Source organism: Bos indicus, chromosome 10 (assembly GCF_029378745.1).
Source record: "Bos indicus isolate NIAB-ARS_2022 breed Sahiwal x Tharparkar chromosome 10, NIAB-ARS_B.indTharparkar_mat_pri_1.0, whole genome shotgun sequence".
Taxonomy (NCBI): Eukaryota; Metazoa; Chordata; class Mammalia; order Artiodactyla; family Bovidae; genus Bos; species Bos indicus.
Genome location: NC_091769.1, coordinates 21200010 through 21338960, shown reverse-complemented (window position 1 = coordinate 21338960; position 138951 = coordinate 21200010). Strand labels below are relative to the sequence as shown.

Here is a 138951-nt window from a genome sequence, read left to right as displayed (position 1 = left end):
CCCTGCATCAGGAAAGATCCCCTGGAGGAGGAAATGGCAACCCACTTCAGTATCTTTGCCTGAGAAATCGGATGGACAGAGAAGCTTGGAGGGCCACAGTCCATGGGGTGGAAAAGAGTCTGTCACGACTGTGCACGCAGGCAATGTATCTTTTTGACCACCAGATGGCATTAGTGGTTCAGAAAACCTTTGGTTTTGACTGGAATCAAATACTATTCAATGGAACCTTTCCTCATTACCAAGTTACTCTTGTTTCCACTTCTCTGAATGTTTTTCTTTAAAACATCATGGAAACAGGGCAGTCTTTAGGTCAGTTATTGAGAGAGTGTATCTAGGGAAAATAGAGTGAATAAGAGGAGTGTAAGGAATCAGGCTAGTTTTATGGTTTTCTGACTTGCTGACGCTCCTTCAACAAAGGCTTCAGTTACCAGTTAGTAAAAGCCAGTCCTTTTACAAAGACCTTGTGAAATAATGCCAACAAGCAGGCAGGCAGAAAACTCCAACAGACCAAAGAATAAAAATCCCACAGTCATCAGCCCAAGTCAGGAGACTGGTAGAAGTTACATGTCTGCAATCTTATATTTGGTTCAAAGAATGACTTCTGTTAGTGAGAGATCCCTCTGGCCTTGGATAATACAGAAAATGAGGAATAGGAAGGGAGTTGAGTCTGTAGAAATAATTCCTTGGAATTAATGATGTGTCATGGAGAGGGATATAATTTGGATCACTATGTCACTAAAACCTTTTTGATTCTAAGTCCTGTGAATTTGGACTTACACTGGTCTGGGGCAGGGTCTGCTTTCAGTCAGCTATAGCTTGGTAGAAAGACAGTCTAGTACTGTCTTCTGTTAACTCTGTGATCTTCTGTAAATGTTTGACATCTCTGGCCTTTAGTTTTTCTCAGTTGAAAAATAAATGTATTAGACTGAATCTGAGATTTCCTGCAAACCAAGGAGCCTAGAGGAGTTTCTTATGGGTAATACCAAGATGCACTTACTGCTGGGGTCTCTGACTTAGTCCCTGGCAGGTCTGAGCAAGCCTGATGTACCCAGAGCCTGCCTTTTTCCTTTGCGGCTGAACTAACCAGACAAGAGGTTAGGACCACTACATTCTTTTTTAGGACTAGCTATGGCATTTGCTTCTAATTTGTTAAGGTTTTTGGATTGTGGGAACTACCAAGGGAAAGGAGGTGCTCTTTTTTTGTTTGTTTTTAAGGTCTTACTTTGTGTTATATACTGAACTAAGTGCTTTATACTTAATCCTTATAAAACATGTCGTCGTCATGAGACAACTGAGACACTGGGTTATTTGTCCAAGGTTATGTTGCTAATGAGCCAGTGCTTTGGTAAATAGAGGAGAAGGGTGGCCAAGTGTCCTGGGTTTATGAACGTCTTCAGGGTTTTGTTTTTCTTCTTTTTTCCTTAAAAAAAAGATGGTAGTTTATGACCTCTAGCTCTCTCCTCCTTACTATACCATTTCTATTCAAGACCTTGCCTTCAAAGAGATCACAAGTTCCAGACACTGTTCTGGCCTCTTTGTGTTATAAGAGTGAACTGAACAGACAGAAGCCCTGCCTTTGTGGATCTTATATGAATTCAATCCAGTCTTTAATCTCAGGAAATCTTGTTATCCCTGGCCTTCTAGATGACAGGTGCTATTTGAAAGAGGTTTCCAACCAAAAAGTGAGTAATTTCTGAGAATATTTTCACCAGAGTAATCAAATAATGTTTAAAGTACATTGTTGACAAAATTTTGCTTGGATTTTCACCCTGTAAAACAGACAAGTGAGGTTCCTTTGAAGTGGGACTGAGGGGTCCTAGAGCTTCGTGTTCTCATGGCCCACTTCTGTGATTTCTGAGGAGCTCCTAGGAAATGTTAGAACTCCATAGCATGTAGTTTCAAAATCACTTTCACAGTAGTATGGCAAGGAAGCTAAGATTTAAGATTTCAGGGTTTCTTTATGGCTGTCATTCGCTTTTATTCTTTCGCTTCTTCCTATTCAGATTTAGTTCTCTGGTCAGACCACATGAATGTCAGGTCTCATGAGTGCAAAGAATGCATCACTTCCTACATTCACTAAAAGGTATATCATTGGTGCACACGAGTACTTGCTCAGTTTTATCATGTGGTGTCTGTTAAAAATGTGAAGGATCCTTCCTCCCCAGAAGCACAGCAGATACCACTGATCACATCTCTCTCCCCTCCTTCTGCATGCCTTTTGCATTCTTTCTCATTCTCTCTACCCTATCTCCCACCCGACCTCCAGGGCTCTTTGGTGGGGGGACCCCTGGGGGTTGGAAATTTCAAGGCAGTGCTGGGTGGAAACAGCTGAGTGAGTTCATTGCCCCATGGAGGGAGCTGTACCCCAGCAATAGAGTACTTACTCTCTTGTATCAGTACTACTTATCCAGTACTGATAAGTACTTTAGCATCTCTGCCTTAGTATTGTCATCTGAGGGGGAGGGAAGAGGGTTTGATCAAGGCCTGTTTCTTGCCTCTAAAGCTTTTATGATTTTATGAGGGCTTGGGAAATGTCTTTCAGGAGTATGCAGCAGTCTTAACTTATTAGGAGAACATGTTTATGAGGACTCCATAACATCCTTTTTCAGCACCATGGAGAGCACAAGCCTTTCCTTGCCTTGGGTTGTTGGAAGGTACAGAGCTGAACCAATCCACTGAGCTGCTTGGTGTAGACCTGCCCTTTTGCATAGCCCAGTTTATCTGCTCAATCTCCAGTTCTGATTAGTATGGATTCAGTGAGAGGCAGCAGCATTCCTCAGTGTCCCCATACTCCCTGCAATCTATTAGGTGTGTAAACCTCAGATTCATGTTGAGACTTACCCAAGGATTTGTCCAGCTTGATGGTGGCATGTGAGTGAAATCCTGCCTTCTGCTCTATTGGTAACATAATTCATATTGTGATGCACGAGGTTTTTTAACAGCCCTTGAGAAAAACCCTCACCCCTACTTTTCTTTGCTTCCAGACCCTTGAGGAGACTTGAAGTTGCTTTTCATTCCTTGGGTTCAGGCTCTTTTTCTGCCTCTGCATGGAGAAAGGCATCATTGCTCTGGCTCTCTACCCAGTCTCGCTTTTGTATTTCTTTGATCTCATTGTTCAGAGGGTCTCAGAGAAGCCCCAAGAGCCATGCCTTTGCATGTTTAAGCTATTGATGCTTTTGAAATAACAGAGTGCCACTGTGTAAGAAGCGTATTAAAGGTCTATCTTGAACAAATTTGGGTCAATAGGTGGCAGTAGTCTACCTAGTCCCGAGGCCCTGACACCCCCTGAGCACATTTGATGGCCATTATATTTAAGGTTGTGAGAAAGGAGGTCACATTGAAATAAAAATGGGGAGAAAAGCAATCCCTTTTGGTGGGATCTGGGAAAGGCTGAAATGTACTGGCTTACTTCTGTGGGGTGTTGTGTATCAGCTGTGAAGGGCACTAGTAGGAAAGAGCGGGGCCTCAGATTAGGGGAGTGTGAGGTGGGTATTAGGGCGTCTCAGAGCTAGAGTGAGACCGTGTTCAATGAGGACGTGTGCTGAAAGGACTGAGTCTAGGGCTAGGGGAGTAGGGAGAGGTGGAGGAGGGAGGGGCTGAGCTGTGCGTAGGGACCACAGAAAGGGTGGGCTCTGATGGGAGGACTGCGGTTGGAGGGGGAGGGGGAGCTGCAATACTGAGCCTATGTAGTGGGGGAGGGGCAGGGAGATACTGGTCGGTGCTGCCGCTGCATTGGCTCCCCTCCCCCACACTTCCCGAGGAGCCAGAGCAATGCTGGCAAATCTGTCTTCATGTATTTATTATTATTAAAAATATGAAGGATTCTTCCTGAAAGCACAACAGACCACGTTTTCTCTCTCCCCTCCCTCTGCAGAGCTTTTGCATTCTCTCTCATTCTCTTCCACCCTTCCGCGGTCCCCCACCCCACCCAGGCCTGTTCGGTAGGGGGACCCTTCCCTTCCCTTCTCAGAGCTCAGTGCTCCCTGGGGGTTTCTAATGACGGTTGGGAGTTTCAGGGCAGTGCTGGGAGGAAGCAGCTGAGTGAGGGGCGGCCAGTGCCCCAGGGAGGGAGCTGCACTCCAGCCTCTAGTGGGGAAAGGAAATCACTTGGAAATAAAGAGAAAACCCTCTCTCCAGCTAATGAAGGGAGAAGCAGGTGCTCACGCTGCCTTCAGTACCTGGCTTTCCTCCTCTTCCTTACCCTTCTCTTGTCTACTGTTTGAGTTCTGAGAGGGAAACCTTGGAATGGAAAAAGCCAGGAGTTTTCTCTGTCTGTGCCCACCGCCCACCCGGCCCCCGCCTTGTTAAATCCCTGTCTTCCCAGAACCGCATAGAATGTATTCTTGTAGCCTGCGTGTTGTGTTACTGAGAGGCTTGAAGGACGGAAGCCTTGACTTCTCCCTCCCCACCTGCACCCCAGGCTTGCGTGTCCAGGCGGGGGCCTCTTTTGTTGCTGTCTGTAACCCTCCGCCATGCCCATAGGTGGTGCTGCTGTAGCTCTGCACGGAGGGTCCTCCCCACCCACGGCGCCCTCCCCCTTCCCCCAGCCCTCTACTGCCTGATTGTTATTCCACCAGCGTCTCCTCTACTGTTCCCTTCCTCAAATTAATTTTGTGGCGCTCTTTTTCCGCAGTGCCATCTTCTTCCCCTCCCCCCTGCTCCAACTCCCTTGCTTTCTCTGTCTCTATTTCTCTCTCTTTCTCTGTCTGCAGGATTTTCATCTCATTCCCCTATCTCAGACCACACACTTCCTTACTCCCTTTATTTTTCTTTATCTCTTCTGCCCTGGGCATCTTTCAGAGGACTCTCCTAATGAAAAGGGGCCATAGTGAGGCTGGGTTAGGAAAGGGCAGCATCAAGGAACTCATGGGTCAGTGTTGAGGGCGAGGTCAGGAGAGGGCCGAGACAGGAGAATGCATGGAAAAGGGAAAGTAAAGATACCCTGTGGGGGGGGGGGGGGGGGGAAAAAAAAAAAAAGGATACCCTGTGCTGTTCAGGTCTGTTCAGTGCCTGGATTTTAAATAGAGTTCACCTGACGAGGGACACTGTGTTACCTGAATCTATAAAATTTGGTTCCACGTGCTGGGAAAAGGAGATGGGGAGTCACACAAACTCAAATTATGAGGGCTTCATCCAAAAACTTTTGGTTTAGATGACTATGGATAGCTGTGTGTTTGTTATCCTGTATTTTATAGAATCTGGAGAAAGGCTACACCCTGAAACCTGTTCTGTGGTCCTTAGGAAATGTCCTGTTTTTGATCTTTTGAGTCCTGTCCTCACCAGGGCAGCTGTTGGGCCTACTTGATGGGCACCCTGGCTGTCTGGTCACTACCGAGCACAATTCTGACTGCAGGGTCTCATTTTCTGTCTTGCCACTACTTCCTCCTGTCATTCCATGTCTGTCCTTTATCTCAGCCAAGTTTATGGGGTTGCCCCACTCAGCCATAACCTTTCCAGAATATAATCCAGAGTCACCAGACAGTCCCCTCACTCTTGCACCACCTTGCTCCTCAGCTTTATCTGGAGACCACTCATTCAGTGTGTGACCAAAACAGTCCCTCAGCTAGCCAGTGCTGTTGTTGGTTGGAGGGTTACCCAATTTCTAGGATGGCTCATTTTCCACTTACTGAGTTATTTTGGTGGATTAAAAGCATCCTGGTAGCTCCCTGGAAAAATAGTATTGAGTCTTTGCCTTGTGTATGACCTAGGAATTGTCCACAAGATGGATGGTGTGGCTTCTTTCCTTCATTCCCGGGTGGGAAGAGACCTTTCTTAGCTTAAATGGGCACCCTCAGAATGACTGGTTTCTATTTCCCATGCTTGTGTGAGTCAAGACTGACTCCTGGACTGTGGAGACAGGCAGCGTTTGCCTGCAAGGTAGAGCCCTAGAAAGAGCCACAATTCAAAACTCCACATCCTTCACGTTATTGCCTGAGATTTGGAGGTACCTGTGGAAACCTCTGCCTGCCTCTCCCGCCTTCCTGAGGTGTGTATGTCGATCGAGGCAAATAGACCAGTGGTCTCTTTGTTTCCTCAGCTGATTTTCATGCTGTCCTTTTCAGAGACCTTCACCCTGTCTGAGGGACTCTAGTTAGGGTTGTGGACTCATGTAACTTAGACGATGAAAGATGAAACCCGTTAAGGTCCCTGTCTTTCTCTCTTTTTTTTTTCTGTCTGTGCTACATAGCTTGTGGAATCTTAGTTCCCTAATGAGGAATTGAACCTGGGCCCCCCAAAAGTGAAAGTGATGAGTCCTAATGACTGGACCACCAGGGAGTTCCCAAGTCCCTCTTTTAAAAGCAAGGCTCAGTAAATATTTGTTGCCTGAATGGTAGGGACTTTTCAGCTTTGGTACCTTCTCCAAGAGTTATAAATTTTTAACTATATCTTATCTAGGTGCTTATGGTTATTGCAGCTAAGATTTGTGTTGGTTAAAAGTTTTGTTTTCTTTCACTTAGGGAGAAGTGGTTTGTCCAAAACTGTAAAGTCATTAGCAGAGCTGGTGTTAGAACCCACATCCTTTTGGATATCTGGGTCTGACTTTTTGCTGACTGCCTCACAGAAACCAGTGTTCCCATTTCATTCCCAAATTCACTGACCGCTTTGGAGCCAGCCACACAAGTTTTGTAGTGAAGCCAGTTTTGGCCACTGCTGAGGGCAGGCGTGGCGTGGGGCAGAGCAGGTGCCTGGCTCCTGGGAAGGGCTGGGACTCCCTCAGGCATTGCACAGTGCAGCCTATTGGAGGGGCCTTGACATTCCCAAAGGCAGAAAATTTCTAAACTGCTGGTTTCTCTTTCCCATTCCAGATTTTAATTCGACTTTACTGCTAATATACTCCTTCCCCTAAGCCTTCTCCCCCTTATTATCTCAGGACTGGATAGCACACGGTGGTGGCCCGGGAGCTCTGACATCTCCGTTTTCGCCTTCCTGCTCCTTTTCAACTAACTCTTGGGTTTGGTATCAATAAAATAAAAGGCTCTGTGGCGCACCCTCTTCCTCCTGCTAGTGCTGATCATCTTCAACCTTAAAGAATTTTTCTACTGTAAAGCCATCACCGCTGCCTCTATTACATGTTCTTACAGTTTGTGTTGTTAATGAAAGCCTAGGCTAAAAAAATAAGCTCAGAAAGCATTCACATATTTCCACTTGGACTGAGCCTGTAGCAGCTTACTCTGAGAACTGGCTTTGTCTCATCTGCCAGCCTTGAGTTTAGCCCCACGGCTGAACTCTGGAGAATAAAAAGCCCTTGAATGTCTACTTCTTCTCTCCCAATTTCGATTCAGTCACTGCTAGCTCTTGCAGGAAGCCCTAGGTGGTAAAGAGATCAAATCAGAATTCCTAGCCAGGAAAACCCTGTCTCTTAGTTACAGTGACCCTTGTCTGGCATTGCATTCAGTTCTATGGCAGTTAACACCAGAGAAGCTTCGTCTGGCTTCACACCCTCCTTCTCAGTCTCTTTCAGTCAAGCCTTAAGTAATCTGTCACTGATGGCAGACTTCACTTGCCCTTTTATTCCCTCCCAAGGCTTTAAGTGCCAAAGCTTCCTAGATGCTTCCCACCAAATGGGTGCTTTCTGAAACCCAGCCTTCCCTCTCTCATCCCTCAGATCCTCAAATGGATCCTGTAAGAGCCAGTTGGGTGCTGCTAAAAATCCCATTCCTCACCCATCTCCCTGCTGGAGCTCCAGGAATCGGATTCTGCAGCCTCCTGTCATCCTAGCCTCCTTTTCTGTTCACTTGGAAGCTTTTCTCCATTGCTTTTGATGATGTCCTGGTTTGGCAGAAGTATCCAGAATTTAGGAAGATCTTTCGGGATTAGTCCCCCGTCTCCAGTGCCTTAGTTGACCCTCAGGAGGATCTGCTCCCACCCCTCCCTGCAGTGTCGCTGTCCCCCCTCTTGACCTAGGCTAAGCGAGATCAGGTGTGGAAGTCCTCCACACAGACACTCCAGCCCTCTTCATCCTTCTTGGCAAACAAAGCGTGGCTCTGCCCCTGACTTCCTCCTCTTTCTTTTCCATTATTTCTTCTCCTTCATCTAGTCCCATTTCTGCCTTCCCTTCACGAATACCCTTCATTCCTCTTCCTTTAAATCTCCTCGTCCACTTGCTCACCGTTGCCCATCTGTGCCCACTCCCTCCACACCCCCATCTTTCATTTTCATTAGCTATCTTCCTCATCACCTGCTCATACTGAAGAAGCAGCATGTGAGGGGCGGAATGGCTGCAGAGTGGGTCCCTGGTTGTCAGAATAGACGATCCCTTTTTCTCCAGAGGATGAGTGGCGGTCTTTTCCCATCTTGTCCTCAATGGTCTTCAGGAGCCAGGGAGCCCCAAGACGCTGCCTCTCTTGGGGATGAACAACCGCTCTGCTTCTCCCAGTCATTTGGCTCCGACACCCACTTCTTTTGCTCTTCCTGACTGTGGTTTGTCCTCGTTTCTCCCGCTCTTTCTCTCGCTTTCTCCCCCTTTCTATCTCTCCCCAGCACAAAGCGGCGGCAGGACTGAATGAGTCTGTCTAGAGGCTCTGCCAGGCTATGCCCCTCACTTTTGCCCCTCCCCCTCACTGTGCGTGCTGTTGGGGCGGGGGTTGGAGGGCGGTGGCATGGTGCCAACCAACCCAGAACCATCTGCAGTGCCTTCTGCACTGAGACGGGCTCTGCCTTTCCCGCCCGCCTCCTCACCCACTCTTTCTCTCCCATTTTTAATTAACTGCTGAATTAATTAAATCCCACATGCTAATTAACATTCCTACAGGGAAGAATGCTAGGTCAGAAAAGTAGGAGGTGATAAAGCAGGGCTTCTGTCCATTCAGGATGGGAATCTTAGGGATGGGCAGGTAGGGGGAAGGAGGCTGAAGGGTTGAAGAGGGAAGAACAGCCTAAGAGTGGAAAGAAATCTGAGGGAGCTGTGAAGAGACAGAGATGGGAAATCATGGAAAGCGGAAAGGTTAGAGGTAGAGCTGTGGGTTGCAAACATTAGCATGCTTGAATAGCCTAGGAAATAATGATACAGAGGATGCCGATTTGCTGCCCTGAATATCTTCTAAAGTAATAAATATCAATTTTAATGGGAGTACTTTAGGTTAGAAATGAAGGAAAACTTCCTCCTTGCAAGGCAGTGACATGCTCTAGTGAAAGAACTCTTTGGGAGATAGATGCGTATCTGTCTAGAGTGGTTAAAATTTGCCCCAAGCCAGATCTAGATAGACATAGTCATCCTTAAATATGTACTGTGTCCTGGAGAACCAAGAAAATCCAGGATAGGAGAATTCAGGGTGCATTCTCAGTTCCCTTTCCTCTTTGCATTCAGGGTGAACTTTGAGTTTGATCTTTGTGGTCTGTCAACATTTTAGGGATGGGACTTCTCTTCAAAGAAGATAATTGCTTCTCTGGAGGGTTTAGAGCACTGATTCCTGGCTAAGACTTCAAAGAGATGACTCTCTGATGACTAGCATGGCTTCTGTCCTTGACAGAGGGCTGGAGAGGAGAATAGGAGAACAACTGGAGATATATATGGAGCAGAAGAAGGGAGTTTGGGGTGTGGATCGACATGGGTGTGTTGTAGCTGGTGCCAAGGACTCTGTTAAGGTCACTACCATGGTCCAAGCTGGAAAAAAGAGGGACAACTTGCTTGTCATTGTTTTTCTCCTTTGAAGAGTGAAGGAAATTATATTCAGGGCAGATCTAGACTCCCCTTTCTAGCCCTTCACTAAAGAACTGAAGTCTGTGAGGGCTCCACTGGGTGAGCAGAGCCTCCTGACAGCAGCCACCCCAACATTTCCCAACCTTCTTCAGTCTGAAATATACCAGCAGCAAGTTCTATCTTATCTATTCTCCTAACCACTGTGCACTTAGATGGTATTTCCCATTGTTATTCATACTGCAGTAATTACTTTACTCAAAAATTTGCATATTCACTATACAGAGCATTGGAGAAGGCAATGGCACCCCACTCCAGTACTCTTGCCTGGAAAATCCCATGGTGGAGGAGCCTGGTAGGCTGCAGTCCACGGGGTCGCACAGAGTCGGACACGACTGAGCGACTTCACTTTCACTTTTCACTTTCATGCACTGGAGAAGGAAATGGCAACCAACTCCAGTGTTCTTGCCTGGAGAATCCCAGGGACGAGGGAGCCTGGTGGGCTGCTGTCTATGGGGTCGCACAGAGTCGGACATGACTGAAGCGACTTAACAGCAGCAGCATACAGAGCATAGAGTATCATAAACTTAAGAAACATTTATTAAGCACCTACTATCTGCCAGACACACAAGGCATTAGGTTTAGATGTGAAAACAAGGGATGAGATAGAATTGTTACATCAAAAGGGTTTAAATTTTGGTTCAGGGGAAAATAGAATATACAAGAATATCCGATAAAGGGTAGTAAACTATTCTGTGTCTCTGTGCAAACTCCTTGTAGCACCTATTCCCGTGCTGCTTTTGGGTCTTTTTGTACTGTTTGTTACTTGGGCTTCCCAGGTGGCTCAGTGGTGAAGAATCCTGCTTTTTAATGCAGGAGATGCAGGTTCAATCCCTGGGTCAGGAAGATCCCCTGGAGAAGGAAATGGCTGCCCACTCCAGTATTCTTGCCTGGAGAATTCCATGGACAGCGGAGCCTGGAGGGCTGTAATCCACTGGGTCGCAAAAGAGTTAGACGCAACTTAATGACTAAACAATAATAACAAGACTGTTACTTATTCTTTCTTGAGTATGTGTGTCTTAGCTGTCCACAGAGATGAGATGCTAGCTCCATGAGGGCAGGAATCCAGGTCTTAGAGCGAAGTACACATAGCGCTAGCCTAAAGCCTGACAATTCCCAGCTCTTCAGCAAGTGTATCGATTGGCATAGAGCCACGTATCAAGGTGTCAGAGTTGCTTTAGAGTCAGGGACATTCCCAGTTGCGGCGAGTATTTGTCCTCTGGATGGAGGACACAGAAAGTTACAAAAGTATGATGAGTAAGATAATTCTATGATGACTAAGGGAGGTCACTCCTCAGTATAATGTGGCTTCGGCTCCTCTGTAGGATTTGTTGTTTAATACATGTTTATTTATTTGGCTGTGCTGGGTCTCAGTGGCAGTGATCTTCATTGCAGCATGCAGGTTCTTCAGTTGCTGCACAGGAACTCTTAGCTGCAGCATGTGGGATCTAGTTTTTCTGACCAGGAGTCAAACCCAGGCCCCTTGAATTGGGAGCACGGAGTCTTAGCCACTGGACTACCAGGGAGTCCTTCCTCAACAGGATTTGAAGCCAGTTTCTGAAGAGGGGCAAGGGCTGAGGAGAGGTGGTGGAGTGAAGAGTAAAGGGCACAGGCTTGTTTTCATATATACTGTATTTCCTTTTATGTTTTTATAGCATTTCTCACTATCTTCCCACTCCCCTAGGCTACTTGTACACATTTGTATCCTGTTTTGTTCACTTCATATTGTATCGCATTTTCTTATGCAATTAAAAAATCAGATTAAAGTGCTTAATATGGAGAAGGAAATGGCATCCCATTCCAGTATTCTTGCCTGGAAAATTCCATGGACGGAAGAGCCTGGTGGATCACAGTCTAGGGGGTTACAAAAGAGTTGGACATGAGTTAGTGACTGAGCCCACACACACGCAGTGTATAATATATAATTTTTAATGTTGTGTAAAGCAAATAAAGATCTCTCTCAAAATAAAAAACGCTTAAATGAACATGTAATGTCTCATCATGGATATACTATAATTTATAAAGCCATTTCTTTTTGTTAGACATTTAGTATGTTTGCAGGTTTGTTGTATTTTCCTTCTATGATGGACACCCACGTCTTTATACAGAAATCTTTTGCAATTTTCTGAAATGAAATTTCAGGGGCAAAGAATAAAGAACACCATTCTGGTCTCTGGAGTAACTGCCCCTGGAGGAGCTTATTATTTATTTTTTCAAATAACTTATTTTTTGAGTAGGTAAATAAAGTAAACACTACAAAAGGGAGTAGGTACTACAGTGAAATTTCCTACCGCCTTCATCCCTCAGTTCCCCTCCCAGAGGTGTCCTCTGCATGTATAAGCACGTGTATGGATGAAAGTTTGTAAATACAGAGATCACAGTCCCACCTCCCAGAAATTCTAATGTGGTCTGAAGTGGGTCCTTGGAATGTCTGTTTTCCTCCCTAAAGCTTTCTCACTAATTCTCCTGTGTACCCAGATTTTTTGTTGTTAATGTTCAGTCGCCCAGTCGTGTCCGACTCTTTGCAACCCCATTGACTGCAGCACACCAGGCCTCCCTGTCCCTCACCATCTCCTGGACTGTGCCCAAGTTCATGTTCATTGCATCGGTGATGCTGTCCAGCCATCTCATCCTCTGATGCCCTCTTCTCCTTCTGCCTTCAGTCTTTCCCAGCATCAGGGACTTTTCCAGTGAGTCATCTATTTGTATCAGATGACCAAAATACTGGAGCTTCAGCATCAGTCCTGCCAGTGAATATTCAGAGTTGATCTCCTCTAAGATTGACTGGTTTGATCTCTTTGCTGTCCGAGGGACTTTCAGGAGTCTTCTGCAGCAACACAGATCAAAGGCATCGATTCTTTGGTGTTCTGCCTTCTTTACTGTCCAGCCCTCAGAATCGTATATGACCACTGGGAAGACCATAGCTTTGACTATATGGACCTTTGTTGGCAGCCAGATTTAGGAACCATCAAGTTAAATGAATTTCTGGGATTCTCTTCAGCTCTAAAATTTAATGACTAGAACTCACAGAATTAGTCATTTGAAAAATAATATTGATTAATGTTAAGACTCAATCATCATATATCATAAAGATTCTCTTGGAAATGCTCCCTGAGAACCAATTTTTGATACTAAATTTATTATTGTTAATACAAATAATTGCTACCATTTACTGAGTGCTTATGCCACGCCCTGTAAAAAGTACTTTTTATACATTTTCACTTAAACTTCATAAACTAGGTAATCCTTAAACCAAGGCTTTGGAAAAATTAAGCAGCTTACCCATGATCCAGGGACTGTTAAATGGCAGAGTGAAGATTTGAACTCAGGCCTCTCTTCTCCAAGCTGATGTTCATTCACTATCATTAAATTATACCATACCTGGTGTTTGGTAACTTGCTTTTTTCACTAAAAATGTGTCTAGAACATCTTTTGTTTCATACATAAAGGTGGCTTTTATTCTTTAGCTCATTTGTAGGTTTTTTTTTTAATCATTATTTACTACACAAAAATACATTTCTAAAACAAATTTCAAATAATACAGATAAGGGAAACCCCCTTTGATCCTCACTCCCCAGTTTTTATAACCACTATAATCGAAATCATGTATATCTTCTAGATTCTTGGTTTTGTGTGTATTTTTTTTTGACTGTACTGGGTCTTCATTGCTGTGCAGGCTTTTCTCTCCTTGTGCTGAGCAGGGGCTGTTCTCTAGTTGCAGTGTACAGACTTCTTCTTGTGGTAGCTTCTCTCATTGTGCAGCCCAAGCTCTAAGCATGCGGGCTTCAGTAGCTGCATCACATGAGCTCAGTGGTGAGGTGCCCCGGGGCTCTACAGCATGGGCTCTAAAGCACAGCCTCAGTTGCTGTGGCTTAGTTGCTCTGAGGCATGTGGGATCTTCCGGGACCAGGGATCAAACCTGTGTCTCCTGCATGAGCAGGCAAATTCTTCCCCATCGAACCACCATGAAAGCCCTTGTGAGGGTCTTATGGTTATTATTTTATTTTTACATGAATAAGAGCACACTCTACATAGGGTTTTATAACTTGCTTTTCTATCTTAATGATATATCTTGAAAAATCTTTCCATATCACCACCTAAAGATCTTTCTCAATTTTTTCGCTGCTCCGTAATGTCTATAGTTTATGTAACTGTTTCCCTAATGATGGGAGTCATTGGAAACACTGCTGTTGTAAAGAGTGTTGAGTTTTTCTCATAAATGCCTACAATTGCTGGATAGAAGTTTTAAATGTTAATGGAGACTGAAGTTGCTTTCCAAAAAGGATAGTGAGCCAGTTTATACTTCTACCAGCAGTCCTTGAGAGTGCCAGCTCCCTTGCCAGTACAGGACACACCACAGCTCTTCCCCTAAATTTGCTTTATGTTAATTGCTTCTCCTGGATGGTCTCTTGCAGAACAAGCCAAATATTGACAGATCTCTTTTGATTAAACTCTAGGGTAACTTTTCCCCGATTATTTTTGACCTCCGTCCTGTTCTCTGGGCCTGTTCTCTGAGATACAGACTTCTTTTTTTTTAAGAGTCTAATTGTCTAAATCGTGTATCTCTTCTGGAACATCCTCATTGCCTGTCTGCATCTCCCTCTCGCAGTCTAATACTATGCCTGGTTTAGGCATAAAGCTGTTTACAGCCAGAATAACTTCTCTCAACTACCTACTGGCACAGGGAGAAGAGAGTTGAAGAATTACATGACACTTGGTTTTAACACATGGCTTATTTTCTGCTTTACTATTTTGTTTGGTAGCTGCTGTTATTTGCTATTTGTGATCTGTTTAGAATGGCTGGGTCGGGCTACCTTGAGTGGAAGCCACCAAAGGGTAAGGTCATCACCAGCTCGTCTAAAGGCCTCCTGATTATATGATACCTTTGGCTGGCACCCAGACTCAAAGTGTGCCTGCCTGCCCTGCTGACTTTTGGATCATAAAGTAGGCATTAGTAGACAACAAAGAGAAACAAACCGTTCTAAAGGTAAATGAGGAGAAATAAACATTGTTGCTATGTTACACTGTTCCTTAGTAGTTGCCCTAAGTAGTTATTAGAGGAAAAAAGATAGGAGACAGGTGAGTTCAGGAAAGTTTCTGTTCCTTCTCAGATAGCTCAGCTGGTAAAGAATCCGCCTGCGATGCAGGAGACCTGGGTTCCATCCCTGGATTAGAAAGATGCCCTGGAGACGGGAAAGGCTACCCACTCCAGAATTCTGGCCTGGAGAATTCCATGGACTCACAAAGAGTCAGACATGACTGAGCGACTTTCACTTTCTGTTCCTTAAGGCCTTCCATGATTATTTTCCTTGTAAGTAATGGAAGGATAAGTATATGGAGGGGGTAGGCACTCGTGCAGCCCTGGGGATCTTACTGTGTGTGTGTGTGTGTGAGGGGGGGTGTCCTTGAATAATTTATTGTATTTGCCTTTAATGACCATACAGCAGTTAGATAATTTAGCTTTCAACTCTTGGTGCCATGAACTGATGAAGGAAAAAAAAGTGACAGGGAGGGGTCATTCAAGAAATTCCAGAGCATTAGAACTGAAAGGAAGTTTAGAGGTTGTTTAACAGTGGCGTGTGGCTTAATGGGTTTGGGGATCTGAAAAATCCTGACCTTGACATTCAACCACTCCCTCGCTGCATACTTTTGGCAAGTCGCTCTGAGCCTCAGTTGCTTCCTTTGCTTATTGAAGGTACTTTGAACATGTGGTTGTCACATGGACCAGCACCATCATTTGCATGCAGAGACTGGTTCAGGGAGTGATGTGGATGGCATGAGTTCATGAGCTTGTGAGTAGCAGAACTAGGCCCCAGATTTAGTTTTCTAGACTTTTAGCCCAGTTTCCTTTCTACCACCACACAATGTAGTCTTTTTTCATTCTTTTTTTAAAAATTAATTAATTAATTAATTTTTTGCTGTGCTGGGTCTTCATTGCTGCAAAGGCTTTTCTCTAGTTGTGGTGTGCAGGCTTCTCATTGCGGTACAGGCTCAGTAGTTCCCAGCCTCTAGAGCACAGGCTCAATAGTTGTGGCACACAGGCTTGGTTGTTCTAAGGCAAGTGGGATCTTCCCGGATCAGGGATTGAACCTATGTCTCCTGCATTGGCAGGCAGATTCTTTACCACTGAGCCACTGGGGAAAACCCATTCATTCTTTAAGTAGAAAAAGAAAAAAACATGCTACCAATACTCCTCTCGCCTCTCCCTCCATTACTTATTCTTTGCTCTTCTTTGGGTGTAGAGAGACAAACTGGGACAGAAACCCTCCAGAAGTACAGGACAGGAGGCGGTATTCAGTGGGAGGGGCTTCGTTGACTAGCTTAACAAAACTGGCAGCAAACTGGTGTTGCTGGGTCCAACTCCAGCTCTGAGGGTGAGGAATGCACTTTGAGCGCCTCCCTTCTTTCCTGTTACGCTCCCGCCAGCTGTGCTTGGCCGGGACCAAATGGATGAGGCTGATTGGAGCCAGCGTCCCATGGGCTACCTCTGTCGCCTGCTCACCAGGAGCTGCTGAGAGGAAAACGTGCGGTTGGACTCTGAGGTTTTTCTGCAATCTACAGAGGGAAAAAATGGTACAAGGGGGTGAAACTGGAACGTCCAAGGCTGAGGCTCTGGTCTCAGCAAGAAGATGCTAAGCCTGGGAATCTATGGCTCCCTTATGGCCAGATTCTGCACAGATCTTGCCCTGGATGAAGGGAGTCGGGAACGCTCACCCACTCTCCTTCTTGAGCTTGTGTCAGGGACTGTTGGATCCTGTGCTGATTAGCATGGCTGCCAGAACTCACGTCACTGGCACCCTCTGCTCTAGACCTTTACCTGCCTTTCTGGATCATATTTTATTTTTTCATACCCACCCCCCTTCTCAAAAAGCCTTATTTTTGTTAGGAGACAATGAAACAATGAAATCAGCTAGTCACTGCTAATGAGTTTGCTTTCTCATGGTATCCTTCCCAGGTCCCAAATGCCATGACCTAGCCTAGGTAAGAGAAGTGCATCTGCCTGCAGAAGGCCTGAGAGAACACTCCAGGCCTGGGCCACTGGGGCGTGTGGTGTCTGCTGCTGCTGCTAAGCCGCTTCAGTCGTGTCCGACTCTGTGCGACCCCGTAGACGGCAGCCCACCAGGCTCCCTCATCCCTGGGATTCTCCAGGCAAGAACACTGGAGTGGGTTGCCATTGCCTTCTCCAATGCATGAAAATGAAAAGTGAAAGTGAAGTCGCTCAGTCGTGTCCGACTCTTAGTGACCCCATGGACTGTGGCCCACCAGGCTCCTCCATCCATGGGATTTTCCAGGCAAGAGTACTGGAGTGGGTGCATTGCCTTCTCCGATGGTGTCTGCAGCAGGCGGCATTTGCTAGGCGTGCACCCAGTCTTTTCCATTCGGCATTGTCAGGTGCTGAGAGAAGACACCAGCCCTCATGGAGGAATTCACGTCTAGAAGGGAGTCAGGGGCTCTCCTGGTGGCTCAGTGGTAAAGAATCCTCCGGCCAGTGCAGGAGACACGGGTTCAATCCTTGATCCAGGAAGATCCCACATGCTGCAGAGCAACTAAGCCGGTGTGCCACAACTACTTAGCCTGTGCACCCTAGAGCCTGTGCTCTACAAGAGAAGCCGCTGCAGTAAGTCCGCAGACTGCAACTAGAAAATAGCCCTTGCTCGCTTCAGCTAGAGAAAAGCCCACACAGCAATGAAGACCCAGCACAGCCAAAAATAAATAAAGTTATTAAAGGAAAAAAAAGGAGGCAGGCATGCTAAAATGGTCACTGTGGTATAGAGTGTGTGCTGGAGCACACCATTTCTATGTGGCCCTATGTGAGATGAACTGAGCAGATCCATTAATCAGGGAGATCTCAGGGCCTCTGTCCTGGCCTGGGTGGTAGCCATGGAAAGGTTCATTTTAGCTGTCTGTGGACTCAAAATCTTACAAAGACCTGATACTGTGGTGGATGCAGAACTCTTGAGGGCAGTTTATGCTGGAACAAGCACAGCCTGGCATCTGAGAGGAATTTTCTTGGTGGAGCAGAAGCCTTAATAGCATTGTTCAGTCACACCCAGGGGTAGGGACAGTCTTCACATGCTCTCATCCAGGCCTCCTACCTAGTGGCAGTAGTGTAGTGTTAGTTGCTCAGTCGTGTCCAACTCTCTGCGACCCCATGATCTGTAGCCCTTCAGGCCCCTCTGTTCATGGGATTCTCCAGGCAAGAATACTGGAGTGGGTTGCCATGCCCTTTTCCAGGGGATCTTCTCCACCCAGGGGTCAAACCTAGGTCTCCTGCATTGCAGGTGGATTCTTTACTGTCTGAGCTCTTACCTAGAGAATAACTTTTAATGAGCCCCAGTCGTGTGCAGAGTGAATATGGGAATCAGACATACAGACTCCTTCCTTGACCCCAAAAGCCCATGGCCACAGTTCAGGGCAAAGCTTGTAGGACCTAAAAAGGAAGGGTGAATGTTTAGTAATTACTATTAAAACAACTTAATGGCAGGAATTGAGTTACAAATAATGATATCCTTTTTTTTTTTTCTTTTTTAATAAGTACTCTGTAACTCTTTACTTGGAGCAAGTGTTAGTCGCTCAGTCATGTAAACTCTTTTGCGACCCCATGGACTGTAGCCCGCCAGGCTCCTTCCTCTGCCCACGGGATTCTCCAGACAAGAATCCTGGAGTGGGTTATTATTTCCTTCTTCAGTGGATCTTCCCAACCCAGGGACTGAACCTGCATCTCCTGCATTGGCAGTCAGATTCTTCACCACTGAGCCACCAGGGAAGCTCTTAATAAATAGTTGTTTGAGTAAGATCAATGAAAGATAAGTTGTGTGTGTTTTTTTTAATACTTTTTTTTGGCTACATCGCATAGGATATGGGATCTTAGTTCCTGGACAAGGGATTGAACCCATACCCCTTGCACTGGAATCTTGGAGTCTTAACCACTGGACCACCAGGGAGGTGCCATAGGAAAGTCATTTCTGAGGACCTTGGTTAAGTGATTTGCATCCCTTGAAATTAAAGAAATCTCCCTCAACTTTAGGATCCTTGGGAGGAGATGGTGAACTAAAGGCAGAAGGCCATCATTAGTCTGGCCCGTGCTACTGAAAAAGGCTTCTCCTGTGATAGACAGACATAGATAGGTAGATAGATATTAGTCCTTCTTTATAGATGAGGCAACTGAAAAATGCGCTAAGTCCCCCAAATTCACCCAGCTGGTAAGTGGTGGAAGTGTGCATGGAACCCAGGTCTTGTCTGTCATTCATGATCCAAGGCACTTTTCTCTACCCCATGTGGCCTGAACTGAAAACATAGGCATCTCACATCTCATAACAGTACATGGTGAAGTAACTGAGGCCAAGAAAGGCTCTGTGACTTCCAGATTATGTTTTGAGTTGACCCTATCTTTATTTCTGAGAAAGATGTTTGGGCAAATGTTGTCTTCTCTGTGATCACTCCATTCAAAATTGCCCCTTGCCCTTCTCTCTATGTAGAGACCCCAACACCCCTTCTCTGCTTTATTTTTCTCTACAGCATTATCACTATCTAACATTTATATGGACGGGGGAGCCTGGTAAGCTACAGTCCATGGGGTCACTAAGAGTCGGGCATGACTGAGCGACTTCACTTTCACTTTTCACTTTCAGCATTGGAGAAGGAAATGGCAACCCACTCCAGTGTTCTTGCCTGGAGAATCCCAGGGACGGCGGAGCCTGCTGGACTGCCGTCTATGGGGTCTTACAGAGTCGGACACAACTGAAGGGACTTAGCAGCAGCAGCAGAGAGGGCTTGCCTACTGAACATTGCCTTATGGCACACTTTAGGCTGGCATTTCAGAAACCGAGGAAGGAATACAGTGATCAGAGTGAGCCAAGACATTGTCAGTCTTGGGCCTTGTCTTCTGTCTGAAAGGGGGTTCTGATGAGCAGAAGGGTCTTGGAAGTCTGCTTAGCTGAGCTCAGCTTCAGGTCATGGACAAAGCTAATAGTAGATAACATATGGAAAAAGTGATGTGGGTGGTAGGACTCTTGGGTTCCTTTTCTCCTGTGCTTGGTCCTGGGCTCCGCTGTGGTGGGGGGCGCCGGGAGGGCTCTGAGGGCTCAGATTCTCTAGAGTGAAGTCTACAGGTTTGTCCAGTTATGGATAAACTTCAGATCTACGTAAGATGTGATGGTTATTGAGTGAGGGATTACTCTTGAAAGGATTCTGGGCGTCTGTGTGCTGTGGATGCCAGAATCCTCGACTGAGACTTAGCAGCCCCAGGCTCTCATCTTGGCTCTGCAGCTCATCTTCTGGGTGGCTTTATGGAAGGCACGTCAGTTCTCTAAGGCTGGCTTTCCCTGTGTCTCTTTAGCTTGTAAGAATCATGACAGGTTTAAAGGTCTTTAAGGCCTTTGAAGGAAGGAGGACAAGGAATATTAATTAGCACTTATTTGGTGATTCCTAAAGTTGGCTTAAAGCTCAACATTCAGAAAACTAAGATCATGGCATCTGGTCCTTCATGGGAAATAGATGGGGAAACAGTGGAAACAGTGTCAGACTTTATTTTTCTGGGCTCCAAAATCACTACAGATAGTGACTGCAGCCATGAAATTAAAAGACGCTTACTCCTTGGAAGGAAAGTTATGACCAACCTAGACGCTTACTCCTTGGAAGGAAAGTTATGACCAACCTACATAGCATATTGAAAAGCAGAGACATTACTTTGCCAACAAAGGTTCGTCTAGTCAAGGCTATGGTTTTTCCTGTGGTCATGTATGGATGTGAGAGTTGGACTGTGAAGAAGGCTGAGCGCCGAAGAATTGATGCTTTTGAACTGTGGTGTTGGAGAAGACTCTTGAGAGTCCCTTGGACTGCAAGGAGATCCAACCAGTCCATTCTGAAGGAGATCAGCCCTGGGATTTCTTTGGAAGGAATGATGCTAAAGCTGAAACTCCAGTACTTTGGCCACCTCATGCGAGGAGTTGACTCATTGGAAAAGACTCTGATGCTGGGAGGGATTGAGGGCAGGAGGAAGGGGACGACAGAGGATGAGATAGCTGGATGGCATCACTGACTCGATGGACGTGAGTCTCAGTGAACTCTGGGAGTTAGTGATGGACAGGGAGGCCTGGCGTGCTGCGATTCATGGGGTCGCAAAGAGTTGGACACGACTGAGCGACTGATCTGATCTGATCTGAACTGTCAGCCATGGAAATCCCACGGACAGAGGAGCCTGGTGGCCTACAGTCCACGGGATTGCAAGACCAGTCGGACATGACTTAGCAACTAAACAAGTGTCAGCCACAGCATAAGATGTTTTCATTGGGAGAATTAGCTCAGATATTCTTCACAACCACTTTTCAGACAAGGGAACTGAGGCCCAGGGGTTTGTCCTCAGTCAGGAACCTTTTCAGGGTTCTGGGTCTGCTGCATGAGCTCCTTCCTCAGACATGGGCCTTGGCCTTCAGGAGACTTCCAGGTGACCCTGCCCTGGGTGTTCTTTGGGGCACAACTGCTTCTCTACTGAGCTTCAAGATGAATAAATAAATAGGTTTTGTTATTCAGTGGTATTAAAATGGAGATCATGAAACACAGCAGTCTTAAACAGTGTTCTTTGTCAACAGCTGGGGACTGGGGACGTGTATAGATTAAAGTGGTTAGAAGATCTTGGGCTTTGCCCGAACCCAGTTGACCCCAGCATTTGACCTGTTGATCGCTTCTCCTAGAAATGCTTCACCCTCGGCTTCTGTGACCCACACTCTCCCCTTAGTCTCTGTCCTTTTGTTCTTTCTTGGTCTCTTTTGGCTCAAGCAACTTCTCCCACCCTTTTATGTTAAGATATCTTAAAGAGTCTGTCCTCCTCTTCATTTCTTACTTTACATGTTCTTCCAGAGTGATATCATTCATTCCCAAGGTTCCAACTCCATGAATTTCCTAATAATTCCTAAATCTCTATCTTCAGTTCAGATGTCTTGTTGAGCTTCCAACCCCTATATTCATTCATCTGATTGTTGGGTATCTCTGTCTGGATGATCCAACAGACTTGACCATAACATTTCTAAAGCCAGCTTCGTCATGTTGCCATCTCATCTACTTCTTGTATTCACTTTCCCAGGAGATGGTTCCATTATCTTCTTGACCACTCAAGCTCAGGTCCTGATCACAGAACCTGAGCATCATCTGGATGTTTCTCTCCACTCTACCCTGTATGCCATCAGTTAAGGAAAGCCATAACTATTTCCCCTTCCTATTTCAGTTTCCACTCTTTCAGTTCCTAATCAGCTCTAACTTCTACCAGCCACAACCTCCAGTTACCCCTGCATCATTCAAATCTAGCCTCCAATTAAATACCAAAGTCATCTCTCTGAAGCACAAATCTTACCATTATCCCCCTGCTTAAACTCCTTCAGTTGCTCTTAATAGGCTGCAGAGTAACACTGATGTTTTTTAATGTGGTGTTCACAGGACACCTCTGGACCTTCTCCTGTGTGTCTGCGTCTTATACTTTATGCTGCTCAGCAACAATCTGCTCTTGGTCCCATGCGCTCACTGCTGCTTTTTTGCAGGTGTAGCCCAGTGCCTGGAGTAGAATAAGTGCTCATTAGTCAAATGATAGTGAATAGTATAAATATGGGACCCACTGAACCAGAAGTATCCCAGGGTTGGAGCTTCTAGAATAGGATACTAGTGAACCAACTTAGCCCGAAAGTTCCCCCAACTGAGAGGGTGTGTGGACTCTACTGACTAGAAAATCGTGCCACACAGCTTATGGGATCTTAGTTCCCCAACCAGGAATTGAACCCCAGCCCACAGCAGTGAAAGCACCAAGTCTTAATCACTGGGCTGCCAGGGAACTCCCTGTAAACTTCTTTTCTGCTTTTCGATTTTGTGGTCGGGACTTGAGTCTCAGCTCTTTTCTGGGATTCAGAACCCTTAGACCTAGTCTTAAATCTGTCACCTGGGGCAAATCCCATCCCATCCCCAAGCCCAGAAGCAGTGAGTGAGCAAAGGAGCTAAGAGAATGATTTCCAGAGTCCAAGCTGCCTGATTGGAGCTCCTCCCTATCATTAACCTCTTCTTTCCTCAGTTTCTCCATCTGTAAAATGCGTGTGATAATAGTCCCTATCTCACACAGCTGTTAAATTAAATGAGTTAATATAGTTCCTGATGTAGAGGGCGTGCCAAATAAATGTTGGTTGCTATGATTGTTGTCGTTATTGAAGGAAATATATTAATATTTGGCCTTAGGAGACCTCCAGATGACAGATAATTATGAGCTTAACTTAGCAGAGGTATAGAGGGAACTGAGGGCTCCTTTTCAGTCCCTAGTCCTGGGGTCTGACCTAACAGATCATGTCTGAGTGACTCAGTGGAATGGGCATGAGTAATGCTTGTCTCTAGTAAGTTCCTGAAGAGTAGAAGAAAGACAACAGGGGTTAAAGAAGCCCTTAGGGTGTCCCCTGTCTCTGTTTGCGTCTTCCTCTTAGATGCTGTACCGTGGGCTCCCAGAGCCCTCATGCTGCTCCTCGGACCCTGGGATGGCCATGATATCCCTTCTTGCTCCTGGCGTGTTTCTCTTCTCCCAGGCCTGTATCCTAGAGAATCCAGGAGTCTCTGTGCTGAGGTCTGATTGCTTGTGCTTAGCAGTTACCCTTCCTGGACAGTCATAGTTGCCCCAGGGAGCAGAGGCCTCAGTGTTTGGAATACTGAGTCCCTTTCAGCCCCGTCCATTAGAGCTTGTTGGGCAGGAGTGTATGTTGGACCCAGTAATTGGAGGCACTCCAGCTGAGCTCAGGCCCAGGCCACTGCCATGGTATATTTGCTGGATTTCTCCATATAAAATGGACAGAGGCAGATGATGACATCATTCTAGACATGCTCATATTTACCTGCTTACTTTCCAAGGTAAGATACTTAAACTTCGAACCTAACTGCTAAAGAAGCTGTGCAGGATGTGAGGTACAGGGTCAACACACTGGGATGTGGGCATGCTTTACCTTAGCTCTACACTCCACACTGCTCCTTCCTCCACTTCCTCCCTTCTTTCCATGTTTCTCCAACGTGCTAATTCTTTGTTTCTAGTAGAAAAGAAAATGGCAAGCAACCTCACAGGTCCATTTCTTCTGGTGCTAGAGCCACATCCTGGAGTTACGGAGATGCAGAGGAAACAGAAATACAGCTCACTTAATCTATTAATAGCGTAAGTCTGCACCAGAGTTCCTCAAGGTGTGGCCCAAACAATACCTGTTCTTGCCATCACCTTGGGGAGTGGAGAGTGTTGTTAATTATTTCTGGATCCTTCCCCTGTCTTATTGAATCAAGAGTCTCCAGGAAGGTGGCTTGGGAATAAGCACTGTAAACCAGCTTATCTGGTGGTTCCTGTGCTTACTCAAGCTGGAAAATCAGGGCTGTAGAGGTTGGTGTTTAGTCTGGGACAGCTTGAAGCAGGGGACTGAAGTCTTGGGAGGAAGGCTTAGCAACCTGACTGAGCACCAGATAGCAATGTGCTTGGGGTTTGGCAGAAAATATCCCACTTAAACATCCAGGTTTTCCTGAGTGGCATGTTCTAGAGGCTGTGATGGAGACAGGAGGATGTGGGGCATTCAGCAGCCATCTTGCCGGAAGGTAAGAGAGCACTGAAATGATGACCCATCTCTCCCTGTCCCCAACCCCAAGTGATGGAATTAGTCAGATGGGGCTGACCAAAACACGCACCCTTCTAACTTTAGCTTTATTCATTCAGCAAATCCTTTTGAGCTCCACCTATGTGTCAGGCACTGTTATTGGTGGGTTCACTCATGAACAAAGCCAAGATCCCTACCTTTGTGGAGTTTACCTGCTGGAGGTGAGAGTAGAAAATAAATAATAAGTCAGATAGAAGGTAACAAATGCAATGGATAAAGGGAAAAGTAGAGCAGGGTAAAGGGCTTGGGTGGGGTCAGGAGTCAGTATTGAATGGGAGACCTCCTGAGTAAAGGGCAGGAGGAGGTGGGCCGCTGGCTGTGCAGTTGTGTAAAGAAGTGCACAGGGCTTAGAGAACAGTCAGTGCCCAGGCCTGCAGTGGGGAGCAGATCGGGTGTGCCCTTCAGTCTGTGGCTCAAAGTCTTAAGCCCTTTTCCTAGGAAACTTACTACCGTGACCCTAATTCTTTTCATGCTTGGGACCAAAAAGGAAACCGACAGTAGCCTTAGTAAGCATGGGCTAAGCTGCAGAATTGGAGCTCAGTGCTGGAAGGAACCTCTGGCTCATTCCCTTCTTCTTACCAGAATACAGGACATCCAGGGCTGCGCTGAAGGAGTGGCAGAGGTGGGACCAGGCTGTGGGCCCTCCCTTCCTGTTCACTGTGTTAGATTCTTCTGGGGAGTTCTGTTTGGGATTAACCCTCACGTTCGGCTGTGGAAGTGGTGGATTCAGAGGACTTTTCATCTTTCCTGAGGGTCCTCCCCCCAACCGAGGCCATTGCTAACCAGTCTCTCTCCCTTCTTTGCTGCTAATGGTGGGAGCCCTAGAGAGTGGCTGTCAGGCAGAATAATGGTTCTAGAAGACAATATACGCTTTATCAATATTGAATTTTGTAGCTTGCCTCTGCTGCCACTGTAGGAGGGAGCCGGCCAGGCTTGGCAATGTTATTTGATAATAGAATAATCATCATTTATATTGCAGCTCGGAGTGCCTCTGCTACTGACAGCGACTCAGTGCCTGGGTGTTGGGGAGATAAAACAGACTAGAAGGGAGAGTGAACTGGCTTGGGATCCAAGACCCTGGAAGTTGGACTTTGGCCTCTCTCACTGATCTCTGAAAGGGGAGAATTTAGCAGAGATGTCCCCCAGGGATAAAAGCAGCCCTAAAATGCTTTTTATAAAACAATGTAAAAAAAAGGTGGGGGGTACCTGTGACCACACTAGGTCTTACCTCCTGCCCACAGGACCCGTGACCACATCTAGGTCTTACCTCCTGCCCACCCTAGTTGGATAGTTGACTCCACTTTGTACCCCCTTTATCACATCGTTCTTCCGCTGGGGGCGTAGCCAGCAGCTGGACAGCGAGGCACACTCTGAAGTGGCTCTGTGAGCCCAGGGGCGAAAGGCCGTCCTGTTGGGCACATGGCGGGGGAAGGAGGAGAAGAGTCAGCCCGTGCACTTACAGATTCTGAGATTAGAGCTCCGAGGGACCTTGTGATGTGCAAATTTGGATGTCGATCTCTTAAGCAAATCAAAATTATCAAAGCTATTCTGTCTTTAAATGGTGTGGTGAGTTATCTTGTGAAGAGGGCCATCATTCTTGTGCAGTTGTCGGGGAGTTTGGAAGGGTGGCTGTGAACTGGGCCAGACTCACACAATAGGACCCATGAAAGAAAGTAAAAGTCACTCAGTTGTGTCCAACTCTTTGCTCCCCACGGACTGTAACCCACCAGGCTCTTCTGTCCATGGAGTTCTCCAGGCAAGAATACTGGAGTGGGTTGCCATTTCCTTCTCCAAGGGATCTTCCCAACCCAGGGATTGAAGCTGAGTTTCCTGCATTGCAGGGGTTTCTTTACCTTCTGAGCCACGGGGGAAGCCCTTAATAGGATCCATATTCCCCTATATATTCTCACATAGTGAGACTCTCCTGGAGGCCCAGTGATTAGGACTCCATACTTTCACTGCCAAGGGCTCGGGTTTAATCTGTGGTCAGGGAACTAAGATCCCACAAGCCATGCAGGGTGGCCAAAAAAAACCCCACAGTTTAATACTGTTCTTCAGCATTTGAGATGTGCTTGACCCCATCAATCTCCATTGTCTGCCAGCTCCCCAAAGGTCTATGCTGGAAAAGATAGGCCCATGCTGTGGCAGAGGGATGGGTGTTCAGAAACTCGGGGGGCTGTGGGCCCTGGCACGTCTCCAAGGCTGGCTCTGGGGTCTCCTCACTCTCATGAGTCATGTGTCCCTGCAGGTTGAAGACAGCCCATCCTCCTAAGGACTGATGGCAAGGCCAAGCAACCCTGCGGACTGCAGGTGCTGAAGTGAGAAGGACAGGAAGAGGGAAAGTTGCTGGGAATATAGCAGGGGGTGTCCCAGAGACATCTGAGATTTCCTGACCAGGATAGGGTAGAATCTGTGATGGGAGTAGAAGCTTGGGGTCAATACCAGTGATGCGTAGTGGGGTTGGGGTGTCCTGGAAGGGAGGGCAGAGATGGCTCAGAGCTGATGTGAACCCAGGGTACCAGGAACACTTGGAGAGAGTCTGTAAAATGTGAACTTCCGCCACCCATCCACACCCCCAAGGGAGTTCACTCTCTGAAGGCGGTGGATGCTGTGGGTTCTGGCAAGCGGGCGGGGGCGGGGTTTAGAAGAGGGAGCCATGAGGGCCAGGGCAGGGTGGGAAAGACAGGCCCAGGCCTTAGTCACAGAGGAAGAAGCGGGTCTGGGTCAAACTTCTAGATAACATGTTTGTGATAAAACCTGTGCTGGCCTTGCCTGAAATTTTAACAGCAGAAAATAGAGGAGCAGAGCTAGAGGTCAGAAAATCCCAGTCCTAACATAAATGTTCAGTGACCTTGGACACGCTCTGTTACCTTGGACAAAGCACTTCACCTCTCTGAGTCTTGGTTCCTCTTACTCTAAAGTGAAAGGATTAGACTCAGTGGTTGCTGAGGTGTCTTTCCAGCTCTGAAGATACAGGTCTGTGACCCTAAGGGTGATATCATTTCTCCTCCGTGAGCTGGTTTGGTGCTTCGCTGCGCTGCACTTGGAAGACCGGAGCCTGGGCGCTGTGCTTTCTTTCTGGAATGCCACACCTAGGGCCAGCTTGTCCAGCTGCCGGCTTCCAGGCCAGGACCACCCCTGAGCACTTGATAGAGCTTTCCCCAAAGTGGGGCACTGCTTCTGTGGGAATAAGTACATTACATTAGGAAGATTTTAAATCAGAGTTCCAGGTCGGGGTTAAAAGCATTCAACACTTTTTTTTTTTAACAGAATTTCTCAGCGCCTTTAACACACCATTCTACATTTTGAATCTCTTAAGATGGAGAATATAGAGTATTTCCCAAATAATTTGATCATAAGATCCATTTTTCTGAGGCGCATCTCATCAGATTCTCATGTCATAGAGCACCCTCAGGAGTTTTGCTATACTGGCATCTCTTTTTCTTTAAAAACAACAACTCAAAATTATTCTTACTGTCTTTTCCCCAAATTCTTGGTCTTCAAGGTGGGTAGGAGTGTCCACTTTTCCTCCTCTGGAATCCTTGTCACAGTCTTCCTGCACGCAGTGTCATTTATCTTCAGCAAACTGCCATTGACTCCTGTGAAACTGACACCCCTCATGGGTCCCCATACACAGCTGCATGTCTCCCAGCAGCAGAGGCTCACAGGGTGCCCCCCACCTTGACAAGGGGTAGGGAAGGCCAAGTCAAGAGGGCTCCTGTGAGCCCAGAGTCTGGTCTTGGTGACCTAATCTGAGGGTCATTGTGGTTGGATGGACAGGTAGTAGCTGTTGACTGGTTTGGAGTTGGTTTTCTCTAAGAGACAGGAAAAAAGCAGCCAGAGTCTCCCACCCTAGGAATATATACTGATCCTTCTCCAGGCTGGATGGGGACGAGCAATAAGCTGTGTCTCATTCGGGCAGGAAAGCCTGGGTCACTCTCACTTGGACTCAGTTTTCCATGCCATTTTCCACGCCCCTGTCTCATCATTCTGTTCTCCTTCTCTTTCCTCTTCTTTTGGGTTCTCTCCATCTGCCCCCACGGTGCTCCTAAGCAGACAAGCTCTCTTTCCTCCTCCCCGATCCCAGTCTCTTCTTCACACCCCTTCTGTCCCCCCAGCCTGGCAGCCTGCCCTTTAGGAATGTTAATTAGCATTCATGGTTTAATTAATTCAGTAGCTAATTAATGATTGGGGGCTGGGAGTGGAGAGCTTGGGTGCAGGGGAGTTGGGGGCTGGAGGTGGCAGGGAGGAAAAGCGGAGGCTGCAGAAGGCATCGCAGATGGCTGTGCGGTGGCTGGCACGGTGCCCACCGCCATGGATGCAAACACTCACGCGCACGCACACGCACACACTCATACACAAAAAGGAAAGGGTGATCGAGGAATAAAATCAAAAGCAGGGAGAGAAGGGCACAGGGGCCCTGGGAACTGGTGGTGGGGAAGGCTCTAGATCTATTTGAATCTGCTCCGGAAGTGGAAAAGGAGGAAAAAAAAAGAAACCACCACAGGCGCAGAGAGAAGAGAGCTCTCCCGGTACCCCACCCCGCCCCCACCCCACCCCAGCCACCCCTCCTCCCTGGCATGGGATTCATGGGCACCAGCTGAGGACAGGGTGCCCTCCCTTTGCCTGCCATAAACATTGGCACTGAGGACCCAGACTCAGAAGGACACGACATTCCCAAAGAAAATAGTTTTCCTTTTAAGTTGCTTTGTAAAATATACATGTATCTGTTTTTTAAAAACATTGCACCCGTCTTGGTGTGAGGGCGAAAGCGAAGGAAAGAAGGTGACCGAGCCAGAAGGAGACAGCACAGATGGCTTGGTGGTGGTGTAGTGTGGTGAGTTGTGGGAGGATGAGAGGGGTCCGGCAGAGGTTGGGGGTGGGCGGAATGAGGACCCTGTTTTCCTCTCTTCGTTTTGCTGTGGATGAAGGAGAGAGAGAAAGAGAGAGAAAGGGGGTGGGGGGAGAAGCGAGACAGATGGCAGAGTGGAGAGGCAGCAGCCAGTGCCGGCACTGCCCAGCCTGGGCGGACCCAGCTCCCCCCTCTGCCAGCCTCCAAATGCCACCCTTCCCCCATCCTCCCTATCCCCATCCCCCCAGCTTGGCACTGATCTCGGAGAGAGAGGGAGGGAGGCTGGGCAAAGAGCATCTGTTCCCTCCATTCTCCCAGCTCCATCGGCTGCCAACCTAGGGCCATCGCCTGCCTCCATCACCCCTCCGCCCGCCCGCCTGCCTGCCTACCCACCCAATCCCAAATGGGTGCTGGATCAGGTGCCGAATCTGGCTGCCTCCTCGGGTATACCAGTCACTATGCATTGCTGTGTGTCTGCCACCGCTGCCTGGCACTCAAGGGGCCGTGTGTGTGTGTGTGTGTGCGCGCGCGCGTGCGTATGTGTACGCAGAAGTGAGTGTTATATGTGAGCCTCCTGGGCATGGGTGGGGGTTGGCACTGCGGTCGCCAGTCTAGTGTCCCACCCGAAGGACAGAGGGATGGGGTGGAAGGAGGGGAGAGGTTTGGGGCCTGGGCGAGCAGAAGCAGGTGCCTGAGTTGCTTCATGCTGCCTGCTTACAGGCATGGCCCTGCAGCTGCCACCCTTGTGCCTGTGGAGATGGAAGGAGGCAAATGGGGAGGGGGCAGTGCCGGGAGTCCTGGTGCTCTGGGAGGAAGGCTCGGTACCCAGGAGCCATTGGCATCACATCCGTCAGGCTGGCGCTCCAAGCGGGTGCCGCGGGAACGGGCCCCAAGAGGCAGAGAGGAGGGGCAGGGATGTTTCTGATGTCGCTGTCCATCTAGAGCTCAGCTCTGGGAACTGGTCGGACTGTGAGGTGGTTAGTTCTCTTCCAGCCTGGGAACGTGAAGTGGTGGAGGGAGAGGCCAGGCAAGTGCCCAGAGAGCTTCTAAGAGCCAAGAGGAGAGGTTGTGCCACTGCTCCCCAGGGAGACTCTTTGAGCTGGCAGGCCGGCCTTTGAGAGGCAAGGGGACCCAGCAGGAGGCGGGCAGGTGCTGGCAATGCCCAGGGAGCCTGGCACGGGCTCTGGTGTTGTGTGGAGCGGGGGAGGGTGGCAGTGCCTCTTGCCAATCTGGTTGAGAGGCTTGTTGTGCCAGGAGTGAGAAGGGAAGAGGCAAGATGTTGGGTGTAAGAGTGTGAGAGTGTGTGTGTGTGTGTGTGAGAGAGAGAGAGTTGTTTGGGAACACAGACTTTTTTCTGCCAGGACCTCCTTCCCGTTCCCTCTTAGGCATGGGGAGTAGAGCGACAGACGGAGAGAGGCTTGAGGACACAAAGGAGAAAGCACGCCATTGCCAAGACCCCAAGGAAGGAGGATGGAGAGGCTGGCAGTCCCGCCTGGCCCCCAGCCAGCTTCCTGCTAAAGATGGCCAGATCCTCTCGCCTGGTCTGTATATGTTACTCTGCGGGCGTGGCGGGGGAGGGAAGGGCTTGCTTGCTAGCCGGGGTCTGGAATGAGAAGGGCACCTTGCTGTGGATCCCATTTGGACGCTCCACTCTAACAAGTGAGATGTCTGGTCTTCTCCCTAGTGCCCTCCGCCCCTCCCCCCTCCTTCCACCCCAGCCCCGTTTCATCTCCATCACCACCTGGGTCCTACTGCTTGGCACCCAACCAACTAGATGCCGCCACGCTTGGCAGCGCTGCACTGGCACGTGAACGGCATCCCAGACCCTGGCACTGCAGCAAACCCAAGCCGCTGAACATGCTCACGACCGCCACTTGGCGGCAGGGAGAGGGGTGCACACGGGCGTGCCAGGTACTGGGTGGAGCCCTGCTGTGGGGCAGCACAAGGATGTTCTCCACAGCAGGGCTGAATCTGCGCCCTCTAGTCAGCTCCGACTCCGCCTTCCTCCCAGCCAGACCCCCCTGCCTTCTACCCCCACCACCTCCAAGAAAGGGGTTGAGATGGTGCCACTATCCATATCTGAGCAGAATTCCAAGGGAAGCTAGAGCATGGAGGGATCAGGGCATGTTCAAGAGTCACAGCCAAGGCGCCAGGCTGGTGGACTCCACTCCTGTCTGGGGAGCAAGGACAGAAGAAAAAAAATCCTAAGAGGGCAAAATGAGATCCTAGAGAGAGGTCAGCCAGCTCTGTTGTCACAAAGATGGTGCCAGAAGAGACTTGAAGGGAAAGACGAGAAAGAGGGAGGGGCCCTCAGGCCTTGCTGTTGGATCGTGGGGTGGCTGGTGCCTATGTGGATTTCGTTCTGCCCTCTGTGTGTGATTGGCTCATCTGTGGTTGAGTTGAACCGGTTCTTTTTCCCTTGCGATAAGGCCCATATTCAATAGCAGTCCTAGAAAGATGGAGAGGTGATCAAGGCCTAGAGTGGTGGAAAGGCGTAGGGAAGACAAAGGCACCTTGAACTTATCCTTCCAGAAAGACCACTCTGGGAGATTTTGTGTTTACAAATTTCTCCTTGGCTTCCCAGTTCAAGGTGGACAGATTTTTCTATTTTTGAAGTCCACTCTTGGAAGAGAGACAACAGATCAGCAGTGAGCCCTCCGGGGTAGAACAGAAGCTCTTAGGAGCAGAACCCAAGCATCTGTGGTAACAGAGTCTGTCCCTACACCTCCAGATGCAGTGCCATCAGCAGTCCTGCTAAATTGGACTATGGGCCTCCATGTAGCAGGTTGGGCTTTCCTTGCTTCCTGGGTAGTCAGTGACTAGGAAAGTCTTCAAGTAGAAGAACTGGCGGCTCTGAATGATGTCATGGGAGCTTGGGTGGCTCTGATGAGGGCAGGACCTGCCCAGAGGCCAGTAAAGCCATTGCCCGGGCTGGGGGTATTCTGATTTCAACACTTCTGGAAGTGGACGCAGCTCTAGAAGGTGGTTTCCACAGCAGAGGAGAAAACAGGGAGGACTCAGCCAAGGGGGTGAGTGGGTGATGCCTGTAACTTTTTTCCTGTTCAAGAACAGCCACCATGAGCAAAAGACACAGTCAGACTTCCGAATGTCAGAGTGATGAGGAAGACAGTCTGAGGTGATGCTAGACCCTGTGGCAGCCCTGGGTGTAGCAGGGTTGAGCCTTGGATGCTGGAAAGTGGTGACAGGTCACAGATGTCTGTGGGGCTGAGCAATACACATCCGTCATTCTCAGACTTCAGAAAGCACAGAGTCACTTCAAGCCTGCAGAGAGGTTATGCTGCAGGCTGATTTAGTTGGTCCGCAGTGTGGTCTAGAAATGTGCATTTAAGACAAGCTCTCAGGTGACTGTGATGCAGAGGGACAAAACTCGTGACAACACTGTCCTAAGAGATGGCAGTCGCCTTAGAGGACAGTTAATCAGGTCTGGATTTCCCATGTCTTTTGCATCTTCCTTCATCCTCCCCAACCGTATTTGTGGCCTTATGTGGTCATTGTGGTGGGATATACGTATTGTGGGTTGTGGGGAATGTGTGTTTTAGGTGTGGGCAGCAGGAGGAAAAGGAGAGATTATGAGGTCAAATCAGGTAGATTTAACTTGTGAGAACTAGGTTTCTCACTGACAGGCATTATTGCAGAAGAATCCCTCATGGGACGCTTTCAACCCCCAGGTTTGATGGTTGGCTGCCCTGTTTCTGAAACCTCACCACTGAGAACCCCTTAGGTTAGGAGTGTTGTCAGGAGATGGCTGTCTGCGGCACAGGCAGTTGGGTGTGGACCGTGCAGCTCAGTATGGGCTGGGTCCTAGTTACGCTTCTTTTTGGAAGCAGGTGAAGGTCCCTGGAAGTGGAAGCAGGGCTTGGCAGAGGCCAGTGCTCAGTGAGCTGCAGCCAGTGCTGCTGTTTGAGCACTTAGCGGCGCGGTCCTGGTTCGAGCACAGTGAGGCAAGCTGGCAGAGAGAATATGCTGCGGGCTGGGATATCAGGGAGGGCCTATAGATGTGGGCAGTGCTGAGCTCCTGCTGATGATTTGTTCCAGGCTTTTAGCCCACTGTCTGTGTAAGAGTCTGTGTATGGCCAGGGTGGGTATGAGTCAATGCTGGTCACCTTTCCCCGCCTCACTGTCTTTCTGGTCCACTGATAATTCACCTGCTTCCCTGCTAGCCTCTATCAGACACCTCTCCCAGGCTGGGAGCTGCAGGAAGCATGAGGCTCAGACTGCTGACAGGGAATAATGCCATTGACCCCTTGTCTCTCCTTTGTCTGAGGCTGTGGGGATTCTCTACACGAAGGAGAATGGTGGGGTGGGTCCTCACTCAATTTTATGTTCTTCTCAGAGTTTATGTCTTTCCCTGGGAGGCTTCCCCTGAGGATCACTTCCCATCTTGCTCTAAATTTAATGAGTGGTGGTCTAGGTCTTCTGCAGACATCCTCTCTGGGTTTTCTTTGATTTGATCTTTTCACAGTATAGCCACGCTATAATGCTGTAACCCCTTGAGGCGGGGCCACTAGACTTTCTTATCGGAGCCAGAGCTTCGTTAGAATCAGGGCATTTCTTCCTTACTCAATCCTCTAGGAATGACATCCTGAGGGCTTACAAGTTTCTTATTAGTTGCTCCCCAATACCTGGCCCTTCCTGTAACACAGGCTCCCAGCCTAGTTTATCCCTGTGTTTTCCCCGGAGTTTCTCTCTGGTTTCTCTTCTACCTCCCTCTTCCCAGCATCACACAGCAGAGGAGTTTAAGGTCCTCTCCATGGATTAGTGGTCAACATTTGGTCACTCCTCCTGATACTGGTTACATTTCTCTGTTTATAAGCTTTTCTGAGTTAGTGTTGTATGAAGAAAATGACTGTATTGGAGGGTGTTTCTACTCAACGGGAGGGCCGCTGGGGATTCATGGCCCTTGTGCCTGTAAGCCGTGCAGCCTCTCCTTGCTGGCATCCGTGTGTATCCATGCAGCTTTCTGCGTGGTTCTGGTGCTGTTTCTGAAGGTGTGCTTGCTTGTTCTGTTGGTGCAGTTGCATTTGCAGCGTGCTGTATTTCAGGTGTATGTATCTATACAGGGGTGAATGATTAGATGATCGAGTGATCAGAGTGGCCAAGATTTGGGGCTCAGTGATGTGGTCTAAAAGCCCTGAATATGGGGAAGGAACAATAGAAGGAATTAAACAGGTGGGTGCCACTGTGCCAGGAGTAACTGGCTTTCTTGGTTCTTGTGCATGCTTCTGTAAGTCTGTGCCAGGGGCCAGAGGGTCAGGGAAGAACAGCTCTCTTTCTGTGGTCCTCTGGCAGACTCTGACCCATTTGCCCAACAAGTCTTCATATTTTCTCATGTTCTTCTATAGATTTTGATTTTTGCTCCTAGTTGAGAATTGGGTACCTTAAGCTATCCGCACATAGGCTTTGGCTTAGAGCAAAGACAGCTAAGATCACAATAAGTAGGATGGACCAGAATTTGGGTGCTGTAGGATTTACGTATGTCAGAAACCCTAGGCCTTTGCCCCAAGCCGTGGAAGACCAATCTTGGGAGCCATGATTCAGGCTCACTTTAGAGCTGGGGGGAGGGGCGGGGGCGGGTCCTACAGGATGCGGTGGAGGTATTGTGTCCACCACAGGAGTGGAGGTACTGCACACGCAAGTTGGTTTACTGCTTCACAGAAGCTACACGTTTTAATCTGGGCAACTTGGCATTCACCTGTAGCATTCTTCACGGGGCCATGCCGACTCAGCCTCTCTCCACAGAACTACCCACCCATGTAATCTCCAGAGCATAAGTGGAGGACTTGTCTTGGGAAGGGGTTGGGGAGGAATGCTTCACGCCACTGGGAATGTGGAATGGCACCTTCCAGAAAGAAGCATGTTGACTGACTTTAGTCAGCAGTTGGCCAGACTCTTGTGTCCCCAGATTACAGGATTCCTGGTGAGGACAGCTCCGTAGTCAGCTTCAGTTCACAACTGTGAATGGACATGGTGTCCCGCACCAGGGAATCTGGGTGTAAGAGATTGTGTTGAAGAGCAAGAGGAGGATGAATCTGTGGCTATATTAACTCATGGAAAAATATTCATAGTTCAAACTAAAGCCAACCTACCCTGGCTGTAAATCCCTAAAACGCATGATACCACACCTCTAATCATGCCACACCAGCTGTTTGCCAGTGTGTTTTATAAAATATTTCCTCTTCTCCTCCTTTTTTTTCTTCTAATTTTTGTTTGTAACTTTTATACACAAATCACATTCCCAGAAAGCACAGAGTGAAAAAGCTTTTTTCCTCATATACATGCTGCTAAGAAAATAATTTTATACACAGAATTTCAACAGGAGAGAGCAAAGGATAGGCGGTGTGCATGAGAGATGCTGGGGTGGAGAAAGGTGGGGGCCACAAGAGCGAGCCCATGGTTGGGCAGTTTCATTCCTCTTGCCTGCATTTGTAACTGGCGTATTTAGCATCATCAGGATAACTAATCCACCCAACCCCTGATTTGCTAGAGTTGGAGCTTTTAATTTCAGAAATGAATGGGCCCGGAAGTGAGATTCACAGAACATATGGGGACTAGAGACCGAGCAGTTTTCCCTCCCCTCCTGTCTTTTCTGCACTGCTTCAGCATGAATATGTTCGAGGAGTGACCGACAGACCACAAAATCTCAGTCCCAGGGCTGGCTGGATGAGCGGTGTGTATGTATGAAATGGATAATGGTAGCAGAGCAGCCTGAAGGGAGCATGTAGAAGGAAACCACCTAGAAAGAGGAGGTCTTAGGGGCAAGGGTTGGAGGAGAAGCCATCAGGAGGACTGGAAAGTTTCTGCAGGCTTCTGCTAAATACCTGCTTCTCTACCCAGTGCCACTGCAGGTAGGCTTTGGGGTTGCCACAGTTACCACTTGATTCTTACAGAAAAACAAGGTTAAAGATGGTTAAAGGTTAAACCCTTCTTCTAGCTGATTCCTCATCTGTTGGTTCCCTGGGGGATCTCTCCCTATCAAAGATTGACCTTGGGCTTCAGTCATCTCCTTGCCCACCCAGCCCCTTGGATGTCATCGGCTCTATGCCCTATGAGCCTCATAGGGAGCACCTCCTTTGGGGAGGTACCTCCAGAAGCTTCTGGTTCCTGGAGGAGGTAGATGTGGCTGGAGGAAGCTGGAAGCCAGGGCAGAGGATAGGGTTGGGAGAGGGGGAAGAACACAGATGGGGAGGAAGGCTCCCCACAAACAAAAAAGTTCAAGAAGTGCCAGAAATGTGAAGGGGGCACCAGGAAGGGAACAGAAGAGTTTTGTGAAAGAAGTGAATGAGAGCAGATGGAGGCAATTACATGCCTAACTGCCCAGTCCAGTCCACCCTTTCCTCCTGAGATGGCCAAGCCACTTTCAGTGACACTGACTTTTCTAACCCACAGCTGAGAATGAGGGGATGTTACCTGTCCTGAGAAAACACTCAGTTCAGGGGGCAAAGATGGGGCCCTCCCAGCGTCCAGGTTAAAGGTGGTTAAAGGTTAAACCTTTAACCTTTTCCCCATTACCAGCTTGTGGCTGGGCACAGTATGGGACAGGGCTGTACTGCTGGCAGTCTCCAGGACCGCTGTACCCAAGCAAGGACTAAAGTCATTGATCTTCCAGAGACAAGGTGGTTCAAAGAAACCCTTAAAATGGAATGGGGTGGGGAGTGACACAAACAGGAAAAAAAAAAAACACTTGTTTGATGGGAGAGTTTTCAGGCTTTTTTTTTTTTTTTTTTTTTCTGTTTTCCAAGTTTGTCATTAGTTCATTCCTCTGGTCTGGTCTCTCCATCTCTCCCACACGAGAGTTCGTGCTCTCTCTTTTTTTTGGTTGTGTGTGTTTCAGTTTTTTTCAAAAGAACTTTGGATTTGCCGTTGGTGGGCAGTGCCGGTCCCGGAGGCTGGATCCCCATGTGGCAGGGCTGGGACAAGGGGCAGGCCCACGACTTCTGAGAGGATCTCTGTGTTTAAAGCCTTTGAGAATAAGTTAACTGCAGTTCCCAGGGTGCAGGGTGGGGGTTGGCAGAGGGGTTCCTGGTGCCGGCTTCTCTAGAGTCCAGGCCACAGGGGCTCCCCTGTCAGGTGAGGAGGAAGGGCTGTGAGGAGAGTAAGCCGGAGCACTTCCCCCTGCTCACCTCCAGTTTGGTTAGAGTTTCTTGGGCTCCCTGCCCATCTCAGGCTTCAGCCTTGGGAGCCAGCTGAGTATTTGGGAAGAGTTTGTGAGCCGTATGGTACTCTAGCCGAGGAGGGTAGGAAGAAGGGGAAGTGGCAAAGTTTATTTTCCTTTCCCCTTCTTCGTCTTGGGTTTTCTTGTTTTCCTTTCTTTTTTTTCTTTCTTTTGGTGTTTTCTCAGTCAGTGGAACAGCATGAGATAACATGTATTTGCATGGTTATAGGTGTTAAGGGGTGACTGGGAATTCAGTAGGAAAGAGGCTGTAGGAAGATGAAACCAAGGAGATTTTGTGCCTGGTGGGCAGGCAGACGTTAATGGATAATCAAGATGGGAAGATGGGTGTGTGCGCCCATGGAGACCAAGGGGCAAGAATTTGCGAAGGGTTGGCGTGTCAGTGGGGGTGGGGGAGGAGGCAGGATTCTGCTGGAGGTGAGGTGTGAAGCCCACTGGGGGTGGGAACGGAGATTCCCGTGAGGTGGGCGGGGCCGGGGGGGGTGAAGGATTTGCGCTCCCCACACACCCCTTGGAGGAAGAGGAGACCTAAGGCCTACCCTTCCCCCACATCTTGGTTTATCTGTTTATAAAGCTAGAAGTGTAGAGGTAGTAGTCGTTTTGGGGTTGGAGTCCGTGTGAGGTAATCTTGCTTCCTCTTTGGCAAAAGCCACCGCAGCCGTGGCGGCAGTGGCAGCGTTGGTGGCCGTGCCAGGTGGGCCCCCTGGGGGCGGGGCCGCCTTGCGCCTGTGGGCCGAGGAGCGCAGGTGCGAGGCTAGGGCCTCTCGCCCACTCAGCAGCACCTCACATGCCAGGCAGTGGTAGGTACAGACGGGCACCCGCAGCGGGGCAGGCACGGAGCCCCCAGAGCCCCGCCCAAAGAAGCAGAAGGATCTCTGGTGAGCAGTGGCCGGGGCCTCCCCGTCAAACGCCATCTTGCACTGGCGGCACAGGTAGCGGTGGGTCACATCCACGGTGGAGATGCCAGGGCTGCCCGTCAGCAGCTCATCGGCCTCCCCAGCCTCCCCCTCCCTGGGAGCAGGCAGTTCGGGTGGCTTCGGAGGCGCTGTGGCTGTGGGCTCAGGGGCCTGGGGCGGTGGCTGGAGGAGGGCGTTGGGGAGCAGTCCGATGAGGGTCTGAGGTATCACCGGGTTCATGGGGAACAGCCCCTTCTTCATGCCATAGAGCTGTTGGAAGTAGGCCCCCGGCAGCTGGGGGCCAAAGACCGCTGGCGGTGTGGCACCCCCTGCAGGAGGCAATGGGAAGGGCAGGAACTGGCCCCCCAACAGGGCTGGGACAGTAGCCTTCAATGCTTTGAGGTTCTTGAGGGCGTCAGCGGAGGAGTTGGTGGGGGCTGCGACTGGCTTTCGCTCACCAGAAACCTTGTCCCCAGAGGGTTCGGGGGGTGGGCCCGGGGCAGAGTCAGTGGTGCCTGCTGGAGAGGGCTTGGTTTGGTCAGGAACTGGTCTCTGAGGTAAAGGGCAGCCTGGGCCAGCAGTCTGGACCACTGTGGTAGCAGGTAGGACCGAAGTGGCAAGGCCAAGGAGGCCTGAGGAGGCTGCAGGGCCTAGGAAGATGAAGAGTGACGATCAGCCACCTCCCAGCACCACCATCCTGCCTGCTGGAGATGACCTCCTGCACACTCACGCCTTCCACCACCTAGCCTCCATGCTCCCTTCCCTCCCGCACCAGTAGGAAACACAGGGAGGCCCAGGAGGAGACTGGAGGCAGAAGAGTCAGGAAGGAAAAGGAAGGACACCCCATTAGAGGGAGATGCCCTCTGAAGCCCAGCTCCTCCCAAGCTCTCACTCACCTGAACTGAAAGGAGCTAGGCTGCCCAGTGGGGGCTGGGCCAGAGCTGGGCCAGACAAGAGGACGGGGGCCAGGCGAGGCAGGGCCGGGGCAGCCCCGAGGGGCACAGAGGCAGGTGCAGTGGCGGGCGGAGCCTTGGGAGCCGGGGCTGCCTCAGGTGCTGGTGCCAAGTCGTAACACTTGCTTTCACTCTTCAGCTGGGCTCGGACTGCCTCCTTAAGCTTGGCCAGGTGCTGGCGGGAAAAGAGATGGCCTCGGCAGGAGACATAGAAGTCATATTTGACGTCACAGTAGGGGCAGTCAGTGCGCTGGGCTGCCAAGGGGCTCTCACTGCTGCCCCCAGCCCCACCAACTGCTGCCCCTTGGAGCTTGGCCTTCTTCTCCTTGGCGCGAGCATTCTGGAACCAGACCTGGATGACTCTCTTGGGCAGCCCGATCTCCTCGCCCAGCACCTCGCACTCCTGCATGGTTGGGGTGCGGTAGGCTTCATAGCAGGCTTTCATGATCTTCAGCTGCAGGCTGCTCATCTGGGTCCTATAGCGCCGCTGCCCCATCCCATCTGGAACTCCACCTCCACCTCCTGGGCCCCCACTGGCCCCTCCAGCCCCAGGGGACTCTGGTTCGGCCAGACTGGAAGCTGACGAATCACTTAAATCCCCTGCTGATGGACTGCAGGCCTCACTCTCTGGAGAAGCTTTTGATGGCTCCTCTGGGCCCTCATCCTCACAGGGTGGAGGGGGAGCTGGGAGAGGTAGAAGTGGCTCTGGTGTCAGAGTGGGGGGCTCTTTCCCAGGTGGCAGGAAAGGCAGGGGCCCGGCAGCCGGGGTGACTGGGGGGTAGGGAAGAGCAGGTGCATCCCTCTTAGGGGCCTCCCTCCCAGCCCCATCATCTGCCTTGCCCAGCAAGAGGTTGAACTTGGGGAAGGGTGCAGGGCTGGGTGTAATGGGGGGCTTGACTGCTGGATTGGGCACTCCCCCAGGGGTGCTTCGAAACTGGCCCTTCCGCTCCCGGGCCCTGGTGTTCTGGAACCAGACCTGCACCACTCGCTTCTTGAGCCCCACCTCCTCGGAGATGCAGTCGAGCATCTTGCGTGTGGGATTGGAGTCCTGCATGTACCAGCGGTATAGGATCTCCAGCTGCTCGGGCAGGATGGTGGTACGCAGGCGCTTATCCCTGGGGGGCTCGCCCTCCCCACCCACCCCCACTTCACTGCCTGTTGGGGACAGGCTACCGTCCTCGTGCTTCCGTTTGAGGGGTGGCACTGGCGGAGTGCCTGCCACCAGGGGGTTTCGCTCCCCAAACACAAGCATGGGCAGGTCTAGGAGGTGGGGGGCAGCACTGGGCTGCACAGGTGGCAGGAAGTGGAGCCGGCGGTGGTTGGCCAGGAGGTCCTGGTTGGGGAAAGACAGGGCGCACTGGTCACAGGTATGGACTGGGGAAGGCGAGGGAGGGGCCCTGCCTTCGGGCTCTTTGCCCTCTGGCTTTGTGGCCTCCGCCTGGCCCAGGTCCTCCCTGTCTGGGGGTTCTGGTGGTGGGCCCTCAGGCCCTGCTGGGGGCTCCGGGCCCTGTTCCTCCTCTGCGTCATCCTCTGCCTCTTCCTCTTCTTCCCCTCTCTCTGCCTCTTCCTCCTCGTCGTCAGCAGGCTGGTCGTCATAGCATTTCTTGAGGTGCCGTACCAAGTCAAAAACACAGGAGAAGGTGGCATGGCAGCGCCTGCAGCCGGAGGCTCCCCCGGTACCTCCTCCACTGGGCGCAGGCCCACCATCGCTGGCATTTTTACGAGCTTTCTGGCGGGCGTTCTGGAACCATACCACCACCACGCGGCTAGCCAGGCCCAAGAGGCTTGCGAGCCGCTCCACCTCGCCGTCCTTGGGGTAGGCGCTGGTCTCAAAGAAAGACTGCAGGGCTTGGGTCTGAAACTCTGTGAACTTGGTTCTGGAGAAGCGGCGGCCTGCAGGAACCAGGGGAGGAAGATTCCCTCTGGCGCTTTCATCCTCCTCTGGGGGCCAGCGTCCTCCAGCCCGACCTCGCTCCTCAGGGGGACGGGCCCCCCCTACCTCAGGCTCTGGGACCAGGAAAGGTGGGCCCAGTTGGGGAGCAGGGGAATCCAGGGGCCCGTCGGGCGGTTTGGGGGATTCTGCAGGGGGCGGGTAGAGGCTATCATAGCTCTTTCGAAACTGAGCAGCATATCGGCTCAGGGCCTCGAAGGGCAGAAAGCGGCGGTGCACGTGCTCCTCATGTGTCTTGAGGATAAGCATATTGGAGAAGAGTTTCCCACAGGCCCTGCAGGCCAACTTGTCCCCGCCCCCCAGGGCCTCTGGGGGGGGCGGGGTCGGGGGTGGGGGCACAGTCTGCTTTCCTTCGTTGTACTGGATCACCAGCTCAAACCCGAAGTTTTCTAGAAGGGCTTTGGCTGCGGTGCGGGCTGCCTCATTGGGCGTTGGGTGCAGGGGTGAGGGGGGCCCTGCCTCAGCCCCCTCTTCTGTTGTAGGGGGCCGCTCCCACTCTTGCTCAGCCAGCTCAGCCTTCGGAGGCGGCGGTGGGGGAGGGGGGGCGGCCGCTGGCAGGGACAGCAGGGGTGCAGGCCCAGCCAGTGCTAGCTTGGGCCCTACCTTGAGGTCGTGGAGGTAGAAGGGCAGGAGCAGCTGCTGCTGCTGGAGCTTAAGCAGTGACTCAGGCATGAGAGGGAAAGGGGGCAGGACTGGGGGTGTGAAGAGCGGGGCTGGGAATCGGTGCAGGTCCAAGGGAGGTGGGGGAGGGGACAGGAAGGGCAGTCCAGATAGGAAGCCACCAGGCTCAGGGCCTTTCTTCTCAGGGCCTGCCTCCCCCTCAGTCTCGCCTTCCTTGGGCTCTTCTGGGCCTCGCTCTGGCCCCTCGGCCTTGGCGTCGGTCTTGGCTCCCCTGGAGCGAGTTTGGTGCAGGACGGAGCGCATGTGGATCTCCAGGGTGGAGCTCTGGTTGTAGGAGACCCGGCAGACCGTGCACTTGAAGGGCTTGTCTGTGGCGGCAGCAGTGGCAGGCGTGGTGCCAGCTTCTCGTGCTGGGCCAGAGGGGTCAATGGCGGCCTTCTTCATCTTGTGCAGGTGGGAGACCGAGTTATAATGGACCAGGAGAATGTTCTTCTGCGTAAAGGACTCCTTACACACAGTGCACTTGTAGGGCCGAGCAGGGTCGAGGAACTTGTCCAGGGCAAAGTTGGTGGTCTTCCGATAGGTCAGAGGATGCCGAGAGTCAGCCGGAGCGGGCTCTGCAGGGCGGGGCTCCCCACCAGCCCCCTCTTCCTCCTCAGCCATGGCGGGTGGAGGCGCTACTTCCTCAGCTTGGGCATCAGGACGAGGGGCTGGAGACTGGGCTGGAGATGGGGGCTGATCAGGGCTTCCCGTGGGCTTGTCTGGGGCCTCGACTGAGGGTGGGGGAGGCTCAGGAAGAGGATCGGGACTGGCTTCTGGGGTCAGGTGAGGGCCTTCTAGGGGAGAGAGAAGGGGGTGCAGTGAGAAGGGAACCATTTCTGAGTCAGACCCCACCCACTTAACATCTAGGGTAACTCCTCCTGGCTTCGGGCTTCCCAGGTGGCGCTAGTGGTAAAGAACCCACCTGCTGGTGCAGGAAACATAAGAGACGTGGGTTCAATCCCTGGGTTGGGAAGATCCTCTGGAGGAGGGCATGGCAACCCACTCCAGTAGTCTTGCCTGGGAATCCCCATGGACAGAGGAGCCCAGCGGGCTACAGTCCATGGGGTCACAGAGAGTTGGACACGACTGAAGGGGCTTAGCACACATGGTCCTTGCCTCGGCTGTCTTCAGATCTACTTTGTTCAAGGACCCCAGATCCCCTTTCCTGCCACCTTGGGAGGTCTGCCATCCAATCCTTACCTGCGGCTTGGGCTCTGCTGGGCACAGGCTCAGGTGCGGGAGAGGGGGGCTCTGGGCCATCCCCCAGAGGGCTTAGAGCAGGCCCGGGCAGCACTTTGGTCGTCAGGGTCATCTCTACAGTTGTGGCCTGAGATGGAAGACAGGTCAGTGACTTCCCCCTACTGGCCCTCTACTCCAGACCCCCCGGCTCCACACCTGGTCGTGCCCAGCCTAGCTCCAGGCTCCTCTAATTTCCCACCTAACCCCTGGCTGCGGCCTCTGCTGTCCTACAGCCTCAGCCGTGCCTGCAGTGGAAGCCAGCTCCTGGCACGCCTCAGTGGTGCTTCCTCACCAGCGAGCAGAGGCTGCTGGACAGGTTCAGCCCCCAGGTTGCCTCCAGCTCTCAACTCCTGTCAGATCCCCACAGAGCCACTTCCTTCAGCACACACTCCCAGCCACACAGCTGCTGGCCCCCGCCCCCCGGACTCACCACGAGCAGCAGCCTCTCCACACACTCGGGCACCACGTTGTGGAGGTGGCTGAGGTGGAAGTGCAGGGCAGGCCGGCCCACCAGCTGCTCCTGGCATAGCGGGCACCGGAATGTGGGCTGCACCGCGTGTTGGGAGAGCGCGTGAGCCCTCACCTGCTCGGACTCCGGGCTCAGGAAGCTGCAGAATGGGCAGCAGAATGCCTGGGGGCACACAGGCGGGGTGTCAGGGATGGGAGGGCCCCACCACCTCTGGGCCCTGGGGTTTGTGGACATGGCTGGGTCCCCCCACTCCTGATGGAGGAGGAGCCCCAGTCCTGAAAGCTGACTCCGCCCTCGCTTCTCTCCCACGGGACCAAAGGCCCAGGCTGAATTGCCCTAGCCTGCCTTCCTCAGCCTGCCCTCTGCTCCGGTCTCCTTCATCCCGGTTCCTCTTGCTCCGTCTCTGCTGCCTGCTCAGGTCTCCAGCCGACACAGGGCCCTGTCCCTACCCCTCTGGTTTAGTTTTCTTTTCTTACCTGCCCCTGCCCTGCCTGTATCTCCTCCGTGAAATGGCCCCCCTCCCCTGTGGCACTTCCTGGACCCCACAGGCTCCCTGCCCGCTCTGCCTCTCTGAGGAGCGGGCGCTCCCTACCTGTCTGCTCAGAAGCCGCCTCATTCTCCCTCAGAGACTCAGCAGCTCCCACATTCTCCGCCTGCCTTTTTCTCCCCTTTCCTTTTTAATGTAAACAAACACGACAGCTCCCCCAGTGGCCCAGGAGAATTCTGGCCTGGCTTGGCTGGCACATTCCTGCCCACACCTCCAGAGGGTGGGGCGGGGAGGCCCCTCTGCTTCCGCCTTCGTCACCTGACTGCCTGACCTCCAGCCTGCATTTCTGTCTTCCCGGCTCACTTCCTCCCGATGCCAGTGCCATTGGTCCAGGACTGCACATCAGGGAGGGAATGGCCAGAATGGAAGGGTATCCAGATGCTCAGCTTAATGCACTCAGGCCTGGGAGCGGACATCTTGAAGTCAGGATGCAAGGGAGCTGAGGACATATGCCGTTACTGCAGTGTCTGCAGTCGTAACACACACGGGGTGTGCGGTCCAGATTGGAGAGATGGGAGGCAGGGGTGGCACCTCAGGACCAGAGGCTGGGGATCCCCCCAGAGTCAACCTAAATTACCCTTGGGTCCTGCCTAGGTAGGCATCCAGACTGGCAGAGCTTGCTGTCTGATCACCTGGGTCAATGGGTTAGTTCCTCTGCCCAAGGAAGGAGGTGCCAGGGCAGCGCCACCCAGGGCTCTCAAGGAGGTGAACTTCATGTCTCATCTTTCTGCTCCCAACAGAAATAAAGAACTGGGCAGCAGCTAATGTTTTAGTTTTGCCTTTCTCTCTTCATTTCTTTCTTCCCTCCCTCCATCCACTTCCAGTCTTTCCTCCCCTCAGAACAGTTTCTTTCGTCACCTTTCCCTCGAATTCCCACCATCGCTTCCTGTTTGTTATCCCCCTTGTGCTCCACCCCTCAGGGTCCGCTGTGCTCACATCTGCAACCAGACCTAGGTGCAGAATTGTATTCAGAGTGACAGGAGTCACAGGCATGACAAAATTAAGTCTACCTTTGGTCTGAAATCCCTTGTCTGTAAAGATCTACAGTTGAGCCTTTAGAGTGTGAGCAGATCTCAGTAAAATCAGAGCCCCCCCAGCTCTTCCCCGTTACCCCAGTTCTGACCGTGGTCTGGTTGGCACTGTCTCCAAGAGGGCCAGTCTTGTTCTCTGCCTCTTCAGAAACTGAAGATGAAAAGAGAGATTCAGAGACTGTGACAGCCCTCCCTCTTCCTTTCACAGACCCCGGGCCCTTAAGATGGTCTGATTTGTAGTGCAGGGCTTGCAAGGTAGAGGGTGGGCCCTGGAGAAAGGGAGAAAGAGCAGAAAACTACAGAACTGCGCTCATGCAGGGAGCAGGGCTTGGCAGGGCTGACCCCAGGCTGGCGGGATGGCCAGAGGGCGGAAGCACCCAGCTCTCTGTGGCTCCACCTCCCTTCCCTCTGATGAGCCATTTCTTTTGATCATGGTAGCTCCTTCTAGACAGGAGGCCTTGCTGGGTGTCTGGATTACCAAGAGGTTCCATGAGCACCTCAGAATGTATGAGAATTGTGGGGCAGGTGTTGGGGAGTGGTGAGGAGGACAAGGGATGGAGGGAAAAATGGACCAGATGAGCAACTCACCCAACTGTTCTGTCTTACTCTGGGCATCTTTCTCAGGGGTGGGTGGCCCAGCTAAGAGGGTGACAGGAGTCTTCCCTGTGTAGGATGAAGGGAGAGTCAATTTAAAAGGATGAAGCACTACAGAAGGAAAGAAAAAGGGCAGAGGAAGCAGGACAAGCGGCCAGGCAATGAAGGAGAAAATGGGTAGATGAATCAGTAGGCAGGAGAAGACAAAAAGCTGCCGAAAAGAAATACAGAGAATGAGGGGCAAAATTACAGTGTTAGGACTGGTTACTGTTGTTTTAGTCGCTAAGTTGTAGCCTATTCTTTTGTGACCCCTTGAACTGTTGCTTGCCAGACTCCTGTCCATGGGATTTCCCCGGCAAGAATACTGGAGTGGATTGCCATTTCCTTCTGCAGGGCCCAAGAAATCTTTGTGAGTCTAGCCTGGAAACTTAAAGACGAGGGAACAAGCCCAGCAGTAGACAGGAACAAGAACAAACTCAGCTCCCTGTCTTGACTGATCCTGGAAGCAAGGGAGCCCAGAAATGTAGTGAGAAGCACCAAAGTGGGGAGGTGAGGTTGAAGGGAAGCAGCTGTGGTGAGTAGGAGGCGGCAGGTCTGGCTGGGAAAGGAGATTACCACTCAAGCAAGAATTGACAGATGTGTAGGAATTTATTTTCGGTGGCGGCCTAATTAAAGTGTTAAAGTTCCTTAACTCCATTCAGCCCTGCGCCAGAATCGTTAGCTATTGATCTGGGCCCCTCCGGCACTTAACTCCAGCCAGCGTATTGGCAATTCAATTAGCACCAGTCAATGCTGCCTGTTCCTGGTTCTTGCTGCCTGTGCCCTCACCCTCACCCACCACCGGCCCCTGCAAAGCCCAGACGCCTGTGCCCACGTCTCAGAGTCCCTTTCAGGCTCTTCTGCACTGCCTGGATCAGTGGTACCCGGCAGGCTATTCCCAGTCTCTCTAGTACAACCTCAGCTGCCTAAGGGGGACCCTTAAGCCCAGCCTTGGGGCTGAAGAGCTCCTCGGAGACAGGAAGAGGCTGGGGAGCTCATCAAGAGCATCCCATCCTGCTGCCTTTGGGCCATGCCCCTGGCTCCCACCTCCTTCAGACGAGTCCTGGCCCAGCCCAAAGCTGTCTATTGTTTTTCTGTTCTTCTCCTTCCTCCTTTCCAACCAGCTCCTGCCACCCCCCAACCCTCAACCCCGCCAGCACTGTAAGCACACAGGTCACTACTCAGAGTCACTGGGTGGTTCCTTCTCACCTCCCTCCCTGCTCTATTTCTCCACCCCGCAAAATCTCTGCTCTTCTCTTCTTTCTCCTCCAATAGCCTCTCTTCCCCACTCCCCCCGGCTGCCCCAGCGTTCCTGAAAGCCAGTTTTAGCACCCTTCACGGCACCTTTCCACTTGCTCTGGACTGCGCACAGACCCGTTTCTCATCCCTGTGCCACTCTCTCCTGGGCCCCCCACTCCCGCCCGGGCTGCCCTTCCCTTCCTCTCCTGTCCCCTCTTCCTCACCGCGAGGCCGGAGCTGCCCATGGCTGAAGCTCAGGATGCTCTGAAGAGCCGGGAGCCCCTCGTCAGTCGCGGGGCCGCTCTGTAGTAGCTGCAGGCGCCGCTGGGCCTGGGCGTCGCGGTGGGCAGGTGCCCGCAGGTGCTGCAGCACCGCGAGGCGGGAGGGCGTCTCCCAGGCACACAGCAGGCAGCGGAACAGCCCCAGTTCCGGCCCCGCGGTCGCGGTCCCCTCCATCTCCAGCAGAAACTGAAAGCACAGAAAGAGGCTGCTCAGGCCCAGAAGGACGGATGCCCCGGAGTCCAGGGGGCTCCTCTGCTTCCCCCAGGGGAGCCTGACCAGCGGCAGCACCCCCACGTCCCTTCCTCCCTTTTGAGCCCTTTTCTTTCCTTTGGCCACCTTAGTGTGACTGCTTTTGCTCCCTCGCCTCCCTTTCTTCCTCCCACCAATCCTGGATTTCCTCCTAGTTGTACAAATAGAATCGGTTCTGTCTTCTTGAACTTCTGGTGACGAGATGGACTGAGCAGACGTGAGAACCCTCCCCCCTAGTCCCAAACATCAGAAAAGCCGAATAAAGTACTGGAGTCACCTGGTCAGAATCCACCATCCTTGTTCTCTTTCTCCACATCTGACTCCAAATAGCTTTCACCCTGGTGCCCGGGCCTTCTGCAATTCCGCTCCCCTGGGTTTTTATCACTTTCTCACTCTGCATCTCCTCACTCCATCCCAGTCCCCTTTTCTTCCTCTCTCTCCCCCAGGCTCTGCGCAGTGTCCTTTGGATTCCAGACCTTCCTGCCCCACTCTCACCTTATAGATCTGGCTGTTCTCTTCGTGGGCTGCCCCCCGGGCATGCAGCTGCATCTTCTCCTTGCTGTTGGACTCAAAGTCACAGATGTTGCAGCGCAGGTGCAAGGTGGGGACAGAGCCATAAGGAGCCCCATCTCCCAGAGGCACTGGAGAGGGCGTGCCCATGGCCCCACCCCCCTCCCTCAGGTGGGCTGCCAGCTGGTACTTCTGAGCATGTTTGTCGGTCTTGAGGTGGAGTTGGAAGTTGGCCTTGAGCTGGGTGCCATAGCAGCAGAGCTTGCAGCGGTGGGTGTCACCGGCCACCTCCTTCCACTCGGCCTCCGGGAGGCTCCGGCCCATGCTGCAGTGGTAGAGCAGCAGCTCCAGGCTGTCTGTGCTGAAGGCCTGGCACACCAGGCAGCGGAACACCTTCAGGGACGGGCTGTCGTCTGGGGGCGGCGAGGTGGGCAGCCCGTCAGACAAGGCTCCCAGGAGCTGACTTTGAGGCAGGTGGGTGTCTGGGGAAGGGCTTCCAGGGGCTAGGGAACAGAGACAGGTTAGTGACCCTGGGAAGGAATGGGGCAGGATTAGCTTGCTGTGTGGCAATGGAGGGGTGGGTGCTGAGGGAGCTGGCATTAACTAAGGGTAGGGGTGCTGGCCCTCAGGAGAAAGCAGGGAACCAAGTTTGGCCCTGGGGAAGGGAAAAGAGGAGAGCACCCAGGGAGCTTACCAGGTGCAGGGAACTTGCGGGCAGGCGCTCCAAGGTGGTGGAAGCCATTGAGAAGCAGCTGGGCTTCCAGGGGCTTGTCTGGCCTCAGCCCGGGGCCAGGCAAGGGAGCCTGAGGCTGCCCTAGGGCCTGGGGTCCAAAGTACTGAAAGAGGTCAGGGGGGGTGGCAGGGGCAGCCCCCGCCTGGGGAGGGGGGCTGGGCCCCACCAGCCCAGGCGGCAGGCCCAGCGGCAGCCCCTGGTGGAGCATGAGGACGTTCTGCAGGTGCTTCTCAGAGGTCATGTGGATGCGCAGGTTGCGGGAGATGTTGGTCTCATAGCTGCACACCTTGCACTGCCACGATGACTTGGTCTTGGGCTCCTTGTCCCCTGCAGGGGGCGGGACCACGGCTTCCTGGGGGCTCCCCTGGCCCCCGGGCCCAGCCTGGAAGCCCTGCAGGTTGGCCAGGTGCTTGTCAGACTGCATGTGGATGCTGAGGTTGCCCTTGGTGGTGGTGGAGTAGTTGCAGACCTCGCAGCGGTAGGGCTTGTAGCCGCAGTTGTAGCTCTCTCCCCGGGCGAGGCGGGGGTGTGCGCCCCCTGCAGTACAGTAGCTGCAGTGGCTGTTGCTCTCAGGGTGCTTCTCCCGCATGTGCACGTCCAGGGTCTGCTGGTACTTGTAGTGCCAGTTGCACTTGGGACACTTGAGCGTCTTGCAAGAGTTGCGTGAGTGCAGCAGAGACATGTGGCTGGACAGGCTGAGGCCCTGGAAGGCTGACGGGGCCAGGCTGTAGTCATCGGCCAGGCGATAGGGCTGGGCCGGGTCGCCAGGGTCTTCAGGGGAGCCCCCCAGGGCAGGGAGAGTGCCCCCCTCCTTGGAGGCGGGTGAGCTTTGGTTGAGTGGGGGGCAGAGCCCGCCATCTTCCTCATGCCCCTCAGGGAACCAGTCTGGCCCCGCCTCGCCTGCCAGTGTTGGTGATTCTTTGGCTTGGGTTGGGCTGGGGTCCCAGGTGGCTGGAGTGGTCTCGGGAGAGGGTGGGCTAAGGGCCATGACTTCGTCCATGGGCGGGACAGGGGCCTGGGCTTCTGCCATAGGGGGCCCGTTCTTGGTCTGGGCTGCATTGGCTTCCGCGTTCACGGTGCTGCTGTTGTCAAGGGGTCTCTCTAAAGGGCGAGCAGGCAGATTTGGTTCCAGGAAGCTCAGCAGGGCCATGCAGGCCTCGTCCCCCTCCTGGAGCACGGCTGGGTTGCCCAGCAGGCCCTGGTGTTGAGCAGCGGTTAGCTTCACCCCGTGAGACCGTGTGTGACCCACAAAGGCCTGGTGCCTGCTGAACCCCAGGCGGCACAGGAGGCAGAGCCAGAAGAGTGCCCTGGGGTCTCCTCCCCTGCTCCCCGTGGGGCCATCTTTGGGATCTCCGGGTGGGTTTGGAGCCAGCTGGTAGCTCCAGAAGGCTCCGTCCCTTCCCTCACAGGTGGCCGGAGATGGCGCTGAGGTATCATGGGACAGAATTTGGTCAGAAGAGCTAAAGCCTTGGATTGGGTCAAAGCCATGTTGGACGTGAAGGGCAGTGAGGTGTACAGGGGGCAGGTGGGCAAGGAGGGGCAGGCTGGACTCTTGCTTGACGCCTGCCTCACCCCGGGGGAAGCCCTTTGGTAATGGGAGCTCACTGTCACCTGCCGGGAACAGCTTGGCCACTAGGCAGGCCTCACCTCCAGTTGTGAAGAATAAGTGGTCACTCAGATCCACAGGAGGGAGCTCTCCCTCCTCCTCCTCCTCCTGCTCCTTGTCCTCATCCACCCCCAGGTCCTTTGGTGGGAAGCCACCACAGCCAGGCTCCTCCTGGGGCTCCCCTATCTCCTTTGGTGGGACGAGGCCACAGCCTGACTCCAGGGGCTGCCCCCCTGCCTCCAAGGACCTCATGCTCTCAGAGGGGGAGGGGGCATCAGGGGGATCTTTGGTGACAGGATCAGAAGGGGTGCTGGGGGAGGAGGTGTCCAGAGGCAGGGACGGGGCATCATGTCCAGGGGAGGGGGTGGTGCCAGTGTCAGAGGACAGGTTAAGGGTGGCCATGGCAGACGGAGGAGAGCTGGGGGTTCATTTCAGCGTGACAGCCAGGACCCTGTTGGGGAGACATGGAGAGAGCGGAGCAGTGAGGTGGCAGGAGAGACACTCAGCCAGGCAGCTGATTCTCCCGATACTCCAGGCCCACCCTCTTCCCTCAGCACCATTCAAGTACCCATTTGCCAACCTGAAGCTTCATTAGTGTCTAACAGACTTCAGACTCAACATGTCCAAAGTCAGAACTCTACTTCTGCCCAGAACTTGTTCCTCTCCATCTCTCCTATCTCAAAAATTGGTAGCACATTTATCTGGTTGCTTATGCTAAAAACCCAAAGTTTCCTCTCACCCCTGCCCACAGGCAGGCCATTCGACAGTAACCTCTCAAGTGAGCTCAGTCCTCCATTCATCCTCCCCACGAGCACCACCTTGGCCAAAGCCACAGCTGTCTCTTTCCTAAACTAGTGCAAGAGACTCCACGTTGGCCTCCATTTCCACTACAGCCCCTCCTTCCACTCAGAATGACCCTTCATTTAATTCTTAATTATGACAAATGCCAAACATAAAGATAGACCAAATATAAGGAATCCCTTTGTTTTTACTGATCACCCAGCTTCAACAGTCTTCAAACTTGGGCCAATGTGGGTTTTTTAAAATTAATTAATTTATTTGGCTGCACCAGCTCTTAGCTGCTGCATGCAGGATCTAGTTCCCTGACCAGGGATTGAAGCTGGGCCCCCTGCATTGGGAGTGCACAATCTTAGCCACTGGACCCCCAGGGAAGTCCCTGTTTTGTTTTTGTTTTTTAACTGAAATATAATTGATTTATAATGTTGAGTCAATCTCTGATATACAGCAAAGTTACCCAGCTATATACATATATACATTCTTTTTTTATATTCTCTTCCTTTATGGATTATCACAGGATACTGAATATAGTTCCCTGTGCTGTATATTAGGAGCTTGTTAACTCGGGGCCAGTCTTGTTTCATCTGTATCATCAGGCACTTCCCCTTTCCCTGTATTGTTTCAAAGCAAAATTCAGACATTATAATCACCTTTCAAAATGTAAACCATACTATATTCTTACAACCCATCAGTGATTTCTCACTGCACTGTGAATAAAACCCAAACTCCACTCCCTGATCTACAAAAAGGCCTATTTGATCCGGCACCTGCCTACTTCCAGCATATCTTTAATACTCTCCACCCCACCTGGCTGGCCAGCGCCAGCCCACTGACGTTCTTCGTTCCTCAAACACAGCAAGTTCATCCCCACCTTAGCCGCTGGCCAGAGCTGTTGACTCTGCCTGCAGTGCTCTTCCCCCAGTCTCTGCCCAGCGGCTCCTTGTCCTGTCTGTTTAAACAGCACCTCTTCCAATAGGCCTCCCCTCTCTACAGAAGCTAACATAGCCTGGGGGGTCTGTTTTCTCCAGAGATCTATCACTACCTGATATTTCCTGGTTTCCTTATTTTTCCCTTCTAGAAACTAAATTCCATGAGAGCAGAAACTCTGGTTTATTGATTGTTCCATCATGGGTACCAAGAAAGATGCCTGCCACATATCCATACGTATCTGTTGAGTAGATGAACTTTGGAAAAGACCCTCAGATTTTCTACACCCTGAAGAGGTAATTTCCCTAAGTCAAGATCCTCTTGCCAGAGAGGCCACAGTGAATTTCCTCTGGCCCGCAGACCCCATGCTACTCTCAGATGCCTTCCAGATCCATCTCTGGTCACAGGTGGGAGCTTCTTGGCCAGTTGAAAGACAAACGCTTATATGAGATAATCCTCCTCCCCAGAGATTAAAACAAAAAAAGTAACAGTAATATTAAGCTGTCAAGGTACATATACTATGGTCCCCGCACTGCAACCTTATTTAATGGGTGACCAAGAAAGAGAGGCTGAATGAGCTGCTGACTGTCACGAAGTTCCAAAGTGAAACTAGAAAAGGACTGGTGGGGCGCAGAGCTAGACCCCAAAGCTGTGGCCTGGGCTCCGCCCTCTACTGGGACTGGCCCTCAGACAGAGTACGGGCAAAATGAGCCTCCAAGTCTAGAAACCAGGATTCCTGAGCTCCCTCCAGCTGATTAAAACTACCCAGCTCTGCATGCTGCTCCCAAACTTTTTAATCTTGGTTCCCCGCCTAACTCAGCAGTTTCCCACGCCTCACCTCCCCATACCTCTCAGTGTCCCACGTGTCCTAACTCCTCTTCAGTTTGTAGTATCAGCAGGTCCCTAATGATTAAACCTTTAGTGCTCAGGCCAGAGTGTTTCCAGAAAGTCGTGGGGCTGGTGGGGCTTCTCCCTGCTTGGACCACGTCTTACCCTCACCTTCAGATTCCTTGATTTGGAATGGGTCCTCCATCTGGCCCCAGTCAGCCTGGAAGCCTCCATTCCCACTTTCCTCCTCCTGGGGGACCAGCCAGGCGTGAAGTCAGAGTAGGAGCCATTAAGGAGCTCCGCATGGGGCTGGCTCCGCATGCTAATGAAAATTCAAATCAGCACCTGGGCCAAGGGTGGGGGGTTGGGGGGGCTGGAGAACTAACAGGGAAGTAAAGGAATTGGAAGGTGGTGGGGGGTGTTATCTTAGATAACTAGAAAGCAGAAGCCCTGAATTTGTGGGATACAGGCATTCCTCCTATGGAATCGTTGGGGAGCAGGGGGAAGTGGGGGATACATGTGCTGGACTGGAGGGCCTGATTTTCCACTGTCACCCCCATAATGGGGGCTCACCTGCTAGGAAGAGCTGAGGCTTGGCAAAAGACGCTGAGGGCTGAACATGGTGGGTGCTGTGTCCCTGCTGGCCCACCTCACGTCCATCAGCAAATTCTCCCTAGCCCCAGACTCACAACTCTATATCACACTGCAGAGGAGGGCTACGAGGGCCTAAGCCCCAAATCCTCTCTCCAAGCTTCTACTTCCCAGGACAGAAGGAAGACACAGCTCATTCCTAGCTAGAAACCAAAGGAGCTTAGCTTTGGGCTAGCTAGTGGGTGAGACCTGGATCAGTGCAGGGAGGGTAGGTCTGCAGCTGTTTAAAATTGCAAATCTCTTCCCCACCTCCCCCCTCCTCCTCAACAGGAAAGAATTTCAATTGCAAATTTATCTCTGCCTCAGTGCATCTCCGCCCCCCCACTCCCCTCTCCCCCTTTCTTCTCTGTGCTTCCCCCATCACCCACTATTTATTACAAACCTTTAACTGCAGCAATTATTTTTTTTTCACTTTTTCCCCTCCTTCCATTTTCCTCCGCCTCAATCCTTTCTTCTGCCCCGCTCTGTGACCCTTTCTTTGCCCTTCCTATCTTGACCTCAGTTTTCACCTCCTTCTGGAGATGTTCAGTCTCTAAGTCGTGTCCGACTCTTTGCGAGCCCATGGACCGTAGCATGGAACCAGATAACAGGTCCCCACTCACCACCCCCAGGACCAGAGTCCTGTTCTCCCCCAGACCACGGACATCCCTGCTGTGGTTCCAGGCTTTCCTTAAGGGCCTCTCCTCTCCCTCAGGGTACATCTTAGCTGTGGGGCTAGGGAGAAGGCAAGTCCTCAAAGGTCTTGGCATTCCTGTGTGTGGAGGACGGAAGGAGGAAGAGGGCAAATCAGGTGCAGGGTGTAAGTGGGGGCAGTCAAAAGGAAGGACCTGGGTAGAGGCGAGGGCCGGGGGCCCTAAGGAGAGGGGTTAGGGGAGACAGAGCAGGCGGTGGTGGCGGTGTGATTAGAGCAGAGATTGATGTGAAGGGGCGCCACAGACGGCAGAGAGAGTCAATAAAACGAGAGGATCACATTAGAGGCGACAGAGAGAGCTTTAAATTACAAGGCTGCTGCCACCGAGGGGGATGGGAGGAGGCAGGCCTGGAGCCAAGGGAGGGTGGAGAGTTCTGAGGGTGTAGTCATCCCCGGAGATGAATCTTCCAGCTCCAAAATGGCCCTCAGTCTCCAGAGCTCCCTCGGTGCCCCTCCATTCCATCTCCTTCCCTAACGCTTCCTTCCCTCACAGGGTGGGGAGAGAGGGGAAGATGGAGAGGAAGCTGTGGGAGACAAGAGATTGGTTTTGGTATTGCCTCTCTCTTCCTCGGTGCAGACCCCACTCCCTGGCTGTTCCTCAAGGTGAGCAGGAAAGGATGGAGTGCTGCTTTCAAATTTCGTGGCCAGGTCGGGGGATGGCGCTGCTAGCTGCCCCATCATGAGAGTCTCTGAACAGATATTCCTCAACGGGAGGAGGGCCGAGAAGCACCCTGTAAAGAGCTGGACAAGAATTCCTACTTCTTGATATGCCCTCACTGTTCAGGGGGGCAGATACACTGTACTTAGAACAGGAAGAAGCCAGGGAACTTCCAGGAACCTTCAGTACAGCCTGTAGGGCCTGAGAGCTACTGAAGATGTTACGAGAGTGACAGAAAGGCTTGGATGTGAAGCGGAAAACCGCAAAGGGGGGTCTCTGAGACCACACTTGGCAGAACAGACCTCAGAATCTTGAGAATTAAGGAGCCAAAGGGACAAGGGCAAAGGAAGGACCAAAGAAGTGAGGCCTGAGGAAGGAATGTGCCCCTCACCAAGGGGCCAGGCTGGCCAGGGGCGCTCGCTCTGGAGCTGGAGCCCCTCCCATCTCGGGCAGAGCTGGAGCGGGAAAGCGACAGGAATGCTCCCTAGTGGCTACAAAGGGAACATCACTGAGGAGGGGACAGGCCTGCCTGGTGAAACAGTGGCTTTCTCCTCCCAGCTCCCCTCCTTTTAAAAACAAAGCCTCTCCTCACTTTTCTTCAAACCCACTGGCAGGGCAAAGTCCTTCCCAGCAAAGTCAGCCAGAGGGCACCAGACATATTTGCTTACAATTTGCATACAGTGATTTCCAGTCAGAGCCCTCTAGACTTGTTTGCCAACTTTTCAATTGTTCCATCTATTCTCCTTCCTTAGAGCCCGTTTTGGGGAACTTTCCTTTCGTTCTCTGAAACCCCTGACTCCAAGCTGCCCCCTCCACATTCACTTTGTCCCGCCTTTCTCTCCTTTTGGTTTCAACCTGTTGCTTTCAAGAGGCAGCCACAGAGGGAAGGGGAAGATGGGAGTCTGTGAGCCCACATTAGGGGGATCAGTTGGTACCAACAGCAAATAAATTCTAACCAGATGAGATTTCTTTTCTAAGGCAGTGGAAGAACATGGGCTAAGGATTCATGCAGACCCAGGTTCAGTCCTGGCTGTCCCCACTCACCAGCCGTGCAACCTTGGTAAGTTACTTATCCAGTCTGTTTCCTCACCTGGAAACTCCCTGGCCCTCTAGAGTGCTCACACAGAAGGGTTCAGAGCTGGCTTCGTGTCCTTTGCTGAGCCTGGGTCTCTCCAGTGCATCTGCAGGATCACACAGCTGTGCTCACCCGGCTTTTGTGAAGACTAGTGCAGGTAACATGTGAAAAGTGCCCATACTGGTGTCCATCAGGTCAGTTCCTTTCCTTCTCTCTGGCTTTCCCTGCACTGCACCTCATCCCACCCCACCTCTCCCCGAAGAGCTGGGCAAGATGTGTACAGCTAGGCCAATGCTTTCTTTCGGTCTTGCCCCTTCTTGACCTGGCCTCTTCCTCTCATCTCTGCCCTTTAACTGAGGGCAATTCTTTGTTGAGTAGGATTTCAATCTAGTCTGCCCAGCAGCAGTGTTCATTTCTCATAGGCCCTCTTGATGGCTGGGTCTAGATACACCCCATTATCCCAAACCAGAGACTGGAAGCTCTGCCCAGGTTCACACTTGGATCAAAACTATTATGTCTTCTCCCTGCATTAAAATTATCACTGCCTCTGTCTCTAAAGCTCACCTTCTATATTTAAAAAGAAAACAACAAAAAAGGTATTCCTATTCCTCCATTTTAATTCTACCTATCTCTTTTAGATCTCTCCCCAGCACCCCAACATTTAGGGAGTGCGTACTTTGTGCAAGAGAAGTTTTGTCCAAAAGAGAGAAAATAAGAATGGCAGGGATTGAGGCAGGCAGGGAAAGGAGTATCAGAGAGAGTGAAGAAAGGGACAGCCAAGGCAGATAAGAGGAGGGAGGGAAAAGGGAGGGAGAGGTAGGGAAGGGGCAGGGAGTTGGGTCTTGATCTGCACAGGTAAATACTGCAATCAGAGTCTCCTCAAGACCTCCCAGCTTTGGCATCATATTGGGCAGGGGCCTGTCCCCACTGAGAAGGATGGAGCAAGGAGGTTATCTCTTACACTTTGCAAGATGCTGAAGGTAGGCAGAAGGGACATAGGTGGGGTGTGAGGAGAAAGGAGAGGCTGAGAAGAAGAAGATGGGGGAGGGAGGGAGGAGACGGGGCTAAAAGGGAAGCTACAGATTAAAACCACAAGCAGAGAGGGACATCCGTGCACACTTGCGTCACTTTGCTGAGATGTGCCGCAGCATGCCGGCTGCTGGAGTTGAGGATGTCCCAGAGAGAACAGGAGCCTCTTGCCAATGTGTCTCCCTCAATGATGCTGAAGTGTTAGGACAGCAGTGTGCGGAGCTGTGTGGTCTTCAGGCGCACTGGCGAGACCCAGGTTTAGATAACCGCACCAAGTCAGCGCCGAACTCTTCTTCTGTATCAGCACTCCACAGTGAGAACAGGGGGCTGCACCCTTGAATTCAGATTCCGGACCCTGTCTGATCCTGGCATGGGGTACCTCTGTGGAAGATCTTTGATCTCCCTGAGCTTGAAAACAATTACATGCAATTCTTCTAGAATTATTTGGAAGGGTACCATTGTAAATGGCTGTGTATATAAAATCCTTCTCGTTCTTTGATTCTCATGAACCCTCGTGATGGTAATGACTATTTAAATACTATTAAAACAACAACAACGACAAATAATATCTTTAAATGTTTATCATGTGTCAGGTACTGTGCTGAGCCCTCTGGAAGCATCACGTCACCTAATCTGCCACTACAATCTGATAAAATAGATACAGCTAGTCATTCCCATTTACAAACATGGCAGCAGACTTAGATGGGTTATGTAATTTTCAAGGTCTCTTACTTGGAAAATAGAGTTGAGATTGGCCTCAGGTAGCCTGACTCCAGCACTCTGCTCTCAAGTTAATTTGTAAGCCTTTAAGCTTGGGCTGGTAGGTATTTGAATGAGATCTTTGAGTCTGAGTGTGCTCCTCTGCCCTTGTGTGTGTTGCCTTGAGCGTACATGCTGTCGCGCTCTTTGAGCTTGTCAGGGCCTTCTCCCAGTTGTTACAGTAAGATGGGCCACTGCTGTCTGTGCAGGGGCCCTGGCCATTCTGGGTGCATGTCTGTGTCTGTCTGGCTACTGGAGGTGAAATGGAGATAGCTACCACAGATTTGTGATAAATTCTGAAAGTCTACACATGTGTATTCATAATATGAATATGAATATGAAAAGTGAAAGTGAAGTCACTCAGTCGTGTCCCACTCTTTGCAACCCCATGGATTGTAGCCTACCAGGCTTCTCCGTCCATGGGATTTTCCAGGCAAGAGTACTGGAGTGGGGTGCCATTTCCTTCTCCAGGGGATCTTCCTGAACCAGGGATCGAACCTGGGTCTCCCGCATTGTAGGCAGACGCTTTTACCTTCTGAGCCACCAGGGAAGTCTCAATAGTAATATGAACTTAAGAAAAAAAAAAACAAAAAACGGTATGGTATTGTCTGGAATCAAATTCTAGTTCTGTTCCCTATGATGTAAATGTCCTCAGGGTGGGTTGCTTAAAGCTTGTTTCTTCATAAATAGAATGGGGAATAGTTCCTTATAGAGTTGTGCCCACTGAGATGATCATTATTGAGACTGGCACTTTGTATGTGATCAATAAATGGGAACGATAATTGCTCATCCACCTACCTAACTCCCTGAGTTGGGGTGTGTGTGTGTTTACTGCTTTCTGCTCTTATGTGTGGCCGAGGGCCTGGCTATAGCCTTGTCCGGGCACCTCTTCGGGGTTAGCGAAGGGGCCCCCCAGGCTCTCGGTTACACCCCCTGGGGCCCTGGGTTTCCCGTTCAAAGGTAGGGGTGTCCTGTGCGGGTGTGCTGCCGCGTGCTTGTTTGTGCGCGGTGGCCCGGCTGGCGCGGGCGTGTTTGGGGTGGTGGTAATTACTGGGATGGCCCAGCCCTAATGAGTGTGATCTCGTTACACTCTCACCGCCTCTAATGGAGCTAACCTCATTTCACAGCCATTAGAGATGGAGATGAGGCCCCGCCCCCAGCCCCGCCAGCTGCAGCTCCCACAGCCCCGGCCACGTTCTTCCCCTCCGGCTCGCCATTTCCCCTTGCCACCGCTCCTCTCCCTCCCGGGCCTCTGCTCCTCCTTCCAGGCTTCCCTCTCCCCTTCCCCATTGTTCTTTCCCTTCCCATCTTTCCGCGCTTCCCTCCCCTGCCCTCCTCTCCTCCATTCCTGGCTTCCTTTACCCCTCCCTCTGCCTACCCCCGGTCTGTCTGTCCGCTGCGTCTCCATCCCCCCGTCCCCTTCTCCGCTCCCCTCCCCCGCCCTTCCCTGCTGCGGGCCCTCCCCTCCCCCACGGTGCCCCGTCTGGCCAAAGGACAAATCTCAAGGGGAAACCTGCAAAGACAAACAAGGAGCAGTGACTTCATTATCGTCGTTAATTTGCCACTTCAGTTCCTCCCACAAGGGTCAGAGCCGGCACGGCTTGAACTCAGGACTGAGGCGGAGGCCGAGCCGGCCGCCTGCCTTTTCCGCCTTAAGCCTCTCCCACAGCCACTCGGCCTCCCCTCCTCCTCCCGGCCTTCATTTCTCTGCAGGGGGTCAGGCTCCGGGTTTTTCTCTTCCGTTTCGCAGTCCTCGCAGCCTCAGCCTACCGCCCTCCTTTTTCATTTAAATTATTTGGCCTTCCCTCCGGCTCTCCTGGCTCCAAAGGTTTATACCTTTCTTGTTCTATTCTCCCGGTTTCCCCTTTTCCCACTCTTCCCTGCCCTGCCTCCCTGACTCCCTGTCTTGGCCTTCCTCAGTCTTCCCTTTTCCTAACCTCAAGCACACTCCTGTCCCTAAAGCACTAGGATTTATCTCTAGGTTTGAAGACCACATAGCCTGGTGACGCAGGGAATGGGAGGAAGGAGTCTGTGGTACAAGCAAGAAAAGTAATACAGAAGGTGGAAATGGCTGGATTGAAAGGAAGACAACTGTGATAAGGGATGACAGGCACCTGAGTCAAGGCAAGCAGCAGAATCCAGACTCAGAGACTCAAGACACACTGGGTTCCAGAGAAACCACCTTACCAAGACCAGAGAAAGATGGGCCAGAGGGCCTTGCGGTGGGGGGTGGGAGGGTGTTACCGACAAGACAGGGAATGAGAAATCTGAGGATGGAAATGGTGCTCACCCCATCAGTTCCCCAGGGAAACACAGACTAACACTCCCCTCCCACCCTCTGCCCTCCTCCACTGAGAAGCCAAATGACTGACAATTGACTCTTGACCTTTAGCCCAATCCCAGCCCCAAAGGGAGAAACTGAAGGTAGCTGGCTGTGACTGGAGGAGGCACCGCAGAAATGTCTACACAGGAAGTAAACATTTCTTTACCCACCCCTGCCCTTCCAACTGTGCACTTCCACACGCTACACAGGACCACATTGCATATGAATGCCCTCTTCTCTCCGCAGAAACCGAGCGCTACTTATGCCTTCTAATTGCTCAGGCCCCAGTGCCATCACAGTTCCAGTGGATGGCCCTGCTGTGATTCCCGTCCTGGAACCTTGTATTCCTGCCCCAGTGCAGAGGCAGCTCCTATTCTCTCATTTGACTTTGAAAGAGATATTTTGAGGGAGTGCCATGCTGTCTTGGGAGGGATTAGGAAAAGGTGTCTTTTTCCAAGTATGTACAGCTTGGTGACAGGAGAACAGGTGGATCTCGGCTCTGTCAGCCCCTTAGCTGGGTACCCTAGACAAGTGGACACAGAGGCCCTGGTCTGCACGTGTGCCTGTAAGAGGGGGGCAGTGAGAGCCAATGGGATTACCTCAGGGTGCTGAAAGGCACCTCTAAATCCTTCACCCTATCTCACTGGCCTAGGGTGGAGGAGGGGTGGGCAGGCAGTCCCCTGGAGCTTTCCACAGAGAGGCAAGGGGCTCTGGAAAAGTGAGTGGTGGGATGACTGAGAAGCCAGAGAAGAAAGATGGAAAAATCAATGAAATGAGTTTCTAACGGTGAGGTAAAGGACCGCTGTGTCGACAGCCTGTCGCCTGCTGCAAAATATGAGCTGCCCAAGTCCATGGCAGCGGCTGACAGTGCATCCACCGCCACCGTCCTCGCTGGAGGCCCCCGCCCGCCAGACCCTTCTCCAGCTGCCCTGGCCATTCTTATTATAGACAGGCTCTCCCTCAGGGCTTTGCGACCTCTCTTCCAGGGCTTCTTTCCTACATTCCTTTGATCCATTCAGGGCATTTTTGACTCTTCACCACAGGCACAGGTTAAGTTATAATTCCTGACTGGGTGCATCCTTTTCCTCTACGGCTTCTGTGTTTAGCAGCCTGCTCACAGATCTCAGAGTTGTGATGAGCTGTGCATCTCTTGCCATCTCCTGTTTTACTCTATACCTCTAGACTCCAACAACGCAATGCATAGTCAGAGGTCAAGGCCCTCCCTCTTAGGGCTTCTTGCATCTAAGTCTGTGCCTCTTTCTGCCTTTTGGCCCACTTGGCCAACACTGACTTCCTCGTAATTGCCTAGATTTGGGCAAGATTTGGGGTCTGTATTGATTTATGAACTCTGTGGCTAGCATGTCTGTGCGCATGCATGTGTGTGTATTTACGTATTTACATATGGCAGATTCCATTGTGGTTTCATGACTGGGAATGGGGTGGGTTAAGGATGCTACTTCCTTTTTTTTTTTTAAGGATGCTACTTCCAATTCAAATCTCCAAATCTGTCTTTAGAAACAACTCTTAACCTTTTCTGGAAATCACCTCCTTTCTCTGCTGCTGCTGCTGCTGCTGCTGCTAAGTTGCTTCAGTCGTGTCCGACTCTGTGTGACCCTATAGACGGCAGCCCACCAGGCTCCCCCGTCCATGGGATTCTCCAGGCAAGAACACTCCTTCATATCTTCCTCCTGGGCTTCTAAGACTGTTTATTCATGTTTTCTCCCAGGATCTCTGCAGACTCCCCAGATCAGCTCCTAGAATCAGCCCTGGATGCCTCTGAGTGTGCCCCTAACCCAGTGTCTCTTCTCTCCGCCTCAGGTTTCACAGGCACTTCTGGTAACTGCCCTCCAGTCCTTTCCTCCAGTGTCTGCTTTCTCAACTTGCCCATTTATGCAGACTTAGGCCTGAGAGCTGGGGTGAAAGGAAGGCGGGCACCTCTTCCTTAGCCTCCTCTTATTTATTCACCATCTTGATCAATAGATATTAAGCATCCCCTGTGTGACAGACATTGTGCTAGGTGCTAGAAAACAATCAGAAACTAGACACAGGCAGTGCCGGCTCATATGGCCATCAGGACTAACCCTGGGTCTCTCACTGACAGCTTCTCTCAGAGTCCCCCCACCCCACCCCCACTTTTACCTTCACAGCCAAGTTCCATTCAAGATCCTTCCTTTTTCTGTATCTCTGCTTCACACGGCTCTCACATGGCTCCTATCCCCTCTAATCTGCATTTCCAGCTTCGTGTCTATTCCTAAACCCAAAGCCCAAAGCGAGCTACATCTTAAATTTTTAGTAACTCTCCTTCCTGCTCACAAAGCCCTTCTCCTTTCACATTCTGTAACTGCCCATTTCCACTCTCTTCCTTCTTTGCCTGTCTTTCAGTCCTACCATCCCATCCTCAACGCCCCAGTCTCCTGAGATCCTTTCCTTTTGCTCCTGCAGGCTCTAGTGAACCTCAGGTGCCCACAAACAAGACTTCATTTAGAGCTAAGAATAGCTGCAGGGAGGCAAGGTCAAGCTACCAACCTAGGAATCCTACAGATTTGACTATGGCCCTCGCCAATATGTGTACAGATCCCCAGCAAAGCAGCAAGTTGTTCCTCTGTGGGTTTTAAGGTAACACCCGCTGCTCTGACATCATGGAGGGAGGAACCCTGTCAGGTTGCCAAGGCAACACCAGCAATTTATGACATCAGAGGCTGTAGGTCTTTGGTGCTCAGGGGCTAGAAAGATTCCAGTTCCTATCAGTTAAAGTAAATGGGAATTTCTAGTGTTTTTTTAATCTCTGTGCTCACTGTTGCCCTGGCTTGGGAATGAAATGCAAAGGCCTCCAGTAGCTTAGTGAAGAATTTGGCCAACAGAATGAGCCAAATCTCTCCTCTTCACCAGATATCTTTGCATTTCCTCTCCTCTCCTCTGGCATCCCTCTCTTTTGGGGATTCGCCCAATGGTATTTCTGCTCTGCCTTTTTTCCAAATTGCCCCTCCTGCGGCGCTCTCTTTGCATCCATCATGCTGTGTCCTTCTCACTCCAGAGGCATTTGTTTCCTTTGATACCTCATCCTCTCCTCTTCCCTACCAAGCTCCGTGCAGCTCTGATCTGCTTCAGCAGTCCTCTTTTTGCCTTCCATTCCCCTTCTTTGTACCATGTTTTCCCACCTCATCTTATTCTTTAGTTCCTCCCTTCCCCCATCTTAACACTGTATTCATTTCATATTGCTTTTTCTGTTGACCTTCCTCTGGAGAAATAGTCTATCCTTTCTCTCCCTGTCTCCTTCTGTATCATTATTTATTAACTCATACTTTGTTTCATTCTCCCAATTTTTCATGAATCACCCCGATTCCTCCCCTGCCCCCATCCTGCATGAATTTTCTCTTCCTTTGCGTGTTCCTCACATCATGCATTTCTCTACCCTGTGCATTTCTCTCCTCTTCCTTTCTGTCCCTGTTCACCGCTGAAATCTTCCATCTTCTGCCCATATCTACCTCCTTTTATCCTTCAAGCCCCTGAAGTCTGGAAAAACAATGAGCTTAAAACAAGGTAAACTCTCCCACTCTTTATCCACCTTTCCCATTCTTTAGGCCTGAATGAACCTGGCCCTTTGCATAAGATAGCTTCTGTCACATGGATGAAAACTGCCTCCTGAAGCACACTGAATCCAAATATGATAAGATCAAGGACCCAGGAAGAAGACAAATTAGAAAGTAGAGAAAAAGCCACCAGGGTCTAGAATGAACTGAAGGACAAGGGGCAACCAAGCAGGGTGGAGCTCTGAGTCCCAGAGAATGTCCCCTTACAAAATCAAAGTTGACAGTGAATGAAACATAATGGCTCTGACTGATGAAGGGGTTATATGCCCCTGGAAGCCCATTAAATTGATTTCTTGGCCTGTTTATGTGCCTTCACTAACCATACTCCCCAACTCTCCCAGCCCCTTTGCTCCCTGGTATTTTTGGCTGCTGCAGTTAAAATGCTGAGTGAGAGGGTAAGAAATACAAGAAACTTAGGGTGACCAAAGAGAAAAGGGAGGAAGAGGGCAGATTACAGGAACAAAGGTGAAGAATAGGCAAAGGAGATCATGGGAGATGGGGATGGGGAAAAAAGGGGGTGAAACAAAACGGGGAAATGAAAAAAATAGATAATGGTAAAGTTAGGGAAGGGAGGAAAATCGAGTCAGTGATGAAGAACTATGTGGTGGGAAGCTCCTGGAGAGGCAGGTGACACGCAGGAGACCAGCGGTGAGGTCCTGATGGGGGACACAAGCACATGGCAAAGGGGACAGTTAACAATGCTAGGAGTTCCAAAGTTCCCTGGGTGAAGACCGAAGACGAGGCCGGCCTGGCTATGCGGAAAGGGCACTTGAATCCTTGAGGGAGATACACCTATCCCTCCACTCTTCCAGGCCCCTGACCAGTGACTACCACAATCATCAATCATGACTGATAAGCAAACTCCAAGGCAGCCTGAAAAGGCCAGAGAGATCCATTCAGACCCCGAAGGAAAGGGCACGGAGTCCTAGATGGGTAGACCAGTTATGCAGCCAAGGTGTGACACACAGTGACAAGAACACACAGCGAGAGGATCGCCCGGATAGGAAGTCACATCCGGAGACAGTGACACACAGACGGACCCGGACCCAGAGACGGAGGGGTGGGGAGAATGAATGAGAATGGCAAGATCCAGAGGTAGGGACATGGACAGCGATCGGCAGGGCAACAGGCGCAGCGTGGTCCAGTGCTCAATGATAGAGCTATTCAGAGAGAGGGACAGACAAGAGCGGATGGAGAGTTGGGGGGCCAGGAGAGGCACACTTCACCTTGAACAGGAGCGGTGGCCTCCCCTCACCTACTAGTAGCACCTTTCAAAAACCAAAAAGCAACAAACAACCCAACTTCAGGCAAAACCTAAAAATCAAAGATTAAGGGTACCCACCTCCCCTCCCATCCTCCCACCCGTGGTGAGCTTGCCCATCCATCAGCCCGCCTGCTAGCCGCCGTTCCTCATCCATCCTGAGGCTGGCGGGGGGCCGCCGAGTCTCAGGCCCCTCCAGACTGACAGCTCCGAGCCCCCATAGTCACCCGGCCTCCTCTTCCCTCCAGGATCCCCGCTCCCCGTACTGCTCGGCGCGACCCGTCTAGCCTCTCGTTACCCTCCGCCCGTCCGGCTGGCTTCTAGTCCAGCTTTGATGCCTTTCCGTTCCCCGCCTCTGCCTCCACCCCGGCATCTTTCTCTTCGCACTCTCGCAGGCCCTCTCCTTCCCTCCCACAACCCTGTCTCTCCTTCTCAGGCTCTCGGTCTGTCCGTCTGTCGGTCTGGGTCCCCTCCCCCAGTCCCTTTCGGTCCCTCTCCGTGCCCTCCAACGGCAGTCTCCGAGCGCCTCCTCTCCCCTCCGTCTCAAGCTTCCAAAGAGCAAGGAAGGGAAGAAGAGAGGGAGAGGAGAAGAAAAAAAAAAAAAAAAACCAACCAACCCAGCAGCATCGGAAATCGATGCACTTACACCTCAGCTGGAAGCAGGGACGGGAGTCGAACCGCGGCCGCCGAGCAGCGCGAGGCGGGGAGGGGAGGGGGTGGCTCTTGGAAGGGACTTCTCCGATGTGTTGATTCCTTTTTTTCCCCTCCTCCTCCCTCCCTCCAGCGCTCACTCCGGGGCGTCGGGGACGGAGATGGAAAAAATAAATAAATAAATTCACGGCGGTGAGGGAAGTGAAGGAAAATAATCAATGCTATTTGGCTGCGGCTGAAGTGTTTTCCCGGCTTCGTGAGGGGGTTTCCATTGATTCACCCTGGGCACTCGCTCGCTCCCTGCCTCCTCCTCCTCCTCCTCGCCCTCCTCCTCCTCCTCCTCCTCCTCCTCCTCGCCCTCACTCCTCCGCCTCATTCAGTGGCTGGAGCCGAGGCGTCCCACACAATGGAATAATCAATACCCAGGCGCCCGGGGCGGCCCCACTGAGCAGGTGCAGCGGCCCGCCCGTCGCGGAGTAAGCCGGGAGTTGTAGTCCGCCGGCCCTAGAGCTTGGTGTCTGCTTCACCAGACTGTAGGCGGAACCTATGACAGGCGGACTGCGGTGCTGGCCACCTGCTTGACTGTGGCTCCAGGTCCAAGCCGGTGCCTGCAAAGAGCATTTTAAACACTTTCCCGAGTTCTCCTCCTCTTTCTTCTGTCTACAGAAATATACATGTGTTTTGTTATTATTACTATTATTTTTTTTTTAATCAGCTCTAGAGCAAGCCATGGCTTCTATGAGCTTTCCAGAACCACCAGAGACCTCGCTTTTTTTTTTTTTTTTTCTCACTTTAACTCCCTTCTTTTTGCCTTATTAATTCCCCTCCCTTCCAGTTGGGCACTATAGAACCTTGTCCGCCGCAGCAATTACTCTGAGTCACCGGAGCTTCTGTCTCCTTCACTCGGTCACATAGTCCCCAGAGTTGGGTGCAGGTGGGGTGGGGAGAGGGCCTGGTTCCCCATCCTTATTTTCAGTTTATCAGCTCACATAAACTCCGTTATATTCTAATAACTGCTGAAACTTAACGAGTGCTTAGGGACAGTACCAAGCACTTTAACATATATTAACTTATTTAATCTCCACAACTAGTCTCGTTTTACAGTTAGGAAGGCCTGCATGTATGCTCAGCCCTGTCTGATTCTTAGAGACTCCATGGACTATAGCCCACCAGGCTCCTCTGTCCATGGGATTTTCCAGGCAAGAATACTGGAGTGGGTTGCCATTTCCTCCTTCATGAGATCTTTCCAACCCAGGGATTGAACCTGTGTCTCTTGTGTCTCCTGCATCAGCAGGCAGATTCTTTCCCCTGGCACCAGAAACCAGGGCACAAACAATTCACTGGCCCAAGGTCACATGGCCAGTAAATGACCCAGCCAGGATCCAAATCCTGATGCTCAGACTCCAGAGCCCATACTAGCTGCTACAGCCTACTTCTATTAATAGAAGGAGAAAAAAAAAAAAAAAGGTCCTAGGGTTCACAGGAAAAAAGGAAGGAGAAAGAAACTAATATTTTGAATCTCTATGATGTGACAGCATGTCATTGAATCCTCACACTTATCTGTGAGGGAGTCCACATTCTACTAAAGACAAAACAGAGATTTCAGGAGGTAGAGTATCTTTCCCAACACCAAACACCAATAAAGTGAAGACCGGAGTTGACTCCAGGTCTGACTGACTTCGGAGTCTAATCTTTCTTTCTCTTTAAACTGCTGCCTCTGCCCTATTGGATTTGAACCCTATAACTCAAGGAAGAAATTAAGTCTTCTTACTTTGAGCAACAAAACTTAAAAGCAAAGGACAGATGAAAAGCAGACCAATGAAAGGAGTTAGGGGCTGGGATCCCTCTCTTCCCTGCACACTGGTTCCTGTCATTGGGTGGGTGGGGGTGGGGGGGGTGGGCGGTTGCAGATAAACATTCAAAACATGCCAGGTTCAAGATGCCATGTCTGTAAACCAGTGTCCTCTCCACGGTACCTCCCATGAGTCATGTGTTTCCAAAAACATACTGGGGAAAGGATAAGTGTAAAGAACCTAGCCCTTCTCACCCATCATAGGAGGGAAGCCAGGAGTTGACAAGAACCACTGTTTCTCAGTAAGCTACCTTACCCAAAAAACCAGACATACAGTAGATGCCTCCAGGTAATCATAACCCTGGGAGGGAGTAAGGAGAAGCAGCATTCTCTATTTTGTCTCCCAAAGCAGTCAGAGGGCCATTCTCATGTCTTCCTATATTTTAAATGAACACAAGTATTTCTCCTATTCCTGACAAAGCCTGCACAGGGGCCACAGGAAACAGACAAACTGCTCAGTTTGGCATGCAAAGCCTTTTCCAGTCTGCTCAGCGGTATTTCCAGCTTCATCTCTTTTCCCTTAAACACTGGCCAGGTGCTCTCCAGCTTCTGGGTCTTTGCTCATGCTGTTTCTGTCTCCAGTCGTTGAAATCCCATCATGTCTTTAGTTTTCATCCAAAATATCATTTCCTCCTCTTACAGAAAGTCGTTGGGGGAGGGGGCTTCCCTGGTGACCTAGTAGTTAGAATTCTGGCTTTCACTGTGGGAGGCTGGTGTTCAATTCCTGGCCAGGAACTGAGATCCCTCAAGCTGCACACACACAAAAACAACTCTCCTATCCACCGTTATCCTGAACATTCTTGGGGATGTTTCAACTCTCCTTTAAAACTCCAGAGTCTAGAGTAACTAGATTGGTCTTAGCTATCGTTCTTCTTCCCCCAGCTCATTGCCATCGGCCTGCATTTAATGGGCCACCACAATAGTCAATAAAGTATCTGCTGGACAGGGTCTAAGTGAGTGGCTTGTATTCCAGGCCCATCTGCCAACGAAGTGAGAGGGTTGAAGGCGGGAATGGGGTCTGAGTTCCTTTTCCATCCGACTTAACTTCAGATAGACTCCCACAGGCGTCAATCGAAGCTTTCTTGTCACCATAGCGACGAGTGGGCAAGAAAGCAAAGTTTCCCTTCGGAACTACACCTCCCATCATGCACCCGGGCTCCAGGGTGTCAGGCTCAGCCTGCGGCCTGAGACCCGGGCCGCCCCTCGGGAGCTGGGAGAGGTCTGGAATGAGGAGCAGAACGGAGGGGGCTATCCTTGCTCTTGGCCCACCGCGGAGGTTGCGGCCCCTCATAACTTAGCAGGCTTCTCGGCCCAAGCCTGCCCTCGGCATCGCTACATCGGGCCTAATATGGCCGCTTGTGCTGGGACCTCCCCCGTGCGCAGAGAACCGGGCCGAGGTCCGGAGCCAGGAACTGCTTCCGGCATTCCTCGCGGGCGTGGCGTGGGCTTCCTTCCCCTTACTCCAGGTCCCGCGAGAGGAAGACCGTAGGGCTTTCAGGTGAGACCCGAGGCTCCGCGGGTCGGTGCTCTGGGGGGATCGGGCGGGGTCATCTCCCGCTGTGAGTAGCCGTACTCCCGAGGTAGAGTATGTCGAACGAGGGGCGTTGAAAGGATACCCGCTACACGGCTTGCTTTCTAGAGAGCCCCTTGGATTTTCCAGGGAATCCTTTGGAATAGGACATCAGCAGCAGAAGGGATCCAACTGGAGATCTGTGCCTGTTGCTGAGACTTAAAAAACATCAGAGACAGACAGGGCCATCCATCACAGAAGGAGGAAGGACCCCCGACAGACAGCCCTGCGACGGTGTGTGCCCCTCACAAGTTCTTCCGGGGGGAGGGATCTTCGGGAGCTCATCAGTGTTTGTTGATTGACTGACTGCAGGTAGCATGGCTCAGGGCCTGATTGAAGTGGAGCGAAAGTTCGTTCCCGGGCCCAGCACAGAGGAGCGGCTGCAGGAGTTGGGGGGTACCCTGGAGCACCGAGTCACTTTCCGAGACAGCTACTATGACACCCCTGAGCTGAGCCTCATGCGAGCTGATTACTGGCTGCGACAGCGAGAAGGCAGTGGATGGGAGCTCAAATGTCCCGGAGCGGCAGGTGTCTCAGGACCCCACACTGAGTACACGGAACTCACAGCTGAGCCTTCAATTGTGGCCCAGCTGTGTGAGGTGCTGGGGGCTGAGGTCCCGGGGGCTGGGGGCGTGGCTGCTGTGTTGGGCCCCCTGGGGCTGCAGTTAGTAGCTAGTTTTGTGACGAAGCGCAGTGCCTGGAAACTGGTGCTGTCCGGAGCTGACGGAGAGGAGCGGCTGCTCAGGGTGGACCTGGATACAGCTGACTTTGGCTACGCTGTGGGTGAGGTAGAGGCGCTGGTGCACAAGGAGGCTGAAGTCCCAGCTGCCCTGGAGAAGATCCACCACCTCAGCAGCCTGCTTGGTGAGGGAGACAGGCTCTTCTGTCCTTCCCTTGTTCTTCTGAGTGTACCCACTGGGCCAATTGTCGGGGATGTTTCGAGGCTATTTCTTTAAGAGGAATTACTTTAGCAGTTTTCTAGAGGACCCAGTTTGCTCAGGGCTCTATCAAATCTGGTTCATCTTTTGCAGTAGCTGTCTAACCTGCACTGAATCCTTCCGTGTGTCTCTAATCCTCCCCAGCCATTGGCTCATGTCATTCTCATACCTCCAGCCCCTCTAGGTATCCTTCGATTCCATTTGTCAGTTCTCTTCAATCTTTCCATCCATCCTTTCTCCCCTCAACTCCTGTCCTCTGATTTTTATAATGAAATCCTCATTGGTCCTACTGGCTTGAGTAAAAGTCAAGAATGTTGTTCCTATGCGACAGAAAGCGGGGCAAACATTAGCAGGTTGGTTCTGTTCCCAGGCTTAGCTCCCCTGTACACAGTTCATCCATGCAAGTACAAGGTTGTGCCTCCCACGGGGCCTTACAGCCCTGGGATGTTGCTCTTGCCTCCTCAGCAAACCTATACTGAGTTCCCTGCTATCGGCCCAGCATGCTGCCAGGCACTAACAATCAGACACTGGCTAATTGTGGCTCCACACCACAGAGGCTGGAATTCTCTGCAAATCCCACCTCATTCATGGTCGTAGCTGCTTCTCCTTTCTACACCCCTTGGTTTCTCTCTGTGTGTGCATCTCTGCATGTGCTTCATTACCAAGCTAATGAGCTTTGGCATGCCTGGAGAGGCTTTAATCTTGATTGGGGGGCAGGAGCAGTAACTGAAATGAGTTGCTATTGAGGCATCCTCTGTCTTCCTAGCGCCTGAGTGCCCTTCGCCACTTCTCCTTGCCAGAGGAGAGGCTCGTGCTTGGCTTCCTAGGCCCACTTCTGCCTCAAGTGGCCCTCTTCGGCCCCGCTTCCCCAGGCCAATCAGGGAGTAGGCTGGTGGGTTAAATAAGCTGGCTGGCTGGCGTTCGGAATCCCAGTGCTGCCTTGGAAACAACTTGGGGTCCAGCTGCGTGGGCAGGGAGAGGCACAGTATTTGTGGCTGTCTGGTTCTCTCCTCATTCTCCTTTTGCCTGTAGGTGTGCTGGAGCAGGGGAGGGCACCTGCCAAGCTGATTGTGTACCTGCAGCGCTTCCGGCCCCAGGACTACCAGCGCCTGCTAGAAGTGTACGGCTCCAAAGAGAAGCCTTAGGGGACTGGAGATCTGGATGTGACACGGGGCTGAGAAGCTTCATTCCTGGGCTCACCGTGCCTCTTCCCTTCTGGCTCCCCTTCTCACAGTGACTCCTCTCGCTCCAGCTCTGCCTGTTCCTTCACCCTACCCTCCGCTATCCTTCCTGGAGCCTTCCTGGCTGCCTCCTCTCCCTCATCCGTCAGATGCAATCTGTGGGCCGCCCCTCTCCCCTGGCCGCTAAGCAGCCTCCATTGATTTCCGCTCGTGTTTATAGGATTTCCACTTAGCCGTGATCAGTAGTTAAGCACAGGAAAATCCCTTGCCACCCCCCTCCCTTGGTCGATGCCATTGATTCTGCCAGCGGCTCCTAAACTGCCTTACAGCTGAGTTAGAGAAGAGGGGAGGCAGCAGGGATTTCCCTGCCCGGGGCTACAGGGAACAGCAGCAGCTTGGGGAAGCTGGTGAGGATTCCTGTTAGAGATCTAAAACTTCTGGTTTGACGTTGCCCCTATGCCCTGCCCTGGCCTAGAGAGTAGAGTGCCTCCTGTGGAGGTTTAGGGGCACATCTGCTCCCCAGCCAGAAAGGGGGTAGAAGGAAAACCTTCCTTTGTTGAAACCAGTTCCAAAAGCTTAGGGCAAGATACCTACTTCCTGTGTAAGAAGGCTCTTCCCTGTCTGTTATTCACATACATTTTCTACCTCAAATATGGCTTTGCCCCCTAGGGCTTTATTGGCTTTCATCATTTGTGGGGTTCCCCCCACCCCAGTTTCTGCAGCAGCAAGGACAGGACCAGAGTGCCACCTGCTGGTCACCCTCAGATATGGATCCAAGTAGCTCCTGATTTGGGGGCACAGGAGGAGTTCAGGCTTTGAGTGGAGGCTGAGTTATTGCCATGTCTCCACGGGCAAGTTGTTCACCTCAAAGATTTCCTGTACCGACTGGCCAAAGTGGTCGTAGGTGAGGCGCAACTTCAGCCGCAAGGGGGCCTAGGAATAGGAGAGCGAAGACCAGGGTAAGCACAGATGACTCCTCCCTGCCCTAGGTCTTAGCCTCGAGGGGCTCCTGGAGCTCACCTTGTTAGGATTGAGGATTCTGAGCAGCTGGGTCATGGGAGGGCCACCTTGGGCTGGAACAGTGTCTCCACTGGGGGCCTGTAGCTGCAGCTGGAAACTCTGAACACAGGAGGTTGGACAGAGCACACAGTAAGGCAGCTGGCTGGCTCAGGCAACCACTCCACACCCAGTAGTTTTACACCCTCTTCCCGCGACTCCCCAAGTGCCTGTCTCTGCAGTCGCTCCCTTCTCATCTCACCCTCCCTCCACCCCCAGTGCCTCCTCTACTTAGTGGCTTTTTCTCCTGGAGTATCCAGGCTACCTCTGAGTCCTGGTCTTCTACAAACCTTAGGCACAGCCGCCTGGCAGATGAAGTGGGTGACGTCACCCCCTGAGGTGTTGGTGGCAGTGACAGTGATTAACAGCAAAGTAGGGGTTCCAGGGGGTCGAACAAAAGAAAGATTCAGCTGAAGTCCTTCACGCTCAAATACTTTGAGATTTGGGATGGGAGCTACAGTAGGGAGAGAGAAGTGATTCTGTATATGGGCTGAAGATAACAGTTCATTCATTCATGCAAGAAAAATTAAATGAGCACCCACTGGGTGCAGGGAACTGCTCCAGATGCTAATGATCGAGTGGACAAGAAGATGAGGTCCCCAGTGGAGCTCACAGCTTAGGAGAGAAAAACAATAAACAAGGAAACAATCACAGTCTGTAACTGGTGCTCTCAAGGAAATAACCTGTGGGGGGAACTAACTTAAGCAGGAGAGGGAGGGGAAGCATCTGACATTTTAGCTGAGGCTGAAGATGGAGAATGAGCCAGTTATTTTAATGTGCTGGGGAAAGAACATTCCATGTGAAAAGAATATGAACACCAAGGGCTTGAGTTGAGAGGGGCCAGTGGAGCGGGCAGTGGGAAAGCCTGTGAGGTGGGCAGGGAGGAAGCAGGACCCTGGGCCAAAGACATTGGAGGGTATCCAGGAGGGGACTGTATGATCTAATGAATCCTTTTACTAAGATGGGGATGTGATGGGAGCACACAGCAGGGACAAGGGAATCAGAATCTCGGTCCTCAGCTTAGAAGGGGAAGCACCTATTTCCACCGCCCCTTCTTTAAGACATCTCCCCTTTGCTGAGGCTTACCAGGGGGTCGGGGAGCGCAGGGAAGGTCAAGGAGGTGTATTAAAGTATCTCCTGGGGTGGGATCCAGAGGGGGAGGGTGCTGGGCATTCTCAGAAGGGCCATCCAGGAGATCTAACAGATCCAAGAGCTTTGAGGCCTGGAGAGAGGGCAGAAGGGTCAGGGCTCGGTATGGAAGCTGGACCATGCTCTTCCCCCAGGGCTCCCCTGGCTTCTCACCTGGGTCTCTGTGGGGAGAGGGGCTGCTTCCGAAAGCTGGGCTACTTCTTTGCTTTCCTTTGCTTCCTCATCAACCTGAGGGCCACCCCGCTCCACAAGAGGCATCTTTTCCAGGACGGCAGCCCTGAGAAGAAGAACGCAGGTGTACCCCTCTGGGTAGACCCTGGGGTTTTCACAAGAGATGTGTGGGAGGAGGGGTAAGAATATGAGAGACCTGGGCTCATGGCGGGTCAGACGTACCCCTGTGATTTCCTAAGACGGAACAGTTTTACTGGCTTTCAGATGAACAAGGAGGGTGGGAAGCCCATTTAGTGTCCATGAACTGTGGGCGGGCACAGGTAAGGCTGCGACCCCTGCACCCAGAAATGGACATAGGGAGCGAGCTGGGGGTTGGGTCCCACACCGTCAGCGGCGCACCTCAAGTGGTCGTACTTCCGGAAGAGGGCGTTGTACTCCACTGCCCGCTGCTGCAGCTCCACGTTCTGGCAGCTCCCGTAGATGGACATCACCTGGCAGATGCGGCTGGGCCACAGGATGGTCTGTGACTGGGACTGGCCATCTGCCCTGCCCTTCACCTCTAGGATGCAGCAGGGAAGGAAGAGGCCCCCACAGAGCAGGGAGAGACCCACGATACTTGGCTCAAAAGGACCCAAGGACAAGGGGCTTGGGATGGAGATGCAGGAAACTCAGAAACTGGGGGCCATAGTGAAGGGACATCTCTCGCTGGAGGTACCAAGAAAAGGCTCTGTGGGAGGGGCCGGGACCCAGTCTTACTTGTTGTCCCCATGGAGCCGGGTGCTGAGCTTCATGAGGGCCGTGAGGGCATATCCCCTGGTGGCTGGCAGGGACATCTGGGACTGCAGCACCCTTTCCAGTAGTGCCAACACCTCCTCTTTCTCCACCTTCCAGGGGGCACACAGAGAGTAATCCTGGGGCTGGCTTTGACTCCCCTCACACGTCCCTCCTCAGTGTACCCCCAACGCAGGACCCACCTGCAGGGGCTCGGTTTCCTCACAGGTCCCCTCCAGCAGGAGGTCTCCGTATTCCCCGATGCACCAGGCTGCCACCTGCACCAGTGGTTGCTGTGGGGGATGAGAAACATGCTGGGCCATGCTGACCCATGAGAAACATGGGTCCCTTCCTCACTTCCAGACCCCGTGACATCCCTTTAGGCAGTGCAGAGATAGTGGAGTTTGCAGGGGTGGGGAAAGGGAAGGCCCTTGGCACAGGGAGCAGTTATGAGCAGTTGTGTTAGTTCCGGGCTCTGTCCTGGCTCCTGGGCTTCCTCTGCTCTCTAGTGGCCAAGTATAAGAACTACATGGCTTACAACAGATCTCATGATTATACTAAGTGAAATAAGCCAGAGAAAGACAAACGGTATGATATCTGTGAGGAATCTAAAAGATATTACAAATGAATCCAAACACAAAACAGAAACACTCACAGAAATAGAAAACAAACATTGTTACCAATGGGGCAAGGGATGGGAAGGATAAATTAGGAGTATGGAGATAAACTGATACAAACTACTATATATAAAATAAATATGCAAGGGTTTACTGTATAGCACGGGGAACTACATTCAATATCTTGTTATAATCTATAATGGAAAATAATCTTGGGACTTCCCTGTCAGTTCAGTCATTAAGACTTTGCCTTCCAATGCAGAGGGTATGTGTTTGATTCCTGGTTGGGGAGCTCAGATCCCACATACCTCAGGGCCAAAAAAATATATATATATATATAAAACAGAAGCAATATTGCAACAAATTCAATAAAGATTTTTAAAAAATGATCCACATGAGAAAAATAATCATCTTATAACTGGATCCCTTTGTTGTACACCTGAAACTAACACAGTATTGTAAATCAATTGTTTCAGTTTTTAAAAGTACTGTAGGATAAAATTCAGAAAGAAATACCAAAAACAAAACAACCCCGCCCCCCTCCCATGGCCTAACCACAAGGGGTGCAGTGAGGATGAAGTGACGGGGTCCTCCCTTGAGGAAGGGGTAGGTGGTTTCTGCTAGACTACTAAAGTAATATGGAAAGCGGTATTGGCGTATTGGTTATTGGTTGGCATCTGTGAATTCACTCAGCATTCAAGGTAGTAATAAGAACTAATACATGCAAAAAGAGCTTTTATCTATATCCTGTTTGATCAAGACAGCTCTGGGTGGTAGGCAGGGTAGAATGCTGAGTAGACCTGGTATGAAGAAAGTTCAATGAGTCATCTGTGGTTGCACAGACAGTAAGTAACAGAACCAGGACAGAAGTCCAGGTGTTCTAACTATAAGCAGGGCTCTGTTCTTCAGTGACTCCTCTACTAAGTAGAAAGCTGTGAGGATAAAAAAGAGAGTGAGACAGAGCTGTGACTCTAGGGGAAAAACAGTTGGGAATCTGGTGTATGGAGCAGGTAGCCCAGGAAGGGATGAGGCGGGTGGACAGCCCTGCGCCTGGTGGAAGGAGCGGTACCTGGGAGATGTCCTCAGCCAGGGCGCTGTAGAGGCGGCGCACAGAGTAGGCGTGGAGCTCCTGGGCGCCCCCAATCAGCTGGATCAGGTTGGCCACTGCATCATCGCGCACATAGGTGCCTGCCTGGAGGAGTGAATGTGGCTTGGTCAGCGTGGTGAACCCTGCCCGCTCCCACCCAGCTCTCAGCCCAGCCCCTGCCTCACCGTCGTCAGCACACGGAGGATGGTATCTATGTGCCACCGCTTGGTTGGGGCGAACCTAGGGGACATCATGGCTCTTCAGTCCTGGCGATGACCCTCCCTGGATTCCACCCTCTCTACCTCCTGGGCACCCATCCCCTCACCTCTCTGCTGCCAGTAGGATGCCAGAGGCACAGTCGGCCCGTAGATCAGGGGGGCAGGACTCCAGAAAGCCCTGCAGCTCCTGGGTCATGGCTCGTACGTTAGAGCTATTCACCAGGGCCAGGCTCAGTTCCAGGGCCCGCCTGGAGAAGAAACGTGTGTTTAGACAAGGTCTCCCAGGTCACCCCATGACATTCCTTGGGGCTCCCCTTTCCCAGGCACCTGTCTCCTTAGTCCCCTTTCTCCAGCTGCTAAGCTGGCCCGGTGCCTGGGCCCTCTACTCTTTGCTATGGTTCCTCTGCCCTGCTTACCGGCTGAGGGAGGCATCAGGTTCCCACAGACATTCCACCACAGTGGGCCGGTGCCGCTGCACGGCACTGTGATCAGACTGCACCAGCTTCAGCAAGGACGTCAGCGCCACGTATCTGGTCAGAGCACGAGGGTCCTTAGCATACCCTGGCCGTCAGCCCTCTCCCCACCCGTCCTGCTCTGGTATGGAAATAAGAGGCTGGTGAATCCGGAGATTCTGGAAGAAGGAGGGCAGAGGGTCAAGGGCTCAGTGGCACAGCCCTGCCAGACACCTGGGCCTATTACCTAATGTTCCTGTCACTGTTGAGTAGGAAGCGGCCAAGAATGTTGACAGCTAGAACCTATGGAAGGCAGAGGTTGGGATTCAGGGAAGGAGCAGCCTGCTCATTCAGCAGTGGGGAGTGCATGGCACAGGGTGCCCAGGGTGGGGAGAAGAAACTGGAGAACAGGACCTGTCTCCCTGGCTGGAGTGGGTGGGAGGGGCCCAGGGGAGGGGCCTCGGGGACGGTACCCTTAGGCCCGCGGCAGAGCGGATGTCCATGATGGTCAACACTGTCTCAAACAGCACCGCGTTGCCCGCGTTTCGGCTGGTGTCCGTGTTTGTGGCTACCTGCGTGGATGGGAGAGAAGCTCTAAGGGGCTCCATCCTTTCCTCATGTCATCCCTCAAACAGCTTACAAAAGTCTATCCATCCCCTCCACCCCCACCCCCCCCCAACTATGTGCCAGGGATTACTGCACTGCAACAGACTGTGTCCCTGACCTCAGGAGAGATCACAGTCCAGAAAGAAATGGAGACACGATCATCTGGCCACTGCATGGGGAGTGGTCATGGGAGGGACGCCCAGGCCAGTGGGATCACAGAGCAATACACATAACCCAGGCCCCCACCCCAACCTGGGCCAGCAAGTCATTCATGGTCTCACTGCTCTCCTCGTGGTTCCGGCCCAAAATCCGAAGCAGACGAAGTATCTGGACCTGAAATTGGGTTAAATAAAAGTTGGGCGTAAGGGGCTGAGGATAGAAATCCAACGTTGAGAGCGCTGTGAGGGGTCTGGCTGGCTCCCAACAGTCTCCTTGCACTCCCTCCTCCCAGCCTCCTCTGTCCCCTTGGGCCCTGGGAGGGTTCAGAGATGAGTGAGGCCAGGAGATCTGGGGACAGTCTTTTGAAAAAAAAAATTGTTACCAAGTTGGACTTTCTAGTTTTCAGGCACTCCCCCTCACCACACTGGACCTGGGATGAGCTGGTGCCTGCTACCCTCCTGCCCAAGTTATTGATGAACCAAAGTATTGTCTTGGAGGGGACCACTGGCCATGGGCTGCCTAAGCTTTTTGTTCCAGGGATGCAGCAGGGAAGGATCAGCCCACCTGCAGGAATGGGTCGCTGACTCCAGACACGCTGTGTTCTGCGGAGCATCCTGTCATCACCAGAGTCCGGAGGGTGTGCACCAGCTGGGGTACCACCTGAAGGGAGGGCAGAGCCTGACCTGGGCATTCTTCTTAATCCTCTCTCCCTTCAGCCCCCTCCAACCCCACTGCCCTTCTCCTCCTGGCCCGGGGCCCACCCCTTCACCAGCCCACCTTTCGAAAGTGCTGGAGGGCTGCAGGGCTTCGTTCGCAGAGCTCGGTGATCAGCGTGACAGTGCCCAGCAGGATGCCTGGGTCAGGGTGAGGGAGCGAATGGTGGACAGAGCGCAGGGGAGTCTACTGTGTGCGTGTTTGCATGCACATGCTGCCCTTCACCTAGGAGCTACTGTTCCTGTCCTAGGGCTCCCTGCTGCCCACAGCCAGAGCTGAGGCAGTGGACGAGGAGCCCCGTGGCCTTACCATGGTGGCGTTCATGAAGCAGCTGGGCACAGGGTGGGAGGAAGATGTCAGAGAGTTCAGGGACCTTCCGGATCATGTGTACTGCAGTCAGAACAGCCTGCAGAGGTCAGGGGGCTCAGAGAGGGCGGGGGTCTGCCAGGATGGAATCCCCCACCTCTATCATGTGGCAGACAGGACAGTTTGTGCAGGAGCAAGAGCCTAGAACCTGCTGTCTCACCTTCTTGCGCACATAGGGGCTGGGCTGCAGGAGCAGCTTCTCCACCTCCGGGGCCAAGTCCCGGCACATCTCAGCAGAGCCCATGGCGCTCAGTGTGCACAAGGCTAGGCCTTGGACAGCCTCAATCCCCTGGCTCAGGTCACTGCAGAGTTTGGGGAGGACAGTCAGTCAAGCCTCTGAGAAGTCCAGTCCTCCAGTACCTACAGCAGGCAAACCCCTGGGATTTCCCAGTTCCCCACTCTCCCATCTCCCTGATTCCAAGTGCTTCCCAGAACCCTCTCACTTCTTGATGCTGTTGGTAATGAGCAGGTGGGCATCCTGCCTCTCATCCAGTAGAAGCATGGCCCCCAGGTAGCCCACCCTCTTGTCTGTGAACCTGGGGGAGGCGATCAGTTTCAGGCACTCCATCTATAGGGAAGCGGGCAGACCAGGAAGGGGTAGGGGTGAAACCGGAGGCACTAGCGTGGCTTTTCTTTCTCCTTTACACCAGATTAACCTGTGGGGGCAGCATACCCCAGGACCGCCCCGTTCAACAAGAATAGAGGTTTAGGAGATTTAGTTTCAAGGAAACGGAAGATTGGGAGAGAAGAGCAGGGGCCTTGAATGGCGCTGGCCAGAGAATGAGGGGTTCAGTCCATCTGATGACCAGTTGGGGTTGTAAGGGCAAGGAGATCTGCGGTACACCCTGTGAGGGCCCAGCAACTCCGCAGAATAAAGAAATCGAGAAACAAGTGAGGGGGGTGTTCGCTACCGTGCCCCACTAGCTTCTCTCATCAAACTCGGACGGGAGGCGTCCACGCCCAGTACCTGTCCAAAGTGGGCGGGGTAGCCTAACATGTGGACGTAGAGCAGTTTGGCCAGCTGGCGGTGGCTGTGCAGAGGGTCCCCATCGCGGAAGGAGGCCCGGATGTGGGCGCACTCTTTCTGGATCACCTCCCGCTCCTGGGCCTGGGTCTTGGCCCCACGAATCTCCTGGATTAGATCCTGAAGCTTCAGCGAGGACGCCACCATCCTGGCGGGCAGAGCCCGGAAACGGAGAGGGCCTTAACCCTCTGGCAGTAAGCATCCGGCCTTTTCTGCACAGGCTTGCAATAAACCAGATTCCTGAGGGTCCGGGTCCCAAGACACCCTAAAACTGATTTCTGTCACCAAATCCCGCCCGAGACCTCCATTACGCATGCGTCCTCGCCCCACCCCCGCACCCGTCGCTACCGAGCCTGCGCTGGAACCCCGCCTATTTCTCCCCCAAAGGCGGGTCTCCACCTGGCTTCCCATCCCTAGTTCAATTATTCCCTTCCTTCTAGAGCCCGGCGCTGTTTCTTTCGCAGAGACCCCGGTCCCCTTCTCAGGCGGTGTCAGCTTCCCCACACCAGGACGCCAGCCTCACCTAGCTTCAGTCTCAACTCCGCGGCTCTCCCCCCAGCGCTTCCTGGTCCAAGCCCCGAGGAAGGTCCGGGCTTGGTCTGATCCTTCCGTCTCCCCGCCCCTATTGTGGGACCCCGCCCCTCCTGGGCCGCCCTGCAGAGCAATCTTGAATCCTCTGACCTCAGGCCTTTGTGATTTAGAGTTTAAGGGAAGGATCTTTTTAACTACTTCGAGGCGGCGAGACTGTCTAACAGGCCTGGGACTTCCCAAGAGGGCTCCTTCACTGGAGAGCTTCTGAGAGCTTGGGTTTGAATCCATCGCACCCAAAGGAGAGGACAATTCCCCCCCCTTTTTTTGAACTTTTTTATTAATATATTTTTTTTGGTTAAATTTCTTTGTTTTTTTTTTTTCCTGCAAGACTTGGTGTTGGCGGCACTGTTGTAGTTTAACGTCAATCCCAAATTCCATGAAATAGAAATCAGAAGTAAAGGTTGAGAGGGGAGGAAGGAGGGAGGCAGGCCAAGGAGTAAACAGAGTTTGACTAGAAAAAAAAGAGTTTGTGTGTGGTGGGCATTCCCAGGCAAGGCCATTCCTTGAGGGAGGGGGTTGGCAGGCAGCTTGCCTCTGCCTCATGCAGGGGAGGGAGGAAAGATCCCCTGGGGACCCTCAAGCCCCCTCTTCCTAGGGCTTCCTGTCCCCAGGGGAAAAGCTAGTACCAGGGATCAGCCACAACCTCCAACAGAGCTCTCTACCCACCTCTCACCCGGGTTTGGCTCTCACCTCTCTGCTCTGCCTGGAAAGTGTGTGAGAGATTGGCTTCCTCGATCCCCTCCTTCCTGTTTTTTTCCATTTCACAAGATTCTGATATGATGGAGGAAGGGATCTAACCCACTTAGAGACTACTGACCAGCTTCTCCTGCCCTGTGAGTTCCTATTTTCTTGTGTGGTTCCTTTTCCAGAGCTGCCTCCCCTGCCACTACTGCCAGAGTTGGGGAGTGGGGTCCTTGCTCAGGTGCCCCTAACCCTCTGCAGTAGAAATGTCTTCTTCAGGTCCCTTAGGAATTTAATCAAAGGCCACACGTGAGTCCAGACCAACCAAATAAACTTTTAGGGGGAGAGAGAAAGGTGGGAGAGGTCAGCAGGTGGGCTTGGCTGCATGGGGCATTATCTTTCCTTTACACATTGCTTTTGACATGGCATGCCACCCTAGGGGGTTGGGTGAGGGGCTGGCTGTTGGGGAAAGAAAGAGGGAGAAGATGCTGGGGAGCTGTTCTACTTTTCATTTCCCTTATCTCCTTCAGGGAAGGATGGAGTTTGGTAAGAACCTAGCTCAGTGCTTGGAGGTGAGATAGGCTCCTCCGAGGTCAGAGATGGAGGCTGCACCCCTTCCAGCTTTGTCACTAGGCCTCAGAGGGACACCTGGCTCCTTGGGTCGGGGAGTCCTAGCAGCACGGCCAGCGCCTTGCCCAGTCGATGGTCTTCTCCAGTATCAAGTGTACCCCTTCCCCATGTTCCTTCCTTTCCACTTAGCTTCCAGGAGACTCCTCAGGACACCAAACCCCCACCCTCATCCAAGTTCAGGTCTAAAGAAAAGGCAGGGAGGGTGTGGGGGCAATGGTCTGACTTAGAATTGTGTGTCTCAGAGAAGAGACTCTGAGCGAGAAAAGCCCTTCGTATGTAAACAATCTAGAGAGAGAAGGGTTGGGTAGGGAAGGGAGTGGGAAAGACAGAGACAGAGCCAGAGGGAATGAGAGAATCTAAAAGGAGAGAGGGAAAGAAAAAGCAAGAGATAAAACCAGAGAGGGACAGAAAAGAAAGAGAAGGGAGAAGAGAAAGAAAGACAGGAGAAAAAAACAACCAGGGGGAAGGAAAGAGAAAAAAGGCAGGTCAGAGGAGTGAAGAGGCAGCGACCAAAGCCGGAACTAGGCCAGGCAGGTGCCTCAGGTGAGGAGCTGGGAGAACAGGAATGCCAGGCTGAGGTCCAGGAGGGCCACGGCTCCCACCACCAGCGGGTTGGCAGCTCCCTAGAGAGATGGGGAAAAGGCAGTCTCAGTGCCGGAGGACCAGGCACTACGAGTCCCACCTCCTGCCTTGGCTGAGGTGGCAAAGCAGAAGGGTCCCGGACACCCTTCCTCAGAGGAGAGCAGGGATATCTCCAACTTTGGCTTTGGATTGCAAAACAGCCCTCTACTCCCAGGCAGAGCCCTGCCTTCCCTCTGGCTCCCTCAAGTGAGCCCATCCCCCGCTCCTCTCCCCTCCCTGCAGCACGTGGCCCAGGCAGAAGGTGCCTGGCCTTAGTAGCAGACGTTGGCAGCAGGCGCCTTTACTGCAGTGAAGCAGAGAGGGATGAAGGGGTGAGGATGTGGTTGCTAGGAAACAGGAGAAGGCCTGGAGTCCAATCAGAGTAGAGGGTTCTAGGGAAACTCCACCCTTCCAGTTTTCTGCCTTCTTCCCTATTTCCCTTCTTCCCTGGAGAGGGAGGGAGAGTCAGGGTAGGGAGGGAACAAGCTTTTCCTTTTTTATTCCTGGGCACCAAAGAGAGAAAGTGTGGAGGTGGGGGTGGGGGTGGAAGTGATATGAAAGGAGAGCACGGGAAGATGTTCTGGCTCTACTGATAATTATTCATTTGTAACCTTGGTGAGTTACTGTAACTGCTCTGGGCCTCAGTTTCTCCATGTGTCAAGTGAAGGAGTTGGAATGTGAAGGTCTTGGAGGTTCCTCCCAGCTTGAAAATTCTCTATTTCTATTTTTTTGAGGCAGGATATAGTCCAAGACTGGGTAGGCAAAAAGAAAGCTAAGTGCAAATCAAAGCCCCACAGGGGATCAGAGAGAGGCCTGGAAGTGATGATAGGCCAAACTTTGAGGGGTAGCAGGGCCAGAAAGGATGGGAGACTCAGAAGGCACAAGGTTGGTGGCGGGGGAGAGTTTCTTACCGGCTGGGCAGGCCTCTCCGTTGCAGCAGCCTCCTCAGCCTCTTCCACCAGGCACCCGGCTTCAGGACCCCTCGAGGACAGGCCCCTCAGGACTGGCAAAGCTGCAGGTTCTGGCTCCGAGCCCCCTGGGGTGCTCAGCTGGGGAAAGGGCTCTTCATCCTCCCCTTCCTCCTCTCGAAGACTTCCAGAACTGTCGCTGCAGCCTCCAAGGAGTGGGGAGCCATCTCTGGGCTCTGGCCCTTGCATCCCAGCCTCATCCTCAGCCTCATAGCCAGCTAGTTCCTCTGCCTGCTCACCCGGGCCCCCCCACTCCTCAGGCCAAGCTTTGGGGCTGGAGAAGGGACCCCGGTCCCCTCCAGAAGGCAGTGGGCTCCGGCAGGTAGGGGGTCGCCAGGGTTGGTGGGAGGAGGCAGGACTGCTGGGCAGTTCAGGGGAGCCCTCTGAGGGGGTCAGTCCATTCTCGTATACCCCAGGGCTGTCCTCATCCAGGGGCTCGGTGTCGGAACCTTCCGAGTCCTGTCTGGGTCTTCGGCCTGGGGTAGGGACAGCTATGAATCAGATGTGCTGAACTAGCCTTGGGCTACCAAAGCTACGATTTTATCTCTCTGTCTGGTCACCCCTCAGGACTCTGGTACCCCAACTTTACAGCTTCTAAATGCCAGGTTCCAACCCCCAGTCCTTATTACTCTATTTTTCAAATGCCTACTTTAGTTCTTAAACAACTGGGCTTGGTCCCCACCCTCTGTCCCCTTAGACTCTCATACCCTGGCTTTTCCCATCCCCAGTCCCCTGCAGGGATTCACTGCCCCCTTTTCCAAGCCCAGGTCCCTCCAGCTCCCAGGAAGCCAACCCCCTACCCCGCCTCAGGCTACCCACACCTTACCTGGGGCTTCCAACATTGGCTGCAGATCTTGGGCTATCAGTTTGGCCATTCGAGCTGCCTCCACAGCCTTCTCGGCAACGCTGCTGGCTGCCACTGCCTTGAGAAGGGCGTCTGCTGCCCTGTCGGGTTCCGGGGACAGGGTCTTAATAGACCTACTCCAGTCCCTTGACCCATCTCCCTCCCAACCCACCACCCCCCATGTCACAGCCCCCAGATCTGAGATCACCTCTGGCAGCCTCAAGCTGGCTCACACTCTGCCAGCTGCTCCCCTTCCACGGCCTGGCAGGGCAGCTGGCCTTTGCTTTCCTCTCCAATACCTGGGCTGGGTTTGCTGTCATCACACCTTCCCGTTCTTCTCGCACCCCTCCACCATTTCACCCAATAGTAACACTTCCCTTCCCCCAGCTGCAGAGGCCAGGCCCTCCCTGCTGCCGGCAGCCCTGTAATTCCATTCCTGTCCTGCTCCCTCCCAATGACAAATGAGGCCTCACTCTCTTAGCACCTCTCTGCAGCTCACCTGCTTGGTGCTCAGAAGCTATGCCACTTTGCTGTGTTGATACCTCCTGTGTTACGAGAATTTAAAATCTTTTCTTCAGCTACTTCTGTTATCACATCCTTCTCCCCTGCCCCTGATCACTGTCACTGTCCCTCACCCCATCTCCTCCTTTCTGAGCTCTGGAACTGGGTGGGTCTCCCCTTTCTGCCACTACCTATTCCCTCTCCCTGCTAACATGCATGCTTTCTCACCATTGTGATTATACCTTCTGGGTGAGTGCTTAATCTCCCTTCCACAACCAGCCTTCAACCCTGCCCTGCTCCTTGAGTGTTAGTTGTTCAGTCGTGTCCAACTCTGTGTGATCCCATGGACTGTGGCCCGCCAGGCTTCTCTGTCCATGGGATTTCCCAAGCAAGAATACTGGGTTGGGTAGCCATTTCCTCCTCCTGGGAGTCTTCCCAACCCAGGGATCGAACCTAGGTCTCCTGCACTGCGGGCAGATTCTTTACTATCTGAGCCACCAGGGAAGCCCAGCCTTGCTCCTCAGTTACAGGTAATCTTGAAGCACTATCAATCCCTTCCTCTTTTTTATTTCTCAGTTTTCCATCTGACGTCAGATGTTTCCTCAATTTTCCCCTCCCTTTTACCCTCTGCTGTTATTCATAGATGCCTTATTCATTAATGCATTAGTTCTGTAATCTTGACTGAAGATGGGGTGTAGGATCAGAGGCAGAGGTAATCTTGACTGAAGGACCAGAGGTAAACGTAATCAGATATACTTGCCATGGGCTTGAATGTATCAAGACCTACGACTCCCTCGGGCCTAGGCTTGTTTTATCTGGCCTAGGAAAGTGGTCTGGGTATCAGGGTATGGAGAGGGTCAAGGTGTCCCCTACCATCTTAGGTCTACTTCCTTTTTATATACTGTGGGAGATGTGGTTAGCTTCCTCCCCTCAGACCTGGTCGGTCAAGGACTGTTAGAACCTGCTTAGAGGGATCTCAGATACCCCTCCCTGTTCTTCTGTCTTACAGCTTTCAGGATCTATATGCTTAGCCCTGGTCTGAAACTGAGCTGGTCTCAGAGTTTAAGACAGGGGATTAGGATCACAGTTTGGGGTCGCATTGTGTTCTGTTGGTGGCCAGGAAACTGCAACATTGACAAGGGTCTGTGCTTTTCACTTCGGAGGGTATGGTTGGTCAGAGCCTAGCCACTAGACCCAGTCTGTGTTCAGGAGTCAGGCCAGGCTCAGGCTACCTGAATGATGTAGTCTATGTGCACCTGCTGCTGAGGCTCTGCTGTTTCCATGGCAACCAGCAGCCAATCAAGTTTGCCAGGCCTGTTGCTGGGGAGATCAACCAGCTTCCTCCTACTGCCTGATCTTTCTGGCTACTGAGACCAGTTTTTCCTGCACATGCCCACTCCCTATCCAGCCTAAAGTGCTCCCTGGTGCTCTGCCCTCCCCCTTCCCTGGCTCAAGGCCCTGGACTCTAACCATCCAGAAACTCACATATATCCACACACAGACATAGACATTCTCTGGTTCAGGCCTCTACTCTGGATATGACCTATTCTCACACACACACACACACACACACACTTTACACCCAAGCATATTTGGACATATCTTGACTTTCATCCACTGAAACCCTCTCAAATTTCAAACAAGATCCTTCAACTGTGCCCTCCCCTTTCAAGAAAAAACAATATCTAAAAATTCCTATGTGTAAATTGTATAATTAGGAGCTTATGAACTCATTACAAATAGATTTTTTGGCTTTCTTCAGTCACAAGCCATTAAGCACTTAAAATTAAGCACTTAAAATGAGGCTAGTCCAAATTAAATGTTGTACTCTAAATGCAAAATATATATTAGATTTCAAAGATTTAGGGAAAAAAAGAGGGGGTGATATAAAAATCTCTCCTTAATTATTTCATACTTATTTTAGATTGAAATGATAATATTTTGGATACATTGGTTTAAATAAGATATATTATTTAAATTCATCTTTTTCTTCCTATTTTTTTCATATGGCTACTAGAAGGTTCAAAATTATGTATTAGGCTTACATTATATTCCTACTGGACTGCACTGCTTGAGATAATGAGGTTCCTGATGCATGAAATGTAATCTGATTTACAGAAAGAAAATTTCATTTACAGGCAAGTCTGCTTCCCTCCAACCTTTATCAGTTGGGTTAAGGGAGTCCGAGGAGTCAGAGCTGAGAGGGACTATTTTTTCAGGTGGGTAGATCAGCTGTGGGCTTGCGTGATAACTCAGTTGGTAAAGAATCCGCCTGCAATGCAGGAGACCCTGGTTCGATTCCTGGTTCGGGAAGATGCTCTGGAGAAGGGATAAGCTACCCACTCCAATATTCTTGGGCTTCCCTTGTGGCTCAGCTAGTAAAGAATCCGCCAGCAATATGGGAGACCTGGGTTCAATCCCTGGGTTGGGAAGATCACCCGGAGAAGGGAAAGACTACCCACTCCAGTATTCTGGCCTGGAGAATTCCATAGACTGTATAGTCATGGGCTCACAAAAAGTCGGACACAACTGAGCGACTTTCACTTTCCAGATCAGCTGTACAAACTAGACCTTCCCCAGGCCTAAGGCTGAAATGTTATCAGACTGTGGGCTGGCTTGGATGTGGTTAGGCATGTACACCTCTTGTCTCTCTGCCTGGGGCTGTTGCTCCCAGCAGCAGAGTCCTGGAGGCTGGATCAGCTACAAGATGAGGAAGACTAGGAACATGTCTGAGTTCCAAGAGGTTTCCTGGGCCGGCACAAGGCAGCGCTCATTGCTACTCCCACACACAACAATGACACACTCCCTACAAAAGACACTGAGACACACTTATAGTCTAACAGGGCTTCCCTCAAATACCCAGCCACCCACAGTTACACCTAAGTCCACCTGTAGCCTCAGATATAAACACAACAAATTCCCAGGGCTACAACTGCCAGGTCCTAGGCCTTGGGTCTTGGTCCCCCTTTAAGCAACGCCCACCGCCCCCCCAACCCTTCCGTATCCACGGCGTACATTCTTGCCTTAACCCAGCTTCGGGCTCTGCAGTGGGTGCCCACCTGGCAGCGGCGATCTCCTGGCGCTGGCGGGCAGCGCTCACGGCTCGACGAGCACCCTCGACCGCCCTGTCCACCTTCTCCTTGACTTTGCCCCGGCGAAGGGCCAGAGGGAGGAGGCTGCGCACGCGCCCCCCGTGCACTAGCCGGTTGCGCTTGTACTTGCCCTCCTCGCGGGAGCCGTCGGGGCGGGTGGTGCGCCCGTAGCCGTGCCGCCGGTTGCCCAGCCACTCGCCCTCGTAGCGTAGCCCGTTGGAGCGCTGGCTCACGCCGTAGCCGCTGCGCCGGTCGGCGCGCCATTCACCCGCATACACCTCAGTGGCCGAGCCCTCGATGAGGGCAGGCGGCGCTGGGGCCGGGGGCCCGCTGGCCTCGGAGCCCGGGGGTCCCGTGCTGCCCACCTCGCTGCTCACCTCGCTGCGCAGGGAGCCCCGCTTGCTGCCCAAGGAGCTTCGGCGCCCGCCCGCCCGGAGCCCGCTGAGCAGTAGCGAGCGGCGGAAGAACCCGCCGGCCGCGGGGGTGCGCTTTCGGGAGGACGCGCCGTCACCGTCCCCGGGCCCGGCCAGCACGAAGCCTCCCCGGGAGCCAGAGGCCGGGCTGCCTCCTTCGTCGCCGGGCAGGGGCAGGGGCGGGGGCGGTGTCGGGGGGTCACTGTGGCCGGAGTCCAGGGAGGTGCGGCGGGGCGAGCGCAGCAGCGCCGCCTGATGGTAGGGCACACTCTGGCGCACCCCGTAGCCGTGGCGCTTCCCCGCCTGCCACTGGCCCTGGTAGGTGCCTGCGGGGGCGGGGTAGGAGCGGGAGAAAGAGTCAGGACCTGCCGTTCCTTGCACCCCCAGCCCCATGCGCCCCTGGAAGCCTCAGAGTCGGGTGGGAGAGGTGGGGGCAGTTGGCGTGGAGGTCGGGGAGGGGCACTAGGAACTGGGGACTGGCCAGGTTGGGTCACAAGGTGTGGAAGAGCCGAGTGAAGACTCTGCAGGTAGCAGGAGATGCATGGATTAGGGGCGTGAGAGTAGACAGGGGAAAGGGGAAGGGACAGGCAGGCTGGGGTGTGTGAAGGACAGGCAGTCCAGAAGGCGTGAGGGGCAGGGCGACGGGCTGTATAGATGACACATGGCAGGCAAAGAGAACTCTCAGGGCAAGCTGGCCGAGGAGATGTGAAGGGACAGGCAGAGCAGAGGCGTAAGGGTCAGGCAGGTGGAGGGGGGGAATGGGGGGACTGGCAGACGGGGTGGTGAGGGTCAGAGAGGCGGGATGTGAGGGTCAGGCATACAAGGAAGGGGAGAGGGCAGGCAGATGGGGGAGAGGAAAAAACAGGCAGGGAACAGGCAAATGAGGCGTGTGTGATGATGGGGGGAGAGGGCAGAAATATGGGCGCAGGGGCGCTTATCGATGGGGAAGGAGTGTAGGACGACAGTGGAGCACAGGGGCGTCTGGCTGGGGAAAGCATAAGCGGGGCAGGCCAGCGGGGAGGCGCACGCGGACGAGCAGACAGACAGTGGGCAGGGCCCCGCACCTCCGTCGGAGTAGGTCTCGGTGCCGTAGCCGTCCTGGAAGCCGTCCTTCCAGAGCCCGGCGTAGCGCAGGCCGGACACGCTCTCCCACACGCCGCTGCGCCCCTTCAGCCCGCCCAGCCACTCGCCGCGGTACGTCCAGCGGCTCTTGCGCTCCACGCCCAGCCCTTCGCGCTTGCCCTGCTGCCAGTGGCCCTGGTAGCTGTGTCCGCCGGGCCCCGTGAAGACGCCCAGTGACTCGAAGCCGTGCGCCCAGCAGCCGCTGTATTCGCCCTGGGCGCCGGGCCCCGTGCACACGCCGTAGCCATGTGCCCGCCCCGCCTCCCAGCCCCCCACGTAGCAGCCCCCGTCGTCAAAGTCGAACTTGCCCCCGGGGGACATGCATGTAGTTGGCGCGGCCTCAGCCCCCCGGTGGCTCAGCGCATCCTGGGGCTGGAGAAGCCGGCTGGGGGCCTGGGAGCCGGGCGAGGCCTGGGGGCGGGGGCAGTTAGACCGGGGCCGGGCGGGGGGGCCCCAGCGCGGGCTGGCAGGGCCGGACCCTCATCCTGAGTGGCTGCGGAGAAAGAGGGGGGGAAGTGGCGAGGGAGGCCCCTCCTCTTTGCCCGCCGCTCCCTGGCCCAGTGGCTCCGGGGCACCAGCACCGCCCCCCAACCCCCCACCCTTCGGCAGCATCTTCCAGCAGCTCCTAAGCTTTGGAGGCACAGTGCTCCCCCACCCCTCTTTTCTTATAAAGGGCCGCTCCCCGGGTTTGGGGTCCTCACCCCTAGCGGGAGTCCCACTTTTCCAACCTGGAACCCCAAAGTATCGAGTGTGGATGGCAGTAGGCGGGGGTCCTTAGACGGGGGCTGGGCAGAATCGTAGGCCACCCGCTTCCCTGCCTGCTGTCAGGACCTCTCTGCCCCGGTTCTTTGGCTTCCCTGGCAAGGGTGGGGGTGGTTGAAAATGTACGGGGGAGATCGGAGCAAGGTGGGTAGAGGGTTTGGTGGGGGAGAGGATGGGGCTGGGGGAGGCTCTGCAGGGGAAAGGCAAGGGTAGGGATGGTAGACAGGCAGAAGGGAGGAGGCAGGTTACTCACCATGTGGGCTGGGGCTCAGGCTGCCTCCCAGGCACAGCATCCATGACCGGAGACCTCCACTCCCACCTCGCCCAGACAAGCCAAGCCCCCTCCCCTTCCGGAGAGACTGCTCCAACCCAAAGAGCCGAGGTGGGGGAGCCGCAGGAGAGAGTCCCCTCTCTCCCCAGCTGGAGGAGCAGGCGGTGGAGGGAGGGGGCGCGAGGTAGTGGCAGGGGTAGGGGGAGATGAGAACAGTGTAGGGAAAAAAAAATCTGCCTTGGATGGAGATAAGGAAGAGGAGCTGGGAGCTGGATGGGAAGAAAGAGGGGGCTATCAAGAGGGGGTGTTTTTATTATTTTCTTCTTATGGTTGGGAGAGGGGAAAAAAAATCAAAATTCTGATTCCATCCCAGCACAAATCAATGTTTGCTCCCTCCCAGCATCGCGGGGGAGGCTGGGCCAGGCAGATTTAAAGGGGCAGAGAGAAGAGAGGAGAGGGTGGGGAGAGGAGGAGACCCGGCTGAAGAGGCAGCGGCGGTGTTAGCGTTGGGGGCGGGGCAGGAAAGGATGGGTGCCTGCTCTACCTGCGCTGAGGGAGGAGGCCAGTAGAGTGGACGAAGAGAGGCACCGAGCCCCACAGGGTGAAAAGAAACCTTGGGGTGCAGGCCGGGAGTGGGGTGAGGCTGAGGGGAGGGGAGAGGAGCCAGGGGGAGGAGACTGAGCTGAAGATGGGGAGGCTGGGGGAGGCCGAAGCCAGCCGGGGGAGGAGAGATGCTGGCGGGGCCGGGAGAGGGCGAGAAGAATACAAAGAAAGAGGTGCAGGGATGAGAGCTAAGGCGGGGGGAGATTCTGCCGGAGAAGGAGAAGGGGAGGGAGACCCATTCCGGGGCTGGTGAGGGATGGCAAGCAGAAGAGAGGCAGGGGAGGAGGAGAAGGAGGGAGAAGAAATAGATATGGAGACTGAGAGAGTGAAATAAGGGTTGTGAGGGAAGGAGAAAGCTCTCCACGGGGAGGGCGGGCCTGGGGAGACATCTAGGCAGGAGGAGCCCAAGCAGGGGCTGGAGGGCCGGAAGTGGTGTTTGTGGGGCCCTGGAAAGAAGGATGAACCTGCCAGCTGCTTGGACTGAAGTCAGGAAGCCTTTGGGCCTGGACGCCTGTGTCCACCAAGTCCACTGTCCTCCCTAAGAAACCGCTGCAGTGGACCGAGAGGCTCTGCACCTGCGCCTTCTGAGCGAGCTTGAAATGGGGCCCTGCCAGGAGGCCTGGCTGCACAATCCTCCACCCCCTCCACTGTTTCTCCCTGGGTTCTTCCCAGGGAGGGGAAGGGCAGGCATGAGGGGGTGCATTGTTTTTAAATAGGGAACAGGGGTCTTGCTTGGGTGGTGCCACGAAGAACCTGGGTGTTTGGAGTCTTCTCTTTTGCAAACCTAGAGGCAATGACGTGTTTTTTGGGGGGGTGCTTTATTGTGGCAAGGTCCCCTTCAGCCTTCCACTGCTCCCTGAGGCTCCCTGACCAGAGGGGCCACACAGCCTGGGTCTTCCTGTTTACAGACAGAAGTAGGCACATCTTTCCTCTTCTCAGCTTACTCAGACACTGAATCTACCCTGCCCCTAAGCATTAGGAAGGAGAATGCTGTCCAGTTACCCACAACAGGGTAGAGAGTCAACTGCAAATGAATGCTTTTCTTCTTTTTTTTTTTTGGCTGCTTTCAGGATCTTATATCCTGGACCAGGGATTGAACCCAGGGCCCCAGCAGCGAGAGCGCTGAGTCCTAACTACTGGACTGCCAGGGAATTCTCTCAAGTGCTTTCATTTTCATACAAGTTCTGGTCTACCCTATCATTTTACAGAGACGAGAACAAGGCCCAGCCAGGGTTTGAGGGGAGATCACTTACCCAAGGTCACACAGCAGAGGTGGCAGAACTAGGATTAGGACAGACAGAGACGCCTTTTGAGCCTCCCAGGAATAATTCCTCCCAGGAATCCCTTGTACTTGGAATCTGCCCTTAAACTCAGGAGATCCATTTTGAGTACTGAGGTAAAAGAGCATGAAGTTTGGAATAAAAGGAAATTTCTCTTGCACGTTGTTTTTCTAAAGGTGGATATGAGGTTGGAGAAACATGTTAAGCCTTCAGGGTTGGGACCACATCTAAGAGCTTAGCATGGAATGGGGCCACTGTGGGTCTACTTGGGACAAGGCTGCTGATGGAGAGGTCCTCCCTTCCCCTCTCTCTTCGCTTTCTTTCTTGCTGAATGGAGAGACATGTACATAGTTTACGATGTATCAGGCATGTTGCAGGGGAGACAGATTCAGTGGTGAACAGTGTGGTGCCTGCCCTCATGGAGCTTATTATCTAGTAGAGAAGACAGACAACGAACAAGCAATTCTAGAGTAGTTCATGTTACCATGAACTAGGGGTAGAAATAGAGAAGAGCCTAACTTTCGCTGGCTCCCTAGGGAAAGAGCATTGAAGATGAATCCAGGAGCTGTGGAATAGGCTCAACTGCATTGCAACACTCACCCCTAGATACCAAGGCCTTCCTTCTCCACACAGCACACGGTACTATTCAGACCCTAAGATCCCCCTTTTCTCCAAAAAAAAAAAAAAAAGGGTAGGAAACAAGAAGAGAAAAACAAAACTATGGGTCTGGGGATACTTGTGCCCTGTGTTTTAGGGAGGAATGGTGGCAGGGTAAGTGAAAAGTGGGGAGCAATGCTTATTGGCAGGGTGACTCAGTACTGAATTCTAAGCTGCAAATCAAGGTATCGTCTGATGAAGTCCCTGGCAGGACTACCCTGGAAACTGCGGGGCACGCACAGTCCTAGCCCCTCATATTGCCCTGAAAGGCAGTTTTCCAGCCCCTCTCTGGTCTGTCTCTACAGGTCCTATAACCCTTCTTTTAGGGTCAAGATGCCTTTTTCTTTTCCTTTGGAGGTTGCAATGGTTTGTTCTGCCACAATTTCCTAAGGCCTGGAGGGTCGTAGAAAAGGGAGCCAATACTATATGAAGCAGCTCTGGACTCGGAGCCCCACTGTGGGTGGTCTTCCACCTGTGTTACTTCATTCAATCCTCATAACAAAACTAACTTTGAGCAGCCCAGACAGGAGGCCAAGAACTGGGCTGGCAAAGACGGACAGGCCTCCGTCTGAACCCTGACTCTACTGCCGGCTAGCTGGGTAAAGCTGAGCACAGTCCTTAACTTTTCCGAGCCGCAGTTTGTGTATTTCTAAAATGGGAACACTGTAACCTACACTTCAGCTTGTTGTGAGGATTGAAATGATCATGTATGAGTAGCACATGTGATTATACAGCGAGGCAGAACCACTTGGTCTAGTGCGTCGTACATAGTAAATGCCCAGTAAATGGGGCTTGAAAAATAGGTGGCATTATGCCAGTTTTATAGGTGAGGAATCTGAGACCCAGAGGTTAACTTGCTCAGTGTTGCACAGCTAATATGTGGCAGCCGTTGGAGTTGAATATCTGTCAGACTCTCAAGAGTATTATTTTAACAAATGCAATTTTGGGGGCCTATTTATTAAAGTTAAACATGTAGAAATACAAAAGCACAGTATCAAGAGTAAAAATCACCCATAGTCATTGCATGACTAGCAATCAAGTGTATTAATGTTTTCATACTGTCTTCTCCTCTATGCATTTTTTATTTAACATAATTATTTAAATACTGCATAAACAATTTTGTATCCAACTTATTTGCTTTGCATTACACTGTGAGCAATTTTTCATATCATTCAAACATCCTTGAATTTTTAATGACTGCGTAATATTTCACTGTTTGGATGCAACATAAATTGTTGAACCATTCTAGCATAGCATATTTATGCTATTTATAGTTTTTATTATTAAATATTAACATCAATTTTTTTTCTTTTGACTATGCCACAAGGCTTGTGGGATTCTTGCTCCCTAATCAAGATTTGAACCCACTCTGTTGGCATTGAAAATGCAGACTCCTAACCACTGGCCCACCAGGCAATTCCCCCAGATTAACACCTTTTATACAAATCCTTGCATTTCTGATGCTTTTCTTAAAAAATGTTTGAGAATTCCCTGGCAGTCCAGTGGTTAGGACTTGGTGCTTTCACTGCAGTGGCCCGGGTTCAATCCTTGGTCTGGGAACTAAGATTCTGCAAGTTGCATGGTGTGGCCAAAAATACATATAAAGTTTTATCACAGAAAATTTCAAGCCTATACCAAGATAAACAAAAAATAGAATAGAAAACTCCTATATGCCCATCCCCCAACTTCAACAGTTACCACTTTTGGCTAATCTTGTTTTCTCTTCTATTTATTTCAAAACCCAGGCATCATGTTATTTCAGTCTGTTGATTTCTTGAATTTCCCAGAATTACTGGACCAGAAGATAGAAACACTTGGTAAGATTTTGGATTTATTTGGCTAGAATCACTTCTAGAAAGGTTGCACAAATTTGTACTCTCACCAGTTGTGCATGAGAATGCTGGTCTGATTGCCTTCATGTATTTGTCACGTTGTAGCCACGCGTTCCGGGAAACAGACTCACTCAGAAAGACAGTGCAGATAGTGGAGTGCAGTTTATTACAGCGGCGGGCCCAAGGCAGAGTCTCCTCTTAGCCAAGGACCCCAGCCAGTTTTTGTGAAAACCTTATATACCCTAAGTGTACGTGCCCAAACCCACCTCCCCAAATTCCCTGAAACTAATCTGAACAAAGATACAATCAAAGTTAACCCGGTGATTCATATGCCTTAAGCCTAGGTAGTTAACAGTGGGCAATTATCAATAGGCCTGTGGTCATACTCCAATAAGTATAATAGAATATATGATTCTAATCAGTTACACAGATAATTAGCATATTCTTTTAGGCTAAGGAGAGTCTAGGGAAGAGCCCTGGGGCCTGGTTTTCCAGTTTGTGTGTTGTTTCCATAGATACTGGGCATATAGCTCAAAGTCCACAGTCTGGCCCAAGATGGAGTCCTGCTTTCAAGATAGAGCCTGTTTTGTCTATTTCCTCTTTCAGTCTCTCTCTCTCTCTCTCTCTCTCTCTCACACACACACACACACCTTTGGCCAACTTGACAGGTGAAAAATGTTTTTTTTCATGTACATTTGTTTGATTGCCAGGCTTAGACTGAGAAGGCACTGTAGTTGAGTCAACCCCCTGAAGCACCCTGAGAAACATGCTGATATCTCCTGGGGACCCCAGCAGGGGCCTGTAGGCTTGGAAGTTCATCTTCCAATGTTGCTTCCCCTTCCAACCCCCACGGGGCAGGGGGGAGCTTGGGAAGCTCTCTCGCCTCATCCCATTGGCAGCCACCAGGGGTCAGGATGGGGCCAGAGATCCCCATGGTGGGAGAGAGGGTAAGAATGGCCAGGGTCCAGACACTGCATTACCTCTGTCTGGCCACAGCTGTTGGGACACAAAGCTTCCCCTGCTCATCAGATCATGATTCTAGAATGTTCAATATGCTGTCTTTCCCTGTGTGGCCACTCCTGCCTCTCCCTGCTCCCGGTTTTGGCTTGCCAGAAGGGAAAGGGTGTTTGAGACCTTGTTTCTGTTTCTTTTCCCACACTCTCTGTGGGGTTGGGTTCTCTACAGAGCAGGGATTTTTAACCCAAAGTCTATGGACTAAAAGACCCAAGGATGGGCCTTCAGGGACTGTGAATCCTCTGAACATGGGCAAATGGGGCCTGGATATCCATTTTTCCCCTGTGGGAGAGGACAAGAACTTCAGATTCTGTTGAAGGGATCTATGCTTGGCAAAGTCCGGCATCATCTGGTACCCCTCATCCCTCCTAAGCTCATTTGTTTCCTATGGTGGCTGTGAAGGGAGCAGCTTGGTGTTGGAAAGAGGGGTGGTTCTGGGGGTTATGCTATGGGGTTGGGCCTTCAACATCATCCAGTGGAGCTGAGAAAAAGAACCTAAGTTTTTCCCGGGGTGGGATGGGAAGGAGAGGGGATAACAGGCTGTCATTAGGGCTGACTTAGATTTGGGTGCACACTGAGGTACCGTGCCTCACACTGAGGAGCACGTGTTTGTATGCTTTAAATGACTGGGGTGGGGATCAGAGGATCAGGGGAAGAAAGGCCTGGGTATCTTCCAGGTCGTTGGTCTTGGAGCCCGTACCTCTGAGCCATGGGAGGTGGCAGGGTAAGATGCCCAATAGGCAAAGAAACCAGCCAGGTTACATTCTGCTACAGCACTCGTCTGTGCCTTGTTTCATCACAGCTTTCTCTGAGTCCTAGCCCCGTGCATGTGTGGATGGGAGGTGGGATTCCAATCCTGGAGATTCTCAGAGCAGGGCAGGCTGGCCCTACAGCAGAGGGAGGAGCCGGGGGCGTGGAGAAGCTGAGATTCAAGGCCAGAGTCAGATATGAAGGGGAAAAAAACCCCTGTGCCTTCCTAAATCCCACACTAGTATCCTGTTTTAACTCATAATAATGGTTTATATTTGTACATGAAGATAACCTGAGGATACAGCCAATCCAATCATTCCCCACATTCCTTTTTGGCAACTGCCCGAACAGCAGGAGGTAGCGGGTGGAGACCTTAAACTGCAGTCATCGCATGTGTGTGAATACTTGGCATTCTGTTTCAGGTGTCTCAGTTTCTGATGTTCACTCTGGACTCAGTTGTGCTCCCCCATCTTATTTTCCAGGGTGGAATTTCACCTCTTGCAGCTGCAACTGCTACTTCCCACAGAATTTCCTTATTAAACGGAGAATTAGCATGTGTTAAAGACAGATTCACATCTACTTGACTCTTTCTCTCTGATGAAAATAGAAAAATTGAAAAAAAAAATTTTAAGTGACATCTTCGAAGAAAAATGGGAACAACTGTTCAAAACACGGTGTGCCAGGAATAAATGCAGGGAAATAGCCTTCTCTGTGAAATTCATTTTCAGGTTAAGAGGCTTCTCATCCTGCCCCTTGGAGCTGGTGGGAAATGGCCCCACCCTTTCCTCCCTTGCCTTTGTGGGATCCCTTCTTCCCGCTGTGGCAACCACGGACTCAGTTCCCGCTCTCTACCCTCTGGTCCTCCTGGACGAGGCTGCTCTTGGTAACCATAGAGACCAGGATGTGCCCTTGCACTAGCGTTAGGTGGGAGAGCAAGGGCGTTCACACTGTGAAAAGCCTCCCCTCCTCATGTTTCAACTAAAAACATCTTTGCACCAGCACATTTATCTATCTAATCCGTTATTTGAGTCACGGTTTTCTATTAACTCTGGAAGAGGTGGTGGTGGTGCAGGCTGATGTGAGGCTTGGAGAAGTTGATTTTTACCCTTCAGTGAGGATGGAGCAGCCAGTGTGTCCCTGGTCCCCTGGTGTGGGACATACAAAGGGAAGCCCACACACAGCTGAGCTCCCTGGCTGGGACCTGAAGCAGGTGGCCTCCCAGTCCCTTCCCTTCCCTCAGTACACAGTGAACACCCCCCTGAGAGGGAGGTGCGCTAGGTATCTTCCTGTTAGCACTGCATGCTTGAAAATGACACTGACTAGGTGGCCCAGGAAGAGGGCAACACTAGGCCCTGGGTTCCCTTCCTTTTGTGGAATAGCTGGGAGATGATAGTACTAATAACTGACATTCACAGAAGGCTTACCAAGTTCTGGGCCAAGTTCTGTATTTGCAGTATCTTATTTAATCTTCACAATAACCTTATGAAGTAGGCACTATTATCTTCACTTTTCCAATGAGAACAACTGTGCCTTAGAGAGATTGGTAACCGTCCTAGGTTAGCAATTCTCAAACTCTGGCATGCAGTAGAATCAGCCAGAGTGCTTGATCAAACAGTGAGTGGGATCTCACCCCCAGAGTGTGATCCAGAAGGCTGGGATGTGGCCCAAGAATCTGCATTTCTCCTAAGTTCCTGGGTAAGGCTAATACTGTTGGACCAAGGAAGGCACTTTGAGAATCACTGCCCTAGGCCATATAGCTACTAAGCCTAGCAAGTAAGCAAGCATGCATGCTTAGTGTCTGTAGCCCATGGACTATAGCCCTCTAGGCTTCTCTATCCATGGGATTTCCTAGGTGTGAATACTGCAGAGATTTGCCATTTCCTCCTCCAGGGGCTCTTCCCAATGCAAGGATCCAACGCATGTCTCTTGTATCTCCTGCTCTGGCAGGCAGATTCTTTACCACTGAGCCACCTTTAGAACAGTTTCTTTGGTGTCTAAAGCTTGTGGGGTTTTTTTGTTTGTTTGTTTGTTTGCAAATGTTTTCTGTTATGGCCACACCTTGGGGCTTGCAGGATCCTAGTTCCCTACCAGGGATTGAACCCTGGCCCCAACAGTAAAAGCACCGAGTCCCAGCTACTGGACCATCAGGAAAGTCCCTGAAGACTGTTTTTCTAGCCACTGCACACATTGCCTTTTTGTAGACTTTTCCATGCAGATTCCCCCAAACCCTGCCCTTGATGGGGGATGGACTGGATGAGGAGGGCAGTCAGCTTCTTCCTAATGACCCCAATCACATCCATAGCTTTCTCCCCACCTGGAAAGACCTGTCCCAGTTTCTCAGCTCTTTTTCCTTGTGGCTTTGTCACCCTGTGGGAATATCTGCCTAACAGCTTGATTCCTCCCTCACCTCCGCCCTCAGTTCTGGGAGCACTCCTGCTCCTGCCCCATGGATGGGAGGAGTGATGATTCCCATTTGTTAACCTGGCTTCAAGGCCTGTGGTGGCTGGTGTTTCGGTGAGCCTATTATTCCTTTGTATCTTTAGGTCTGTCATTATGACTTCATGCTCCAGACCACCTGGTGACTGAGGATCCTTCCCCGGAGCCCCTGGTGGCCAGACCACTCTTGTGCTGTCCTTCTGCCCACTGAAATCTTGCAGGTCCCTCCCTGCTTGAGTGAGTGCTGTGTTAAAGCAAGGGCAGGAGCTGCCCTGAATATGCTCAGAGTGACTGGACATTCATCACCTGGGGGATATATATAAGATCATAATCCCATCCTTGGAGCTGGGCTTCCCTTCACTTTATCCACCACTGTGTGCCTGTGCTAAGTACAGGAAAATGAGACTCAGGAGGCTTTTATTGCCCTCGTATTTAGCAGCCCCTCCCCTGCCAGAGCAAAGTTCTAGGGTGGGAGTGAGGGAGTGGCTGACCTTGTGGTGTGACAGAAAGCATCCTGGAGGAGCAACATGAATATAAGGACCCACACGCCACATCCAGCAGCTCCAATGCCTAGTAAGGCTTCCACCGCCAAAGGCCACTGTCTCCTCTTTAATAAATCAAGCATTAGATTAAGCACATGAGAAGGCCAAGTGTCTCATTTCTATTTCTGGCCTTCAGACACCGGTGACAGTGGTGACCTCAGGCTGTGGACGGGAAGGATTTGCCCCAAACCCTACCCAGGAGTGCCCTGAACAACTCAGGAGAGAGTCTGCCAGTTTTCATTTTGGCCAATGACATGCCAGGCCCTCGGCTTTTGCCTCAGTTCAGATTTGATTTCTGGGCCTTTGTCTCTGTGAGCTTCCCCCTTGAACAGCCCCGTCCATCACACTTTCACCGGCTTCTGGACGGCTGTCCTAGCAGAACACGGGACTCTGTTCTTAGGGTGGCCCTGGGGTTTCCGCCCTCGTGTTGTTTGCGGTAGTTTTTCCCTCACCCCATCCCTAGGCCTCCTGGGGCTCCATTCCAGGGTTAAGCAAAGCCTGACAAGGTGCAGTAAGAGCCCAGAGGCTGTCACACGGCCCCGGGGACTACCAGTCCCTTCCCAGGTCCCACTGGGCTACCAGAGCCTGGTCATCTGGATTTGTTCTAAAAGTCAGAGCTCAAGCTACTCCAGTCAAATTGCCACCCAGGAGAGGAGGAGGCAGCCAGTGAAGGGGAGGTGGGTGAGGGCTGCTGTGGAACTTCAGTGGGAGCTGGGGGACTGTTCCTTATGCCAGGCTCTGGTGCAAAAAGGAGAGGAAATGCTGGTGGGAGGGAGACAAAGAAGGCAGGAGGCACTAGAGGCTGGCTCAAGCCTCTAGCCATTGAAGGAGAGAGGCTTCTCTTAGCCCCAGTGTGCTGGACCTCCCATTAGCATGCTTTCATGCTATTGAAAACCATTATCAAATGAGTTTGGGATCTGCAGGCTTTAAGGTGGGAAGGGCAGAAGGCCTGGGGCCCCTGAAGAGGGAGGTGAAGTCGCTCAACATTTAACTTTCCAGGAACCATCTTCGCTTTATCTCAGACCCCGCTTCTTTGGTCTGCAGGCAGACCTTTGCATGGGCAGGTGGGTGCTGACTATCCTGCAGGGGGCTCTTTCCCAGATGCACAGCTGTCAGAGAGGGCGCTGGAGCCTGTACATACATACACTTTGTGCGTCTTTGGGAAAGCTGTCACCCCTCTGAGACCAAACCTGCAGTATCTCTGAGGTATGCCTGTAGTGGCTGTGTGACCTTGTGCAAGTTACTGTATTTATCTGGTGCCTCAGTTTTCTCTTCTGTGAAGTAGGAATGATTATGATATCTACCTTAAATGGTTATATGAGGATTAAAGACTTAATATTTACAAAATACTTGGAATAGTCCCTGGCACATAGTAAAAGCTATACTAGTATTATAGAAATATAAGAACAAACAGGTCATAGTTGAACCTCAGAGTAGATGAGTGGTTTGCCTCCTCCAGGTAATCATTACCATTGTGAAAGAAAAAAGAAAGGAAGGAAGAACTCCTGTTCCTTTTGAAGTATGCTAAGTAGATTTGACCAGTCTTACAAAATCTTTTCCAGGAAATGGAAAAGGAAAGAAAACTTCCCAACTCATTTAATAAAGAGATTATCTTGATACTGAAACCAGACCAAACATAGGAAGAAAAAAGAAAAGAAAAAGAAAACGACAATCCAGTTACCCTCATGAGGGACTTTCCTGGCTAAGACTCTGTGCTCCTGATGCAGGGGGCTGGGTTTGATCCTAGGTCAGGGAACTAGATCCCACATGCCACAACAGAGAGCCAAGATCCCACGTGCCACAGCCTGGCACAGCCAAATAAATAAATAAATATTGGAAAAAGAACCCTCATGAATATAGATACACAAATAGAAAAATATTAATGAAATTTTAGAAAATAGAATTTAGCAATGCCTAAAAACCATTATCTGAGAAGGCAATGGCACTCCACTCCAGTGTTCTTGCCTGGAGAATCCCAGGGATGGGGGAGCCTGGTGGGCTGCCATCTATGGGGTCGCACAGAGTCAGACACGACTGAAGCGACTTAGCAGCAGCAGCAGCAGCAGCAAAAACCATTATACATCATAATCAACCAAGACGCAAAGCTCATTCAATGTTCAAACATCAGTCCATGTAATTTATCATATTAACAGGCTAAGGAAGACTACTGTATGTTTTCTTCTAAAAGTTTTATAGTTTTATGTTTTACTTATAAATCTGTGTGCTATTTTGAATTAATTTTTGTGTACCATGTGAGCTTTAGGGGCAGGCCGACTTCATGGATACGCCTGGAGCTGGAAACCCAGGAGGGAGATGAGATGCAGAGGCTGGGAGGGCAGGAGGGAGCACAGGATGTGAGCAGAGTCCTGGGACGTTCTGTGTATTATGTTGTGAGATGAATGTCAGTGAGAAAAATAATTTATGACTCGGCAACAGTTTGTTGAGGCAATATTTAGGACTGACAGGGAGAATATATTCTCAGGAAAGAGGAGGATGGGGGTCAAATGCTCTGTCTGGAACGTCCTTGGTATGCAGCCTTGGAGGACACACTATCAATCTTCTTAAACTGACCTATAATTTCCAGGAGCCTGACCTGTGCTCAACTGGAAAGGCCTTGGGTATAGATAGGGATTAATAGACCGTCAGTGAGGGTGGAGTCTCCTAGTGGAGGAGGGGGGAGCTTTTCGTCCTTGGGGGGATAGCAGGAACTGGTGGCTGTGTAGGGAGCCTGCCCTCTGAGAAATTTTCCTTGGGGCAGAAACAGGGTGGTGGGAATCTGAGAGGAGCTGTCAAGGGCCTGCTCTCTGCCCTGGTTCCCCTCCGCCCCAGGGCTACTGCTCTGCCCGGTAGATTGTGGAGTGGGCTTCTCAGATCTGAGGCTGGGGGCAGGAAGGCTGATGGGAAGTAGCCTTGGGAAGTCTCAGGCAGGTTGTTGTTTAGTCTCTAAGTCATGTCCAACTCTTTGCGACCCCATGCACTGTAGCCCACCAGGCTCCTCTGTCAATGGAATTCTCCAGGCAAGAATACTGGAGTGGGTTGCCATCCCCTTCTCCAGGGGAATCTTTCTGATCTAAGAGTTGAACCCACATCTCCTGTGTCTCCTACATAGGCAGGCAGGTTCTTTATCACTGGCACCACCTGGGAAGTCCCAAAATTTACTGTAATAGAAATTAAAACTGAGAAATTTTAACTTATTCATTAAAACCCATTATATGTTCATATATATAACATTTTCAGCTTTATTGAGTTATAACTGATAAAAGATTTGTAAGATATATTTAAAGTGTACAATGTGATGATTTGATATACATATACATTGTGCAAGGATTCTCCCCATTGAGTTAACACATCCATCACCTCACATAATTAACTTTTCTTGGTGAGAACATTTAAGTTCTACTCTCTTGCTGCTGCTGCTGCTAAGTCGCTTCAATCGTGTCTGACTCTGCGACCCCATAGACGGCAGCCCATCAGGCTTCCCTGTCCCTGGGATTCTCCAGGCAAGAATACTAGAGTGGGTTGCCATTTTCTTCTCCAATGCATGAAAGTGAAAAGTGAAAGTGAAGTCACTCAGTCGTGTCCGACTCTTAGCGACCCCATGGACTGCAGCCTACCAGCCTCCTCTGTCCATGGGATTTTCCAGGCAAGAGTACTGGAGTGGGGTGCCACTGCCTTCTCCCTACTCTCTTAGCAAATTTCAGTTATTCAACGTAGTGTTTATCAACTCTAGCCACCATGTTATACATATATTAGATCCTCAGAACTTTTCATCTTATAATTGAAAATGTACGCTTTTACCAATCTTTCCCTATTTCCCCTACTCCCCAGCCTTGGAAAAGACTTTTTTTTTACTGTTTCTATGAGTTTGACTTTTCTTTTTAGATTCCACGTGTAAGTGATACCATGGACTTTTTGTCTTTCTATGTCTGGCTATTTCACTAGGCATAACGCCCTCCAGGTTCATCCATGCTGTCACAAACGACAATATTTCTTTCTCTTTCTTTTTTTAAAGCAACTTTTTATTAAACTATAGTTTTCTTTTTTTTTTAAGGCTAAAATATTGTGTGTATATATAATATACACGGTGGTGGTAGTTTAGTCACTAAGTTATGTCTGACTCTTGTGACCTCATGGACTGTAGCCTGCCAGGCTCCTCTGTCCATGGGATTATCCAGGCAAGAATACTGGAGTGGGTTGCCACTTGCTTCTCCAGGGATTTCCCCGACCCAGGAATTGAACCTAGGTCTCCTGCATTTCGGGCAGATTCTTTACCGACTGAGCTACGAGGAAATCCCATACTATACATATATATCACATTTTCTTTATCCATCTATCCATTGACAGATATTTAGATTGTTTCCATACCTTGGCTATTGTAAATAATACTGCAATGAACGTGAGAGTACAGATACTTTTTTCAAGATAACAGTTATATTATCCTTCAATTAAAAATTTTTTTAAAAGATAATTGTTTTATTTCTTTTGGATATTTACCCAGAAGCAGAATTCCTGGATGAAATGGTAGTTCTATTTTTAATTTCTTGAGGAACTTCTACACTGTTTTCCATGGTGGCTGCACCAGACATTTTTTCATAAATACCGTGTTAAATGAAAAATAGCTATACTTTCTAAGGCAAAAATATAGTGAGAAAAGTGGCATTATTGTACATTTCTACAAGCCTCTTTAATGTCAGGCTTAATAATAGACAGCTAACATTTCATACCTGCTTCTGCATTTACTCTGTTATAATGTGCTGTTTTGATGGAAGTAGATGAAGCATATCTGTACTCATAGATACGCAGTTGGAAAGAGAGGAGTATCAGCTTTCTCAGATAATTGTGAATATTTCTCTTTCATACTACAGCAACACTTGACAACTGATAGTTTCTTTTTTAAAAAAGTTTACTTTATTTGGGCTGCACTGGGTCTTCCTTGCAGCGTGTAGGCTTTTCTCCAGTTGTGCTCGGGGTTAGTTGCCCCCATGTGGGATCTCAGTTCCCTGACCATGGATGGAACCTGAGTCTCCTGCATTGGAAGGTGGATTCTTAACTACTGGACCACCAGGGAAACTGGTAGTTTTCGTAAAGCTTAGTTTCAGTGTGGAATGTGAAACCATATCAACACATTTTTCAGCTCTGTTATATTAAAATTCCTTTGATCTATCTTACACTTTGAGTGGATCATTCACCTACGTGTGATGCTGTAACATCACGTGTTGGTCTTCTGGAAAATTTTGGTTCACTGAGCTATGCATACCCCTCCAAACGCTGATATATTTTATTGCACAATACTAAAAATCACATTTATTAATATCAATATTGATCTCATTGGAAAACTCTTATAGTGTCAGGCAGTTGTTAAATTCAGGATGGCAATGCAGATTTCCTACAATTGTAATTTTTGTTGGAAAATTCAAATTGTATGAATGGCAGCAAGTATTGTCACTTATGTTCCTTGAAGTGAAGTCTCCTTTGTTTATTTTTGAGAAAATACCTGCCAAATATCCAAATATAAATAATCATAGTTTGCCTATCAGTCATTCTTTCCAGTAAAATAGTGCTACACAAAGAAAATGAACAGTTCAGTTTCCGTCTCAGTTGATTTCGCAAGTGCTTTTCCTTGAGATAACCATTGTTCTTCAGCATGCATCAGCAATGTTTTATGTATACTTCCCATTTCTTCACAGTTCAGTTCAGTTGCTCAGTTGTGTCCGATTCTTTGTGACCCCATGAACTGCAGCACGCCAGGCCTCCCTGTCCATCACCAACTCCCGGAGTTTACTCAAACTCATGTCCATTGAGTCGGTGATACCATCCAACCATCTCATCCATCCTCTTTCGTCCTCTTCTCCTCCTGCCCCCAATCTTTCCCAGCATCAGGGTCTTTTCAAATGAGTCAGCTCTTTGCATCAGGTGGCCAAAGTATTGGAGTTTCAGCTTCAACATCAGTCCTTCCAATGGACATTCAGGACTGATTTCCTTTAGGATGGACTGGTTGGATGTCCTTGCAGTCCAAGGGACTCTCAAGACTCTTCTCCAACATCACAGTTCAAAAGCATCAATTCTTTGGTGCTCAGCTTTCTTTATAGTCCAACTCTCACATCCATACATGACTACTGGAAAAACCATAGCCTTGACTAGACGGACCTTTGTTGGCAAAGTAATGTCTCTGCTTTTCAATATGCTGTCTAGGTTGGTCATAACTTTCCTTTCAAGGAGTAAGTGTCTTTTAATTTCATGGCTGCAGTCACCATCTGCAGTGACTTTGGAGCCCAGAAAAATAAAGTCTGACACTGTTCCCACTGCTTCTCCATTTATTTCCCATGAAGTGATGGGAGTGGATGCCAGATCTTTGTTTTCTGAATGTTGAGCTTTAAGCCAACTTTTTCACTCTCTTCTTCACTTTCATTAAGAGGCTCTTTAGTTCTCTTCACTTTCTGCCATAAGGGTGGTGTCATCTGCATATCGGAGAAGGCAATGGCACCCCACTCCAGTACTCTTGCCTGGAAAATCCCATGGACGCAGGAGCCTGGTAGGCTGCAGTCCATGGGGTCACTAAGAGTCAGACATGACTGAGCGACTTCACTTTCACTTTTCACTTCCACGCATTGGAGAAGGAAATGGCAACCCACTCCAGTGTTCTTGCCTGGAGAATCCCAGGGATGGGGGAGCCTGGTGCGCTGCCGTCTATGAGGTCACACAGAGTCGGATATGACTGAAGCGACTTAGCAGCAGCAGCAGCAGCATCTGCATATCTGAGGTTATTGATATTTTTCCCGGCAATCTTGATTTCAGCTTGTGCTTCTTCCAGCCCAGTGTTTCTCATGATGTACTCTGCATATAAGTTAAATAAGTACGGTGACAATATACAGCCTTGACGTACTCCTTTTCCTATTTGGAACCAGTCTGTTGTTCCATGTCTTCACAAAGAATGATAAAAGATGTGTTCTCAAGGATCAAGGTTTTTGTGTGTGTGCTAACTAGTTTTTTTTTTTTAATTGAAGTATACTTGATTTGCAGTGTTTAAGGTGCACAACAAAGTGATTCAGTTACATATACATGCATGTCTATCTCTATTCCTTTCGGATTCTTTTCCATTATAGGTTATTACAAGATACTGGATACAGTTCCCTGTGCCATACAGTAGGTCCTTCTTGTTTATCTATTTTATACACAGTAGTGTGTATCTGTTAATTCCAAATTCCAAATTTATCCCCACCCTTTTCCTCTTTGATAGTCATGTTTGCTTTCTTTGTCTGTGAGTCTATTTCTGTTTTGTGAATAAGTTCATTTGTATCATAGATTCCACATATGGGTGATATCATCTGATATCTGTCTTTCTCTGACCTGCTTTACTTACTATGATAATCTTTAGATCCACCCATGTTGCTGTAAATGGCATTATTTCATTCTTTTTCAGGGTTGGGTAATATTCCATTGTACATTTATGTGTATGTACCACATATTCTTTAAAAGGTTAAGACTTAATGAAATAATCTTATATGAAGTTGGCATTTTTTTCCTAAACCGCAAGTATGTGCAGTGAAGAACTTAATGACAGTTTTGTGCCACTGTTTTATTTGTGCTAAGGTAAGGGCCAGCAGCTAAATATCAAAACAACTGTTTCAGGAGAAACCACGAGATTCAAGAAGTCAGCACTGAGAATTCGCCACTACTTTTGTTTGCTGCCAAGTATTCACATAAAAGAAGACCTTTAATGATTAGTTAGTGCTGACATGAGATGGATACAAGAAAACAGCATGTTTCTCCTATGTATGTTGATTCATTCATTTATGAAGCAGAAGTACAATTCTTCAGAATAACTCAGTCTTCATATTTGCTGCTAAATCTTTAATTTGATAAGTGACTGTATTGTTGTTAAGTGGCAGCGCTCAGATTTCTTCCATGGCTTTTCATCCAGCAGGTGCTCGGTGATGTCAAGGTACGAGGCTTTATTATCTCTCAGCTATTGTGTGCACTTCTCCAGTCAATGCAATGCAATAACTTATCCTGTATGATGCTTCAGTAACTTTTTCATTTCCTCTTTGAAGGGCTGAAAGAAACAATTTTTAGCTTTTAAAGAACTCAACATATCTACATTTAAAATAGGCAATTCCTTTTTCTCTAAACTCTGAGCGATTAGTCTCATAATGATGCTGCAGTATACCTACTGTTATAATACTATTCAAAATGTTCTTTGCATAAGACATAATAAAATAAACTATTGGTAGCTATATAGTTGAGGGAAATATAACTTTCATTATATTTTTGTTTCTTAATTTTGCCCAATTGCTTTGGAATCTATTGTTCCTTTTAGCTACTTAGAGAACTCTGACATGTCAGTTTCATCTTTTCCAGTATTTTTAGACACGAATGGTGCAACTGTGGGTTGAAGAAGCAAGTCTTCTAATCTGTCTTTCTTAAGCCAATGGCAAATTCTTGAACATAAGAAACATATAAAGAAGTGATGATGTGTGTTAGAATAAAATATTGTAACATTTCAAAGTATGAATTTTAGATACAATTACAGATTTTTATTATTATTTTAAGTTAAAAAACTTTTCTTGGTCACACCTCGCAGCATGTGAAATCTTAGCTCCCAGATCAGTCATTGAACCCATGTCCCCTGCAGTGAAAGCTCAGAGTCTTAACCACTAGACAGCCAGGGAAGTCCCACAAAATGACAAATTTTAGAAAGGTTTTTGAAAAACATTAAAAATATTATTGCAGAACAAAATAAAGTGTACTTATTTCTTGTGTTTCCCCATGGGTCCAAGGAAAACATCAGAATTTCAGAATAACAATATTGTACAATCACACAGAAATTAAAGCAGGTACAATTGAAGTTAGTAAGGAATAACACAGTAGAAGTTCAAGAACAAGCTGAATTCATCTTTTGGAAATGCACATATTTTTTACCCCAAGTCTACTTCTTTAGAACATTTTGGAAAATATTAGAAGTACACGTATTATTTCATTAGCTATCAGAGCCATGATGTCATCACATGTCATGGAGCCCCTGGAAAACTCCACTGTGCATTTGTAAGGGAGTGAGAGTGCAGAAGGCAGATAATGTCTTACTGTTATGAAAATAATTTTGATCTTATAGGCCCCCTGAAAGGATCCCCCAAGGGGTTCCCAGACCACACTGTCAGATCTGCTAAACTAGGGTAGTATTTGTTCTGTGGAATATTATGTAACTTTTAAAAAGCTGTGAGGTAGATCTGTATGCACTGTCATGTAACAAGAGCAATGCGATAGGGCTTCCCTGGTGGGTGGTCGTAAAGAATCCTTCTGCCATTGCAGGGGACACAGGTTTGATACATGATCTGGGAAGACCCCACATGCTGCAGAGTCTTTTCCAATGAGTCAACTCCTCGCATGAGGTGGCCAAAGTACTGGAGTTTCAGCTTTAGCATCATTCCTTCCAAAGAACACCCAGGACTGATCTCACTTTCATCTTTCTTTTTTTTCATACAGTTGCTTTTCAATGTTGTGTTAGTTTCAACTGTACACCAAAGTGATCACTTCCACCTTTCTTAATTCTAGAGCTGTAAAGTCCATGTATCCCTTAGCTCTTCTGATAGAATCAGCAGTGCCTGAAACCCAGCCTGCTACCTAGTCACATCTTTGCACTTAATTGCAGACTCCACAGCAGAGGAGACCCTGACCCATGCTCAGGACAGACAGAAGCACAGCCCAGTAAGGGTAAGGCTGAGCTGGCCTCACCTCAGCTCAGGGCAGGAATGTTGTACCCAGGTTGGGGTCTGTGATGCCAGAACTGCCCACTTCATTCCTTTTTACTTTTTGTGCTGGGGCTTCTTTATCCCTGGCTCTCTCTGCAGCTCAATCTTGATTTCTTCTCTGATTCTCATAACAAAGCTCTTGGGACTGTCACAGCCCTTCAGTTCAGTTCAGGTCGCTCAGTCGTGTCCAACTCTTTGCGACCCCATGAATTGCAGCACGCCAGGCCTCCCTGTCCATCACAAACTCCCGGAGTTCACTGAGACTCACGTCCATTGAGTCAGCGAGGCCATCCAGCCATCTCATCCTCTGTCGTCCCCTTCTCCTCCTGCCCCCAATCCCTCCCAGCATCAGAGTCTTTTCCAATGAGTCAACTCTTCGCATGAGGTGGCCAAAGTACTGGACTTTCAGCTTTAGCATCATTCCTTCCAAAGAAATCCCAGGGCTGATCTCCTTCAGAATGGACTGGTTGGATCTCCTTGCAGTCCAAGGGACTCTCAAGAGTCTTCTCCAACACCACAGTTCAAAAGCACCAATTCTTCAGCACTCAGCCTTCTTCACAGTCCAACTCTCACATCCATACATGACCACAGGAAAAACCATAGCCTTGACTAGACAAAACTTTGTTGGCAAAGTTATGTCTCTGCTTTTGACTATGCTATCTAGGTTGGTCATAACTTTCCTTCCAAGGAGTAAGCGTCTTTTAATTTCATGGCTGCAGTCACCATCTGCAGTGATTTTGGAGCCCCAAAAAATAAAGTCTGACACTGTTTCCACTGTTTCCCCATCTATTTCCCATGAAGTGATGGGACCAAATGCCATGATCTTCGTTTTCTGAATGTTGAGCTTTAAGCCAACTTTTTCACTCTCCACTTTCACCTTCATTAAGAGTCTTTTTAGTTCCTCTTCACTTTCTGCCATAAGGGTGGTGTCATCTGCATATCTGAGGTTATTAACATTTCTCCCAGCAATCTTGATTCCAGTTTGTGTTTCTTCCAATCCAACATTTCTCATTATGTACTCTGCATAGAAGTTAAATAAGCAGGGTGACAATATACAGCCTTGATGTACTCCTTTTCCTATTTGGAACCAGTCTGTTGTTCCATGTCCAGTTCTGACTGTTGCTTCCTGACCTGCACACAGATTTCTCAAGAGGCAGGTCAGGTGGTCTGGTATTCCCATCTCTTTCAGAATTGTTCACAGTTTATTGTGATCCACACAGTCAAAGGTTTTGGCATAGTCAATAAAGCAGAAATAGATGTTTTTCTGGAACTCTCTTGCTTTTTCCATGATCCAGCGGATGTTGGCAATTTGATCTCTGGTTCCTCTGCCTTTTCTAAAACCAGCTTGAACATCAGGAAGTTCACGGTTCACATATTGCTGAAGCCTGGCTTGGAGAATTTTGAGCATTACTTTACTAGCATGTGAGATGAGTGCAATTGTGCGGTAGTTTGAGCATTCTTTGGCATTGTCTTTCTTTGGGATTGGAATGAAAACTGACCTTTTCCAGTCCTGTGGCCACTGCTGAGTTTTCCAAATTTGCTGGCATATTGAGTGCAGCACTTTCACAGCGTCATCTTTCGGGATTTGAAAAAGCTCCACTGGAATTCCATCACCTCCACTAGCTTTGTTTGTAGGCCCACTCGACTTCACATTCCAGATGTCTGGCTCTAGGTCAGTGATCACACCATCGTGATTATCTGGGTTGTGAAGATCTTTTTTGTACATTCTTGCCATCTCTTCTTAATATCTTCTGCTTCTGTTAGGTCCATACCATTTCTGTCCTTTATCGAGCCCATCTTTGCATGAAATGTTCCCTTGGTATCTCTGATTTTCTTGAAGAGATCTGTAGTCTTTCCCATTCTGTTGTTTTCCTGTATTTCTTTGCATTGATCGCTGAGGAAGTCTTTCTTAACTAGTCTTGCTATTCCTTGGAACTCTGCATTCAGATGCTTATATCTTTCCTTTTCTCCTTTGCTTTTTGCTTCTCTTCTTTTCACAGCTATTTGTAAGGACTCCCCAGACAGCCATTTTGCTTTTTTGCATTTCTTTTCCATGGGGATGGTCTTGATCCCTGTCTCCTGTACAATGTCACGAACCTCAGTCCATAGTTCATCAGGCACTCTATCTATCAGATCTAGGCCCTTAAATCTATTTCTCACTTCCACTGTATAATCATAAGGGATTTGATTTAGGTCATACCTGAATGGTCTAGTGGTTTTCCCTACTTTCTTCAATTTAAGTCTGAATTTGGCAATAAGGAGTTCATGATCTGAGCCACAGTCAGCTCCTGGTCTTGTTTTTGTTGACTGTATAGAGCTTCTCCATCTTTGGCTGCAAAGAATATAATCAATCTGATTTCGTTGTTGACCATCTGGTGATGTCCATGTGTAGAGTGTTCTCTTGTGTTGTTGGAAGAGGGTGTTTGCTATGACCAGTGCATTTTCTTGGAAAAACTCTATTAGTCTTTGCCCTGCTTCATTCCATATTCCAAGGCCAAATTTGCCTGTTAATCCAGGTGTTTCTTGGCTTCCTACTTTTGCATTCCAGTCCCCTATAATGAAAAGAACATCTTTTTTGGGTGTTCTAAAAGGTCTTGTAGGTCTTCATAGAACTGTTCAACTTCAGCTTCTTCAGCGTTACTTGTTGGGGCATAGACTTGGATTACCGTGATATTGAATGGTTTGCCTTGGAAACGAACAGAGATCATTCTGTTGTTTTTGAGATTGCATCCAAGTACTGCATTTTGGACTCTTCTGTTGACCATGATGGCCACTCCATTTCTTCTGTGGGATTCCTGCCCACAGTAGTAGATATAATGGTCATCTGAGTTTAATTCACCCATTCCAGTCCATTTTAGTTTGTTGATTCCTAGAATGTTGACATTCACTCTTGCCATCTCTTGTTTGACCACTTCCAATTTGCCTTGATTCATGGACCTGACATTCCAGATTCCTTTGCAATATTGCTTTTTACAGCATTGGGCCTTGTTTCTATCACCAGTCACATCCACAGCTGGTTATTGTTTTTGCTTTGGCTCCATCCCTTCATTCTTTCTGGAGTTATTTCTCCACTGATCTCCAGTAGCATATTGGGCACCTACTGACCTGGGGAATTCCTCTTTCAGTATCCTACCATTTTGCCTTTTCATACTGTTCATAGGGTTCTCAAGGCAAGAATACTGAAGTGGTTTGCCATTCCCTTCTCCAGTGGACCACATTCTGTCAGATCTCTCCACCATGACCCGCCCGTCTTGGGTTGCCCCACAGGCATGGCTTAGTTTCATTGAGTTAGACAAGGCTGTGGTCCTAGTGTGATTAGATTGACTAATTTTCTGTGAGTATGGTTTCAGTGTGTCTGCCCTCTGATGCCCTCTTGCAACACCTACGGTCTTACTTGGGTTTCTCTTACCTTGGGCATGGGGTATCTCTTCACGGCTGCTCCAGCAAAGCACAGCCACTGCTCCTTACCTTGGACGAGGGGTATCTCCTCACCGCCGCCCTTCCTGACCTTCAACGTGGGATAGCTCCTCTAGGCCCTCCTGCGCCCACGTAACCACCGCTCCATGGATGTGGGGTTGGTCCTTCCAGCTGCCACCCCTGGCCTCGGTGTGGGGTAGCTCCTCCCGGCCGCCACCCCTGACCTCGGACGCGGGGTAGCTCCTCTCGGTCGCCGACCCTGACCTCGGAAGTGGGGTAACTCCTCTTGGCCGCCGCCCTTTGGGCATGGGGTCCTCCTGGCTTCTGCCCCTGACCTCGGACGTGGGGTAGCTCCTCTTGGCCGTGCTTAGTGTGTCGGTCACAGCCCTTAGGACCACCTAACTTAGTTCTTATCAAGGTGCCATTGGAGTCAGAGAGAGGAATAAATGCCCAAGATCACGCAGCTTTTGTTGACATGTCCCTCGTTTCTCTCTCCTGATTATCAATGTTTCTAATGACCGGGCATCTTTCCCTAGTCTTTGTTTTCTTTCCTTTACCATTCTCTTCTCTTTTTGGTCCCATCAGTGAAGGCCATCCACCTCCACTTGGGACTAGATTGAGGGTATGTCTACTTGGCTTCCCATCCTCCACATTTGGGCATCTGAACTGATCTGCATGGGAAGGGGAATCAGAGTGGGCAATGCCAGGCTCAGAGGCCACTCTAGGCTCCCAGGACCTGTGCTTCAGAGTGAAGATGAGTGAGAATGAAGGGAGAAATTGCCAGAGTCTGGGCCCATGGAAGTCATTCAATCTCAGGCCTTGATCTAGGGGAACTTGAACAGGAAAGGGAACCAAAGGAGATAGAGGAGGTCTCACCAGTCTCTCCTGGAGTTGCTTTTCCTTACAAGTAGGGCAGCTTTCCGGCAAACGACTTTGCTGCAAGTTGAAGGCTTGGTAAGAAGTGCTGGAAGCGGCAGACTTGCTGAGCAATGGGACCTGCTTCCCTGAGGTGCTATAAAACCAGCCTTCCAGCAGGGGGTGTCCTGCCCCGACAAAAAGGGAATCCTCTTTTTCCTGCTGCCCTCCCTGCCAAGGAGACTGATTTCCCTTGGCACATGATGGGGTTAACCTGTGATCGCAGCTGCAGGGGAGAGGAGTCCCCCAGGGGTCAGAACAACATTTAGAATCTGTTGTCCTATTTAGGAAAGGTAGAACCATCAGAACCTGAAACCCCTCATCCCCTCAAAAGAAAGACTGTATTATGACCTTGCAGAGAAGAGAGAGAGAGAGCAGAGTGAAAGCAGCTGGGATTTAACAACAACAACAAAAAAAAAAAGCAAGGAGATCTAGGACCTGCAAAGGGTGTTTTTGGAAGTATGGTACCAGTAGAGAGACCAAAATTGACTATCAAGACCTTCCTTCCCAAAGCAGACCATTTGATCACCTGCAATATGACACTGACGCAAACTGATATTTACTCTGAAATTTCTCCACTATTCCTGAGCAGCACCCATTCACTTATCATGTATAGATACCAACCCCTAACTCCAAGGAACTGGGTTATGCAAGGGTTGCTAAGGAACGAGGGGAGATGCAGTAGGTACGGCAGGGGTTGCTTAGTAACCAGAGTCCCTTGTGATGGAGTGGCCAGAGCAGGTCTGGAACAGATGAAGGGTCTGTGGACAGAGTCAGCCCACACCAGAGACTCCTGAAAGGGGATGTTTGTTGGCCCCTGGACTCAGAGCTGCCAGGGCTTACCTCTCTTCAGCTCCCTGACTCTCCATACCCCAAAAGTATACCCCAAGTCCCTGAGTGTCCTTGACAGTCCCTTGCTCCAACCATGCCTTCCCCATCTCCCTTAGCAGGAAGCTAATCAAATTCCTAGATTCAAGAAGGGACAGTGCTCCTCAGCAAGCAAATGGAATCTCATGCTGGGGGAAGCAGGAGCCTCAGCTCACACTGATGTGGAGCTAGGAAATTGGAGGTTGGAGGGAAAGGTTGGAGATGTGGAGCTCACACTGATGTGGAGCTAGGAAATTGGAGGTTGGAGGGTCCCCTAGGCAAGCATCCCTGATATATTTCCAGTTCACGGGGAACTGGGAATACGTGATTCCCCCATGCCAGTTCTCAACCTGTGCATAGATAGGGTGGCACACCTCTCCTTTCTGAGTGTTTCCGAGGAGCATGGGTCTCCACACCAGTCTGGCTTGGGGCTGCTTTGACTGGCCTGGGCTCCCCACAGCTGCCCTTCAGATAGCTTCACTTCAGCACAGCCTGGTGGAGTCATCACGCAGGCATTGGGAACCACAGCCAGGTTTCTCAGCCAAGGGTCCCTCGTTCTCTGCTCCCCTGGCACAGAGAGGACCCTACTCTGTCCCAGCCACCATGGACATTCACACCCCTCTGCTCTGCCTCTCAATCTGTGCCCCTGGACTAGAGTACCCATTCAGCTACTTCCCTCATCAGACCCCCTTCATCTTCCAGGTCCTGTTTTCTGCAGTCTCCCTAATGACGGTTCTCCCAGCCTGAGCAGAAAGGAGCCAGGCACCCTGTACTGAGTTGGCCTGACCAAGCACCCCTGGCTTCAGGCCTGGCAGGGATCTGGGGCCCAGAGAGGAAGCAAGTGGAGCTGCCCTCAAGGAGCCCACTGATCCTCTGCTTCCTCCACTGCCGGCAGGATGCTCCCAGGAAACCCTTTGTGGATCGAATGTTTATACACAAAAGCTTGTTGTTCCAAACAAAGCCCTTTGCACAGAACATCTCTGAGAAAGTGTTTGAGACACTGGGATGTTTGCCTCCAAGATGAGAACTGAGAGATTTAGTTTATGAGTTAGCTTTGAACTGCTTGAATTTAAAAATTTACCATAAGTAGATAATCTTAACTTTTTAAACATTTTGATTGTGAAATATAATAAATACATAAAAGTGTATATGAATGCATACACACAGACACACAGACACACACACACACACACACATATATATACACAATATATATGCACACACAAGACACATGTATCTTTTTTTCTTGTGGGGGTATATTCTTTTTAAAAATTTTTATTTATTTTTATATTTTGATTAAACATTTTTATTGAAGTATGACTGATTTGCAGTGTTTCAGGTGTACAGCAAAATGATTCAGTTCCATATATTATTTTTTCAGATTCTTTTCCTTCATTCTTTACTGCTGGCCTTGTCTGTGCGGAGGAGCTGGGCTTTTTTTTTTTTGCCTTGCAGTGCAATATGTGGAACCATGTGGGATCTCAGTTCCTCTTCCAGGGGCTGAATTTGTAGTCCCTCAGTGGAATCACAGAATCTTAACCACTGGACCGCCAGGGAAGTCCCTGTTATAGGTTATTATAAGATATTGAATGTAGTTCCCTATGCAATACAGTAGGTCCTTGTTGTAGATCTACGTTATACACAGTAGTGTGTGTCTATTAATCCCAAATTCCTTAATTATCCCTCCCTCAAGTCACATATATCATAATGGACACCATAGTCATACAGTGGAATGCAACCAGCACCCCAGGAGTCCCTAGGTTTGCCGCTCCCCAGTTGTAACCTTCCTTTTACCCTCGGAATATTCACCATCCTGAATTTTGTGATAAGTATTATTGTTTTTCTGTGCAATTTTACCACCTGTTTGCATTCTTAAACAACACAGAGGGGTTTTGACTGCTTTTGAAACTCATGTATATACAATCACATAATAACACATGATTTTGTGTCTGGTTTCTTTCCCTCAAGGATATCTTTTAATTTTTTTTTTTAAGATTCATATATGCTGTTCAGTATGTAGCTTCAGTTCACTAATTTTCATTGCTGTGTAGTATTCTGGTATATAAGTGCAACCCAATTTGTCTACGCTACCATTAATGGACGTTTAGGCTTGGTTCCAGTTTGAGGCTATCACAAAGCATGTTGCTGTGAACGCTCGTGTGCAGGCTCGTGGTGCACACATGACCACCCTCTTGGGCTGTGAAAGTGTGGAATCAGAGGGCTGTCTGTTCAAATTCCCTGGGCAGCGCCGAACCATTTTCCAAAGTGATTGTGCTTGTATTCCCTCCAGCTTGGACTGAGAGTTTCGTTGAATTCTGTTTTTTCAACCATAAGCAGCTCATTAAAATTGATGATTGGTATAATTATTGGTTTGGTATCTGGCATCCTCACCCTACTGGGAAGCACCATGGGTGGGGATCAGAGGGCATGGTTCACCAGGGTCATGACATCTATTGCCTGGTACCCGACACATTGCAGGTGCTCAGTGCTTGTTTATGGACTGAATGGGAAAATAGCCTTGTCTACTGAATTCTGGGTCTCCCATTCTAATTTTCCCCTTTTATAAACAGGAAATTTTCAGAAAAGTTTCCCTGGCCTGAGGCTCACCTGTTGATTTTACATTCTCTGCTCCTGGCCCTTGTCTGTCTGGAGGAGCTCGGCATAATAAGTTTTAAGTTTTTGATTCTTTCCCCCAGGGTAGAGTTTAGCAGGGAGCAGGCCAGTCACTGGCCACCATGCTCCAAGCAGTGGCCTGGGTCCCTCAGAGCTTGTTCCATCCTCTGCTGAGCTCTCTGGACAATGTAGCAGCAGAGGGATAAAACAGAAGTGCATCCTGGTCAGTTGGGTAGCCATGGTCATGGCGTCCACTGATGGGTGAGCACCCCATTATCCCATGGGCCCTGACCCCTCATAGGGATCCTTACCACAGAAGGACCTCAGGGCTGCGGGGCAGGGCATGGCTTTGTTGATTTTCAGAGGGGAAAGGAGAATGGCAGCAGGGAGCTGGGGCTGCCTTGTTCCTTCCATCTCTGCCACAGGATCAGCTTCACCACGATTCAGTGTCTGGCAGCAGAACATGGACTGGGCGGTGGCAGAGCTGAAGGGCGAGGGGCTGAGCATGATGGGCACCATGTGCCACAGGGGATGGCAGAGACCGGGAGCAGCTGGTGGCCACAGTAATAGGCCACGGAGGTGGAAGGACACAGAGAGGAGAACATGCAGAGCCTTCCCCTCCTTGCTCAGCTCTGGGGGTTGCAGGGAGGCAGGGACTGGGATGGGGGCTTGGAGGCCCCAGAATGTGGCCTGAGACCATGAGTGCTCATGGTCTAACTAAGCCCACCTCACTGCTCACGCTGGCACTCTGTAACGGGGCCTGTTGATGGGAGGGCCTCACTCCTACCCAAGCTGGGAGATCTATGGTTGAAGAGAGCTCTAAAGGGATTCCCCCATCCTCACCCCCCAGAGGGGTCCTGGATAGGACTTTCCTCCCCTGAGGACTTTGGCTCCGGAGAGCCTGGCCCGGGCCTGTCCGAGGCCCTTACCTTCACTGAGTTTGGTTCTCACAGAGCCTTGACACCATTCCTGCTGGAGACGATATCTGATTAACAAGCTTTGTCTCAACGCCCCTTGCACTGGACTGCTCTGGGAGGGCCAGGCCTGCTCAAGCCATCTCCAGCTCACCCAGCCTTACATGCCACCCTGCTCTGGAGCACTGTGGGGGCGTTGACTTCCTGGTGTGCAATGCAGTGGTCAGCCCATTGGTGGGGAACACCCTGGGGGCCAGTAAGAAGATGGGGGACAGGTGAGAGGCTGCCCCTGGGAGTTGGCAAGGGGTCTGAGGCACTCCCCACTGAGACCTGTAAAAGCAGGCACAAACCACGTGTCCCTGGGAATGTGCCATGATGGTCCTTTCTGGCTTTTAAAGCTGGTTCCTATACTCTCTGCTCTCCTTTCTCATGTCTTTTGCATTTATTCATTCAGCAAATATTTTTCGAGGGCTTGCTCTTTGCTAGGCCCTGTTCCATCCTCCGTGGGTAGAGTTGTGGATTAAGTCTCTGCTCTTGGTAAGAGTCAAGAACAGGTGTCCACTCTCTGCCAACAATTTATGTTTTTCACATCCTTTGGTGGGGACATACATTGGTGATTGTGGTCCTCCTTGGTGACTGTGCCTGACACTAAGATTCTCCACCTTTTTTAGACAAGGGATTCTCAGTGTCTCTCAGACGGATCTTGCACTAGACCCGCCCCCAGCCTTGCATAAGCTCAGGTGTTCCAACCCACTACAGTCCACCTAGCCGTCCTGCCACTTGGCTCACCTGGGTCCGTGAGAGACCTTGTAAAATGCCTTGAGGTCCATCTCTGGCTTTGTTATTCTCCTACAACTATGTTCTGTTCACTCGGGGGGTTTGTCCCCTAGCCCCTCTGATAGGCCAGATGGACTGTGATGAGGTCACGGTTGTCCTGTCATTGTTATCGTCCCCCTCTGCCCATGCACTGGTCAGAGCTTGCCTTCTGCCTCCCTAGTTCTCTGTGCTCTGCCAACATCCTTCTCAGACTGGTCCCTCCTGTGTATCTGCCCTTGGCCAAGTGCCCTTGCCTCCATCCTCAGAGATGACCTGAAATCCGAGCTCCCTGTGGCCTCCCCAGTCTCTTCAGCTTCCTTAGTGCCTCCGAAGGCTCATTTGTGAGTCCGTAGCTGAGATTTCATTGCTGACAGTCTACTAACCCTCCTGAGTCATTTTCCCTTTTAGCATCTCGGTTCATGGGATCATGCCTCTTCTCGGAACTGTTTGCAATCTTCTCTCGTGAAGCTGAACACACTCGATGATGGCCCGCCTTACCTTCTCTGCTGCCCCCCTGTCCTCCAAGGGCTTGATGCTCTACAAACAACTCTGGCTACGGGACAGAAATCTTCCCCCATCATGTCTGCCACCACAGAGGTGAAATGCTCACAAAACAAGCTGCTCTGCTTTCAATGGAATGCAATTAAAAAATTTGGGGGGGGGGCACTGTATGGTGAGGGGAATTTCTCCTTGCTCATCTTATCCGTGGTCCCATTTGTGCACCACCCTCAGGCAGATGCCATTATCTCCGACTGACTGGGAAATCTCTCGTCTCCTACCCCACCCACCTCTCCTCCATCCCTTCCCCAAGCACGCACCCTCTTTAGATTCACAGAGCTCCACAGAGGTGCACAGGGCAAAGTACGGGGCAGAAGGACTTCCCTGGTGGTCCAGTGGTTAAGAATCTGCCTTCCAATGGAGGGAACATAGGTTCAATCCCTGATCAGGGAATTAAGATCCACATGCCTTGAGGCAACTAAGCCTGTGCACAGCAACTATGACCCAACACAGCCAAATAAATAAACAAATATTAAAAAAAAATAAGGTAAGGAAAAGAGTACAGAGCTTCCTTGACCTCTCAGGCACCGCTGTCCCCAGATATCCATGTGCTCACCAACTCAGGAGTTCTCTGAATCCTGACCTTTGTGTTTTTATGAAGCTTCATTGCATAGGCATGATTGATTAAATCATTGACCAATGGCAATTTATTCAACCTCCAATCACTCTCCTCTCCCCAGAGATCAAGGGGATGGGGCTGAAAGTTCCAGCCCTCTAATCACATAGTTGGTTCCCCTGGCAACCAGCCCCCATCCTTAGGTGTTTTCCAAGTTGCCTATTAACATAAACTCAGGTGTAGTTGAAAGAGATACGCTATGAAGATCAAGACACCTTTACTATTTCTGTTACTTAGGAAAAAGCCATGAAGTCTCCCTGGGGTTGGGACAGTTCCGGGCTGCAGGTTCAGGGCAGGGTGCCACCTGCAGCAGCCTGACTGAGGGCTCTGAAGTGGGGAGTCAGAATTTACCAGTGAACCAAGAGTATTTAAGTCTCTGGGCCAAAGGCTTCGGTCCTTGCAGAGTAGGTTTTACAGACCTGGAAGAACTGGGGCCTCAGGGGGTGGTTATGCTGGGAAGATGCAGACAAGCAGGGTGGGACAGAATGGTTCCGTGAGAAGGCCAGGCCCAGAGAGGGGACTCGGTGGGGTGTCCCCCAGCCCTTTAGTAGCCAGGGCCATGGGCAGAATCTTGCCATTGGATCTCCAGTCCCAAGACTAGAGATCCTACACTCTGCAGGGGCTGAGGCAGGGGAGGACAGTCGCGGGCAAGCCAGGCCAGTGCCCTGCAGGCCTGCAGGGGAGAGACTGAGAGTGGTGCAGGGGGCCTGCAGGGAGAGAGAGGCCACAGAGAGGAGGTGGACAATAGGAGCCTGACAGCAGAGTCAGGGCTGCTGACCCCTCGCCTCCTGCAGTGAGTGAGGGAAGGTGCTGACTGCCAGGGTAGCAGTGGGGATGGCTGTCACTGAGAAAAGTCCCACATGCAGGAGGCAGGGATTCGAGAGAGACAAGAGAACTTTGCTTCCAATAAGGAAATGCTCAGAGAGGGGATTTGTGTGTGTGGCTGTTGGTGTGTGTCTGTGGTGGAAAGACCTCAGGGATGGGAAGGGCTGGGGGAGAGGGCAGGAGAAAGGGTAGGGGTGCAGAGGGAGGGTCGGCACTTGATCTATGGCCCTTGCCCCTTCTTCTGTCTGGAAAAGCCCAGCCTGGGCTCAAGTTGCCTATGAGATGAGGCTCCCTCAAGAGCGCCGTGGGATGAGGGAGTGTCCCCAATGTGGAGGGGGCTGTGAGAGGCGGAGGGGCAAAGAGAAGGAATGGGCTTTGTGTCCACCGCTCACCTGGCTCTCACCTCGTTGCCTCACAAGGGGACAGGGGCTGCGGGAAAGGCAGCTGCCCGGGTTGGGTGAGGACAGGGGCTGGACTCTTTGGGTCTCTCCATCCGTTCCCCCCAGAGCCCTCCCCAGGTCAAATTTCCAGCCAGAGGCTGTGGATTGTGGGTAACCAGACCCAAATGCTTCCTGGGAATAAACCACCTCAGTATTTATTTGGTTCCCAACAGCCCTTGAGGTGGTATGAGATGCTTTCATCCTAACAAGTGAAAAACAGAAAGCCACCGAGTTTGGAACATCAGAGAGTCCTGCTGTTCTGCAGATATTTGTGTGCTGGGAGGCCTGGGGAGGAGAAGGTGTGAAGCCTGTTTGGGAGGGAAGGCGGAGTGGGGTGGGGTGGGGACTAGTTAGCTTGCAGCTCCTACAGATGTGGGAGGGAGGTCCTCAGGACGGGTCAGACTTTGGCGCTGAGGCTTGGCATATGTGACTCTACCTGGGAGCATTTTGTCTGCGTTTATACATTTCAGGTTAACCTCTTCCTCTCTGATGCCTTAAGAAAGATCTGGAAAGAACTCTTAGGGCAAAGGGGAATTCTGGGGTGTCCTGAGATGGCCACAGGTGAAGGTTATGATAAACAGGGGTGATGCCCTTCCAGCCTGAGGGTTCTCTGTCTTGTTTGGATGTGGGGCCCCTTGGGAATAAAAAGTGGCATAAGTTGCAGCCTCTGGCCATTTTTCTCTTGTTTTTACCCCAGACTACTGTGGTGGTTGGTCCCTTGTCCCCTATAATGCCACATTCACCCCTGTGCTGACATCCCTGGCTGCCTCTGCCCAGGTCCCACTCGTGGGGCTGAACTTATGGGCAGGAGGCAACTTGAGGGTCAGTGCCTAGGTGGACAGTCCTGGCGCAGCACTGGAGCAGAAGAGGCAGTCCCTGGCTGGCCTGAGGCAGTGTACCTGGGCTAAAGAGTCCATTACCTGAGTTTTCATGGAGGCTGGGTTCTGTGGGATGAGGGTAAAAATCTGCTGTGTGGTGCAGATCCTGGGTCAGATTTACCAAGAAGTTGCACGACCCTTTCACCTAAAGGGAATGCTCCTTTTGGTCAATTAAGCAGTGGGCCAAACATTATTTTATTTAAAATATTCCTTTATAGTTTTTTCTTAAAATCGTTTATTTATTTTTGGCTGCACCGGGTTTCATTGCTGGCGGGGCTCCTCTAGTTGCAGTGCACAGGCTTCTCGTTGCAGTGGCTTCTCTTGTTGCAGAGCACGGGCTCTAAGGCGCGAGGTTCGGTTGTTGTGGTTCCTGGACTCTAGACCACAGGCTTTAATAGTTGTAGAGCATGGACTTAGTTGCTCCATGGCATGTGGGCTCTTCCTGGATCAGGGATCGAACTCGTGTCTCCTGCACTGGCAGGCAGGTTATCCCTGAGCCACCAGGAAAGCCCCACTCTTTTATAGTTTTTTTAAAAAAAATTTTCCTCCTCATATTCATTTTTATTTCAATCTTTTGGCCACACCATGCAGCATCCCTGCAACCAGGGATCAAACACACGCCCCCTGAATTGGCGGTGCTGAGTCTTAACCACTGGACCGACAGGGAAGTCCTAAACATTAGTTTATTAACAGAATAAACGAAAGATTGGGAATAGAACAGGAATGGAGGACAGGAGTGATCAAGGAAAAGGTTCAGAACTAAGGCTGGAGGCCATAGTGTGCCCTTGGGCTTCCTTAGGGATGGGACACTGTGTGGAGGTTGGGGGTGGGGGCACGGAGGGAGCCTTGCTGGGCGGGGCTGTTGAGTGTGCCCTGGCTGACTCCGCTTAGAGTCTCCATTGCCTTAGTAATTGAAAGTCAAAAGATGCTGTTCCTTCTGCAGGATGGGTCCCTATGAATCCCAGTGAGTAAAATGACTCCCTTTGCTGATCATTTTATCATCAATCTTTGATGTTTTCCAGATGCTGCCGGCTCCGGAGAGGTTAATCTGTCTAAATACATTAGCTTGTAAAAGGCAAGGCTTTTTTGAGATTTGAATCCACATCTGTCTCTCAACCACCCTCCATGAGAAAGTGATGGCCAAGCTCTGTCAGTCCACTTCTCTCTTCAGGTCTGTCTTAGTTTGGCTTCTTTTGAAAACAGTGACAAGGGCTTTTGGACAGGAGATGGGAGGAAGCAGGAGCGAGGGAGTGAGTGGTGAGTGATCATGGAAACAAGGAAAGCCCATATAGGGGTGTGCAGGGATGGGTGCCATTCCTGGCACAGACTCCTTCCCCCGCCACCCCCAACTTTCCAAGGAGAGTAGAGAATGCCTCTCAGACTGGAAGTGTCCACCCTAAGGCTGGTAGGCAGAGTGTTTACCGAGTGTTTCATCTCCCATCCACTGAGGGCTGTACTGGGTTTATCAACACTCTCATTCTTCCAATCAGAGGAAGATGCTTTCTGCAGTGTGACAAGTCAAGACCCACAGGCACAATCCACATACTCATGTCAGAAATCAGGAGGAAGGCAAGAGGGGTGAGTCAGGGCACATAAGTGTCTACCTCCGGTCTCCAGGAAGTAACCATCTGTGGTCTCAAGTATGTTTCAGGGACAAAACACTCAACCATTGCTCCACTGAGGCCCCAGGGAGAAACACAATCTCTCCTCTTCCCCAAATAGCAATTAGTCCACTTCCCCCAAGTGACAGCCTTCAGAAATTTTCACTAGAGGCTTTAGAGCTGCCAGATCTCATATCTGTGGTTAATGGTTTGAGCAGTCCACGTGACTGTCCCATGGGATTCCCAGAAGAAACCAGAGGATTAAAAGGTTGAGGAGATATTTGCAGAGCAGTAATGGGGACACAGACATTGAGAACAGACTTATGAACATGGCTTGGGCTGTGGGGAGGAAGGAGAGGGTGGGATGAATGGAGAGAATTACATGGAAACATATATTATCATGTGTGAAAGAGAGTGTCAGTGGGAATTTGCTGTATGACCAGGGAACTCAAACCAGGGCTCAGAAACAATCCAGAGGAGTGGAATGAGGAGGGAGGTGGGAGGGATGTTCATGTGGGAGGGGACATGGATAAATCTATGGCTGATTCATGTTGGTGTTTGGTAGAAACCAATGCAATACTGTAAAGCAATTATCCTTCAATTAAAATAAATAAATTTTTAAAAAAGTATGAGGAGGCAGGGAAGGAAGATGAGAAAGGAAGGTCTGAATAAACTCATTACACACAAAAGAGAGCTGGGCTGGGGTCTTTCAACAACTGGATGTTGTTGAACAACTTGTCAAAAAAACCCAGAATCGTTTAAATGCAACATTTAGTACAGTGAAATTTACATATTAACAATTCCCTTTACTTATCCCTGAGTAAAAATCAGGACAGTTTAGAATGTGAAGACCTGGCAGGGGAGGAAGACAGAGCTTCCTTTTGTCTCATTTCTGGTGACCCAGCTTCTGGAGACAATTGACAGAATATGTTGATGGTGAGGCTGGGACCTTGGTGACCTGACGTGCTCCAGGTGTGGGACTGAGATGGGTGGGGGGTGTGGCTTGGGGCTAGTAACTGGATTCCTTGACAGGAATCCTGACCAGAGCACTGGGTCTTGAGTTTGGGTCTTGAGTGTCCTGGGTCAGATTTTATCACTTAAAGCACATGGTCCCATTGGCCAATTAAACAGCTTATTGAGAGTACAGTTGGCTCCTTTTAACAGGCACCAGGAAGGAATATGCGGTGCCAAGCAAAAGAAACCATCACCCCCACCACCCAACTTCAGAACAGACCCCAACTGCCCACATTAGATGGATCTGTGTCCGTCATTCTCCTCTAACTCCTTTCTTCTCTTCCCCAGTCTCCTGACGCTCATCATCTAACTCCAAGTCAAACATTTCACCCTCCTGCCTTGCTTCACTTGATGGTAGTTAAGAACTGAAGCAGGTTTGGGGAGGTGTGGCTCCCTGAGGATTTACAAAACCCAAGTCACTTGCTTGTCAGAGGCTGTGTTTTTCTTGCCGAATTTGCTGGCTTCTCTCCAGTGCACCTGATCTCTTATCTTTTCCAAAAGAGGTTGAAACCTGCTCATCACCTGCCTTGGCAACATCTGTACCCCAGAATCAAGGAAAATAGAAAATGTCATACAAAAGATCTGGTTTACCCCACCTTTCCTCTCCTCTGTCATTTTACAGATGAGGAAACAGTCCCATGGACGGTAAGGAGCTTGACAACATGATGGGCTGTTTGGGAGAAGTGGTCCCCCAATCAGGTTCCTGGTCCTCATTCTGAGCTTATCCCAAGAAAGTCCTGTGCCAGGTACTCTTGGCCATTACCTCTTGCACTGATGTTCCCCAGGAAGTTCTCTTTTCCAGGGCAGCAGCTTCTGGGTTTGCACAGGGAGATGGATGGAAGGTTTGTGTGCCTCCCCCAATAGTCATGTGTTGGAACTCTCACCCCAGTGTGATGGTGTTTGGAAACTGGACCTTTGGGAGGTCATTTGGGTTAGATGAGGTCACAAAGGTGGGCCCTTCATGGTGGAATTAGTGCTCTTATAAAAGAGATATGAGATCTCCTTTTCTCTCTGCCGTGGGAGGACACAATGAGAAGATGGCCAGCTGCAAGCCAGGAAGGGTGCCCTTACAGAACCTGGCCAAGCTCACTGTGGGCTGCTCTATCAGAGGTGGTGGGTACAAGGCGTGCTCTGGACTGCTGGGGAGGACATTGTCACACTAGGCAGTGGAGGCAAAGTCCTCCTCGGTGACACCACGCCTAGCTTAAGTGTGGCAGGATTAGTTTTCAATTTTTATATTTTGTCCACAGAATGTGGCATGTGGGATCTTAGTTCCCCAATCAGGGATGGAACCTGCACCCTCTGCATTGAAGCTAGGAGTCTTAATCACTGGACCACCAGGGAAGTCCCCAGTGTGGCAAGATTTTATAAGAAATCACTTTTTCTGGCTTTGCAGATAGCAGGTAAGACAAAACAAATTTCCTTTATCATCCAGGCGAGTCACCAAGTGCAAAGAAATGCTTTGGAGACAAGAAAATCCATATAGTTTCTCTCTTTTCCTTTCTAAGAGTGAAGTCCAAACTCTACTCTTTGAAAATCTTCCTTGAAAATCCTAAAATTCCACATAGGAGCTCATTCCTCCCAATTTAACTTCTGATCTCCCTGAGATGATACACTTCAGTCTGTTATTAGTCACCTTCAAGTGTGAATCGGCCTCTGATCCTTCTGTGAAAGCAGGTAGTGTTGGGGAGAGGTAAGGGGTTAGGGACCTGATGTAGGCCATCTCAACCTAGCTCAGCTCGATTCCAGGTGGCCGAGTCCAAGTGTTGGTTTTGAAAGGGACTAGGCATTTCAAAGAACCCTAGTGCCCTCCCTGCTGGACTGTGAACCTTAACAGTACAAAAGCCAAGATGCTGGGTATGAAAGGCCGAAGAGAAAGATGCAGACACAGGGCAGAGAGACCGGAGTGGACCAGCAGAGGTCTGTTTGTTTTGTTATCAAAGGTTCTGGGATAATACACAGGTATCTGGGCAGAGAGGAGAGAGTGTCTCCAGCTGTATCAGCTCATATCTTAGCAGGGAGAACCTAGGTCCCGCCATGTGGGGAGGATGGAGGGGTGCAACCCAGGAGAAGTGGGGTGGGCAGGGACGCTACCTGTGGACCCTAAGAAGGGCAAAGTTGTTCTCTATCTCAACCGTGCTCTCCTGACTTGCAGGGTTTTTTTTTCCCCTAACATTTATTTATTTAGCTACACCAGGTCTTAGTTGAGGCACACAGAATCTTTAGTTTTGGCATGTGGGATCTAGTTTCCTGACCAGGGGTTGAACCCAGGGCCCCTGCATTGGGAGTGAACAGTTTTAGCCACTGGACTGCCAGGGAAGTCCCCTGACTTGCAGTCTTTACTGGTGCAGCCAGAAACCTGGAGCTGCCATCCTCTGTGGCTGGAGAGTAGACAAGGATGGTGGCATGGCCATTATAGAGCCAGGCCAGTGAAACGGCTGAGAAACTGCGTCTTCAGGAGGGGAATGTCTCCTGACCCCCTAAGAGGAGCTTATTTCCCAGGAGTGTTCCTGTGAGTTAATTTCCAAGGCCAGCATCGTTTCTCCACAGATCCTTTTTATTGCCATGGAGACAGTCTGCACAGCTCTGTCCAATGAAAAGTCTGAGCAGCAGGCACCATGACAACCTGTGGGGGCTGGAAGGAGAGCTCCAAAGTACCTTGCAGACCAGAGCAAGGATGGAGGCCTGGGGACATTATGATTGTCACAAGTGTGGTTGATGAAAGGAGATGGCCTGACTATTCACTGCCTTCTCTGTGAGCAGTGAGCAAGGGATGGGTGTGATGGTGGGCTTGTGGCTGGTGGTGTTGAGGTTTGGGGCTACCGAAGGCAGTCAGCATCATTCTTTTATTGATTGTATGCTGTGTTTATCCCCAGCCAGGCCAGTTAATATGTGTCTGAAGCTGTGACAAAGCCAGAGCAGAGCAGATCTGTCTGGCTCTGGGTGAGGGGTGGGGGTGAGAAGGAGGAAACAGCCTTCTCACCCTAGGAGACATCTAGGATGAGATCTAGGAGACATCTCCACCCTAGGAGATGTCTCAGGGCTAAACAAGTCCTTCTCTGTAGAAACCACCCCATCCCGCCCAACAGGGTGGAGACAGCTTGCTGCCAGGTTGACATGAAGCTTTCAGATTCCTGTGTTGGGGCATCCTGGCCTGAGGTGTTGTGGTATGAGGCCTGAGGCCTGAGGCCGGCCCTTCCCTCCCTGCTTGTCCTCGGCACTTGCCTGATGCCTGCTGAAGCCTGCCAGACACATAGGGGTCCCATGACCTCTATGTTCAGCCCAGAGCTGGCTACTTGTCCGAACAAGCTCAGAAGCCTTGCCCATCTCCTTCCTTCCTTCCTCCCAGGCTCTCTCTCCATTCTGTCTGTCCCCTGGCCCTGGGCTTCCTCACTCCCAGCCCAGCACTCTTACTCCCACTATTCCGTGGTTGGGTTATTCAGAGAATCAGCTTGTGTCTCTACACCAGGCCTCATCCCGAAGGGCTGGGAGGAGCAGAGTGGTCCTGATATCTCTCTGCTCCTGGAGGGGCTTAGGAAAGTCACAGACATGACTTACGGCATGCTTGTCCTACTGGGAGCTATCCTTGTGAAGGCTACATCTTAGGGGATAGATAGCAGATGGTCTCTAAGAACAACTGTTAGGACTAAACTCATAACCAAATTTTGATAGTAGATGCAAGTTACATGACTCCAGTTCTGGAGGGTCAAGCTCTGCATGACTCATTTTTCTCATGTGCAAAATGGGTATAAACTTGTAAGGCTGGGATGAGAATTAGATGAATTAACACTTGGGCCTGGTTTATGGTAGGTTTCAGCTGTTGTTTTGATTCTTATTACCTCATACAGTGCTTGGGAACACGACTTGTTGTTCAGTCACTAAGTCATGTCCAACTCTTTGCAACCCCGTGGACTGCAGCACACCAGGCTTCCCTGTCCTTCTCTATCTTCTGGAGTTTGCTCAAACTCGTGTCCATTGAGTCAGTGATGCCATCCAACCATCTTGTCCTCTGTCATCCCCTTCTCCTCCTGCCTTTCTCTGTAGATGCTCCCACATCTGTCCAGCAGGGGCTTTGCTTATTTCCATCAACTCCAGTGCTGAGGAGCAGCAGCCCCTGGCCTACTCTTCCACTGTGTAGGAAGTGGCTATCTTACCTGGAGAGTGGCTATCTCACCCCGGAGCAATTCATCTGCATCTCCCGGGGATCCCCAGCTGGTGGGATCAGCACCTCCACCCATCTTGGATAAGAGAGTATCTCCCTCAGCCAGTCTTTATGGTTGATGGCATTACCTTTCTCTCTCATGGCGTCTTCCATCTTCTATCCACCAAGCACAGATCACAAGCTTCTAACTGCCCATCATAAGCCCTGTATGCTCTCACATAACCAAAGGATCAGTTCTGCGTTCAGCACTCTGATCTGACTCCTGTATGGCCTTGCTTCTTTGCTCATCACCTCACTTAGCACGAGTACATACCTCCATTCCTTCCAGCCCTCAGCTGACCCACTTAGCCTGCAGTGGTTCTTCTGAACCATTCCATGAGACAGGTCTCAGTCAATTCACCCAGAATTTGTCATCAGAAGCTTCTTTTCCTGGCTCATCACTGTTTGGTGCATCCCATCACTGTACTTATGTGATGTCTTTCGCTCCTCCCCATGTCAGAACCTGCTCTTAGGAAGTTTTGCAAACTCATTCATTCTGATGGGTGAAAGTGACTATTAGGACTTAGTCATTCTGACAGTTACAAGGCTTCCAGGTAGCCATCCTTAATGCGTCATGTCAATTAACTGCATGCTCGTAGATTCAATAAACATACCTTGATGGCATGCTCCAGTGGATGCTGCTATAATTATCATGATAACCATTTACGAGCACTTACTATATCTCAGGTGAGATAACTGACCATAGTAGAGCGAAATGGTCAACATCTGTACTGGGTCTCTACGCCATTCGTTTTGCCAAAAATTCCAGAAGGACCAACAATTTATATGTAAAGTAATATAACTTGTGTTGAGACTTATGGACAAGAATACACTTTATAGCCCCATGTACAATAGAAAAAGGCAGGAAACCACCTAAATGCCCCTCAACACAGCATCATTAACAGGGGAGGATTAAATAAATTATGGTATATCCATTTATGGACTGCTCTGTGTTGTTTTTTTTTTTAATGGGCATAGATTTGTAACTACCGATAATGAAACAATCTCCAAGATAACAATTAAAAGGGCAAAAATCAAGTGTGTAGCACAGCGTATAGAGTGTGCTACTGTGTGTGCAGTGAGGGCAAATCCATAGAGGGGTGTATGCAGAGACTACTTTTGGAAGGAGAAGAAAGTTGGCAAGAGCAGCTGGTTCGGGGAATGGGACTGTTGATCCAGGTAGGAAAATGGCTTACTTTTTATCCTTTAATGGAGTTTGGATTGTTTTTATTCCTTACCACATTCAGGTATTATTTCTGAGTTTCAAAAGCTTAAGAAATGAGCAGATGCTATGGAATCAGACACACTTGGATTGAAGTTGAATTTGTATCGGTTTCTACCTGCGTGGTCTTCACTGTGTTACTTACCCTCATCTAGTCTCTGCCTCTGCGGAGTGGGGAGTAATAGCACCCACCTCTTGGGTGGTGGTGAGGATTAAGGGGGAGCGTGCCTGGGAAGTTCTCAGCACAGTGCCTGGGACAAAGCAAGCCATCAGTCATCAGGCCCTTTACATAATCATCTCTAATTATCATTCTGGGTCCGGTACTATTCAACAAATCTGTGTCCTGTGCATCAGGCACCCAGCAAAGTCTGGCGATACAAAAGCAGTGGGAGAATCAGGCCGTGGAAAACCAACCATAGCAATCCTAGAAATTTCAGAGGAAAGCATGTTGAACTCTGCCTGAGGGGCAGAGGGCAGGGGTCCCGGAAGGGTTCCCTAAAGTGACATCTGTGGTGGGGTTTCAAAGGATGAGAAGGAGCAGCTCCAGCAGCGATGCCACATGAGGCAAGGTACAGGTGGTGGGGCTGGGGCCCTGGTCCCTGCCACAGGAGCGCATTAGTGTGAGGGAGAGAGTGGGGGCAGCACCCTCAGATAGAAACCGTGCTGGAGAGAGGCAGAGCACCAGTTCCTCGCAACAGCAGTGCCTCGCTCCCTCCTTTTCCCTGTGGTCACCTCTTTGAGATCCTAATCTTTTACAGTTGCTGTGGTGCAGTCTGGGGCAAAAGTACCAGGAGTCTTTATGCAAATGTGCTCTGGGGACTCCTCTTCTAGCCCCAGCCCTCGGAAGTGGCAGAGACACCTGTTCTTCAGGGCAGGCGTGTTTCTATTCCACATGCTCTTAATACTGCAGTCAGTTACCTCTAGACATTTTTCTCCTCTCAATGATTCACACCAAGGGCTTGTATGGATGTTCTGTTTTCTCTATCAATTATATATCTGCCTATAAAATAAAGATACGTTTCTCCCTTTCTGGATAAGCAGGGAAGGACCAATGCAAGGAACCTCGACTGAACCAGACACTCTGGAAAGAGGAAGAGCTGGAACAGCCGATGGCTCTGGTGGTCATCCTACAACCAGAAAAGACAGCCCACTGTGCTCTGTCAAATGACGACTTGGCCACGCCCGGAGAGGAGCAGAGAGTGCAGCCTCCCTCCCTGTCTCCTGGGTGACAAGGTCTCCGGATGACCCCACCAACAATGAGATGAAAATGAAGAGCCCTGCAGCATAATGAGTGTGATAAAAATAGGAACTTGCTGAGTAAAGGGCAGGCCACAGTGGAGGCGTGGGAGGAGGGGGAACCCTGCCCGGAGCAGGTGGACCGGGCCTCCCGGCCTGACACCCTACTCTGTCTCTGTGACTCAGACAGATCAAGGCTGGTAGAGGGGGTGGCAGGGAAGCCAGAGAGGGACTGAAGAGTGGGCTTACTTGAATGTCCCAAGCAGACTCTGTCCTGGTCACTGTGACTCTGACCTCCACAGGGGGTGGACAAGGTGTGGCCAAAACACACGCTGATGGGGGTTGGGAAATTCCTGCCCATGTCTTGAACCTCTTGCCTGCCAATAAGCGTCAGAAAATGCATTAAGAGTTAATGTGTCAATTTTTCTTAAAACACTGTGCCTTTTGTCTGTAGTATAGAGTGGAAGAAGCCTGCTAACTGTGCCTCCTTCCCTTCTTCTTTCCCTTCCTTTCTTCTCTCTTCAGTTGGCAGCTTGGAGTGTCTGCCAGCAGAGGCAGCCGCTCCTACAGAAGGAAGGCTCTAGGTGAGCAGTGACAGCTGTCTGTGATGCCTTCTAGCACCTTGCCCCTCTACAGTCTTGCTTTTTTAAGTTATCTTCTAAAAAATTAAAATTTATTTTGATATTCAGCCATGAGAAAGGAAGATATCTTCCCATTTATTTGTGACGATGTGGATGGACTCTGAGTATTTTATGCTAAGTGAGATAAGTCAGGCAGAGACAGGTACTACATAACATCACTTACATGTGACATCTAAGAAAGTTAAACCAGAAAAAAAACAGAGAGTAAATGGTGGTGACCAGGGGATGGGGGATGCTAAGGGCAAGGGTGGGTTTTTATTTTAATTTTGGCTGCACTAAGTCTTTGTCGGTGCCTGGGCTTATTTCTAGTCATGGTGAACAGCAGCTACTCTCTAGCTATGGTGCTCCAGCTTCTCATTTCAGTGGCTTCTCTTGTGGAGCACAGGCTTAGTTGCTCAGAGGCACATGGGATCTTCCTGGACTAGAGATCGAACTCATGTCTCCTGCATTGGCAGATGGATTCTTTACCACTGAGCCAACAGTGAAGTCCCAGAGTGAGGGTATTTAGGGGTACAAACTTGAAACAGCTAGTAAACAAGCCATGAAGATCTAATACACAGTATAATGAATAGATAATATGATATTATAATACTATAAATATGTAATGTGATCATTAGTACTATATCACAGTCATGTTACAATATATAAACGTATCAGAGTAGTACAGTGCACACCTTACACCTGCAATTTTACATGTCAAATTCATTTTAAAAATTCACAAAAATTATTTTTTGAGTAATACATGCTTATAGTACAAAATTCAGAAGGAAAAAAAATAACTATACAATAAGATAATTTCCCTCTATCCTGCTCCGCGACCCAAGCCGCCACTTCCTAGAGGCACCACCGTTAGCAGGTTCTGAGCAGCTTTCCAGAGCTGTTAGCGAACATAAGTGCATGACCGCAATCTCCCCAACTTGCAAATTTTTTTTATATAAGTGCTAAATACTGTATCAGAGTCCTGACAGAAAACAGGTGGTGCACATAGATATGAGTCATTTGAGTTGAGTTTAACGAATGGCCTGCTTATAAAAGTGTGGGCAGGACCTAGGAGAAGCCCAAGGAGGTGCAGCAATCAGGGCCAGCAACAGTTGAGCTGGGTGACTCGTGGTGAGTGACAAAGCCAGCTGGAGCAACCCAGGGAGGAGGCAGGGCCCCAAAACCTGGCTCTCTTCCCTCCCTGTGCCCCGAGGGCTGAACCCAACCTGCGCCAGAGACCAAGGGCGTCTGCCCATGTAGTTTACAGAGGTCACTCTGTAGAAAGGGGGCAGAGGAGGGGGAGGGGGGGATGGGTGAGGAGGGCAAGCGGCGCTGTGACGCCGGCACGTGCACCCAGCCCCTCCACCTGAACTTGACAGTCCGCCCGTATATCTAGCCTCCTTCTTTCTGCTGGCCTAGCACATTCTACAGGAATCCTGTTCTGGAACACTATACCATATATATAATATATATAATAATATATACCACATATAATGCTTCTCTGTAAATATAAATACCTTTGGTATATAGAAATTCAATATTGTATATTGTAATATTATAATGTATAGTTATATAAATATAGAGGTATATATAAATTATATAAATAATTATCTATTTGTATACCTCTATATGTATATATGACTTTACATATATATAATCCCTCACTGATGGACTTTGAAGATTGTTTCCAGTCTTCTGCAAACAATGCTGCAAGGCATAGCCTTTTACTCAGTCATTTCACATGGCAAGAATATGTAGAGAATAAATTCTAGGAGAGAGACTGCTGGATCAAAGAGCGTGTGCTTTTGAAATGTTGATGGATACTGGCACATCACCCTGCAGAGCGTTTGTACCAACTTACACTCATATCAGCAACGTGTGCGATGCCTGTGCAGTGTCTGAACATCTGGGTTATCAAGATGTGAATAAACCTATTAGAGCACCTTTCTGTCAGTGTCTGTACCTTCACAAAACGTGAACTTCTCTTTTTTGGGGAAATTATGAAAATACACATTTCCCTCTTGTTTTCTGTCATTTCTTTCAAGTTTACTCAGCAGCGATAAAATTCCTCCACCCACGAATGGAATTCTGCTCCTTCTTTGGGTACAATATTGTGTCACTTTGAGTCACAAATAGCAGCCTCAGCTTAGAAAAGTTTCTAGTTTATCTTTCTGTGTGTGAACAAACCAACTACATATATGTATATGTATACACACACACACATATATAAAATAAAAGGCATCTAGGAGACAGGTAAGGAAACTATATATGTGTCTGGAGGCACCAGGGGACTCCAGAGGATCACCATTAACCCCACTAGGTATGACGGCATTGCTGTGATTGCAAGAAAGTGCCCCAGTTCTCTGCAGAAGCAGCCTTAAGTATCCACAGAAGTGGATGGAATCCCAGAAGTCTGCAATCCACCCCAAAACACCTTAGGAAAAACAGTGAGGCAAATGTGCAAATCTTAAATAGTCATTAAATCTAGGTGATGGATCTTTTTGTATGCTCAAACATCCTCATAATAAAAAAATGTAAGTATCCAACCAAGATAATAATCAACACTTCACACTGTGAGATTCTCCTTCTCCTCCTCCTCTCCCACCTCCTCTGGCTTCTGCCTCCACCTCCCCCCACACCACTCGCGGATCCGGTGGTCACCGGTACACCAACGACTGAGGTCTCTTCACTCTCCACCTGGTCTTCATGTGAAGCTCTTGCCATGGCTCCAGCCTGGTTTCCCCTCTGCTGAGTGGCAAACACTCCACGGAAAATCCTCGACCCTCCAAACAACCCTGGCAGTGCAGGTCCCCTGTCCTGTGGCCACAGGCAGCTTCCACTTTCTCAGGCCCAGGTTAGACAGGAGTCTCAGATCCCCTCCAACTGCAGAGATGCACAGCAGGCTCTCCAGTGTCCCCTGGAAACCTGCTCTCAATACGTTTACATTGGAAAGGAGCTTTCTATTCTCTCCCTGGAGATGAGGGAGTGAGAAAATATCAGCATTCTCCAAGGAAATCTCATAAATCCTCAGGTAATACACTTTCCTCCCACCTTGATATTAAATATATCTTCATTATTATTAAACATTTACTTTCCACTACATACATTTAGAGTTTTGCCCATATTTACATAGTTGGATTTACTACATTTAACTCAATTTGTTTATAATTGTGCTGCTGCTTCTGCTGCTAAGTTGCTTCAGTCGTGTCCGACTCTGTGCGACCCCATAGACGGCAGCCCACCAGGCTCCTCTGTCCCTGGGATTCCCCAGGCAAGAACACTGGAGTGGGTTGCCATTTCCTTGTCCATAATTGTGCTAGAAGAATCTTATTTTATTACCTATTGCTGCAGTAGCTTAAAACAGCCAATATTTATTCTCTCATACAGTTTCTGAGGATCAGGAATCTAGGACTGTCTTAGTTGATGGCTCAGGATCTCCCATGAGGTTGTAGTAGAGAAGCTGGCCAGGACTGGGCTTGACTGGGGCTGGTGGATCCACCTCCAGAAGTTTCACTTATGTGGCTGAGCCTCAGTTTCTCACCAATCAGGCCTCTCCACAGGTCTATTCAAGACAAGCAACTGCTTTTCTCTTGAGCGGGTGATCTGAGGGTGCAAGGAAGAAGCAATGATCTTGATCTTTCATGGCCAAGCCTTAAAAGTGGCATGCCATGGCTCCTGCCATATTGAAGCTGCAGAAATTCATCTTGGGGGGCTCCAAGGAACTCCAGTTTTTTATGTCTCAGTGCAGAATGAATTCAGCAAGAGGCAGAGTGATAGATAAGAAGTGGCCTATTAGAATAGGACACTTGTGAGCTTTACAGGCAGGTGGGCAAGGGAGTGCCACACCCAGAGCTTAATGGGCTACAGTTTTACAATCAAAAGAAGAGTGGAGAGGTAGAGAAGATCACCTTCTTCCTGATTTTTTTGAGTAGGTATCCTGTTTGCATCATCAGCTTTTCCTCCATGTTGGGTGGGGGAGTTTTCTTGTCCCTACATGGTTAAACTAGGACTGTCATGGTGCAATGGAAATGAGCAAAAAGGCAGTAACATATTAAAATATGGCAAATCGTCTCAGGTTTCAGTATAAGGTTACATTTTCCTTGAGTTTTGTTTTTCGTGAGCACAGAGGAGCATGTCCTAGGAATTATAAACTTACTGACCTCACTGGGTGGGATGTGGGTCTCTGTCCACCATTCTTTTATTATTCTGGAGCATGTCTTCATGCTTCTGTTGCATGGTTTTGCTGATAAGAAAGTCTGCTTGGTTCTGTGGTTAAACAAACCTGCTTTCTTGAGTGCTCTTTAACTTACAGGGTCTACCATGCTTTTTCCTCTGCTTACGATCCCTTAGTGGGACTAACCATTTAATCACCTGCTTTTTCTCCCTTTACTCTATCCCTATCTGTATGCTGTTGGTCCTGTGGTTCAACAATGACACATGTGGAAAAGGACAAGGGTGTGATGCCAAGAGGCAGGGGCCACTGGGGTCATCTGGAAGGCTGCCCACCATGCTTACTGACATCATCTTGCACATGTCTTAGCTGTCAGTGTCCGCTTTGTCTTGTGGACTCGTGACCCACAGAGTTACATTCTGTGGGGGAGAATCCCGCCAAGGTTTTCAGTGTGGCCCTTGCTCACTGGGTACCAGCACTCAGCGGAACCTGCCTGTGTCTTCCGGAGGTCATCTTGATAATAGCACCGGCACTCTCTGCAGTGAGTCTGGGCCAGAGAATAAATCTTCCTGACGGACCCTGTTCTGCGTTCCTAATTTCCCTCCGTAGTGCCCAGTGCTCTTCCGTGTTCTTACCATTGAATCTCATAAAAAGAAGACCCGAGGTGGCCTGGCATGTCCAGACATGACTGAATCCTAGTAAAGATTAGGCTCAAGTAGGTACTTCTGACTGCTCCCCGGCAACCCCCCAGCACACAAATAAGGAGCTCTGTCTGCAGGGGTCAGGGTGATAAATGGGGACAAGGCAGGAGTGGATTTGTGCTCAGGTTGGGACTTAGGGCATCAATCTCCCTGTCACAGGAGAAGTGAATCCTAACACAAGGCTGCTTCCATGCAGGGGAAGAGGAGAGACCAAAAGCAAAGGTATAGAGGGTACACCCTTCCCCTCGCACAAGACCAGTGAGTCTGTGAATTCAGTTGTCCTGTAGCACCAGGGACCCAACTCTGTAAGAGAAGGAAAGGGAGGGAGAAAGGGGAATTTCTTCTTGAATCTGGGGAGAAACTCTCCATTTGACACTTTTACAAAAACAAACTTTATTTGCACATAGTTTCTTGTAGATTAGTTTTGCTGGAGATTTTTTTTTTTTTAAAGTGAGCTTCTAGACCATCAAGGTTGCAAACTAGGTTCAGAACTGAGATGGCCCCTGAGGCATTTATCCCAGGGAGTGGCAATACTGTGCTGGAGCAGGATTTATGGCCACACCTCACAGCTTAGGGGATCTCAGTTCCCAGGCCAAGGACTGAACCCAGGCCACCACAGTGAAAGCCTGGAATCCTAACCACTAGGCTACCAGGGAACTCTGTAGCAGGTTGTTTTTTTTTTTGGCTGCATTGGGTCTTCGATGCTGCGCACGGACTTTCTCTAGTTGCAGAGAGTGAGGGCTTCTCATTGCAGTGGCTTCTCGTTGCAGAACAAGGGCTCAAGGGCGCGTAGGCTTGGTAGTCGCAGTTTGTAGGTTCTGAAGAGCAGGCTCAGTAGTTGTGGCGCACGGGCTTAGTTTCCTTGTGACACGTGGGATCTTCCCGGACCAGGGATCGAACCCTTGTGGTCTGCATTGGCAGGTGGATTCTTAACCACTGGACCACCAGGAAAGTGCCCTAGCAGGTCTTTATCTTAGTAATCAATAATAACAGCTGTTTACCAAAGGCTAACCATGTATTATAGAGTTGGACATACCAAAGGTTAACTATAACCATATAGAGTTGGACTATGAAAAAAAGCTGAGCACCAAAGAATTGATGCTTTTGAACTGTGGTGTTGGAGAAGACTCTTGAGAGTCCCTTGGACTTAAAGGAGATCCAACCAGTCCATCCTAAAGGAAATCAGTCCTGAATATTCATGGGAAGGACTGATGCTGAAGCTGAAACTCCAAAACTTTGGCCATCTGATACGAAGAACTGACTCATTGGAAAAGACCCTGATGCTGGGAAAGATTGAAGGCAGGAGGAGAAGGGGATGACAGAGGATGAGATGGTTGGATGGCATTACCAACTCAATGGACATAAATTTGAGCAAGCTCCAGGAGTTGGTGATGGTCAGGGAGGCCTAGAATGCTGCAGTCTGCTGCTGCTGCTGCTGCTGCTGCTAAGTTGCTTCAGTCGTGTCTGACTCTGTACGACCCCATAGACGGCAGCCCACCAGGCTCCCTGTCCCTGGGATTCTCTAGGCAAGAACACTGGAGTGGGTTGCCATTGCCTTCTCCAGTGCATGAAAGTGAAAAGTGAAAGTGAAGTCGATCAGTCTTGTCCGACTCTTAGCGACCCCATGGACTGCAGCCTACCAGGCTCCTCTGTCCATAGGATTTTCCAGGCAAGAGTACTGGAGTGGGGTGCCATTGCCTTCTCCATGCTGCAGTCTATGGGGTTGCAAAGAGTCGGACATGATTGAGCAACTGAACTGACTGAACCCTGTCCAGGCACTGTCATCTAAGTTAGCCTTTCCCCAAACTCAGAGAGGTGGTGTCACTTTATTCTATGGGTGAAGAAACAGGCTTGGAGAGGGAACATCTTGCTAAGTTATTTCTAAAACCAGGTGGAAGGTTGATACCCAGATGAGAGGAAGCGCATCCTAACTGCTGTGCTAAATTTTCTCCCAGGCTGCTGGAGACGGATTTTACCAGTGCTTGTCATTTTCTCACAGACTATTATCCATTGTCTGTGCTCAGCAACACCTTTCATGTGGTCACTCTCTGGTCAGAAAAGAAAGCACAACCTGAACTGACTCACCACTTTCCGGATCATTGGTCTTTCCTGCCTTGTCCTTCACTAACGGTCCACTTGCCCCTGTGCGGGTTAACAATGCTGCGATGGTGTGGTTTCCGAGCGTGTTACTCCCCTGGAGGTCATGGTTGACGTCAAAAGAAAGGATGAGCTTTCTCTTTCAACGTTTTCGAGGCACCTTTCAAAGTCTTTTCTCTTCAAACAGCATTGAGCTGGATTAAAAAAAAAAAACTGATCTGACACATCTCATTTTTCTTTTTTTTATTGCTTTTATTATTCATTTAATTTTGGTTGTGCTGGGTCTTTGTTGCTGCTTGAGGGCTTTCT

General features: G+C 50.4%; 4 protein-coding genes and 1 long non-coding RNA gene across 12 annotated transcripts; 2 read left to right on the top strand and 3 right to left on the bottom strand.

Moving 5' to 3' along the window:
- Positions 1 to 35464: 35464 nt before the first annotated feature.
- Positions 35465 to 65947, bottom strand: ZFHX2 (zinc finger homeobox 2). 4 transcript variants are annotated; one of them, XM_070797096.1, is made up of 10 exons: positions 65629 to 65947; positions 48748 to 50843; positions 48039 to 48556; positions 47237 to 47480; positions 45729 to 45803; positions 45233 to 45291; positions 43524 to 43724; positions 43055 to 43181; positions 39184 to 42648; positions 35465 to 38937 (listed from the first exon to the last, which is right to left on the bottom strand). In XM_070797096.1, exons 2-10 carry the CDS (start codon positions 50792 to 50794, stop codon positions 37958 to 37960), a joined length of 7716 nt encoding a protein of 2571 aa, XP_070653197.1. In that variant the 5' UTR covers positions 50795 to 50843; positions 65629 to 65947; the 3' UTR covers positions 35465 to 37957. The 4 variants fall into 4 exon arrangements, with proteins under 4 accessions (XP_070653197.1, XP_070653199.1, XP_070653198.1 ...); XM_070797098.1 differs by having other exon boundaries at positions 48039 to 48466; XM_070797097.1 differs by lacking the exon at positions 65629 to 65947 and adding an exon at positions 56036 to 58994.
- Positions 65948 to 68541: 2594 nt separating this feature from the next.
- On the top strand, positions 68542 to 72883 carry THTPA (thiamine triphosphatase). Of its 2 annotated transcripts, XM_019968318.2 has the most exons (4): positions 68543 to 68983; positions 69146 to 69289; positions 69368 to 69919; positions 71026 to 72883. In XM_019968318.2, exons 3-4 carry the CDS (start codon positions 69373 to 69375, stop codon positions 71136 to 71138), a joined length of 660 nt encoding a protein of 219 aa, XP_019823877.1. In that variant the 5' UTR covers positions 68543 to 68983; positions 69146 to 69289; positions 69368 to 69372; the 3' UTR covers positions 71139 to 72883. The 2 variants fall into 2 exon arrangements, with proteins under 2 accessions (XP_019823878.1, XP_019823877.1); XM_019968319.2 differs by lacking the exon at positions 69146 to 69289 and having other exon boundaries at positions 68542 to 68983.
- Positions 71826 to 80197, bottom strand: AP1G2 (adaptor related protein complex 1 subunit gamma 2). Of its 2 annotated transcripts, XM_019968313.2 has the most exons (22): positions 80088 to 80197; positions 79508 to 79712; positions 78984 to 79108; positions 78701 to 78842; positions 78484 to 78580; positions 78238 to 78314; positions 78025 to 78120; positions 77554 to 77634; positions 77169 to 77267; positions 76943 to 76998; positions 76660 to 76773; positions 76351 to 76491; positions 76211 to 76265; positions 76008 to 76130; positions 74525 to 74614; positions 74307 to 74434; positions 73950 to 74054; positions 73533 to 73656; positions 73317 to 73452; positions 72521 to 72684; positions 72195 to 72293; positions 71826 to 72107 (listed from the first exon to the last, which is right to left on the bottom strand). In XM_019968313.2, the coding sequence occupies exons 2-22, from the start codon at positions 79709 to 79711 to the stop codon at positions 72006 to 72008; spliced, it is 2358 nt and encodes a 785-aa protein (XP_019823872.2). In that variant the 5' UTR covers position 79712; positions 80088 to 80197; the 3' UTR covers positions 71826 to 72005. The 2 variants fall into 2 exon arrangements, with proteins under 2 accessions (XP_019823872.2, XP_070653195.1); XM_070797094.1 differs by lacking the exons at positions 78238 to 78314; positions 80088 to 80197 and having other exon boundaries at positions 78701 to 79712.
- Positions 80198 to 80411: 214 nt separating this feature from the next.
- On the bottom strand, positions 80412 to 90641 carry JPH4 (junctophilin 4). The gene is given in 7 exon segments (XM_019968317.2): positions 80412 to 82089; positions 82999 to 83531; positions 83882 to 84000; positions 87460 to 88231; positions 88970 to 89340; positions 89342 to 89520; positions 90043 to 90641. Coding segments are annotated over 6 exon segments (1890 nt in total). The 5' UTR covers positions 89353 to 89520; positions 90043 to 90641; the 3' UTR covers positions 80412 to 82005.
- Positions 90576 to 96900, top strand: LOC139185208 (uncharacterized). Of its 3 annotated transcripts, none has more exons than XR_011568756.1 (4): positions 90576 to 90661; positions 92480 to 92582; positions 94346 to 94417; positions 96679 to 96900. It is a non-coding gene; the product is annotated as an uncharacterized lncRNA (long non-coding RNA). The 3 variants fall into 3 exon arrangements; XR_011568754.1 differs by having other exon boundaries at positions 90613 to 90697; XR_011568755.1 differs by lacking the exon at positions 92480 to 92582 and having other exon boundaries at positions 90611 to 90697.
- Positions 96901 to 138951: the final 42051 nt, after the last annotated feature.

What these genes read in the sequence shown, in the direction of transcription:
- ZFHX2 (XM_070797096.1), bottom strand. Translation starts at nt 50,794, where the DNA reads ATGGCCACCCTTAACCTGTCCTCTGACACTGGCACCACCCCCTCCCCT. An exon ending in CCGCAAGTTCCCTGCACCTG is followed by an intron (nt 48,557 to 48,747) that starts GTAAGCTCCCTG and finishes TCTGTTCCCTAG; the next exon opens with CCCCTGGAAGCCCTTCCCCA. An exon ending in AGAACAGCCAGATCTATAAG is followed by an intron (nt 47,481 to 48,038) that starts GTGAGAGTGGGG and finishes CTGTGCTTTCAG; the next exon opens with TTTCTGCTGGAGATGGAGGG.
- THTPA (XM_019968319.2), top strand. Translation starts at nt 69,373, where the DNA reads ATGGCTCAGGGCCTGATTGAAGTGGAGCGAAAGTTCGTTCCCGGGCCC. An exon ending in CCACCTCAGCAGCCTGCTTG is followed by an intron (nt 69,920 to 71,025) that starts GTGAGGGAGACA and finishes TTTTGCCTGTAG; the next exon opens with GTGTGCTGGAGCAGGGGAGG.
- AP1G2 (XM_019968313.2), bottom strand. Translation starts at nt 79,711, where the DNA reads ATGGTGGCGTCCTCGCTGAAGCTTCAGGATCTAATCCAGGAGATTCGT. An exon ending in TGAATGACTTGCTGGCCCAG is followed by an intron (nt 77,268 to 77,553) that starts GTTGGGGTGGGG and finishes CCATCCACGCAG; the next exon opens with GTAGCCACAAACACGGACAC. An exon ending in CGGCTCCATGGGGACAACAA is followed by an intron (nt 74,055 to 74,306) that starts GTAAGACTGGGT and finishes CCTGTGGCCCAG; the next exon opens with CCGCATCTGCCAGGTGATGT.